The sequence below is a fragment of the Solanum stenotomum genome, chromosome 3 (genome assembly GCF_019186545.1).
Source record: "Solanum stenotomum isolate F172 chromosome 3, ASM1918654v1, whole genome shotgun sequence".
NCBI lineage: Eukaryota > Viridiplantae > Streptophyta > Magnoliopsida > Solanales > Solanaceae > Solanum > Solanum stenotomum.
Window position 1 is genome coordinate 2,837,401 of NC_064284.1, and position 141,695 is coordinate 2,979,095.

A 141,695-nucleotide genomic window follows, 5' to 3' on the forward strand; every position below is an offset into this window, starting at 1 on the left:
ATATGAACTTGTACAAACATCCCCTCATGGGCTAGCTTTAGAGGTTAAGTTAGGCGCACGTATCATATTTTTACATAGTATCTGAGCTTCTATGATCTTGGTAGAAAAGAAAAAAAAAAAAAAACTTCCGCTGCCAGCGGGCACCTATGGCCCATATATGTCGCCTGTCTGGCCATTGGTTATGTTCACAAAAGTAGGGCCAATGATATATGCATGAACCCCATATTCAAGGGAACAAAACTAAATTAGAGAGGGCATCATGCATCAATTTCCAACGACTTTCTAGGGTTGTTTTGTGTCAACCCCATATCTATCTGTGTTTGTGTAGCATCGTGTCATCTTTCCGATGACCACTTTCTCATTTTGAATTGTGTAGCACCGTGCCATCATTTCGATGACTACTATCCCATTTTTTGACTACATTGGGAATCAGTGACTAATTTTTCATATTCAATTTGTGTAGCACAGGTGTCTTTTCGATGAATACTTTTTCATATTTAATTTATGTAACACCATGCCATCTTTTTGGTAACTGCATATCTAATTTTTGTAGCACTGTGTCATCATTCCGGTTGCTACTTTCTTTTGTGTAGCATCTTGCCATCTTTCTAGTGACTACTTTTTTATATTTAATTAGTGTAGCATCGTGCCATCTTTCTAGTGACTATTTTTTCATATTTAATTACTGTAGCATCGTGCCATCTTGTTGGTGACTCCTTTTTCATATATAATTTTTATAGCACCGTGTCATCTTTCCGGTGATTACTTTCTGAGAAAAGGCCCAAAATAGTCCCTCATCTTTGGGTTAAGACTCAAAGTCATCCTTGAGTTTTCACGTGGAGCATTAGTAGTTCCTCATGTTTGCAATATTGGTGCACTTTTGGTCCTCCTTCAAAATTTTGCCTATTTTTTAATATTAATTTTATTCATAATTTATATATGGAATGTTTAATCGTCATTTTATATATTTAGTAGAAATAATAACTCCATGTGGGAGATTGTGAGAAGAAAAACACCTTATTTTGTTTAGTAGAAATCGTATTGCAGGTAAAGTTGAAAAGTTCATCACGATGATTTCACGTACAATAGTACAATTTTTTCTTTTCTTGCAATGTCATATGTTAAAATGTTCTTAGTTTAGCTGCTATAATATTTATATTGAACAGAACAAGGTGTTCTTCTTCTCACCTTCTCTCACATAGAATTATTATTTCTACTAAATATATAAAAAGACGATGGGTCATTGCTTACATAAAATTATGAACAAAATTAATGTTAAAAAATAGGCAAAAATTGAGGGGAGGACCAAAAGTGCACCAATATTGCAAACATGAGGGACTATTAGTGCTCCATGTAAAAACTCAAGGATGACTTTGAGTCTTAACCCAAAGATGAGGGACTATTTTGGGTCTTCTCTCTCTACTTTCTCATATCTAATTTGCATAACATCGTGCATCTTTCCATTGACTACTTTCTCTTAACCGATTTCTGTAGCATCGTGCATCTTTTAGGTGACTCAGATCTTATTTACGTAGTTTCAACTTTTGTCAATGTTGTGCGAAATCCAAGAGATCTGAGTTTTCCAGCAATATTTTTTTTGCTTTAGATTCACTTTTGCCAAAAGGCTATACTCAAATATTTGGGTTGGATTACAGTGATACTTTCTGCACTGTGATCTCGATGAAGTAGTCTATATGGAGCAACCACTTGGATTTGCTGCTTAGGGGGAGTTTAGTAGCCTTATATGTCGATTGCTAGTGGAGTTGATAATTTTTTGCATCAAATTCAGTATTTCATGAGAGACCTCGTATTGAGATTGATTGTCATTTTGTCAAAGAAAAGATACTCTCGAGAGATATTGTTACAAAATTTATGAAGTCAATTGATCAACTTGCAGATATCTTTACCAAGTCCCTCACCGATCCCCATATTAATTACATCTGTAACAAGCAAGGTGCATATGATTTGTCTGCACCAGCTCGAGGGGAGTGTTAGAATAGGAATAAACAAATACAATCCTACTTAGAATAGGAATAGGATGTCAAAATAGGAATAGGTATATACAATCCTACTTAGAATAAGAAAAGGAATATAAATAGTACTCCCTCTGTCCCAATTTATGTGACTTACTTTCCTTTTTAGTCAATCCCAAAAAAGAATGACACATTTCTATATTAAGTAACAATTTAACTATAAAATGTCTATTTTACCCTTAATGAAATAATTTACAGCCACGCAAATTTATATAATTCATTTTGGACCACAAGTTCTAAAAGTCTTCCTTTCTTTCTTAAACTCCATGTCGAATCAAACTACCTAACATAAAATGGGACGGAGGGAGTATATAGTATCCTATTTAGTAAAGGATTGTATTGTAGTGTCTATAATTAAGGTCTCTGTGTAATATAGATACACAATTCAATAATATTCTCATATATTTCACATAAGAGAATCTACAAGTTAGCTCAGGATAACTATTTGGAACTTGATTGGAAAATTTAGTTAGATTCTAAGATGGTTCGACTGGGTTTGGAACACATTTTGCATAAACAACATTTTTAGAAACAAATAAAGAATCCAACCCCTCATTTTGTGCAATATGTGGTCCAAATCATAATTTAACTGTATGGTTGGATCCATTCATTATTTGTGACTCATAGAAAGTGGTTTCCTCCAATTATGAGTCCATTTGATATGTTACAGTTCAAAAAAAGTGAATAGATGAGGGCAGATTTTTTAGATGCAACAATTATAAAATACCAAATTCATCATGTTATAAAAGAAAATCTAGTGCAAACAACTATTTTTGGAGATTTTGAGAGCATAGCTTGTGGGGAAAAGGTGAAAAATATTGAGGATCAAGGAGAAACATTGAGGTAACATTTTCACACCTTCTTTGATCATTATAACATATTTGGATCATGCATCTAACACCATATCCCATGATTTTGGTGGTCTTTCTTCCTTGCGGCTATATTATGGGGAACTGCCTTACCCCCGACAAAGGTGGAGGATCGTCGAGGGTCAATCGGAAACAGTTTCCCTATCCCATAAAGGTAGGGGTACGACTGTGTACATTTTACCTTAACCTTCCCCAGATCCCACTAGTGGAATTACACTAGGTTTGTTGTTGTTGTAAAAAGATTGCTAACTACAAACTCATTCCAGTGTTGATAGCTTTAAGGATATTTCAAACATTTTAACAGAACCAAGTGTTTATCAACACCTTATTTTCAGTTTGTGCACTACTATCCAAACACGTATGTGCTTATTCATAAATTCAACTCCAACACTTAAAAAGTGCTTTTTTGCACTTGATGTACACTGTAACTACAACTCATTTTAGTGTTAATAGCTTCAAGGTTATCTCAAACATTTTAACAGAACAAAACATTTTATCAACACCTTATTTTGAGTTTCAGCACTTCTATCCAAACAGATGTACTTATCCATAAATTCAGCTCCAACACCAAAAAAAGTGTTTTTTTAGCACTTGAGGCGTAAAACCTACTTAAATTCTGCACTCCAGTCACAAATTGTATAAGAAATTCTAGCTTACGAAATTTAAAGAAAGGTTTCCTGGTAGTCACAGAGTTGATAAAATTGATTATTAAAGTAGTTTTTATAACTGAGAAGTCTACTCTCTGGTTTCAAAGCTCGGGGGCTGATTGGTCCAACCGTCTACCTTTGTCCATTTAAATACCAGATATCTGGTCCACAACTCAGCGTCCAACATTGTGTTACTATTGTTTTGGGGACAAAATTGATTATTAATGTTGTCGCAATAACAAATATCAAAACACAGAAAAATATTGCAATAGACCTTAAATGTTTGCTCAAATTATTCTGGCACAAACCTAGTATACACAACTCCTCATATGCAGCCCATAGCAATGGATCCAATAACAATGCCTGATTGAAATGCTGGATGGAACTATTTCTTCTATCTGTATACCTGAAATAACTATCAAGTTCATGAGTACCTTGGAGGAGTGCAATCCAGGCTTTTTACAATAGAAGATCATCACTATCGCAACTCTTCTTAAGCTCCATCAATTGTTGATTAACAAAAGGTTAAGGCAAAAAAGAAACAGAAAAATATACCAAACCTTAGGGAATATCTCCAGAGATATCAACAACATAACATCCACAAAAAAATTGAGGCCAAGCTTCTTAAAGTTTTTTAAAGGAAAAGGTGAAAAGGAATTATCATCTTAAAAAGAGGTGGTTACGACGTCTGCGACGCTCTTAGATGGTCTGAGATGCATATCTGCTACACTGATGTATCCAACAAAAAATGTGGTTATAACTTATAAGGCAGTAGAGATTATTCTCCTACAAAGATCAAGGGAATCAGAATGTCAATGTCCAGTTTGGTTTTTTTGGCGAAACATGAATGCATTGTGGTGAAAAAACATGCTCCTCAACTATAATGACCAAGTCCCAAACACTGAAATTTAAACAAAAAAGACTGGCCAAATACATAGATAGGGGAGCCCCTTTAACATGACACCTTTTGTAAGATAGCCTTATAAACTTACAGAATGATTAGACACTTGAACTTGTTCCAAATGTATCGTTTGAATACAAGTATATTTTTCCCTTCTTCCTTTTTCCAAAAATTATCTCGAAAAAACTCCTAACATTTCAACCCATCTCTTTCTCATTCCAGCAAGCATCTGAATGAAACAAATTACATAGCTCCATTTCTCGAAGAAGAAATCTAGAAGGCCGTGAACTTAATGTCGCTGCTGATTGCGTCGGCACCATCATTTCTGATGGCTTCCGCAAAGCTCCGAACTAGGAAAAACCTAAAGCAAAACCCACTTCATATTTTCATACAGAGAGAGAGCAATAAAAATATTAAAATTATTGTATTTCGAACTTAAAAACAGACTTCCAAATTTAAATGAAGGAAGAAAGGTTGTGTCCAATTACTGTGATGAAGATGTTCCGCCGGCGAACACACTATGTTACACAAAGGTCCAAGATAAAGTGTTGATTGATACTGATAGCTTGATTATAGGAGTAGAATGATTTGGTATTGATTGTAATTGCCTAGGAATTGATTATGTGATATTGTCTTTCCTAAATTAGTCTTAGGACTCATTGTATAAGTACTCATTCTCATTGATTGTATATTCACGAAGAAATACAAAGAAGCTTTTTCTTCTTCTTGAAATCTTCATGATGAGGTGAGTCATTTACCTCGCATCACTGGGGTTCCGTTTTTTATCAAAGAGGTCGAATTTTCTCACTTTGGTTGGTTGTCCGCAACACAATCTCCACCTGGTCAGTTCCTTTTGGAATTGTTTTTCGTTGAGGTCGCTAAAACATTTTGAGCCTACAGCTCTATTAGTTTTTAATTTTATTCGATCATCGGAATTAGGCTTCCGGTGCAACACTAGCTTTCAAGCTAGACCACTTAGTAATTGGTTCACTTTACATTTCATTGCCAAGTGAATCTCATGCACTTGGTCTTAAAAATACAAGTGTTCACAGGACACACTTCAGTCAAGTAAAAGTGTCCAGATGGTTACTAGAGAAGTTTAAAATGTCTATCTTCCAAAAAGTGCAAATTTTAAGGTGTTATCTAGGTATTTAGCCAAAAAGATATTCAAGAAAAAATAATGAAAGAATCTTATTAATTCATATAACCCATATCTTTTAAGTTAATAAAGTTTGGCATTGTTCAAATACTTGATGGTGCAGTTTCCATAAAATTATGTACTTAAAAGAAAAAGGAAATGATGTTGAGTCTATGCTACCATTCTTCTCCATCATACTACACTTCAATACGAGAATAATTTTCACATTAGAATAGAAGAATCAAGTTTTTAAGTTAATAAAGGTTGGCCATAGTTCAAACATCTGATGATGCAGCGTCTATACTATTCTTTACTTTACAGTAAAAGGAATAGATGACAGTACTATTCCATTACATTCTCCTCCATCATATAAAATAGCAAGTAGAGGATAGTGACCTTTATCAGCACGAAGTATCTTTCATGTGCACTAACAATTTGATGATGATATAGTGAACACAACCAAAATTCATTGTCATAGTGAAGTATTAGCTTCATTATTCAGATAGATCAAACCAATTTCAGAATGAAGAAGCAAGGCTAGAAGTTAATCCTTCTCTTAAATAAATAATATATAAAATATGAACCTGTAAATAAGACCAAGAAGGTAATGCCCAGCTGCACCATTTGGAACCTACACAACAACCAATTAGCTATAAATTAAAGAAGCATGTCAATGGCTAACAGGAATAAAATAACTGGAGATGACAATACTATAAAATCTGCAAAGTGGATAGATATTTGGAAGGATGGTTTTTACGACTCTACCTCTGCAGTTGGCTCATTAGGAGGGCAAAGTGCTGTCTCAGCTTCAGTGAGAAGATCCATCTGAAAGCATGATAGTGCAAACAAGTAGCGGGATTGAGCCATACTTGTCCCTTCATATAAAAATTTAAAAAGGGATGATTATGAGCATAATCTCAAGGACAAGTGTTATCAGAAATCGGAAGATAATAGGGAGGAAAAAAAAAGATATTGCAACACAAAAATGCAGTCATATTGACTGAGAATACAACACGCACCCTTGAGAAGATGATATGCAGCATAAGCCTGTTGGTTGTGCAGGTAGCAGCCAGCTAAAAGCTGCATATTTGTCTGCAATGGACATAGTAGATTATAGGAAACAAGAGAATTGACCAACTTAAGAGATTTCAACAAAAATGCATTAAACCCTCACATTCTTGAGTCAAATTCCACTAAGGGCAACAAGAAACAAAAAGTGAACTCCAAGAACCTAAAATCTCTATAAACGACAAATTGAGTAATACATATGTTTACAAAGAATGATGAAGTGAAAACAAAAAAGTGTGGAGTACCTCAGTGGGGAACTCGGCACAGAGTCGTTCACACATGAAAATGGCGTTGTGGTACATAAATTGGCCAAGGCTGTTTTGCACAGATTCAGCTAGTAGAGTTTCCATTGATGCTTGAACTCGAATTCAAAGAGAGACGAGGTTAGAGAGGGAGAGAGAGAGGCGGGAGAGAGAGAGATTCAATTTTTCAATTTCAATTTGAGAGAAGTTGCCATTATTAAGTTAGTGGATTTCTCTTGATTTCAACTCACAAAAAGTGATAAAAGAAACAGATTTTCAGAGGCCAGTGATTGCTCTTATGTGTTAGTACTAAAATTAAAATAGAGAGAGAGATTCAATTTCGTATGTTTATCTCTTTATATTTTTAGCGGTTGTTCTAGATTGTCATCGCTTACACATCACTAACTAAAAAAATAATCTACAAAATCAATTTTATGAACCCAAAAATAGAAAAAAACTATAAGTTTAAGGAACTAGGAACCAAAAATTCAATGAAATTGGACAAATATGATAGGCAAAATATAAATTGAGACAAAAAAATGGAAGTATACTAAGATTAAATGAGTGAATTTACCTGAGAGGATTCAAATTTCGTGGAGTTTTGCAAAATGAAGTTACGCTGTCGAACCAAGCACTATATAAAAACCCTAGAAAGATCTAATATTGATTAGGAAAACGAGATAGGGACGGGTGTCACTGTAATATTTATAATTAAATAAATAAGGGCTTTTTAGGATGAGAACAAAAAGAAAACATATATTGGGCCGAAAAGAAAAGAGGCCCAAAAGAGTGGACCGCTATGAGAGATCAGAAAAAAGTAGCAATATTAATACTAATAAGTAAGTCGGTTTTAACATTGTTAGTATTTAAGCTATATTTAATGTTGAACCAACGTGGGTTGTGGTGCACTAGTGAGAGTGCTTCACCCTTAACCAGAGGTCTCGGGTTCGAGCCCTGGGTATGAAGAAAATTCTGTTGGGAGCATCACCCCTCAAATGGGCACTGCAGAGAGCGATCCGAATTTAGTTGGAGCTCCAATATGGGCTCCAGACACTTTTAATGTTGAATTTTTGAAAAGGAAAAATTGTATGATTTATCATGTTCTATTCATTTATTATTCATTATCGGATAGACGGATACTCTAGTTTAGAGTAGCCAAAGAAAAAAATGATTTTCATAGTAACGATTAGCGAAATATGAGCAGTTTAAATCATGAAAATGAGATTGTGGAAAAGTAATATAACTATCCTATTGCTAAGTGAGGGAGTTTTAATGTTTTCCTTTTCTCCAATTTAAAATATGGATGACACCCAGAGTTGATGAACATTCTTTGATGCACGGAAAAGCTATTGGTTTCGGGCTTTTAGAAATTCATGGGCTATCCTAATAGAATATTAACTTTTTAAAAAAGAGAAAATTTTAGAGAAAACAAATATAATAGACATAATAAGGCTCTATATCTATAGTTTAGATAGTTGCACTCCATAGCTATAGTTTTGTTTGCTACGAAGGCTGCGGTTTGTATATTTCTGTCCGTTTGTATATTTTGCTTGCGAATATACAGATAAGGTGAGTATACATACAAATTCTGTATTTATACATTTAGAAATTTTTCAGAACTCCGTTTGTATATTTCACTTGTCAACATACAAACATGGTAATTTATTTTGAAATTTTCATAAATTGTATATAAATAGCTAGGATAAACATATACAAATTTCTAAATTTATACCATCAGAAACCGAATTATACAAATTATGGATTTATAAAAATCAGGCGAATTATACAAAAACATGTGAATAGCAAGAATTGGGGAAATTGTAGTTGTGAATTACAATTTTCTCAAACTGTAGATATAGTGCTAAATGTTTGTTATTCTGCATAATTTTCTTCTTTTAAAAAGAGAAAATTTCAAGAACTAAGGCTAGACCCACAATCAGACTCCTTAGCTATAGTTTGCTTAATTGTGATTTGTCGCTACTTGTTAGAAAGATGAGGAGACTCAAGTGAGATCCGGGAGAGAGAGAGTACAGAGATACACAATTGATTTCTATATATTGATTGATAATTGTATCGTAAATAGTGTTTTCAAAAATATTTTTGGGGCGAGTTTCGGGGCGGGGCTAACCAAAAACGTTTCGGGGCTCAAATAGAATACGTAGATCTATAAGGCGTCAGTCCTATAATTTGAGGCATAAGTCTTGAGCGTAAAAACGTAAGCCTTGTGCGTATATGCCCTGGCGTTATTTTTATTATTATTATTTGAATTTTTTTGCTTTAAATCATATTTATTATTGTTGATGTAATGGTATTTCTCAAAATAGTAATTATAATACTTTTTTTCTTCATTATTGGTTATTAATATTTCTCAAATAAAAATCATAACACTTTTCTATATATTATAGGTTATTTATTAAAATTTATTTGTAAAATCATTGAAAGTTTTACTTTTGTTTATTTTCTTAGTAATAAAATTATAAAATTGAATATAAATGAGATTACATCCCATAGACTCATGAGACTTACGCCTCATGTCTCCGGGCTTACTCCTCGCCTCGAGTGCATAAAACATCTTGCCTCACGCCCTCGCCTTTTAAAATACCAATAATGAATACAATTGATTTGTATCAATAACTATTGTATTCATTTTGTTGATATAAATCAATTGTATCAAGTATATTAACGAATACAATTCGTATTGATGAGTATAATTGTATCAACAAAATACAATTATCTCATTGTTGTAATTAGTAACAAATTGTATTTGTATCAATGTACATTTGTATGCATATGTTTCCTTGTGTAATATGTTTATGTGTTACCATTTTGTATTTGTATTGCAGAAACAGAGAGGAACAGGTGAGGGAGGACATAGAGGAGAGAGAGAGTATAGAGAGAGGAGAAGCGAGGACGAGAGAAGACATGAATTTGCAATAAAATTCTTAACTAACTATGAATTGTAATTCTTTTAAATTGTAGTCGGGTACCACAAACACATTCATATATTTGCCTTCTTAGGTAATAAATTAGAAAAAATAACTAGAATACACAACCTTAGTTAATGTATTCACAATAACTCCCTACTATCTTAAAAAATTTCAAAAATCCCTATTTTCCCAAAAACTAAACTACAGTAGATACATTATTATTAAAAATTTCAAACCATTAGTTACCACCCCTAAATTTACTCTCCTCTAATTTCTCCCACTTTACTGTTCACGAACACTTCCCTTCCAAAAAATTCTCCTCCATCTTCTCAACAGATTCATATTCCAAGTTTGAATTTCAAACTATTTCGCACTCCATTCAACCAATTTCAGAATTTGAAATAGGTAGTCTCTTCATCTTCAACTTTTTATTTTCGTTTTTTTTTATTTTCTAATAATTCATGGATCATCCGTCTTTTAGTTTGGGGAAATAGTCAAAAACTAAAAAGGAGGCACATGCAAAAACGCCCAAGAAAAGGGGTAGAATCCCCTGCCATATCCAGATATGCACTACCAACGGTATGTATTTTAATATTTTTTTCTTTTTTTTGTAATTTTCTGTATTAACATGTAATGAGTTTTGTGTAATAGTAGATACATTATTGTTAATTAAAAATTATTATGTATATTGATTAAATTCTTCATTTATTACATAAAACCCTAATTTTTGATATATTTGTTTATTTATTACGACTAATGTATCAAAGAGTTAAAATTCAAATAATGAGATAGAACTGTTGATAGTTATTATTAATTTATCAAATGGTTGTTTTGTGTGTCATTTATTCATTTTACCAGAAAAGGCATTATTGGTCATTTTTTTTGTTCTCAAAAGTGTATGAAAGTTTAAAGTTCAAATTAGAGGATTACATGTATGTTGCAGAACAACATAATGTTTCATAATTTGGCTTATTGTTTCTATTAAGTATCAAGTTGACTAATTCATAATCTGTAGTTAGTATTATGTATCAAGTACAATTTTACATATTTATGTATCATCTGAAAGCTTATTGTTTGACGAAATCAACATGTCATATGATAGCTTTCGAAGTGATTATCTTCGCAAAAAAATATGCAACGTTGTTATGGAAGTATGGTCTCAACAATGCCAATGCTGGATATGTTAGCGACAATGATGACCCTCCAAGGCTGAAGAGTGTCTTAAACCCAGTAGCAGAAAATGAACTTGTTAATGTAGGCTAGTTAGTTTTCTATGTTACTGTTCACAGACATATGCAATGTTTTTTGTTTTTTAAGATATATTAATTAGTGTTTTGGAGTATTTATTGCCCTTATAATAATATAGTTTTGATTTTGGAAGTGTTTTGAGGTTTAAAAATGTTTATTTTCGCTTTTAATTTTATGTTTAGTTCAGTTAGGACTTCAAAAATTATGTATCTGATACGTGTGATAATAATGATTTTTGTATTTGATAAGTATGATAATAATTACATTAATGAAATTTTGTGACTGAAAAATTATGCACCACGTTTCTGAAGCTTTTTTTGGACGAACAGAGATAAACAATTCAAAATTTGTATTTTCTAATTATTTTAGTGTTTCATATAGACTGAAACTGAATGTTTGAAACAAATAAATTTAGCCATATTTTGAAGGACTTAATAACGGTAGCATATTTGGGGAGATGTAATTAAATTTTCAGTTTCTAATCCCTTACCTCACGCAACAAACTGATAATCATACATCAAATATAATGTATCACACGGCGTAATGATGTATCTGATACTTATTAAAAGGATGGGATTTTTGTAATTTGTGAAAGAGTAGAGATAGGAGGTAATTTCTGTTTTACACTATGTGGTTTGCATAATTTTTACAATAAATTAGCATTAAAATATGAGCTTATATTTTTAAAAAAATATTTTTCTTTCTTTGTTTGTGAAATAAAGGTCAATTTCCATTTTACTCCCTATAAATTCCCTCCGTCTTCCCTCCAATTCCGCTTCCCCCAAATTCACTCATCATCGCCGGCCACTAGGTAAATTTGGTCTTCACTCTATCACTTATTCTGCAACTGAGTTTCCTCCTGATTCTGCAAGAACAGCGCCTGCTATATGATCGAATTTCTCCCTTAGTTGTATTGTTCCATTTTCTCAAGTACACTTTTGGCTATTTTGGCTACATTTGTGATTTATTCTGTGTTTTTTGACCTATGTCAGCCTGCAAATTCATCTAGTTGATCTGTTGATTTGGTGTTACTTTGCTAGAATCTTCTTGGTATCCGTTTAGGTTGAGATTCAGATTTTTCTTTATGAGGTGTATCTTAATCATCTTCCTGACATAGAAGAATTATGACCTAAATAGTTGTTTACCCAACTGATTGAACTAAAAATACGATGGATGTATAGATATATGTATAATTCATGTATAAGTTTGGGTGTGATAGTGTTATAATCTATGTATACGGGCTAGAAAAAAAAGTAAATAGTAAAATCTGTTCGGCTATTCATGTAAAGATCCCTTTGCCATATGAGATTCAGGTTTTTCTTTATGAGATGTCTCTTGATCATCTTTCTTACCATAGAAGAATTATAACCTAAATAGTTGTTTACCCAATTGATTAAACTAAAAATCACCGGCGGATGTGTATATATATATAATTCACGTATAAATTTGGGTGTGAATTGTGATAGTGTTATAATCTATGTATACTGGCTAGGAAAAGTAAACAGTTCAGCTGTTTGTGTAAAGATCCCTTTGCCATATGAGATGTCTCTTAATCTTTGTAGGTGAATTCTCAGGGCTACTTGGGGTTCAGAATCAATTGTCAGGGGTCACCTTTAGATGTACAATCACGGACCTCAATTCTCCTTTCTATTGATTTCTTGACCTGCGAAGATTTATTTTAGCAAATTCAACTAGATGGAGATGAATTTCCGGAGCACCACAAGAGGTCTGAAACTTGTGAAAACAAAGTATATGGGGCTGGTTGAGTTTGAGACTGAATATATTCCAGATTGGTTCTTGGAGGAAGTCCTATCAAGATTGCCTTTGAAATGTGTTTTTAGGTTGAAATGTGTATCAAAGCAGTGGCTTTCGTTTATTTCGGCTCCTTCTTTTGTCAACTTGTACATTTCTCGAGTTTCTTTGTCACATAAGCCACAACCGTGGACCGTGCTTAGTCACCGTCTGCATGTTAAGGGCACAAAGTTTTGTCCTGATCCCCCATTAATGCTGGATAACATGTTATCTGCAGACGAGAATGATCTGATTGAGTACCCTATTTTATCACGTTATCTTCATCTTCCTCTTCCTCAACGATCTTCTTGGCGCGAACGCTATGATATTGTAGCAGTTAGCGATGGATTAGTGTTGTACGGACGAATTGTGTTTATGGAGAATAGCATCAATCACATGACAGATTATCACTTGTATAACCCTATCACACATCAGTGTGTTGCCCTTCCTCCACCTTTTTTGTGCTTTCGGTTTGTCAGTACTGGTTTTCTAACCCAAATTGAAGGGGGAACATTGAAGAACTATAAAGTGGTGCGATTTGGTTGTCAATTATGGGAGTGGCATAACCTCGAGTTTGAGATATTCTGTTCTGAAACTGGGAGCTGGAGGAGTGTTGTTGTGCACAGTGACCAAGCAATTCAGATTGCCTGGCTGAGGATGCCTTTTACCTTCAGTGGAATGTTGCATTGGATTGACCGATGGCTTGGGATTGTGGCATGTGATCCTTGCAGGGATTCCAATCAGTGCCGCATCATTGGACTTCCTTCTGACATTGACAAGCAATGTAACAACTACAAAAACAATGGATTGTATAGCCTGTGTAATGTGCATCAGGGTCGATTGAGGTACTTTGAGGTGTCTCTAGCACCCTCGGATCCCTTCGGATTTTCAGGTTTCTCTCTATGGGTTCTTGATGATTATGACTCTGCTACTTGGTCTTTGCTGCACAGAGCTAAGGTTACTGATATCTTGTTTGATGATATCTTAACTAGCCAGGGGTTAACTGGATCATGTCCTGCTCCTCTTGCCTTCCATCCATTTGATGGCAACATTGTTTGCCTGAGCTTAGGGGCCTATATTGTCACATACAATGCCAAGACTTTAAAATTGGAGGCTCATGGTAATCCAGTCGCTACTGAATACTTTTACGAATCAACAGGATGGTTGTCCTGGTATGCACAAGTACCCGAGGTTAGCATTCTTGTACGTGCTTCCTCCATGGCCAGTTTCTATCCCAAAATATCTTTCCATGGGAAAGAAGGAGGATGGTGTTTAGTAGACCTACTTAAAAATATAGAGATGGCTGAGCCTGAGTATATAATGAATGATATGTGCTTCATTTTTTTTAATGAGGTGCGACCACACGCTTCAATGGAAACACACAAAAGGAGACGCATGGTATCATTAAGAACAAGAAGAAAACGCCGATATATTATGTTATCTTCATTGTTGCGCCGATATATTATGTTGTCTTCATTGTTGCAAGTTGCAACTATTGTCAATTTGGGCTATGCAACTTAATGCTCTCACGTGTGTGCGTTCATCTGTATTCTTTTTTCCTTTTTCTCCATTTGGTATTATGCTATATCCTTGTACACCTGTTGTGAATTTTTGGTCCAGATAAATTTTTAGCCTTTTTTTTTTGGAGTGATAGAATTGGCAACTTTTTCTCATTATCCACCAGAAAAAAAGAAATCTATATTGCAAAACTCAAAGGCATAGACACTAAGAAATGAAATCTTTCTTTCATTTTCAATTCCTACCATCTTCAGAATTTCAGTTTCTTGTCCATTTCAGTTGTCCCTCTTTCTTACAATACATTTCTACAGCTTCAAAAAAGAGCGCATACGTTAAGGGTGTGATTTTCTCTTAGTTATCAGCAACCATCTAGTATTGATATAAAGTCAATATATACATGATACAAGATATATGTTTTATACACGCATTAATCATTAAATTATGGTTATACATATTTTTACTTTAGTTTATAACTGATGATGCTAAATTGCTTGATTTATTGTAATAGAATACCAAATACGGGTAAATATTTATCATACTCAACCTCATGGAATGGAGCATGTAAAGAGACGAACTAGTTATATGAATCAGCAATCTACCAGCTTTCTGATGTAATTTTAATGTACCTTTGAACTTGTGCGTTTACATGCTATTTTAATGAGTTGTCATCACCAAAGGATCTCTTTGGCTAGGTCCTTTCTTTCTTTTGAAGATATAGAAAATATAACATCTAAAGTATACATATTAACATGGCTAAACATATTCTTGATTAATTGGTACCACTCACATAGATTTTAAACTGAAACAAGCGAGTTTATATCTGTCATATAAAAGGCATATTAATAGTCTTTCGTATCCTTGTAATGTTTCTTCTTTCTTTCCATCGTTCCACAGTAATGCAGCAAACAAAATATCCTGATTATCATTTTCATTTCTTCAGATTGCAGTTTTTGAGCACACATCTGCATTACCTCCACTTCCATATATGGCTTACAGTGTTTCTACAGTGGACAATGACAAATGAAGATATTGAAGGGTGAAAAACGTACGCGTCAAAAGAATATGATAAAGCAACTATGAGTGACTAAAGCTAACAACGAAGCTGGAAACATATGTCCAGTATGCCTACAAAACTCATGGCTACAAAATCACACCACTTGCAGAACAGACATGCCCAGTCTGTTGATCGCCCCCTTTAAAGGAAACACCTATTGAACCTGCAATATTTAACAAATATCAATATTTTGATGAGCCAGGACCAAAAAAAAAAACTTCTATCTTCTGTAGAGCTTTCCTAATGTGCCTTGAAGATAAGAAATCAATAATATACAGATTAACGATACTTTCTGCAAGTACAAGTTGCTACTTGCCCAACTACCAATGCCAATATACTCAAATATTTAACTAACATCATGCAGGTGTTAAGCTACAGAACGCAATAATCCTACATTTCCTGACAAGCCATGAGAACCTGGCCATATGACCAAATTTTTTGGGATGAACAAAGGAGTGTTCAGCTTCAATAATAAAGCCAGAATTTCTTCAGCTTTATCCCATTTGAGACAGAAAATAATGAGGTTTATGAGACTAGAGACACCTAACCAAGCCTACATATAGATGAGCCTTAAACAGACGTACACTTTCAACAGTTGATGGAGAAAAATTGTAACATAAGAAATGATTACATACAGATGGAACTGTCTTGAATGAGCCTAGTGGCGTGGTGTAAGCACTGCAAAAGCATCAATAGTAAGTATGAGAGTTAGAAGGAGAAAGGGACAAAATCAAAACAAACAATAATAGGGATAATTAGATAATAGTAGGTGAAAACAGTTGAAGAAGAAACAGGGTGAAAACTGCATTAATTTGTGCCAAAAAACAAATGAATGCCAAATCAAGGATCCCGATAAAGGACTGAAATATCTTCTAATCCTGACTTCTTCCTGTCAGTTAAAGCTTTGAAAAAATCAATGCTTAGAAACTTCTCCATAGGGAAGAAGGGAACAGACTACAAAATTTTTCTATCTTGAATTAGGGTGAAGTTCATTAAGTCACAGTTTATTCAACATTTTCTAAAGACAAACATAATGCAATATGATAAAAACAGGGATATACACAATAGAAACACCAGAAGAATATGATATGGGAGTCAAAAACGCAAATAAGAGAAATTCAATAATCACCAGCAACAAAACTAGGATTTTCACACCGGCCCAACCAATTGCTTTTAGGCTGACGGTTTTCCTTCAGTATTCGTACCCCACTCTTCTTCTGCCTCAGTTTCATTAATGAGTACCGCACTGTCAGTAGAATCAGCATCCACAACTACGGGCTCTTCTTGTCCCTCATTTTGTGCATCATCTTGCCCCAGTTCTTGCACCTCATCATCACTCTGTCCTGCAACCTGAACAGTTGACACAGACATTTGATTGTTAGCATCAACAAACACCAATTGATAGAGTCTAAGCTGTTTCAATACGGGTATAAAATAACATCGAGAAAGGACTTCTCCTATCATGTACAAAGATATGGTTATTTATTTTTTTCTTGCATGATAAGGTATACAGAATGTTAAATCAACCCAAACTAGAAGGCAAATAGAAAAACCATCATGTCATACCTCGTGGTCTATATCTCCATTTTCAAGTGATTCTTCATCCATTTTCATGTGGCTGAAAGCTTCTACAAGGTTGTTAGTTGATCTATCAGCATGATTAACATATTCTGTTGCTGGTGGGTAGCCACCCCTACATAGGAATTGGAACAGAAATTACAAAAGTTATCCAAACTGGTGCAAATTTGTCCTAGAAAGAAGAGAAAAGAAGAAATGGGGAACTCCCATGAATTTTCAGAAAGCCACCAGGGTAGGCTGAGAGAGTATAGAAGAAATGCATAGGAAGTAGATAGAGCCATTATCAACACCTTTCTTCTGCAACTTTAGATTCAACAGCACATGCAACTTGCCAGTGCTCAAACATATTAGGATATTCTTCAGGATCAGCCAAAGCTTCTGCTGCTTTCTGGTTAACCTGAATGACGCATTCATGAATAAACCACATTAAAATACAACAATTTTCTGCTACAGGACTACAGATAATATAGCAATGTTCCTGCATGAAGCCATTTAGTCCGTATTGAAAAATGATTACAACCTTCACTCTTCTTTTTTTGAGAAGGAATTATACCCTTCACTTCTGTGTTCAAACTATATTCAATATCAAATCTTTAGATTAAGGCATGACATAATTCATAACAGAATAGTCTGCTTCCTGAAAACTCATTAAATATATTTCGTGTGGTCATTCCATGGAGATAATACACAAATGCAAGTGGAATAGAAAAATTGTCCAATAATATTACTTTTGATGCCTATCACAGGAGTAAATAATAAGTCCGAGAGGTAAAGAGCTCCGAAGTTTCTTTGCACCAGTAACTTAGGTCAAGAAGCTTAATCCCACTATGTTAAATGAAAATCAAATCTAGATGGTTCTGCAGCTCCAACAGATCTCTCAGGTGACCATCCCGCCAAATATTTGGTCCTAAGTGCCAGAAATTCAGAAGGTGTACAGATAAGAAAGATCAAGATCAGAGAAACACCGACCTTACTGAGGTCCTTCTTCCAAATTGCAACTATTTCAGAAACCTTACTTGGCAGATAAGATCTAGCCATAAAAGCAGCCTCAGGTACCCGATTGCTGCAAATAAATTGTAACTCTATATATCAATCTGAACCATTGAAAACACACCTAAACAATAAGTTCTTTAGCAAAAAGAAATACCTATCAACCAATAGCTGAATGCATTCCTCCACTTTACCCAAAAGGAACATGCAAAGGAATGTGACATTGTTTTTCCCCTGCTCTTTGGCAAGAGTTGCTAGTTCAGTTATTCCTTCAGCATCTCCTAGTGAAGAATAGAGTAGCAACAGACCACTCAAGTCGTTGGCATACTTCAGACATTCCTCTGCCATCTCCAGCTACAAAATGTAGCAAATGAGCAAAAATTCTGAAGAACTCAGGAAAATACACACGTGCATTTCAGAAAAGTACTACTGACATCTGAAGAGACCAAATTACAAAGCACCTCAACCACTTGAATACAAAAACAAAGAGCTGGAAAATTTCACTTAGCTCTGAATGATATATTTAGCAGTAGTCCCAGTTCAGCTTAAAGAAAGAGTTTAAACAAGTACAAGCTATGGCATCATTCCTAAAATCTGAACCATCCATTTTCTCAGTAAAAAAACTAAATGTATGCTGCAAAAATAAGATTTCAATTAATGGTAGTAACAGTTACCATTCCGGCAGACATGGCTAGTTCACCCAACTGCTTCCATTTGGACTCACTTTGAGCTACCACTGCAATATCCTGCCAAGCCACAAGCCACACTTCTAAACATCATATGGTTCTTAAGAAACAAACAAGTTTAAAAGAAGATATGGAAGTTCAAACCACATGCATTAAAGTTAGGATCCCCCACCTTTGCAATATCTAATTTTCCCAGCTGTATGGCTAGATCAAATCTGTAGTCAGGCTCTGTTGCAACTTCTAATGCTTCCTCTACCATACCTCGCGACTCCAAGAAATGTGCAACACTAGCAGGGAAACATTTTATGACTAATTAGGAAAATTCACATAAAACAAAGCAACCCCCCCTCCCCCTCCCCCCCCTCCCTTCCGAAGGTTTAGATATTGCAGAAACTATGTGATACCTCATACCAACATGAAGCATCACATATAAAATTTTCAGAGGAAAGAGATATTTGATTAATCAAACAGATCTGAAGTATAAAAGACACATTAATATAATCCACAGAAATTACTATCTATACAAACAAATGATTACAGATGCCAATCCCTCCGAATCTAAGAGCAGCATGCTACTCCGAAATAACCCAGAACTAGAACTATTTTACAACAAAAAAAGACACATTAATATAATCCAGAAAACCCAGTTCATTGACATACTACAACCATGTTGATAATTTAAGTTGCAAGCATGCACAATATATTGGTCATGTTCCCTGAAGACATTTAAACATGTGATTTACCTATTATGGTGCTCCTTAGGAATCGATGGCAGCACCTCATTTGCTCTGTCCCAGTCACCACGCATCACAAGTGTCTTGTACTCAATCAGGCCGAGCAGTAGAGTATATCCAATGACACTGCACAAAAAAGGAAATGAACTCATTTATCCCAGAATCATTATCTCAAGCTGAAGTTTCCGACATCAGAATCTCCCAGAAAGTACTCACTTGAACTCTTTGTCAATCAGAAAAACCCTACTCTGGTTCGCTAGATATCCGAGCAGGTACATAGGCCGGTCTAAATGAAACATTGTGGTTACCTAAACATACAAAAAATAGTTTTGCTGATTCACACACAGATATAAGATGTCTCCAGATATATGTGCAAGAAGAGCAGCATGCACAACCAATCATACCTCACCACCAACACAGTAGTTAAGTCTCCAGGAAGAATTATTGTAAATGAAGCAATCACCAACCCAAATACCGGTCCTGACCCGTTCATTTATCTCATAAAGAAGTTCAAAAGCTTCTTCTACGCCTTGCTCATCTACTGATCTTCCACTGTCTAAATGGGCAGAAACCATTTGATGATGATATACTGAACACAACCAAAATTCATTGTCATAGTGAAGTATTAGCTTCATTATTCGGATAGATCAAACCAATTTCAAAATGAAGAAGCAACGCTAGAAGTTAATCCTTCTCTTAAATAAATAATATATAAAATATGAACCTGTAAATAAGACCAAGAAGGTAATGCCCAGCTGCACCATTTGGAACCTACATAACAACCAATTAGCTATAAATTAAAGAAGCATGTCAATGGCTAACAGGAATAAAATAACTGGAGATGACAATACTATAAAATCTGCAAAGTGGATAGATATTTGGAAGGATGGTTTTTACGACTCTACCTCTGCAGTTGGCTCATTAGGAGGGCAAAGTGCTGTCTCAGCTTCAGTGAGAAGATCCATCTGAAAGCATGATAGTGCAAACAAGTAGCGGGATTGAGCCATACTTGTCCCTTCATATAAAAATTTAAAAAGGGATGATTATGAGCATAATCTCAAGGACAAGTGTTATCAGAAATCGGAAGATAATAGGGAGGGAAAAAAAAGATATTGCAACACAAAATGCAGTCATATTGACTGAGAATACAACACGCACCCTTGAGAAGATGATATGCAGCATAAGCCTGTTGGTTGTGCAGGTAGCAGCCAGCTAAAAGCTGCATATTTGTCTGCAATTGGCATAGTACATTATAGGAAACAAGAGAATTGACCAACTTAAGAGATTTCAACAGAAATGCATTAAACCCTCACATTCTTGAGTCAAATTCCACTAAGGGAACCAAGAAACAAAAAGTGAACTCCAAGAACCTAAAATCTCTATAAACGACAAATTGAGTAATACATATGTTTACAAAGACTGATGAAGTGAAAACAAAAAAGTGTGGAGTACCTCAGTGGGGAACTCGGCACAGAGTCGTTCACACATGAAAATGGCGTTGTGGTACATAAATTGGCCAAGGCTGTTTTGCACAGATTCAGCTAGTAGGGTTTCCATTGATGCTTGAACTTGAATTCAAAGAGAGACGAGGTTAGAGAGGGAGAGCGAGAGGCGGGAGAGAGAGAGAGAGAGATTCAATTTTTCAATTTCAATTTGAGAGAAGTTGCCATTATTAAGTTAGTGGATTTCTCTTGATTTCAACTCACAAAAAGTGATAAAAGAAACAGATTTTCAGAGGCCAGTGATTGTTCTTATATGTTCGTACTAAAATTAAAAATTCTGAGGACCAGATTACCCTTGCTTCTAATTGTCCCAACTCCTTCTACTTCGGGGGATTTCAGTATTTTAAACTCTTTGTACTCCCTCTAAATTTAGATTTATAACTATGCATAATCAGATAAAAATTTACAATTTGGGGTAGGTAAAATTCGGGTAGAGATTATAAGATGGAATCGAATTTACTAATAATGTGAAAATTTAGGTCAAATATATTTCCATCATAAAGATGAGCTATGGGATTAATTGAGTGGGTAGATTTTGGGTACAAATGGATTTATATTATTTTTTAAAGAAAAAAAATTAGAGAAATGTGATGATTTTTATTGGTTTCAATCAAGTATTCGATATTCATATTGAGAGTAGAGCTGTCAAAAAGGGTCATCCCAGCCCCACCGGGCCCAAGCCTCGAGTGCCAAGGAATTTGAAGGGCTAGGGCGGGCTAGCCCTTCTGTTTCTCTTTTTAATTTTTTTTTCTTTTCAAACTTATAATTCTATAACATCAAAAAATGAAAAGATTTTCAAATCAAATATGACAAACAATGATGTTGTTTTCAATAATACTAACAAAAATCCAGTGTAATTAGCATGTATCTCGCATACTGGATATGCGAGTGAGATAAGAGAGTGACAAGCAAGATAGGAGGGAGTCGAGGGCGCGAGATTTGTATATGTATCCTAGATACATGCAAATCTACTTGGATAGAGTGTATCTAGAACAAATTTACCCAATTTTGAGTCCATATATTTCGAGATACTATCTAGGTACGAAGATTTATAATATTACAACATAGCGTGTATTCAAATAATTAAATTATATATTAGTGAGATTATTGTAAATTACTCTTAAATAAAACTTTTTGGCCCATGGGCCGACCCCGTCCCAGCCCCGATCAAGCCTCAAGGGCCAAGGGTTTATATGGGTCGAACTTATAAGCCCTAGTTTTAAATGGGCTTGAAAAATCTTATCTCAACCCTACCCCAATAACGGGTAGGGTTGGGCCGGCCCTATGGGCTAAACCCATTTTGACGACTCTAATTGACAGTAATTAATTAAATTTAGATTTTCTTCGGCTAGATAGTTTTGCATTTTTTTGGTTGGGTAAAATGTTCACTAGTAAACATGACTTTACGGCCCTATTAGGTTTCATGGCTAAAAGATACTTATTACTCCACTACAATTTTTATAGATTAGATGCTAGATGTATGATATCACTCGCATAATAATATAGTGATTTGAATTTCGAGAGTCAAATAATATATATTTTTTAATGGTAATATTTAGTGCATATTTTCTCCTAGACTATAATAGAGCTATATGCTAATTAGGTCTAAAATTTAGAAAGCATAATGTCATACATATTTTTACATTAAATCCACGTAATGAAGACCACGTGTCATTTGGATGAATATATGCCAAATGACAGTGGGAGCACCTTTATCCATAACCTTATCATTTTTTCCTCTTTCGAATCTAAGCCATTTTCGACATGAGCCTAAATAATCAAATGCATGATAATGTCGTTGTCGACATTTAATAAGTAGTTTTTATTATATAATTTGAAGTTAAAAATTGAAATATAAAAATTAAGTATGTTTTTAATATTTAAAGTTGCTATTTGATTATATATTGTGAAGTTAAAAATTGAAATATAAAAGTTATGTTTTTAATATTTAATGTGTTTGAAAGATACATTTTAGTTTTAAAAATATTTGATTTTTTGTGAGGAAAAATCAAATGTAATTTCTCCAATCAACTATCTGAACCAATTTTTGAAAATTTGAATTATTATTTTTAAAGATAAATTCTTAAAATTTGATTCAAAATTTTTAGTCCAATAAATTTTTAAAATCTAATTCAATATATATCTGCCTAATTCTCTCGTGAGATCACATGATTCACATATGTAGTAGATATACCTTTAATTGTTTAACTTGTAAAAATTGTGACAAACTAAAATCATCTTAAGTACTCTAATTTATATTCATCCTTTTTAATCAAATGGTCTCTTAGGTTTGGAGTAATTTTGTTGTACAAATTAAGCACTTCTAGATCAACTGACAATACTCGATCTAAAATGGCTCACTTAAAAGAAGTAACAAGAAATTAGAAATCATGGATGAATTCAATAAGTTTCTAAGCTTATATGTTACCTTGTTCTTCAGATTGTTCATTTGTTGGAGGAATGGTAGAATTCATTTTCACTTTCTGAACAAGCATCCTAACTTCAGCAAGCGATGGACTAGCAGAAGTTGATATGCCAGCCTTCGGCTACATATAATACTTCTTTAAAGAAAATCAAGCATCTAGTACTTAACACCAGTTAATCAGCAAAATTTCAAAATATGAGAAATAAAGAGAGATATTAGAACCTGGATTCTTGTTGGTCGACTCTAAAGTTGAAGATTCCTCAGAGAATGTAGAAACAGAAATACTGAAAAGTGAATAAGAGAGAAAAAAGACTTAACAAACGTATTAATCTCAAAAGAAGTATATATCCAGAAACACACTTATAAAATAAGCAAATTAATAGAAATAGCAGAAGAGACAATCGACATTCATAATTTATATGATGCAACTCAAAGTGAATTTATTACTCACTACAAAAAATATATATATATATATCTGAACTAGTTAAAAAGATCCTTTGTCAATCATCAGCCTTCATCCAATCCCAATTAGTATCATCAATGTCATCCTCCTCTTCTGAAGTTTCCATAGTTACATCTTCAGAATGTTGTGCAGGGGAAGACACTTCAATGATAACAACAGGGAGATCTTCTCTTGACAATCTAACAACAACATCGAGTAATCTTTCTGATGAACCAATGTCATCATGATTAGTCTCCCTCTAAAATGTTTCTTCAATATAAGGACAATTCTCTTCCTCCAAATCATACAAGTCAACATGAACTTTATTTCTTGCATAATAACCATTTTTCATAATTGGGTCCTCCACGTAAAAAAGAACTTGATGGAATTGAGATGCTAGTACAAAAGGATCATTTGTGCTACATTTTCTGTTGAAGTATACCCGAGTCAATCCATATTCATCAACTTCATTATGAAACCAATCACATCTAAATAGCACAACACTAAAACAACCCCTATTGAAAGAATTTTCTACAGGGAACTTAAGCTGTAGCTATTTAATGTAGTTAAATGATTCATGGATTCAAGTTTTTTAGTATTTTGTTGAAAAAATCAGAATGCTGATTGATTTTCTTAAAATTAGAGCAGTTCATCAGTCATTTCCTAACTAATTCATACTTGGTCACAAGCTAAAAATTTAATGCAACAGGGGAATCAATATTTTTTGGACTTATTAAAACAAATAAGGTTATTTCTACTGTCCAGACCTAACTTTATTTTGTTAATGATTGTTCATAATCTTTCCTGATGCTCAGCATCAACCTCAACAGCTCGTTCTAGTTTCCTCTTTCATAAACTGATCTCACATCAACTACAAAACTCAGTCTACTATCTTTATACAACAAAATTTTCCATGTTAATGGACATCCAAATGGCTTGAGTCAGCTGTAGATGGATAAGGTAAATCAAAATCTATAAGCTAAAAATTAATACATCATGACGACTTGCAAGTGCAAAGTTAGTATTTCCTAATCACTTTACAAAAAAACAGATCTGAAACTCAAAGGGTTAGCATCAAACTCTTAAAATATCCCTAAGTATAAAATGTTAAACAGACAATTTAGAGGATCTCAATAAGAACCATCATTTCAACTATGTTTTTTTCCATCTACCTTTAATTTGACAAAATAGGAAAACTTAACAATGAAATTAGTACATGAATTTGTTGTATTATTGAAGAATCATTTGTGCTTGATCTATAACAAGGTCATTTATGGGCCAAGAAAGTTAACTACTTAAATCATTTTTCAATGACAAAGAGTTCTTTCACAAAGTCAAGGCAAAATCTCTTTAAATTTCCATCACACATACACACACACACACATATATATATATACTAGTTTAGTTCTTACATAAATATAGAAAGAAGTAAAAGAAAGAATAGTAGTAATAAGAAGCTCTAAAAGGGCTACAGATTGTCAATAATAGATTCAATAATTTCTTGCTTAGAAGTTTTAGGTGCCTTATTTCTAAATTCTAGCAATTTAATGTCTCATCTGTATCAAGGGTGAACTCAGAAAAGTTAGCCACAAATTTCACCATAAAAAATACAACAAAACTGAGTTTTCACCTATTGATTTACTTAGATTGGACATCAGTTAAATGAAACCTTCTACTTACAATCAATAATGATATTTTGGCTGACAATATAAAGAACTTGGTTGCGTTTTCTATAGATATATTGCATAGTTAGCTAGTCACACTAGGAAAATTGTAAATATAGACAAGCAACACTTACCCAATTTCTGAATCAGAACAAGAAAGATAGAAAGAGAAGGGAAAATACAATTCAGTCATTTCATGATTACTAGAAAAATCTTCAGGCTTAGTATCGAACAAAGAAACAGTAACACCCAGTGGTTTTCAAAAGAGGGACTACAAAATTACATCTTCTAAGCTTACAGATACAACAACTAGAATAATGAAAATTCTCAAATCTAGTGTTGGGTTTTCAAATCTGAAATAGGGATACAATATCGACAAATCAAAAAAGAAAAATGATAGAAATCACTATGGAACTCACATACGTAGTTGTTGTAGCAAGACATCAGCAAAAATTGAAGTTCAAAATAACAACTTTAGACTTTCATCCAACAGGGGATTTCAATTCACATTCAAAGACCTAGAAAATCACTTTAATTTGTTTTTCGACAACTTTGAAAATAAGTTTATAGTACATTTCAGTTCACTCAAAATGCAAATAATAATACTACAAGCATTAGACCGAAATAAACTACCAATTGGGTATTGACTAATAAAATTGAAACCAACTTCTTAAAGAAATTTCGCAGAGTTCATAAATCTTCACCAAATTTAAAATACAAACTATAAACCAAAAATAGATTACATCACAGACCTAAAATAACATAAATTTCAGACAAACCCATTTGTTATTCTATAAGACTTTTGAGAAACCCTTCAATGGAGTTTCAGATTATGCAAAATTGTATATGCATAACAAATTAGAGACAGTGGGTACTTAGAAATAATGTAGTAGACAAAGGAAACTTAAAAGTAGTACACCTTTATATGCAAAAGCTTGCAGTCGACGAAGATTCTTATTGAGAATAAGACCACTGGAGATGAACTGAAGATGCCCAGATTGAAGAAGACGAAGAACCTCACTCTGAAGAAGAAGACCGAAGTTTGTCGAAGAATACTGTTGCCGTTAGCCGCAGCTCATCGTTACGCTGAAGAAGAAGACCGACGCTTTTCAGAAACCCTTTTTGGAAGAAGACCGGAAATTTCAGCCTTAATGAACTTAATGGCGCTTTAGCTAAAGTAGTGGAGGGAAATATACTTTTTGGGGAATAAAATTCGCGGGTTGGCTAAAACTAATTAATTTTTGTTCACTAAAATAGCCGTTGCCACAGAGTCCTTAAGTGCGACGATTGTAAAATATGTTGCCTTAGGCACTCTGTAGCGACGATTTTAAGAATGATGCTACGGTTATCTTTAATTATTGTTCTATTAGATCCCATGATATATTGCAACAGTCATAACTGTTGCAATAGATAATATTATTGCAACGGTTATACAAGTGTTGCCAAATATCTGTGGCAATAGGTCAAATTTCTAGTAATGAATGCTATAAATCCCTAATTTATCGTCATTCAAAGTTTATTAATTACTTTGCTAGCTCCTGCACAATACCGTTGACTATCAATGGCCTTTATATGTTGCATTTAGGGGTGTACATGGCCGGGTTGGTTCGGGTTTTTCAAATATCAAACCAAACCATTTGTGTCGGATTTTTAAATTTATGAACCAAACCAAACCAATAAAACTCGGGTTTTTCAACCTCGGATTTTTTCTGGTTTTTTCGGGTTTTTCGATTTTTCGGGTTGTTTCGGGTTTTTCCGTAAAGTATTCATACACAACATATAATTTACTTGTACTTCAAATATTTCTTTAGTCCTACCAAAATACAACTATCTAAGATGTTTCTTAAAAATATAATACAATATGATATGATTAATGACACTAAAATATCCAACAAAAATAATAATAATGAAATCGCATAAAACAAATATTGCAAATTAACAAGTCAGAATGAAAATGATCATAATTTAAAAGTACTAAATCATGCTAAAATTAAGTTTAATAAGTATTAGTTACATGACTAAATATTAAAGAAAATTAAAATTAGATTATGTATTTTAATTATCTAAACCAATGTAAAACTAAAGAACAAATATTCAATATTATTGTTATTCTTAGTGTTGAATTGATTTTCTTTTTGCATTAGTATTAATTTGATTTTGATTTAAGCTTTATTACAATTACCAACATATGTGGACTATAATATTTATTGGCTCATTCATAATTCTAATATATTAAAAGATACTAAAAACTATGGAAAAGTATAAGAATTATTTAAAAATTATATCAAAGTAAATATTTTTATGTATAAAATAAAATTTTAAAATTATATATATAAATTCAGGTTGGTTTGGTCTCGGGTTGACTCGGTTTGCGGTTTGGTTCGGTTCTCGGTTCGGTTTTGTACACCCCTAGTTGCATTCAATGAAAGGATTCAAGCAATTAAAAAAGTACTTAACAGACATAACAAATCAAGTTTTCATACAAACTGAACGGAATTGGAAATAAACGAGAAGAACATATATTGATCAACTGCAAAAATAAAACATGCATGCAGTGACCCTTTTAGGTAGACTAGATGTTCTTCTTCTTAACTAACATTACATAACTTGAATTAACATTAAAAAAAAAAAAAAGGACATGAATGTCCATAAGCTGATCAGTAGCTATCCCCAATATAATGTAAAACTCCACTTTCACTTCCGACCTCTCATCATTCTTCCTTGCACCGGCACCCGCTGTTCAAAGTAAGGCACCACATCATTAGATCTACATTCGGAGCTGCAAAACTCCGTATCTCTGCTCAACCACAAACATATAGTATTTATTATTATGATCCAATATATAAATTTATATGCATGTGTATATATATTACCTGTGGAAGAAGATTCCTTCATGCTCTAGGCTCTTTTTGCAGATTTTGCATCTCCGTATTTCGCGCTGCATATATTTTTCCTTATATCCCAGCAAATGCACATGATTTTGTTGTTCTGCTCTTTGACGAAGAGTATTACGAAGAGTTTCAACATCCTCCTGAAACTCCAACTCACAGTCCATGTACTTGTATTTATATAATATATTCAGAGTATCAGAAAGAGATCGAGATATATAGTATTAAAATAGACAGAGATCCAGTAAATTTCTACCGATGAATAACTCGGTATCTAGGAGAATGAATCACAAGGCGAGTGTAGTTCTCAGAATTTTGAACATCTTCAAGTGAAATGTAGGCGGCATGACCATGATTGACGCACTTAGCAAAGGGAGTCAAACTCATAGTTGGTAAGGGTTTGGAGGAAGCCAAAAGACAAGGCTGCAGAGAGTTAATAAAGCCATGAGTCAAGCTTGTAGTAGCAGCAACTTCTTTCTCAATTACAACACGTGATCGTGCCCTAAACCCATCTAGAATCTCTTTTCTCCCCACATTCACTGTAGTATCAATGAACCTTTTTATAGTTTATGCCTTGTGCTCAGCTGAATTTTCCATGAAGATGTATGAGAGTCCAACCTTACCATCTGTCACACAAAATTCATATATACAAGTTTTATTATCACCATGATTATACATACATATAAATAATCCATGAGAAGGGGTAAACACAACAAAAATGCAACCAAAAGAAGAAAAAAAACATGAGTTTATGATGTGTTTGGTACGAAAAAAAATATTTTCCACTGGTTTTCTTAATATGGATCTTGTGTTTGGTACACAAAACCCTATGAGTGTAGAGGGTGGAAGGTAAGGTGTGGGGTAAGGGAGATGGAAAGCTACGGGGGTGGGGCGCGGGGTGCTCAAGGGTGAAGGTAATGTGTAGGGTGGTGGGGATGAGAGCTATGGGGGTGGGATGGTGGAGACGGAATGGCAGGTAGGAAAAAGATGATATACGTCAGTTATGAAGATTTGTTTTATTAGTAGAGAAGTTATTTTTTTCATCTTAAAAAAAAATTGTTTTTCTAAAAAAGAAAATGTTTATCAAAAAATTTGAGTAACGAAAAATTGAAAAATATTTTCATTTGTATCTAACACACCCTTAAAATTCTATATACCAAAACAAAAAGATTCACTGAATTGTAACAAGTTTGCTTCAGTTACAAAATTGAAAAGAGAGAGATCAAATAACACTAATTAAAGCTCGAGAAGTACTTGGGTTGTTGTGCACATCAAAGCACAAAAGATTTGGTTTGTAAAACGTAAAATAAAGACATAAAAAACTTTGAAAACATATATTAAAAAAATGATTTAGCTACAAAATCAATCGCTTGTAGCATAACATGATCTTTTGATAAAACCTTAACAGATTTTTATTGTCTAGCTACTTAAAACAAACATCCATTTTCATGTGTGTGAATCAAGAAAATTTGGCTACTAATTAATTTATTTTTTTTTTGTAGAAAATTACCGGACAGACTTGGAATAAACTTGGACTTCACAAAAGTAGAACCATGGAAGTCTAAAAGTTCCCTGCAAGAATATTTTTTAGCACTAACATTCTTTTAGTAAGAAAATGTAAAAAAATAAATGCAGCTTTCAACGTAAGTTTGTATTAATTAAAAATAATACTACTAATAAACAACTTGAATAAATGAAAAACTGGAAGCCATACCAAAAGGCGAGTTTGATTGTTCAGCATTTTTTGAGAAAAAGATAGAGTTTTATATTAGTAAAATAAATAGCTCTCTTTTTTGCTACGTGCCTAATGAGCAATATTGCCTTGGGTTAGCACCTTAATAAATACTAAACACACTCACAAACCAACAGAAAACTACTCATTACAAATTCACAAAATACACTTGTCTTTTGGAAGCTAGCTATACATAAAAAATAATGAGGTAAAAAAAAAAGGAATATTTTATCAAAAAAGAAGATATTATTTATTTTTTTTTTTTAAAAAAAACATCTATTTCTCCATAAATTCATATATAAATTAACTTATATAACACGAGTAACAAGTAATTGTTACTGAACTATGTCACGCTTTTGAATGTATATAACATTTTAATGACGTTGAGTGCATATAACATTTTAATGACGATAAATTGTTATTTTTTGTTTTTTTTTTGAAAAATCAGTTTCAGTATTTAAATATAAAAAATCAAATGAATTTACATTGGATGAAAATTGAATTATCTATTAACAAAATGCATTATCTGTCGAGATTGGGTGAATACTTTTATTCTTTTTTTTTTTTTTTAAAAAAAAAGGTAATCATGATTTGTGCAATTAGTCACACATATGTTGCATCAAATGTGTTGCTACTTGAAGAAAACAAAATCAGTTGTTTGAGAAAGGTTCCAAAATTTGCTCAGAAACACGCATTTTTAACCTTATTAGTTGGTTCTCTTTTGTTGTTTTATTACCTTGGAACTATCGACCGTTTCAAGTTTAAAATATCACCTGACTTAAAAATTATGAAAGCAGAACATTTTTTATAAATAACAAATATCTAGCTATTTTCTTTGTTTATGATGATCAATATTATGGACAATTATAACTATATGAGTTTTTAGTTTGATAATTTATGTAGTTATTAGTTAGTATGGCGTAATTAATTAAAAAAGATAGCCAACAATCACTTACGACATTCTATCAATGATTTAAAATTTTAAAGCGGGAAGAAAACCTAGGTATTATTGTTTCCTTTAATTACTCACGACCTTTAATAGTTAGATTAATTCGTAAAGTGACTAATTTAGAACACGCCGTAATTATAGCAATGAATAATTTTATAGTTACAATGTCGACGATTAATTTACGTCGTAATTATTATATCAACGATTGTTCAAATTGTTATGTCAACGATCATTTTATGATGTTATTGTGCCAATGACCATTTTATGTCAACAATTATTTGCGTCGTTATGTCAATAATTTGAAAATCTGATCGAATTGGAAGAAAACCTAGTTATTATAGTTTTTTCTTTAACTATTAACGATCTTTTAACTGTTAAACCTAGATGTTATTATTTCATCTAATTACTAATGACCTTTAACTATTAGATTAGTTGGTAAAGTGACTAATTAAGAACTCATGGTAATTGTGTCAACAATCATCCTTTATCGTTGCAATGTCAACGATCAATTTACAGTGTTACCATGTTAGCGATTACTCGTGTCGTTTGTCAATGATTATTTGTGTCGTTATGTTAACAATCATTTCATGACGTTATATATAATGCAATGATCATTTAATGTCGTTATTGTGTCAACAATTATTTGTGTCGTTATATCAACAATTTGAGAATCTGATCGAATTGGAAAAAAACCTAGTTATTATAGTTTTCTTTAATTATTAACGATCTTTTAACTGTTAAACCTAGTTGTTATTATTATTATTATTATTTCATTTAATTACTAACGACCTTTAACTGTTAGATTAGTTGGTGAAGTGACTAATTAAGAACTCGTGGTAATTGTGTCAACGGTCAACTTTTATCGTTGCAATGTCAACGATCAATTTACAGTGTTACTATGTTAACGATCACTTGTGTCGTTTGTCAATGATTACTTGTGTCGTTATGTTAACAATCATTTCATGATGTTATAATGCAATAATCATTTTATGTCGTTATTATGTCAACAATTATTTGTGTCGTTATATCAACAATTTGAGAATCTGATCGAAGTAGACTAAAATATAGTTACTAGTGTTTTCTTTAATTACTAACGACATTTAACCGTTAGATTAGTTAGTTAAGCGACTATGACCTAGGGGTAATTATGTCAACAATTATTTTTTGTCGTTGCATATGTCCACGATTACTCGTGACATTATGTCAATGTCGTTATTATGTCCACGATTACTCGTGTCATTATGCCAATGATAATTTTATGTCGTTATTACGTCAACAATTATTTATGTCTTCTCACATCTGGGATTAGAGAAATCATTAATGATTGTATTGATGAATAAAATTATTGAGTACATACTCCCTATATGGGGAGATAATTGTAGAGTCATAAGTTAACTATACTTAGAGTCCTACTACAATATTTGTTACTACTATAATAATAAAACAATTATAAATAATCTAATCCTAGGTGGAACATAATCCTAATCGTAACCTAATCCTAGTCGACTTCAGCTAATACAATAAGTAGTTGCCTAGTCGATATATATAAGTAGTTTAATCCTAGCGTGACTCTAATTCTACAACAGTGTTGTAAACTCGTGTGTTGTAAACACGTCAGTCAGTTTCGTTGGACCTGTTCCTTTGTCATGTTTCAATCATCAGCTTCTTTCATCTTCAACACTTCCCTTCAAACTAGAGAGTAAAGGAACAGTTAACCTACCTTGCGTCGAATACCCAGCAAAAACTTGTTTTGCCAATGCTTCGGTATGAATATAATGTTAAGTCGTTGCTTGTGATAGTTCATCTGCAGATTGATACGAGTAGTCCCACGAGTAAAAACACTTAAGCGCAATATGATAATTCCTACCACATATTTGACATGACTTAATACTATTTCTCTCCTTATTTCCACTTGGGAAACATTTGATTATTTGGAGAACCTGATCCATATTGAGTGTTCTAAGAACCTGTTCCTTGTCCAACAGCCTTGAAACCTGTTTCTCTGGAGTTGATGTTGTTGTTTCATCTTCCCCCGCCTCTTTGAGCAAATAATACTATGTTATGGTTTTGTTGTGGCATGTCTTCTTAATTTTCCCTTATATCAAAACCCGTGAGAGCATTAACAAATTGATTAAGGGTTTGATATGGTGTCTTACCTAGTATGAAAGTCCTGAAGGTCTTGTATTTGAGACCTAAACCTCTTGCAAAATTAATTACTTTGTTATCTTCATCCACAAGTTTGTGAATGGCTGCAAGGCCATCACATATGCCTTTGAATTCCTTAATGTATTCATCAGTCTTTTTGGTTCATAGCCTAACAATTTGTAGTTGTTGTTTAAGTTGAAACTTTTTATCTTTTGTTGCTTGAAGATAAGCTTTTTCCAAGCATTCCCACATCTCCTTGGCAGTTGAGCGGCCCACAATTAGGTACATGTTTTCTTTGGTCAAGGTGATTGAGATCCAACTCCTTAGCAACACATTTTTCTTCTTCCAATCATCAATGGTACCACTATATTTTGCATCCTTCTCAACCGCTGCAACTCCCCTATAAGCCTATCTAGTGGAACAACTACTTTTAGTTGGTTCATTCTTTGTGATGAGATATGTTAGTTTCATCTCTTGAATCAATTGAGATATTTGTGTCATCCATATGAGGTAGTTTGTTGGCTTAAGTTTAATGGCGCAAACGACAATGAATTGGTGAAGTGAGGAGATCGACATAGTATTGTTAGAAGGGACCATTGCAATTTATCGTGTAATTTTTGGAAAAGCTTTCAAGCACTGATACCATGTAAAAATCTCACATTTAGGATTAGAGAAAACAATGATTGTATTGATTAATAAAATTGTTGAGTACATATTTCTTATATAAGGAGACAATTGTAGAGTCCTAAGTAAACTATTCTTAGAGTCATACTACAATATTTGTTACTACTATAATAATAAAACAATTATAAATAGTCTAATCCTAGTTGAAATATAATCCTAGTGGTAATCTAATCCTAGTCGACTTCAGCTAGTACAATAAGTAGCAGCTTAGTCGATATAAGTAATCTAATCCTAGTGTGACTTTAATTCTACAGTAGTGTTGTAAACTCGTTGGACTTGTTTCTTTGACATGTTTTAATCATCAGCTTCCTCCATCTTTAACATTAACAATTTAAATATTAGTGTTTCCTTTAACTATTAACGCCTTTAACAGTTAGAGTTGTTCGTTTAGTGACTATGAACTAAACGGTTACTTCACCTTAATCATGTCATTTATTTTCAATCATGTAAATCTATTTTTAAAATACTTTCATTTATTAGCATATGTGTCTTATCACCTTGAATCACGTAGATCGATTCGATCGCTAAATACTCAAATCGAACTTGTCTATCATTTTGGGCACATGGATATTATCAATCTATTAGTGATGGCAATAATTCTGCAACACCTAGTACTTTTGGACTATATTGAACCATTTTAGGTACACAAATGGATTTGAACCCAGTGAAATTGTTTGTACTTGGGTGTAAAAGTGGAGTCTTAGGTGTGGGAGGTGTATTGGGTATGAATCAAGATGAGAGAACTTAAATGTAAAGTTGAGCTAAAAGTTTTTCTACCGATTAATTTTTCATATAAGAGTCAACTTCAAACAAATATTTGTCCTATAATATAAAAAGTTATATGTGCATTATATAACAAATTAAAGGTCTACGAGTCTAATTTTTATTCCATCAAATCATCTGTCATTCAGACTTTTCTACAAAAAAATTTATGATCGTTTTACTAAAAAGTAGAAGAATTGGGAAATTGTGCATCCATCGTTCTCTTTATGTTATCTGCACTTTCGACCGTATAATTGCTCCCTAAATTCCAACATTCTATTTATTTATGCGATCAGAGTACTCATTACATTCCCGTTGTGTTGTCTGCACTTTTGGCATCGCACAATAACCGACAATTTTTTTAAGGCAAAAGGGTCTGGTCGACCCTTATATTTGTATGCGTTTGTATTGTGAACCCTTCTACTTAATCATTTGTCAACTGAACTCTTAAACTCAATCAAAATGAGCCTTTTAAACCCCCTTCAACCACGTGTGTAGCTGACTCTCTTTTACATAAATGACATATCATATCCACATCAGATATATTAATGCCATGTCATTATTATTTTTAAAATTATTAATCAAAATTATTTAATTAAAGGTAAAACAATAAAAATTTAATAATCTTTTAAGTAAAACCTATTACATTTTCTCCCATTCCCACTGTTTCAGTGCCCAAGTTGTTGACGTTGTCGCAATTTTTGTCGACGAAACCACTTATATTCCTTCCGCCTTCATGTCCGGCGCACATCATCACCATTTTCCTTTCCTCATCCAACCTCCAGAAAACCAATAACCTAAGCCACCACACTAGTTCTAGCTGAACAACATCACCATTTTTCGCCGCCATGATTATATCTTTGCACCCTCACCCACCTCCACTAAACCAACAACCTAAGCCACCACACCAGTTCTAGCTGAACACATCACCATTTTTCGCCGCTATTATTAGATCCTCGCACCCTCACCCACACCTCTCTCTCTCTCCCTCTACTGCGTATCAATGGTGTCCGGCGAGCACCACCAGCGCCGCTCTCTCCCTTCGTCGGTGAATTAGTGGACTCAAGTAGGTGCCCAAGATTATCTAAATAGATGAAAATAAATTGTGGAAAAGAAAGAAAAAGGGATTGGGTAGGGGATGGATATGACTGAAAATGAGGTGTAATGGGTGAAGAAGAAAAGTTTTTTACTTAATGGTTTAAAAAATATTTCTTTTATAATTTTTAATATTTTTTAAAGTAAAAATGCTCCTCACTCACCTTAATAGGCGTGTAGTTACACACTTTTGCCAACTCAAACATCTAATGCTACATAAGCTTGGTCAATGGTCAGATGAGTTTGTTAAATTGTGTTTTATTGAGTTTAAGGGTTAATTTGACAAATAGGTAAGTATAAGGATTCACAATACAAACTCATACAAGTATAATGTCCACCAAATCATTTTGCCTTTTTTAAAAAACTTCCTTCTTCGAATTTTTCATTCTCATCAACCCTAGGACGATTTTCTCTCCCCTTTTCCTCTCATATCCTCTCCTCACCCTTTGGCACTAAGGTATGTTACTTTAATGTATTGCAAAGTATTCTTAGTCATTAGTTATGAATTTCCAACCAGATTCTACACCACAATTTTAAGAATTTTTTTAAAAAATCATTTCAAGATTCAAGAAAGATTTTTGTGGACGTTTTTCTCCTTCCATGATCATATTTTTTGTTGGGTATTTGGAACAATTAAGGTATGTAAGGATATTTTCAAGTGTCAAAATATCATTGTTCCTTCCCACAATCCATTTTCCATGTCCACATAAATAATTGTCTCCATAATCTGTCCAGTTATGTACAAAAATACATATTTTCTACGAACTTCCATGTGTGAGCCAATTAAAGCTATTCTCGACTTACTTCACATTTAGAATTGCACAAAAAAGACTACTTATCTCAAAGAGGTTTGAAGAAAATTTTGGAAAAATATAAATATATTCTGTCATATGGATTTAATTTAAACTCGTAAACTCCTAAAAATTATTCGTATATGCTGATAATTACTCATGGACACTAGTGTTGAAATTTATTATACATATTGTAATTTTACTTTTAACAAAAAAAATCAGTATTCCGAGTAAAAACATTTTAATTTTCTTCTTCACTTCTTAGAATTGTTGTTAATTTCCCTCTTTATTTCTCACAATTATATTGTTAATATGCGTTGTAGTAACTCGTAATTAGATAAGTGAAAAAATCATGAACATAATATCATATTTGAACTAAGTATTTGACAATGAGGACCTATTTGAGCAGAAGTATTAAATAGAGGGAAAATCCGCTCAATTTCACATAATACGAGGGCACATTTGAATATTTTCCGTTTTCTTAATAATTCCACGTAAAACTTTGGCCATTATATAAACGGGTCGGGTGCACCGCCCATCGACAATATAAAGATCCTACAGTTTGATTCAAGAAAACACGACGACGCCGTATTAAAGACGCAGGAATAATATGGCGGGAAAACCTTTAAGGCTCTTCAATGTGATACAGTGTTAGGGTTCTTCAGTCGAAGCGAATTGTCGCATTCAACAAGATGCCGATTTACAAAATTAGGGGAATCGATGTCGATTTCCCTTACGAGGCTTACGATTGCCAGATCGCTTACATGGAAAAAGTTATTCAGTCCCTTCAAAATGTATTATATCTTTCTTCATCATTCATTGGGTTTTAAGGTTTTTGGATACAACTTCATTGCTACTGTACTTGTTTTTTGATGTCTTGTGAACGAAGAAGTCTTTTCTGCTGAATTTTTGAAGTACTTAGTGAATTTAATGTTTCAACTAGTAACCATTTGACATTAGATACTTTGATTGAATAGGGCTTCTGTTGTTGGGAATTAGGAAAATTACCCTAATTTCTGTAGTTTCTTGATAATCACACGTGATTGCACTGGTGGAACAAGGATTTTTAACAAGGGGATTCAAAAAATTCGTACTTGCTATCTGAAGAAATTTTTGAACTACCTTTGCCAATACAATGAGAACTTCCCTCATGTCAAGGGGATTCAAAAGTTTCTCTGTATATATGAAAACAATAATAATTATTTTTTGTCCTTTTTGCGCAATATGATGTTCCAACGAAAAGGAATTAATTGAACCACCTTCCTTAGCTATGACCTTGCCACTCGATGGTCCAATCAACATGGTGTTTTCAGTTTTCACAGTAAGCAGCTGCACTACTCCTAAAGAGTAGAATTAACATCTGACATGATATATACAATATATTTTCTAAAGTACAGATTAACTATGTTTACATGAAGTGTTTTACCATGTCTGTATTCCTTTTTTCTTTTTCTTTTTCTTTTTGTGTAGTCTTAAAAAGCTTCTTGTTTTACTTGATGAATGCTTGTGATGCGACAGAGATCTAACGCATTGCTTGAGAGTCCAACTGGGACTGGGAAGACCTTGTGTCTTCTTTGTGCCACATTGGCTTGGAGGAAGAGTTTGGGGGGTTTCTCAGTCCGGAAGAGTGGAAGAAGAGATCATATTTCCAGTAGCCAGCAGTCTGATGAGTCTTCTCAATCTGAATCTTCGACATTACCGAGTATTGTATATGCATCACGCACACATAGCCAAATTCGACAAGTGGTGAAAGAGTTAAAGAGGACCAACTATAGGTAGAGTCAAATTGTGATTGCATTATTGAACATGTGACTTTATTATTATCTTTTACTGTTAGCATATTATTGAAGTCTTTCAAATAGTCTCCTAGTTCAGTGGCAGCATTTTGTTAAGAAGATTTCTTATTTGCAATACTTCACATTTACGTATGCCATAAGGTGTCTGATTCTGTCAAATATAATGTGATGTATAGGCCCAAAATGGTAGTCTTAGGGTCTCGGGAACAACTATGCATTCATGAAGAAGTGAGTCAGCTGCGTGGAAAAACACAGACAAATGCCTGCCATGCACTTTGCAAAAAACGCAAAAAACGTTATTGTGCCCATTTTTCTCGCGTTGCAGGTATATTAAGCATATCTGCTTGTACTCAAACTCTTCATGGTTGAGCTGGATTCTGTTTTTGGTTATTGATTCACTTGTAAATGTTCCTAGTGTCATTTATGCTTCAGCCTTCCCACATCCCAGCTGTATTCTTCTCCTAAGGAGGTTATTGCACTCTTTATTTTATTAGAAAGTACATTTACCTGCATGGTCAGCTCAAAAATTTAGGCTCTCTTTTTCCTGCTCATATCCCTTCTCAATCCCTATGGAATTATGTAAATAGAAGATAAAAGACCACATCTTGCATCCAAGAGTGTGACCATGATCAATGAAAATGACAAGGCCATGGGCAACTAGGGTTTAAATCCCAACAAAGTAAAAAAATAATCCAGGTGTTTCTTTCCATTTGCCTAATCTTTGTGGACAAAGTTAGCTGGTACGTCGTACTTTTGCTGGTGGGAGGTAACATGTTTAAATTTTACGCTCATAGGACCACTTCATGCTTTTAATTTTATTGGAGAAACAAATAAGCAAAGATGCAAATTTACTCGGTGGAACATGTGGTATATAATACTGCTAGGAATTTATTTAGCTTTCTAGTTTATAAAGGTGCTGTATGTCAGTATGTCAAACACTTTTGATACTGAGAAAGTATGTATATCCAAATATATAATGATTGGACATATCAAGACCCCTCATAATACTAGTCACTATGCACTTGTTTTTTTTGCTTGATCATACTTTATTCGGTAAACTCAGAATCAGTTATTCATTTATCATTTGATCCTTATATTGTTGCATCATCTCTGTATGATCTCTGTGATAAGGAGACAAGCATCTGCACCTTGAATGTTAAGGCAGATAACTCTGAAGAACACTGAAAAAATTGTCCTATTTAGCTAAATTAAATAACTGGTTTAATTGCTTGTTTGGTTAATTATTACTTCTTCTGTCCTATAACATATGTCAGCTATATGCTCTTTGGTATTTTGACTTCTTGAACATCATAAATAGTCGACTCCTTGTATAGTTTATGTTTCCTTTCTCTATCTCATCATGATTGCCGTTTCTTTTTGTCCGTGTATATACTTTGTGATCTGGAGACAAAATGTGTACCTTGATCTTTTAAGAAGATATTCTTTAAGAACTTAGGCCAAATGTACTCGTTAGCTGGATGAAATGACCGGTTTATTGCTCATATGACTAAACTTCTTCCTCCTCTGTCCATTAATGCATGTCTGCTATATGACTTCTTTGATATTTCTTGGAAGATCATGAATAGTTGATTGCTTGTATAAATAACCTGTACTTTCTTTGTCTTATCATGATACAATTTTACTTTTTCTGTATTTTTTTTTTTGGATAAAGTAATTAATTTCATTAGAAAAGGGGCAAAAGCTTGCCCGTATACAAGAAGTATACCAAATGTGGAAAACCTTACAAGAGGACATGGTTTTTTACAAATACTTCATCTGTATATAACTTTGTGATCAAGAGACAAACATCTGAACCTTGATATTTAAGCAAATTTCTTTGAAGGATTTAGGCAAATTGTCTCTTAAGCTGTATTAAATGGCAGGTTGATTGCTTGTATGGTAAACTTCTTACTTGCTCTGTCCTGTAACACATGTCAGGTATATGTTCTTTTTTGCAGTTTGATTCTGGAATGTCGTGAATAGTTTTGCTTGTATAGTCAACTCGTATTTTCTCTCTCATCATTGTTGTCATTTTACATGTTTTTGTTGAGTGTTTACATCTGGAACAATGTGAATCGTTGTTATTGAGGCTGAAGGCTCTTGTGACCATTTAACCAGAGAGATTGGATATATTAATGATTGTTTTATAGCAACAACTCAAATAACATAACAGTTCTTTATTAAGTTTTTTGGTGATCTAAGAAAGATTAAATGTTTCTTTTGATGAGGTAACATTATATTGATGCTTTCGGAGAGTAAAACCTATACAAGTAGTAACAAAATAGAGAACGTACACAAAAATATGGTTCGACATTCAGTCGTCTATACCAATTGGGATATCTCCTCTTTCTTTCCATTCAAAGGACCAAATAAGTGCTAGGTCTTCTTCTAAATTCCCAAATATGTGTCACCCCTCATTGTCTCAAAAAGGTGATAAAGTATGAACAAGTTTCTTCAGAAAGAAGATGCCATTCTTCTGTGTCTTTGTTGGTTTTGTTTGCTTCGGTTATTATTTCGTCTTTATTGAGACCCTTATTTGACGGGTCGACAGCCAATCGTAAGGCTGGACCAGATCCATATCTTGTTTAGCATGAAGAGTCACGGGGAAGCACTAGTATGTTTGATTTTCTAGATCGATTATCAAGATCTCATCCCCCCTCGACCAACTTTTTCTCTCTGAAGTTAAGCACTATCTCATCTGGACTGAGATCCATATAATGAATCATTTCAGTTAAATGACTTGCTAGCCACAATATATCCCCGACACAATCTACATTATAAAGGATAGTTGTTTAGAAATTTCAAAAATGTTCGGACAAAACTTAATGGTAAATTATGAAAATTTCAAAAATGTTCGGACAAAACTTAATGGTAAATTATGAAGTGTCGCATATAAAGAAATAGAAAGCGAAATGACTTGCTAACTACAATATATCCCCAACACAATCTACATTATAAAGGATAGTCGTTTAGATATTTCCAAAAGATTCAGACAAAACTTAGTGGTAAATTATGTAGTGTCCTTTATAAAAAAAGGTAGATCATGTAGTGCCAACAGAAATTTGTAAAAAAAATAAAAGACTCCATAACGATCCAAAAATCTTATCTTACATTGTAGAAATGTTTGAGAAAGAGAAACTCTGCTATATACCCCTAAGCTAGCTTCGGGTGCCTTTCTAGCACTTGCCTCCTACCAAAAGTGATGGAAAAATAGATGAGGTAATGAAAGTAAAAGTATGTGTATAAGAAAGGGTAGTCTGGACTACGAAGCATCCTGCACTCACACATGGTTCAGAGAAGAAGTGCATCCCAAGGGGGTGTGATTTAGGCAGCCTACCTTGGAGAAAGCATCATGGTAGGCTAATGACTCTCTGTCGATCTAATACAATTATACAAAAACATAAAAGGTGATTGTGTAACTAAGCATATGACTTTCTTTTGTTTACTTTTTGTCTTAACTGTGCTTGGTGAATTATGACTGTTTATGCTGTCTTGTTATACACAGAGTTCATGAAGATTAATCCTAGTCTCGGAGAGGAGCCTATTGACATAGAGGATTTGGTTAACATTGGAAGAAGCAGTGGACCGTAGGTTTTTCTTGTGGGTCTTGTCATTTAATGCTGATAATACGACTGGACTCACTTCTGGTTCTTTTGTAGGTGTCCATATTATGTATCACGAGAACTTCACAAGACTGTGGACATATTATTTGCGCCTTACAATTATCTTATTGATCGCGGATACAGAAAGTCTTTGAATATTCAGTGGACAAACAGTATACTTATATTTGATGAAGCTCATAACTTGGTAAATTGCACCTTCAACCGTTGCATCAGTATTTTCTTAGAATGCTCACCTTTGCATCATTCTTCTGTTGTAATTTAAGATTCAATTTTTATATTTTTTGGCGTTTCTTTTTTAAAACCAGGAAAGCTTGTGTGCTGATGCAGCCTCTTTTGACCTTTCTTCTGGCCTTCTGACAGCTTGCATCTCTGAAGCTAAAAATTGTATAGACCTTTCGATAGAAAGGAGGGAGATGTCAAGTGACAAATCATGTAATCCCGATAACTTTGCCATTCTCAGAGGTAAATTCGTTAATTGCTGAATGAAGTTATGATAGATGCATTTGACGTGATTTTATTCATGGGTATTTAGCGTATAGTTCATTGCCTTTAATTGTTCAAGACGTGTCTGTAAGGTCCACTACAATCTAAGAGACATTTCTCATTAGAGTTCAATCAAGTTGCCTCTTACTTTCGTTTGTTATTTGTTCCTCTCTGTTATTTCATACTAAATTTACTTCTTCAACTCCTTTGTATCTGGGGTAGTATATGGGTGCCACACACTCTTTAACAGTATGAATCTCATGCAGCACTTCTGTTGAAGCTTGAGAAAAAAATTGGTGAAGTACCCATTGATTCAAAAGAGTTGGGTTTCACGAAGCCTGGACCATACATTTATGAGTTTCTTGCTGATCTAAATAGCACACAGAAAACGGCCAACATGCTCATTGATATAATTGAGGAAGCAACTGTACTTCTTGAAGAAGGTGAGTTCTTACTGCCTTGACCTTCCGAATGTAATCTACCTTGTATCAGATCTACTCTGGAATGAATGGTTGTTTGCAGCACTGTTTAACTTGGCAGGAAGATTAATAACTTAGCTTTCAATTCATTAATTATAGTTTTAGTGGTCCAAAATTGTTAAACTTGAGTTCAGATTTGGTTATAATGTGGTCTAAATTGTATTTGCTTGAGAAAGTGTGCTTAATGTTAATGATGTGAGTTGTGTTAGAAGCTAAATGTACTATTTTGTATACCAAGGTTAACTCCTTGTGCAATGAAATTCACTTATTACTTGTTAAAAAAAGGAAATGTGTTCCATGCAATGGAAGGGGGCAGAAAAAAGTTGAGTTGTTTTTAGCTTTTGTAGCCAGGGTGTTTTGTATTTATTTTAGCTTTGTATGGTGCTTCTCCATTTGAAATCACTGAATTCTTGTTCCTTGAATCAGATACAAACACTACTGAAGATGGAAAAACAAACAAGTCAAAAAGCACAGTCTGCAGATTGGAAAGCATGGGTGACATTCTACAGCAGATTTTCAGAGATGATGGGAACCCTCATGCTCAATACTATCGTGTAAGTTAGGAGATTATGTTGCCTTTTTTTGGTTGGCAGGTTGTGAATGATTTTGTTTGAGACTTGTACGATTGTACTAAATCCTGATTCTCAGTCAGTTGTCTGATTGAAGTTGTTTCATGTCTGATCAGGTTCATGTTCAGGAAGTTCAAGGAAATGGCATGGATTCCTTTAAAGGTAGCCAAATTCCTCTTCGGCATAGTGCAAACATGGCTTCAGTTATTCGGATACCTATGTCCTCCATAGTTTTTTGTTTTCTTAACCTTTAACCCTCCCCCTTCATATTTTTAATCTTCGATTATGTGCTGCAGGCAAGGGATCTAGGACACTGAGCTGGTGGTGTTTCAATCCAGGTATTGCAATGGAGCAGTTCTCCAGATTAGGTGTTGGATCTATCATTTTGACTTCTGGCACATTATCTCCAATGGATTCCTTTGCTGAGGAATTGAAGTTGTGAGTCCAATCTATCCCAAAATGTTTACTTATTTTTGTTCTGGCATGGGCTCTGGTTTCCCATCTCTTTTCCTTCTTGCTGCTTGTAGAGATTTTCCAGTACGTTTAGAGAACCCTCATGTTATATCAGACAATCAGATATGGGCTGGTGCTGTACCCGTGGGCCCTTCTGGTTATACATTCAACTCATCATACAGGACACGTGATTCTATTGAATACAAGCAAGAGCTTGGGAATGCCATTGGTATGTGGAATGTGATGCTGGAATGTGGTGTATATGCAGCTGTGAACTTTTGATGATTTTTCCAGATAATGTTTTTGATGAATGTTATTCTTTTTAATTTTATGCTTCAGTCAATTTCGCTCGCGTTGTACCAGATGGCCTTCTTGTATTTTTTCCTTCATATTACATTTTGGAGCAATGCATTGGCTGCTGGAAAACTTTGGTAAGGATCTAGACATAATGAAAATTGACATCTGCTTGGCATTGGTTTCTGTGAGCATAATTTTGGGCTATGAAAATATTCAGGGACATTCAATCTCAATGGGTTCAAGCACAATATGGGAAAGGATATGCAAACACAAGCTGCCTGTGGTTGAACCGAGACAATCTTCCCTTTTCCCAACGGCAATTGAAGTACGCCATACAATTTTTGTAACTTTTCTTTTATGCATTCTGTGTCTGTATTTGACTGAGATGTGTTGGGCCTCGACAGGACTATATGGCCAAGTTAAAGGACAAATCAGCATCTGGGGCTGTATTTTTTGCCGTCTGTCGTGGAAAAGTAGGTTTCTATTTTAAAAATGTTTCTTTAGCTCTTGATAATAAAATTTGTATAGTTTTGAATGTTTAATACAAGCTTATGTTATTAGTGGGTAGCAGATACTTCTAGAAGTCTTCGACATAGTTAAACTAGTAGTGATTTGACATGATGGGTTGTTATGCCTGGGGTTTGATTCAATGGTAAGGATGCAATGCATGCAATGTCACGATTTTGAATGCTGCCTTTGACTTAAGCCTGACATTTAAGTGGAAGTAGGGTAGAGGGATGGGCCCATACTCCTTCGAACTGTACCTCTAAGCACAGTTGGAATTTGGCAAGCTAACTTACATGGGGTTTGTTGCTTATAAAAGAAAAGGAAAAGAGACATGTCTCTTTTTGGTAAGTCGTGGTATTATTTCTGCTTACTAGGGAAAATCTACATTCCGTCTAAAATATAAAAGGGGAAAAACTTAAATGACCAACATATCTTATTCCTTTGTGCACACTGTTATATAAACTTATCATAGTTGTACATTGAGAAAGCGTGTAACTTAATAGCAGAAATTTCCTAGTAAAAATGGACATAATTCATTGAACTTGTAAATCTAAGTTATTCGCAACTACAGAAGGTGAAGCATACAGCTGGGTATCTCATAGAAGATGTGTCAAATGAATTAGAGACCTACCAATTGTATTAAATGTTTAAATATGAAAATGTAGTGCCTAACTGCATATATGCTCCTTTGTTCTTATATAATGGTATACATTCAGGTTATCCTAGATCATTGATAGTAGTGTTATAAATGACACCCTTTGATCATGTTTCCTTATTATTGGTTGATTGGTACATAGGTGAGTGAGGGGCTGGATTTTACTGACCACGCTGGTAGAGCTGTTGTGATCACTGGCATCCCCTTCGCCACAAGGACCGATCCTAAGGTTTGTGAACATAATCACTGCTATTGTGTCAATTTTCTCGTTGGAGTTGTTCAGTGATTCAAGTGTTTCCTAGTTTTGTTTTAACAAAAACTTACATCCAGTCACTTTGCATCCTGATATATCATCTTCAACAACTACAACAACATACCCAGTGAAATCCCACTAGGTGGGGTCTGGGGAGGGTAGAGTGTACGCAGACCTTACCACTTCCTCGTGGAGGTAGAGAGACTGTTTCCGAAAGACCCTCAGCTCAAGTACATCACATCCAAGTAAAAGGGGAGGGGAACAATGTATAAAACATAACATCCAATAACTTAGCATGTACCTTATACTTCTTCTCCCTGAGTTGCCTCTTCAGTCCTTTGCTTTTCTTCTTTGATGCTGAAGGATTCTGTTCTCTAACTGGGCTATCCTCCGCCTCAGGATGAATATCTCCCTCAATTCTTCCGTCTTCATTAAGCATAAGTTTAAGCCTCCCTTCTTTCAACAGCTTTATAGAGCGGGCATGCCTTTTGGATTCAACAACTAATGTTTCCTAATTTACTTCTTTCCTGATATCATTTGGTTTGTGGTAATTTTGTTGATTCAAATATATGAAAGCAACCCAGGGGATGGAGTACTTTGATCTTCAATTCATTTGAAAACTTTGATCTGAGGCTCTAATTTCCTTTGGAGAAAAATGTTTTGCACTTGTCAATAATTAAAAATATGTGTTGCACTTATCTGATTAAATCATAAATAAATGTGTTGAACTTAGTCTGTTGTCACCTCGGCGTTGTTGTCTGTTCATACAAATGTCAAATGAAACCTTGTGCACCGTATGTCTGAATCAGGTTCGATTGAAACGCGAATTCCTGGATCAACAGATGGCCTTGCAACCAACTGGATCTAAGGTACAGGTCAAACCAAAAAGGTGTTTAGGTACTTCTGGGCTTGTTTCTTGTTGATCCCACCTCTCCCGAGGGCTGGCATATTCATACTAAAAAGTGATGTAGCAGGTCCTAACAGGAGAAGATTGGTATACTCAACAAGCAACCAGGGCAGTTAATCAGGCTGTGGGCCGTGTCATTCGTCATAAACATGATTTTGGAGCAATTATATTTTGTGATGAAAGGTATATACCCTTTTTGACCATATTGCAGTCAATATATTGGAGCAATAATCAGGCTGTGGGTCGTGCCAACTTTTCACCAAATTGCTGTCATATATTGGCTGCTCTTTTTTCCTTGTACATATGACCAGAATGCTGCTAGAGTTTATTTGCCTAAGCTGGTAGTGAAATATCTTGCTTACAACTTAGTCAAACCTTTGATACTGGATGGATAGTTGAATGACTTGGTTTCGATTGCTTAAGCTCATTCTGATATTGAATGTCGATACTAAACACACAGTCTTTCATACTGTTGGAATTAAGGGAATTGCCATGAGTCAACTATATCTGTTAAAAGGAAGTTCACAATAGGGGCGTCCCCCACTGCATATTTGCAGAAGTAGAGTTACTGTGTGTCATTTGGTCATCATTCTGCCTGTTGCATAGAGTGACCCATCAATTTTGAAACATCTGTGTTTAACTTCTCCTTTATCTTGAGCAGATTCACATACTCCAATCGTCAGTCACAGATATCACGTTGGATACAACCCCATATCAAGGTTGATTTGTTTTAATTGGTATTTTTTGCTCTATTTTTGTTTTTTGTTTTCTTTTTCTAAATTATCATCTTTTTGACTGTCCAGTGTCATTCCAAATTTGGGGAAGTAGTCTTTTCATTGACACGCTTTTTTCGTGATGGAAGAATCCGTGGCCCTACAAAGCTAGAAATGATGCTACCAGATGACAAGGGTAAAGTAAAACTAGTAAAAGAAAATCACATTACTCTGTTTTGGCTTAATGTTGCACTCTCTTGCTTGTATTTATTGATGCCATTTTGCCTAGATCACTTGATGTGATACACGTGAGGTACTATATTCTGTGGGAGTAGTCCTAGGTTGACATTAGGATTTACACAGATAGATCTCTCTAGATCAAAGGTTGTGTTGACAACCGGTTTCAGTTTTCTGCTTAGTTATGGTTCAGATATTTTGGGGTGTATATTTATAGGAGTGGGTGAGAGCATTGGTTGAAAACAAAAAGAATCGGAACTCAAATTAGCAGTTCAGTCTGGTTTTCCAGTTTTGGTTTGGTTTCAGCGTAGAAGAAATACACCTACATTTGATTGGTTCCGCTGAAAAATCAAGCTAATCAGTGGGTGTGCGTGGACGTGCTTAATAATTTCTTCTCTAACATGCTTCCTGCTCTCCTCCAACTGTAGCTAGTCTATATATAAAATAATATAGTAAGTAGTTAGCTCATGAAAGGTTTGTCCATGTCATGCTTCCGACCGGCAAATGCACCGGTCCGTAAGTGCAAAACTATGGCAAGTGGAGGTGTTAAAAGGGGATGGGGTAAACCTAGAGTTATATGGAAGGAAGTTTTCTCAAAGACCTACAAATTTTTGGATTCAATTCAAACTTAGCTAAAGATAGGGAACAATGTAAGAAATAGATGAAAAAAGGTGATGTTTTTTATCAAGGGAAATTCAGTCACCAAGCAGATGCAGAGAGGCCAGACAGTACAAAAGAAGTGAAATAGCTAGCTCCTGTACAAATGATTCTATGCCAAGGTCAGGGAGCTAACAAAATAAAAAATAGTAGTCAGCACTATATACGGTGTTGAGATTGTTCCAACTAAAAAGGTTAGCCAAACATTTTGCTTTGAGTGAATAGGTTGGAGTTGAGATGCCATTAAAACACATGCGGTTCCTTTCTGACAGGATACACCAAAAGATAGAAAAAAAAATAGGTTTTGGTCTTGTTAGAGAACTTCTAATATTTGGTACGATGATGACATGAGTTGAGCTTAAATAGAGAAGTGACGATTCATATAGCTGACTTCAACTTGTTTGGGACTGGGGCGTAGTTGTTGTTAGCTTATGAATCCCATTTTCACTCATGTTTTTTTGGCACAAACCCTTTTACAGCCAAAATTTGGTTTAGTTTTGGTTGTGATCTAATGGCAGCTCTCTAGTAGAGTTTATAAAAAAATCTGATATTACAGTTGAATATATGTCACCTTCTTAATTGACAGTTGATTTCTCATTTCACGTACAGTTGAGTAGATTGGATGGTAACTTTTCTTGTTTTGGATACCCAATATCTTTGATGCGACAAGTCAATTGAGGGATTTAGACAAAGCTTAATAAATGAGTTTGTTCAGATTCAATGACTAACTCTGGTGTATTTTATATAAGGCTACAAATTGACAATGATTGCGTAACTCACCTATTTTTGGCAAGTCTATACTCACTCTGTATAAATTGGACGAGTGCATTTCAATTGGAACTTAGTTTAAACTAGTTCAATTTCATTGATGATAGTGTGTAGGTTTATAATTGTATAGAAATCAAAACACCGCTTTGCACGAGCTTCAAAAGAAAGAGAGACCGAGTCACTAAGCAGAGAATTAGATCCGAGAGCAAAAGAGATTATGAAAGTTCTTTCACTGGGCAACCCTGAAACAAGTTCTTCAACTCAATCTATTTGAGCCCGTGAAAGCAGCATAATTTCATGTGTGAAGCATAGTGAGGAAGCAACATTTTCTTTCTTTTCATGCTTTTTAGTGATTTTGTCAAATTATTTGTATCTCTGTCTCCTTTCATTAGTTGAGTCAAATAATACCTCCTCACTTCTACACCAATATACCCAGTGTAATCCCACAAGGGGGGTTTGGGGAAAGTTAGGCTCTTTCCTCACTGAGATAATTGAATTTGTTATTGTTATTACATATTACTGTCATTGTTGTTACCTATTGGTTCTGGTTCTCTTGCAGAAACAGTAAAGAGCGTAGGAAACTCTCAGTCTCAACTTCACTTTGAAAAGCTTCTCACCTCTCTGGTAAGCTAATTTAGTGTCGGTGCATCTTTTAAAGTCAATATGACAGTAATGCACATTTTTTCTGATTTCTTTCTTCACATGATTCTGTCATAGGTCTCATCAGTGGATTTTCCTGGCTCTACTAATCAATTGTCTTCCTCAGTTAAGCAAGGCAACAGCCCTGGTAGGCTGGAAGACATACTTCCTGCTAATAAATCATCTCTTAGATCTGATAAGCTAGCTAAGATTCTGGCCGTAAAACATGCAAGTAATTTATTGGTCCCTGGACGAAAAGACATGCCAATTAGCAATCAGAAAATAATTGACTTGACGAAACATGAATTGGCTGATGAACCACCAAAAGATGTTGTTGCACCTTGTTCTACGAAGAGGCCTCGGTTAGCATTAACAGGATCTGATTGTCAAAGTGATCATTTTCGAGAGCCTCATGATAGTCCTGACTGTTCCTCAGTTGCCCATCACCTGTTGTCAGAAAGTGGCTTTAGATATTTATTGAATAATAAGAAGTCACAGTACTCTGATAACCAAAGTACACGAAACATTAATTTAGATAGAGCAAACCTTCTTGAAGATGAGAGGACATCACGAAAGACTGCAGGGTTAGTTGACCTGCAAAATGAAGATGGCATTCTTAGCTCTGCACCTTGCAATAATGAGGAGAAAGGATCGGCTTTTCTTGTTCAGGTAAATACTGGAAATTAACTCTTCCTATATCAACCTCTTTTTGTGTACTAGCGTGTGGGACAGCATTTGTCTTTCTTGCTTTAACTGCAGTGGTGGCGTTTCTGTCTTTTTGTCTATCTCAATTTAGTGTCAGTGATGTTGAGCAACTAAAGATTGCCTCTGTATCTCACATAAGTCCCTATGGTTTTTTTGATGACAAACTCCCTATGTTATTTAATTTATGGTGATATTTCTGCTGTTCTGTTTGATTTTCTTTTGAAAACACTTTGCTGATTGATATAGGAACCCGTAGCATATCTTGGTATTTTACTATGTTGTATCTATTTCTTGTCACAAATTTTCTTTTTTCTAGTTTCTGGTTTCACAGGTACTTGAAACTCTGGTACATTAAATAATCATTGACTATTGAGTGAGTGCACAAATGTGACCATGCTGAAGAACCAAGTTGACATAATTATGAAGCAGAAGGAAATTTAATGCATTTCCTCTTTATATGGTAGTGATCTAGGATTTTCTTTGGGTGATTCAAGATTTAGACTAATATGAGAAGACTTAGTAATTCTGGTGTGAAACAGGATCTTCTTCTATCACTAATGGATAAACTGGGATACACCAGTCACTTGGACAAGACTATATAAGACTTACTAAATGCGTCTCTTCGATCTAGCGTATATTCCCTTGCCATTAATGGAGCTCCAGCGTGAAATAATAGGTGGTCTTCACGTATTCAAATTCTTTCACTAAAAAGGTTCAGATTTAACCCCCAATGCTCGACTATGGATTAAAATTACCTTCAATTTGAAGCTCTGTTAGGGGTCAAGGGCAAAAACGGCAAGTCTAAAGGAGGGCAAGCTTTATCAAAAAAATTAAAACTTAATTAAAAAAAGTCTATAGGAGAGCAAATCTGATTAGTTTCAGATAGAACAGGGGCAAATGTAACCCTTTTCCCTCTTTATATTATTGGACTTTCTTAACATCAACTTCTAAAATTAATCTTTACAAGCTCATTGTTCACAAGTTACTTATCATTGCTTTACCAGAAAGGACAGTATTCCATTGGGCTTGGGATTTTCCCATCTTGAATTTATCTCTTGTAACTGGCAAAGACTTCTACTGTATAAGTAACAAAATTTGGGGTTATTAGTTGAGCGCTTCTGCTGTGATCTCCTATGCAGGTCAGGGAAAAGCTTACTGATACAGAATACCATGAATTCGTCGGGTATATGAAGTCGCTCAAGTCTAAAGCAATGAAGATAGGCCAAGTTCTTCAATCTATCACAAGATTATTTTCTCTTCCTGATAGACTACCTCTCCTTCACAGGTATCATCTCTGCAGTTAGCTATTTTTTCCACTGTTGCATCTGAATTTCAATCTAATTGTTGGTTATGTTGCAGATTTAAGGATTATGTTCCCGCGAAGTACCATTCCTTGTATGATCAGTATTTAAAAAGAAATCATGAAGTAGCTCACTTGTGATGTGCAAAGTCATCTTTATAAAGTTAATGAGTCTTCCGTTCTAATGAGGAAAACTCTCATCCCCCCCCCCCGGCAGGCACACAGCCATGAAGTCTGCCAGTGAGTAGTGCGTCCATGTGATGGATAAGGCAAGGAACAAGAGTAGAAGAGGACAGAAGCAGAGTATACATATCTTGCTAAATTCAATATTCTTGTAATATCGCACTTAAAAGGGAAAACGCCAAGTGATTTCTTCTCATATATTTAACCATTGGTGGTGTGCTGATGAAGGTGGTAAGTGCCCAATGAAATAGTCGAGATGCGTGGAAGTTCGACTGAACACCATTATTGTAAAAAAAGGTGTATTGAAGTTTAATGTTGAATGCTTTGTTGGGAATTCCAATCACAAACTGGAATACCCTCTATAGGCACTTGATTTTTGGACTATTTAATCATCAAGAGCGGATCAAACTGTGTATAGCGTGACTGTTACTCCAGTAGTTTGGGTAAATACCTTTGTTTTGCATCCATTTGAAATACCATTGGATCAACTTAATATTTTATGTTTTTTACCATTTGAGGTTTATAAAGAGATTTAGAAAATATAAAGAACTGTTGTACTTTTTCTGAGAGGTAAATGGAGTAACACAGCCGCTGAGTATTCCAATAGTTGATCTCAACTAGTTCGAGATTGAAAATGAGGTGTAGTAGTTGTTATTTTGTGTTTACTATTTGTGGTTTATTGCAGTTCAAGCCAAAGAAATTTCGTGCAATGCTTATTTGTACACTAATACTACCTGTTGAAGGAGCTGGGGCGGAGCTAAGTAGGGTTGAAAGTGGGTTCTCGGATAATTACACTATTTATACATGATTAAAATTGATTTTTATGTATATATAGTAGACGTTGAACTCTTTTAACTTCTTCATCTTTACTTATTTATATTGTGAATCTCCTTAGTGAAAGTCCTGATTTCGCCACTGAAAGAAGCATAGCTGTTTCGACGGTGACATTCAGTTCTTGATTAAGGGTGCAGGTATGAAAAATGTTTAAAAAGTGATTTTTCACATATGTTTTGGAGTTTATTAAACAGAAAATAATATTCAAAAAAGTTTGCTGTGACAAACAAAGAGTGGAATCATCCGAGAGTTTTGGAATATGATTTTCCTCTCACCAAAGACCGAGTCCAAAACTTTGGTTCTTAATTAATGAATATATACGATGTGTTCCTGAGGAAAAGAACTTTTAACTTAAATCATAAATAAAGTGACGTGACCAAAATAATAAAAACTACTGATATTTGCATGTGAAGCAAGAGAAAACAACTCATTGTTTTTTACCCACTAAATTATAAATTAAACCAGTGACTGATTTCTTACGTTAAGTATTCCTTTGGTTTAATTCCCCACCCAATGGTCGAACATTCCGTGATATCGCCGGTACTCTGCCGGAGTTTTCACGCAAAACGACGATCTGATCCACAAACGCACTAAGTATGTACTTGTACGATTTCTTATCGTTCAAATTTAGGTAACAAAACAATAGCTCTTCCATGAATTCCCAATTGATTTTGCCTTGATCGTTCAACCTAGCCTCCATCATCTCCTGCATCGATTGCCTGAAATCGTCGTACGGACTCGGAGAATACGTTACTAGTGTAATAAAATCATCCGCATTCAGTGTTTCCTTTGAGTATTCAGTCCTAATTGCCGATAATTCATTTGAATTGGTGTTGGTCGCGGTGGTGATGGCTGAGGTGGATCCAGTGTCGTCAGAAACTGTCATGCTCGTCCGTGCTTCTTCAATTAGGGAGCTTGACGAACCAGGTGCAACGAAAAAACGACGAGATCCGGTGTGATTTAATGGTGGAATGACGTACCTGTTGTTGAAGATATAATTAAGTACTCATTTCAAATGAGACGAGCGCTTTTAGTCAAATAAAAGAGTTAAAAAACTCAAAATGTGTAATACCTTGGAGACTCAGACAATGAATTTGGACTTCCTGCAATTTCTTCTTTTTTGCCTTTCTTCAGGATGCTAGTATTAGCTTCAGCTTCATTATCGTCATCTTTGTAATAAAAGGATTTAAAGTTCTCAAAGACGAAACGATCAACATCTGCAAGTGTTGCAGCGTCGTTTTCGCCTTGTACATTCTTCTCTTTGCGATCAACGGTGGAAAATGAAGGCGTTTTGGGGTGCCTACACCCGCGGAGCAACCAGCTAGTGGACGATGAGAGAGTCTTATTGGCGGAATTAGTAGTTTGTTGTGGTGTGGGTTTATTTTTTTTCTTTGTGAGGTAATCTGAAAGAGATTTTTGGAGTTGCTTAGGCATTATGCTTTGATTTCTCTGTTTTTGGCACTTTTCTCTGCTTTGTGTTGTGATTAGTAAATATGAGAATTGGGGATAAAGAGTACAAATTAAATGAAAAAATATGAAACGGTTTAGACATAATTAATTAGTCTAATTAATGAAGTGCTTAATGGATGGTTATTGATTATGAAGAAACGTACTAAGATTTTGTTTTTTTGTTTATGTTCTTTTGGGAATGGTGGGGAAGAGGGCATTAATTCTCAATTTTCTATTTTGTAAATCCGATATTTTAAAGTGTCAGGTTAATTGTGAATACGAGCTAATATACACACAAAAAGAAAACTGGTCAATTATGAAAAAAAAGACTTGTTTTTATCATAATGCGATTAAATTGGTATTTTTACCTATGCTGTTTTGTTTCATGTAATAGGCTCGTCTGTACCATTTTCCGTTTGTGATGCAATTAGTGTAATCTTTTCCCTAAAAGAGTTATTAGATCTAGGGGTGTGTATCGATCGATTTGGTTTTATGTATTATCAATTCGGTTTATCAGTTTTCGATTTGTTAAATACGTCAAACCAATACGATAATTTTTTATCGGTTTTTGGTTTATCAATTTTAGTCCTTAACGGTTCGGATTTCGATTTACCCAATAAAAAAATACTTATAAAATAAATATATGACTTCGCTAATAAATTTGACGTAACAACACAATAATGTAACTTTACAAATGCACATAAAATAGAAACAATATAGAACTGTACAAGTGTAACGAAAAGAGAAATAGGGTTTTTACTTAGATTTTAACGTTTTGTATAATGTCAAGTTGTGAACTCAAAGTCATTGTGAAGTGTGAATTTAAAGGCTAAAGGACAAAAACAATAACTAATAAGGTATTGAGATTAATATATAATATTTATATACAAGTAAAAGTAGTAAATTACTAGTCTTAATGGATTATCGATTTACCCAATAATCCAATATTAAAAATCGATACCAAACTGATAACTCGATAATCTAAAACCATTAAAAAACCATTAAAAAACCATTAACCAAATAACCCAATAATAATAAACCAATAATACTTTTTTGGGTTCGTTTATCGATCGGTTCAATTTTTGAACACCCCTAGTTAGACCATCTCCATTCCACTTCTATTTTAAGGCATCTCCAACCTTATCCTCTATTTTACTCTCCAAATATAGAGTTATCTATTTTTTCCTCAATTCTCTATTTTGCTCTCTAAAAAGGAATATTTGTGTCTCTCCTCAATATTATATTATTATTTTCATTTCACTTTTTATTTTCTTATTTCATAATACTTCCTTTTTTTTTTTTCAAATAATCACATTATATAATTTTCATGTAATAAAATATTTTTTTATTTAATATAAAATCAAATTGTATTCTAAATAACATAAATTGCAAGCAAATACTATATAATATACAAATTAATGGACATAGATTGCAAGCAAAATTATGTGATAAAATTATTGTGTTATAAATTGTATTGTTATCTTGTACTCCCTCCGTTCACTTTCACATGTCACACTTTAACTTGACACACCCATTAACAAAATAATTATTGATATAGTTATTTTACCAAACTATTTCATATTAAAGATGTCTTGAAAAGTGATTTGAAAAATAAGTATTTAATGCTGAGGGTAAAACATGAAAAAATATTATTGTCTTTTCTTGATATGTCAAAAATGACAAGTAAAAATGAAAATCTATTTTAGAAATAAGTGACAAGTAAAAGCGAACGGAAGGAGTATTTGAACCATTATTTTATGTATTTTAGTTTTAAAATCAAAATTTTCATCTTATCATTTTAATTTTATGCATTCTTCATAGTGAAAATTAATAATAATATCAAATTATATTAAAGTAACGAAAATAAAAGAAATTGAAATATTATTAATTCCAGATTAAAAAAGTATATATTAAATAACATATTTTAAAAATGTTTTATTACATTTAAAAGGAATTACGTATATTAAAGATTTAATTAATGGTCTTATATGAAAAATAAATATGTTAATTACAAAATAATAGAAATAATAATAAAATAATTAAAAAGTAAAATAGAGAGTGTGAATAATATTTCTCCAAATTTGGAGAACTACTATTCACATCTTTATAAATGGAGAATAGAGAGTGAATTAAAGTGTGGTTGGAGAGCACACTCTCTATTTTACTCTCTTAATATAGAGAATGGAGAGTAAAATAGAGGCGGGTTGGAGATGGTCTTACTTTTCATTCTCTGTATTTGGAGAGTAAAATAGAGAATAGACACTCCAACCGCTCTTTATTTTGAACTCTATTCTTCATTTTTAGAGAAGTGAATACTTTGGAGAACTACTATACACACTACCTATTTCACTTTTTTAATATTTTATTATTATTTCTATTATTTTCTAATTAACATAATATTTTATATATAATGCCATTGATTAAATATCTAATATTCATAATTCTTTTTAAATGTAATATAATATTTAAAAATATATTATTTAATATATACTACTTTCATCCTGAATTAATGATATTTCAATTTTTTTCTAATTTTCGTCAGTGATATAATTTGATTTATTATTAATTTTCACTATAAAGAATACGTAAAATTAAAATGATAAAATAAAAATTTTAATTTAAAAATACAATACATAACATGATAATTTAAATACAAGATAACAATACAATACATAACATAATAATTTAAATACAAGATAACAATACAATGCATAACATAATAATTAATTTATCACAATAATAATTTGGCGATGGAACAAGAATCGTGCAACAAAAATGTTGAACAGGCATTCAGAGCTTTGCAATCACGTTTCACAATTATTGTAGGACCATCATATTTTTGGAGAAAAAAAGTGCTACATGATATAATGACTACATGTATTATACTGCACAATGTTGGTGTAATATACCACAAATACAATAAATTACAGTTGAAATAAAATGAACAAAAATGAATAAATAAATCTTTAGGTTGAGGCACGGATATCTCGCTCTCTTTAAGGAGATTCAAGTCTACTACGACATAATCTACACCGATCTAGCAGTAATATTCTTGATTTGCCCCATCCAGAATACAACAGCCCAACAACGTCGTACAACTCAAGCAAGAGTCCAAAGCTCCACATAAGAACACCTTCCTTCAACATATAAATACTCTCTTTTGTATAGTGAATATAATTGAAGACTTTTAGAATATTTTTCTTTGTCTCAACTCTATCTTTCACTACACTAACCTCAATATAAACTTCTTATCTTTTCTTCCATTCTTTCTCTTCTACCCAATACAAAGTAAGATCACACTATCTATAGGTGAGAAATTCTTCCTTACAATGAATAAGAAGATAAATGGGTAGTAAATTGGGTAAAATGAATAACGCAAGGGTTACAAGACATAATGAGGTAGAATAATGAGTGGAATTAGTGGTAGATCATGTCAATAATGGTTACAAGAGTTACACCAAAATAATGACTAGGGGCGGACTCACCTTGGCCAGTGGGGTGTCAAGCGATACCCTTTCGCTGGAAAATTACATTGTATATAGAGGTCAAATTTTGGTTTAATAAATATATATAATATATAATATATAATATATATATATATATATATATATNTATATATATATATATATATATATATATATATATATAATACAAGTGAAAGGTTTAATTTAGTGGTTAAGGGGTTGCAAGAATTTCTTAAGGTTGTGTGTTCAAGCCCCATTAGGCTCATATTATAATTTTTTTTCTTACTATAACCATTGATGAAAATTTTGGATCCGCCACTGATAATGACCACATTCTTGTCAACTTATACCCACTAACATATGCACTTAATTTTTTTATTTGTTAATATTAAAATGCATAAACACCAACACACAACATGATATTCGAGGATGAACGTGATCTTAATGCACCAATTCAAGATGCCGTAGAGGCTCCAACTCCAATGACAGAAATGGTGGTAGATGAAAATCTCTGATTTTACTAATTTTTAGCTACACATAAAACAATTAAGGACAAAAATGCTTATTTTGAACTCCTTAATGCATCAACAGAACATTTATGGGAGGAACATAATAATTTTGAAAGTTGAGTATTTATATAATTGCATTTCACTTTTATTTGAATTTGTCCAATAATTTATATATTCTATAATATTTTCTAGCAATTTATGTTATTTAGAAATTTAGAATATAATATATTTTATATTAAATAAATTGTTTAAGAAAAATAAAATTTTATGTTAATTATATAAAGTGATTATTTGGGAGAAAGAAATGAAGGATTTATATTATGAAATACAAAAATAAGAATGAAATAAAATAATAATATAATATTGAGGAGAGCCGAATCGAGAGTAAAATAGAAAATTGAGTTGGAGTTAGTTGTCTGAAAAAATAGAGACTCTATATTTGGAGAGTAAAATGAAGTATATGGTTGGAGATGCCCTTGTGGATTGCGGGCCAGTTGATGTGAATGGTGCTTATTTTGAACCTATTTATTTTTAAAAGCTATTTTAAAAAAGTAGCAATGACAAACAGTCTCTTTGTAAATACAATGTTTGTTTTGATTGTTACTTAAATTTTATTGTATCGTATCGTTTAAATTCTCTGTTAGGTAACGATGAAAAGACCCACTTTGTGTAACGACTGTTTTGGTGTGACCACATCATTACCTTAATATTTCATCTCATTTTATCTTTATTTATTATTTAATAATTCTATTTTTCCATTTACCCTACTTTTTTATTGTAGTTCTACCCCATATCCTACAATTTCTTGTAGGTTTATTATTCAAATTATGAATATGCGACTGTATGCGACTAAAGTTTCGCTCTTGAAATACAACAAACAGGAAAGGAAAATAGCAAGTAAAAAATAAAATTTGTTCGAATGTTACAATCTTTATGAAATCTTTAAGAAAAGAGATGTAATACTCTAATTTTTCTCTTCACAATTGTTCTTGAATTGATGAAGTACTTGCGGCTCAAGATATGTAATCCGTTGGTTCTTCTCTTTACGATTGTTCTTGATTTGATGAAGCACTTGCGGCTCAACACTTGGAGGGAAAACATTTCACGATTGTTCTTGATTCGATGAATTACTTGCAGCTCAACACTTGGAATAAATACTTCCTTGTATGCAGAAGACTTGCAAATCACCACTAACGAGTTCTTTTCTAATTTTATGAAGACCCTTTTATATAGTTGTGAGCTAGGTTTTGGGGTTATTTTGGTCTTCAAGTAATTTTAGAGGACCTTGGGCTTGACAAACATGAATTGTGATTGCCTTGTTAACTTAATGGACTAACTAAAATGTAAATTTTGACTTTATTTAAGTCATAATTTTGACTTAAATATTAATCTGACTTTATTAACGAGTAATTTGACTTGATCAATATATCATGAATTTATGGATTTATCAATAAAATTTCACTGTCGACTGTGACATTATGTGACGAACATTGTATTATTAAAAAATACAATACGATACAATATGAAACAATACATAACAACCATCCAAATATAAAAAAAAATATGTATTTGTTGTTACTGTTAATTAGAGTTTTTCTTTAATTCTTTGAGTTGTTTTATTAAGCATTTCAAACTCAAACTAATTGGATTATCAAATAATTAAATTTTAAAAAATATTATATTAACTTTGAATGTAAGGTAACAATCACTGTAATAATGTTTTTTTTGTAATTAAAAGTATTACGAAATATTATATAAGTAAAAAGATGATAATCTAATTGGCATATCCAATGAAATAAAGTCTAAATTTTATTTTAAAACATTTTTAGAATAATTTTGATAGTTTATGTAACACTTGATTCCGTTGAAAACTATTGCAAAAATTTTCAAAAATATAATCAATAAGAGAGATTTAAACATTTGTGTTGTTATATAACGTACAATAATTTATATATGTTTATTCTTGTTTTACAAAATATTATAAGAAATGTTATACTGTAAATTGAAAAAGAAAACTTAATTATTAAATTATAATCAATTACAATATTTTTTTAAGAATGTATAACAGTAAAATATATATAAAAATTTAAATAAACATAACTCTCTTTTCTAAATTTTGGCTTTAGGTCACCCATTCTATTGAGCTGCCCCTTGAACCAAGGTTGAACAAATTTAGACATCAACTACTACATGCAGTATTAATTATTGGTTATGGCACGTATAATGACGAGATGTATTACATCATCAAAAACTCCATGCCACTCAATGGGTATTGAATGGGATGTTAATGGGTATACTCGTGTTTCACTGCGTATGTTGTTTCATTTTATTTGTCCAAGAGATGATGTGGTATTTTACAATACCTATTATGTAATTGTTTTAGAGTTTTTCTGATAAGTTATTAATATGATGAAGGATTCATTTTCTATCTTAAGCATTTGACTGAAATACAGAGTATCTACTTGTGCTAAATGTAATTGTAGTCTTGTTAAAGGTGCTCATTTTTTATTTAGTTTATTATTATTAATCGCCGTTAATTTACGGAAAAGGGTCCAAAATATCCTTGAACCTTTCCATCTACTTTTGGATCCAATACTAACCGCTATATGACCACTTTTATAGCGGATTGTCATTTAAATTTTTTTTCTTAAACATGACGACCATTATTGGTTACAATTTAATTACTTAAATTAATTTACAAACTCACCCATTACTAATTCTACCCGGCCCAAATTGACTACATCCGACTCAAGTTAACTATACCCGGCCCAAATTAACTACACTCGCCCCAAATTACATTTACCTTACTGATTAAAGCAAATACAGTAAAACCTCATAAATAAATACTCAATTAATTAATAATATCTCTAAGATAATATTTTCTCCAATCCCGATTTAAGCCAGTGAAAAAAATCACCTATTTCGATCAACAACATAACACAAAGCCCTAACCTAAATCGACCTTTTGAACCTAAATTCATGTTCTTATTCACTTTTAAACTTAAATGTGAAGTAGAATTGCTTATCATTAAGTTAGATTCACAACATTCAAATTTGTGTAGATTCCAAAATGCAAGAAAAGGAAAATGTTGTCATACAAACCTTTCTGTCTTTTGTTGAAAGGCGGCAGCAAAGATTCCTTTATGCAAAGTTTTGTTTTGTGTTGAATGGCGGCGGCAGAGATGAACGTCGATAGGGAGGTGAACGACGGCAAAGAGGATTTTGAATATATCCGATGGAGATAATATATTTTCAGAAGACCCCTATATAAATATATGGTCCCATTAATATTATAAATTTATAATTCTTTAAAAATACAAATATATCTAAGATAATTGGTTGTACATACAAGGATTAAACAACATATGAAGACAAGGCCTCAAAAAATTCAGAAAAAGTTACATAATTTCAAACCATAATGATGAAATCTCAAATGGTCCAAATTATGTAACTATACTTCTTCAAGTGCATTCTCCTTTTCTCCCTTGTACGCCCATCTACGCAGCTTACGAAGATAAAGATCACAAGTTGCCAAACCAACATCTACCTGCATATTAGTTCAAAGAAACAAATCAAAATTTAAGTTAGTTATCAAGTAAGTGCATTATTCACAGAAAGAAAAATGTAACCCTTAGATGTTACCTCTCCCTTAGGCTGACAATAATATATTACTTTTTCATCACCATCACGATAGCTTTTACCAGCATGAATTTGAAAAGTCTCAATTGGAGTAACAAGAGTGAGATTTCTGACTTTCACAGTCACCTAATATTCAAAGTAATCTATCACCGTAAAATTTTCTTTCTCAATCTTTAAAACCTTGTACTTGAAAACCTGCAACGAGAGTTACTAATTATCACTTGTAGAGAAAACCAAGCCGCAAAAAAAAGAGTCTAGAGCATACATTGCACTCTCTCTCATTATATTCCTGAATAGCATGGTTAGCCAGATCCATTATTAATTCAACATCTTCATTTAAATCATATACTGATATTCCTGTAACAAGAGACGAACCAGAATGGACATCAATTTCAAAACACTATAAAACAAGCCAACACGGATGGAACTATATAAACTGAAAGAAAGAGGGTATCATAATGGAACATTAACTTCGAGCTCATGGAGGGGACAACACGGGAATCAAATGCTTAATTCCAAAGGGAACCAAAACAATTCCTAGGTAGACGTAGGATCAACACTTTAGCCTCCAATACATATATGAACATAATTAGTGAAATAGATTAGTTCAACTTTGATCAATTTGACGTGACAACATGAAATTATTATTGCACCTACAAGATTGATTAGCAAGGAAATTGATACATAAAAAATTAGTTAGCAATTACTAAAAGATATATGAAGCTACACAAGAAACATAAATAAATAAAAGAAGAATAGAAAGGAAGTGAACATGGGTTTGATGAAGCTGATTGAGGTAATGGAGTCAAATAGGGACATAATGATCGGCATACTCCTCCACAACATCCATGGGAATAGCAAGCGTGAGTTTATTGAATCCAGAACATGAGAGTGGAGAACAATTGCAATAGGGGTCTAACGATCCCCTTTGATGCACTTTCCTTGTTCAAATTGCTTCTTTTCCGATGGCACAATGAATAAATTTATTATTCTACAATAGTTTTGGAGAAGAAATTTATTAATCTACAAATAGTAGGTAGGAGACTTTATTCAATAATTCAATGACTCTTGTAATTTTTGTACATTGAAAGTATGTAACAAGGCACCCCTATTTATAATACTAATAATAACAACCAAAGTAAACTAGAATTAGGAACCTATAAAACTAACAAATCCTAATTAAACATAAATAAGGAAATACCATAAATAATAAATCCTAAACTAATAAGGAATCCTAAACTACTTAGGAGTCCCAATCTTGGTTTATTTTCTACAAAGCCTCCCTTAAACCAAGATCTTCAAATGCGATCATGCCTATCATCTTCTTCAACTTTATGAAATATGTAGCATCAACAAAATTGTGCGTGCCATCTTTGGTCAACTTCAATCTCTCTTCAGCAAAATTCAAGATCAATTTGACTTGCTTCATATTTAATATTTTGAAAGATCATCATCATGTTTTTTTCTTTTCTAGTATTCTTCAGTAGTTATTCTTGCCTTAAAATCGTCTGCTTCTCCTATAGATTTGTAGTTGGTCTTGCATGATCATTCGACTTCAGTTGATTATGTATGTGGTAAAGTAGTATCTTTAACAAATAATTTCTCATGCTCTTCAAAACTTATAATTTTGAATAGTGTTTCAGAGTTGATTGTATCTTTACTATTCATAGTAATGCACTTCAATTGCGGATCTAAAACTTTAATTGTTTTTACTTCAATTTTTGGTAAATCATCAAAAACTTGCTCTTGTTCAGTTTCAACTAATTTTTCTTGTGAGACATTAGTGAATATTTCTATTTCTTTTCCAATAGCTTCACTTTGTATAGACCAATCATGTCTATCACATGTCTCTAGGCTTAAACTACTAGCCTCTATCGAAGCAACATCACTTTTCACCAAATTTTTTTGCTTAGTTGTTTCAGAAGTTATTGACTTATTATATTGACCACTATTGAAGCCTTCTTTGCAATCAAAGACATTTATACCATAATGAAAATTATCTCTATCTTCTTTTTCTTTCTCCACAATTTTTAAACTCTGATCTTCTTCAGATTCAATGGTTCTTCCTTTTTCTTTTAATTGATCATCTTTTTTGGCCTTCCTCTTCTACTATCACATCTCTATTTCCTCGTCGCTTGTCTCTAAAATTTTGACAGCTTTAATTCTTCTTAACCCAATTTGATATATCTTCTGGATTAAGTTGACTTACCTTTGCTTGCAACACTTCATCAAATGTTTCTGTCATCTGTTGATTCAGGAACATCTCATATGTCATCAATTCACCTTCTAGATCATCAAGCTTCAAGGTATTCAAATTTCGAGTAGACTCAATATCATTTTTCTTAGTTTGAAACTCTAGACATACAGAATTCAATATTTTTTTTAATAACTCTAACTTCTTCTAATACTTCTCCATTGATCTTTAGGCCATCTACAATTTCTTTAATTTTCATAAAGCTGAAATCTTTAATTGATTATGTTGATTTCATCTGAGCAATTTCAAACTGTTTCCAAAGCTCTTGAAGTTTTTCTATCTTTACATTTGAAATACGTTGACATGCTTTTGTTAAAATTGTCCAAGCCTCATTTGATGGCTTATCATATAAAAATCTATTATATCCATGCAATTCGACCTTGCAATTAAGATAGAATTGTGTCTTGTAATCCAATTCTATTTTTCTCTGATTGTTTTGCAGCTTTACCATTCAATGTTGTGTCCTCTGGAACATCCACGAATCCAAAATCAATAATGGACCATAGTCTAACAGTTTTGAAGAGTTAGTTGATACCAACTCTCAAAATTATTTTTATCATCAAACACAAAAATGAGACATTTGGGTAAATATGAAATACTTATATTATTTTATGTGTTGGATCTCACACAAGATTTTTATAAAGATCTCACACAAGGCTGTTATCAGTATTTCACGCAAGGTTTTTATAAGAGACTTTAATAGGATCTCACACAAGGCTTTTAGAAGGATCTCACACAAGCTCTGATACCAATTTAAATGAAATATGTTTTTATAAGAATTTCACACAAACTTTGATACAAATTTAAAGGAAATAATATTACTCAAGGTAAAAATATATGCACAAGTGAAAGACCCAACAATGGTTTTGTACAAGAAACTTATTAATCTACAAATAGTAGGTATGGGACTTTATTCAATAACTCAATGACTCTTGTAATTTTTGTACATTGAAAATATGTAACAAGACACCACTGTTTATAATACTAATACTAACAACCAAAGTAAACTAGAACTAGGAACCTATAAAACTAACAAATCCTAATTAAACATAAATAAGGAAATAGCATAAATAATAAATCCTAAACTAGTAAGGAATCCTAATCTTGATTTATTTCCTACACACAATCACATGTTTTTCTTCTCCTTTTACTTGTGTTGGTTTTTCTTGAGCTCGTTTCGTCTCAAGGATGAATGTTTCCCACTTGTCTTGTTGCACATTCACACATCCTTGTTCACTTCTTTCTTGCTTCGCCTTGTCGAATTGTAAGGCAATTCATTCCAAACTAGGTTTTTCAGTTTTTTCTGGTTCTTCTTCGAGTCTCATCATCTCCCTCCTCTCCATCTTCAACATGATCGGTCCAAGATCAACTTCTTCCCCGTCATGCATTACAATAGTATCTGTCACAGGTTGTCCTTCACATTTTGCTTGTTTCATCTTTGACAGTGCCAGAAGCAACTGTCCCAGATTAGACGACTTAGATAGCTTATTATATGAAAATTTCACAATAGTCACATTGAGGTGAGGTTTTTGACACTCTGGGAACGGTATCGATGATCTTTCTCCAACAATATTTGGCAGACAAATTTGTTTTTTTGATCCTCGCTCAGGAAGGGAAAGGTCTTCTCGCGATTCCGCCATTTTTTACGATTGATTTTCTTTTCCAAACCCTTGATAAACCTCTCTTGAAAACAACACGGCTATGTAGTTAAGTGAAATATTTTGAAATTAAGCTTGATATTAGATTTATATAATGTGTAGTTGGCGGTATAAAACTAGTATCCTTTATCAAATATGGTAATATAAATCCGATATAAAAATTATTTGTGAAAAATATTTAATTTAGTTTCCAAATATAAAGAATCTCTAAATTTGGAGAAAACCAAATTTAAACTAATTTTCTATTTTACACTCAAAAATAAATCCTTGATATTTATATTATTATTTTTATTTTTTTCTTTCATAAAAATAAATCCTTTTTTTTTTCAAATACCACCCTATATAATTCTTATCCTTTTCAAAATCTTTATGTAAAATTTTAACAATTTCATCTTGTATCCAAGTGTTTTGTGTATTAATTTTAAATTTAGATTGTTTCACTAACGTTAAATTTTGTTCATTCTTCATAGTAAAAATAATTATAATTTTAAATTAAATATTTAAAGTGACGAATATTTAAAAAATAAAAATAAAATAAAAAAATTGTTAATCCGGAATGAAAATAGTATACTTTTCAATAATAGACTTAGATGTTTTTTTATTTAATTACTCGATTTTATAACATTTCATTTTTGTGATGGTTATTTTTAAAATAAAATTATAAATTATAATAAAAACTACATAACTTATATCTTAAATAATTTTTTTACTGAAATTATTTAAAAATAAAAAATAAATTAAATATAATACATTTTAAAATAATTACAAAAATTAGAGACTTAATCAATGGTCTTATATCTTTTATAATATGTTAATTACAATATTATATAATATAAATAATATAAATAATATTAAAATTTTTAAAAGTGAAATAAAGCGTATAAAAAGCATTTCTCCAATTTTGGAGTGATTTAAAGAGTTTTTTAGAGGGTAGTTGGAGTACCTAATCTATATATTTTTCCTCCATTTATAAATTTTATAGAGTAAAATAAAAAGGGTTGGAGATGGTCTTGTCCCATCTAATATGAGATTATTTTATCCTATCTTTCATATTAGATAAACTAATCCATGCATTATATTTCATGACTTTAAATTCTCATATAATTTAGTTCGCATATGAAATGACTCCTAAAAGTTTCCAAAATTTAATATTTTTGTAATGTTACCAAAATAACTAATGGTAGCCGTGAAATAGGAATTCTAAGCTTGCATTTGTACAACAACATGAAATTAAGATTCAAATTACCATTTGAAAATATGATATGGGATCCTTGATTTCAAATTCTCAAATAAATAAATAAATTTGGATTTCAAATTTAAACTTGTGATCTCTTGATCACAAATAGCAATTTTACAGTTAAAGTAAACAATCATTACTATCTAAAGTAAAATATTAATCAACTTAAGAAATTTAAATTGTGTGTCCAAACAAAACTTTAACTTTATACTAATCATTATTTTATATTGCATATCTGATGTCCAAACGAATCCTACGAAAGCCGTCGAAGAAAAACAAAAAGAATAAAGTATTTTTGCGGAATTGTCTATTTATGCAACACCATTTTGAGTCGTAGTTGGTTTATTAAATCTTCTTTGCTACAAGTTGTGTTTTTACGTCATTGCCCAAGTAATATCTCATTGAGAGAGAAAGAAAAAGAAATGTATGTCTAGTATCAATGAGTTCAATCAAATATATTTAGAGCTTAATAAAAAAATATTAAAGTATAATCTAATATATATGACCCGAATTTCATGAAAAAACAATTAAAATTCAGAAATATACAACTGAACTCAATGCAAAAATGACTAAATTTATTTAAAATTGCTTATGACAAGTCAAATTTTAGATGCTTATAATTTTAAAATTAAACTTGCTAAAATAAATTAGAAACTCCGGCTATGGTTTAAACGGGGGCCTTGAGATTGGGCTGATCACATTTTTATTGGGCCCCCAACTAAAAGAGAAATGGGCCCAATATGAAACAAGCCTGCAACTAGTCGTAAAGGAGGTATACCCGGAAAACACGACACGCAGCACAGAGAAACAAGGGTCTAATTTTTATGTTTCTAAATTTTCTAGATTGAAAGTCTGTCGAGATAAGTTTGATATAATGGAGATTCATCATTCACATTTATCATCAGGTAATGTAATAATCTTCCTTTTCATTTGTTATCATGAAAATGGATTATGGGAATTTAATTTGCTGAAATATGGAGTATTAAATATGGGATCATAATGAAGAAACTAAAATCATCCTATCTAATGGGGTTTTGCAGCTAGCTTGGAAGATGATATTAATGAAATTTCTCAACCAAATATTTCTGGTTTACAAACTGAAGAAATATCTGCAAAACAGAAGGAAGTAAAATCATCAGCTGATGTGGTTCCAAGAAAACGCTACAATTTCCTTAGTTTATTTTCTCTTAGGGATATCAATTCTTGCATTCTGATTTCGGAGAATAAACAAGTAATTTGTTCTGTCATGATTTCGTTATTAGTTGTCCTGTCTTACGCCCATATACCACTTAGTATAGCGAGGTCAAATAGCTTTGTTGCCTCAAGGCTAATTTGCATATTGTTGCTAACTGATTTTACAATAGTGATTGCACGAATAGTTCGCCACATGACATGTTCAGGGATACCTGCCATGTCTCCTCCCATCAGCAACAATAGGTATCTCATGTAACTCTGTCCACCAAGGCTAGGCTAGGACATATGGAAAAAAATCGCCAAGTGTTGTTTGTCTTTCTGCACTGGAATTTGAATCTAAGACTTCATGGTTCATTGACCACTAGGCCACACCCTTGGTGCTCACGTGCGACTCATCAATCATTGCCTATCTTGCTATTTTTTAAGGTAAAAGAACTAATGTGATGTGAAGATGAGCTACTGTCAGTTAGAAGTTAGTTAATGTTAGTTAGGCTGTTAAAAGTGAAAGGGTAGATCAGTCATTTTATAATAATCAGTTGTAACTACCTAGCATAGAGTTAGTTAGGAAGATTAGTTACAAGTCACAGTAAGAGAGTTATAAATACTGTGACTCACTCAATGTAATCTTCTTCTTCTTAATACAAAATATCTGAGATGCTCATGGAGCTCTCATTGTTGCTCTGATTGAGCTCTTTCGTTTTACCTTCATGGTATCAGAGCTTTACCTTCACAGTGCTTACTGTTGAAGACGAGTTGTGCAAAGGATCAAAGAATCAGTTTCTGATTCATCGATTCATCTGTATCATCAAAATTCAGTACAGATCTGAGCTTGGAGCTGAATTCTGTGGTGAATAATTGTTGATTTTTCTCTGGTTTTGCTTCCGCAACAACAATTTATCAAGGATCTAATATGGTGAATGATCAAACAGCTGTGGATCAGTCTCCAATCGTCAACAATGGCCAAGGAGCTACTGGTTCCTTACATGGCAACACTGGAACAGGACAAGGTATTGACTATAATCATACTCTGTTTCTCAGTCCTACTGATGTTAGTGGCATTAGCATCATCTCGTTTCAGCTAGTAGGTGTTGAAAACTATACTCTGTGGAATCGATCTATTAGGCTAGCTCTGTTAGAGAGGAATAAAATAGGGCTAATTGATGGATCTTCACGAAAAGAGGTTTATAATGAGGAATTATGGGGACAATGGGAAAGAGTGAATGCCATTGTATTATCATGGCTTATGAATTCAGTTTCGAAGAGTTTACTGAGTGGTATAGCATTTGCTACTACTGCTTTTGATGTTTGGACTGATTTAAAAGAGAGATTTGACAGAGTGGATGGATCTAGGTCTTACAGTTTACACAAAGATATTTCTTCCTTGCAGCAGGGTAATATGTCTGTTTCTGTATACTATACAAGGCTTAAAAATCTATGGGATGAATTTGAGGCTTTAGTGCCTTCTCCTTCTTGTAATTGTGATAGATCCAAAGGCTTTGTGATTCATCTTAACAGGCAGAAGTTGTATCAGTTTTTGATGGGATTAAATGACTCATATCATCAGGCTAGAAGTCAGATCCTTCTTATGGATCCATTACCAACTATTAATCAGGCGTATGGAATGATAGTGGGGGATGAGAGTCAAAAGGCTATGGTTACTCACACTAATAACACTAGCAGTATGGGCATGAGTTTCATTAGTGAGGATTCAGTAGCTCTGTACTCCAAGGTTGGTAGCAGTTCTGGGGTAAATCAGAAGTTTAAAAGGAATTCTATGCTAGTGTGTGAGTTCTGTAAATGTAAGGGACATAGTAAGGAGTTCTGCTACAAAGTGATAGGATATCCTCCTGACTTCAAATCCAAAAGAAAGACTCAAAGTGTTACTTCTGGTCAGGTACCAGCTGATGCTGGTCACACTAATACATCAACATCTCAGGCAAACTTCTCATATGGTATGAACACTAATGTTCATATACCAAGTAGAAATATAAAGGGTGAATCATCCACAGCTAACATGAATGCTAACTTAGCTGGCAATAACCACAATAGGACAGTGAGCCAAGCTGAGAAGGATGTTCAACAACTTCTTCAGGGCTGCACTTTCACAAAGGATCAGTATGATCACATACTCCACATGTTTCAGCAAAGATCAGAACCTGCTGTAGCAGCCTGCAATGCTACTCATTCAGCAGGTAATGTGTTTTTTGTCTCTGAAAATAGTGATGTTTGGATTGTGGACACTGGGGCAACTAATCACATGGTGTCTAATTTGGATATGTTGATTAAAGAGTCTGTATCAAAACTGGAAGTTCCTACGACAGTATACCTTCCAAATGGTGATGCTACTCAAGTTACTCATGTTGGATCATGTGCATTATCTACTAGAAGTGTTCTTACAGATGTATTTCATCTTCCAGAATTCAAATATAACTTGCTGTCTGTCAGTAAGATCACAAAGGAATTAGGCTGTTCAGTCACCTTTTTTCCTCATTTTTGTGTATTCCAGGAGCTTTACAGTGGGAAGGTGAAGGAGGTTGGTAGAGAGGTCGGAGGTCTGTATTTGCTGTTGCATCAGTTAGTTGATAAAAAGAAGGAGTCTGCATTGAAGAGTGCGTTTGTTGCTACCAATCCAAGCTCAGAGTGTCATGATTCAGATATGGAACTATGGCATAAGAGATTAGGGCATGTTTCATCAACAGTTCTTGCTAGAATGTTTGATATGAATAAGCAGAGTTTGTGTCATATTTCTAAGTGTTTAGTGTGTCCATATGCTAAACAAACAAGAGTAGTTTTTCCTACTAGTAGTATCAAAAGTAAATGTTGTTTTGACTTGATACATATTGACCTATGGGGTCCTTACAATACTCCTACTTGTGATGGCAATAAGTACTTTCTTACTATTGTTGATGACTTCTCCAGAATGACTTGGCTATTCTTACTTAAACTTAAGTCTGCTGTTTGTGTTTCATTGCAAGTATTCTTACAGTTTGTCAAGACACAGTTTGGTAAAATGGTGAAAATAATAAGAACTGATAATGGCACAGAGTTTGTCAATTCTGTTTGTGATCAAATGTTCAAAGATATGGGGATTATACATCAAAGAACTTGTCCATATACCCCACAGCAAAATGGGGTAGCTGAGAGGAAACATAGGCACATACTTGAAGTTACTAGGGCTATGAGGTTTCAAGCACAAATACCTTTAAGATATTGGGGACACTGTGTTCTAGCTGCAGCTTATGTTATTAACAGACTTCCCAGCAGGGTTATCAATTTTCAAACTCCCTATGAGAGATTGTATGGTACTCCACCGGTATTAAGTCATTTGAGGACACTTGGATGTTTATGTTTTGCCAAAGATCTATCTGTTCATGACAAATTGATGCCAAGATCAAGAATGGCTGTGCATATGGGATATTCAGAAGTACAGAAGGGGTATATACTGCTAGATTTGAGCAGCAACTCCTTTTTCACAAGTAGAGATGTGTTGTTTAGAGAAGAAATATTCCCATTTTCTCAAAGTAAAAAACAGGTACACCAACCTGTATTTACAGATCCTTTGCAGGATACAGGTGTTTTGTTTCCTCACTTAGATCTTGCTTCACTACCTCCTTGTGGTCCATCATCAGATGATGTTTTTCAGCAGTGTGATGATTCACAACCTGAGGTTTCACCTATGACTGCAGCTGATGGGGTTGACAGTGCAGCAGGTAGTGATTGTGTGCCTGTTGCTGGTAAGGACACAAGTGCACCTGAGGTGGTTCCGAGTGTTACTGAGACTGATGTTATCCCAATCAGCAGGAGATCTACTAGGATCAGACAAGCTCCACTGTGGTTAAAAGAGTTTGTATCCGTGCCAGGTCACAAGAAAGTGAAGTATCCTCTATGTAATTATTTGAGCTATTCTCATTTGTCACCTAGCTATCAGTGCTATATTGCTGCTACTACACCATGCAAGGAACCTACCTGTTATTCAGAAGCTATCAAGGATCCAAGATGGGTTGCTGCTATGAAAGATGAAATTCAGGCATTGGACAGTAACCATACTTGGGAGATCACTGACTTACCACCTGGGAAGAAGCCTATTGGGTGTAGGTGGATATACAAAGTCAAGTATAAATCTACTGGTGAGATTGAGAGGTTCAAAGCAAGACTAGTTGCAAAAGGTTACAGTCAACAAGAAGGGATAGACTATAATGAGACTTTCTCACCTGTGGTTAAAATGGTGACAGTGAGGACCATTGTGTCTTTGGCTGCTTCTAGACATTGGCCTATCCATCAAATGGATGTGTTTAATGCATTTTTGCAAGGAGACTTGGAGGATGAAATCTATATGCAGCTACCTCCAGGTTTTGTCAGTCAAGGGGAGAAAGTATGTAGACTGACAAAGTCTCTATATGGACTCAAACAGGCTCCAAGGCAGTGGAATCATAAACTGACTGAGACTCTTCTTAAATTGAGTTTCAAACAAAGTCAATATGATCATTCTTTGTTCATTAACAAGTCAGAAGAGGGAATCATTATAGTATTGGTTTATGTGGATGATATGTTAGTAACTGGAAGCAGTTTGAAGTTGATAGAAGATACTAAAAAGGCACTGCAGCTAGCATTCAATATGAAGGATTTAGGGGAGCTAAAATATTTCTTAGGCATTGAGTTTGTCAGATCAGCTGAAGGTATACTAATGCATCAAAGGAAGTACATTCTTGAGCTTATTTCTGAGGTTGGCATGACAGCAGCCAGACCTGCAGGAACCCCTATTGACATCAATGTTAAGCTAACTTCCAAACTGTATGATGATCACCTAAGCAAACAGCCAGAAGAGTTGGAAGATCCTCTGGTGGATCAGACTATGTATCAAAAGCTCATTGGCAAACTCTTGTACTTGAATATGACTAGACCAGACATATCATTCAGCACTCAAACTCTAAGACAATTTCTACAACAACCAAAGAAGTCTCACATGGATGCAGCACTGAGGGTGATTAAGTATCTAAAGAGACAACCAGGGCAAGGCTTATTGTTATCAAGTGACTCAGATGAGCTAGTCTCTGCATATTGTGATGCTGATTGGGCCTCATGCTCAATCACTAGGAAATCTGTTACAGGATACATGGTCAAGATTGGTAAATCACTAGTGTCTTGGAAGGCTAAGAAACAAACGACAGTTTCAAGAAGTTCTGCTGAAGCAGAATATAGAAGTTTAGCTTCCACAGTCTCTGAATTGGTATGGCTACTTGGCATGCTTAAAGAAGTAGGTGCTGAGGTTCAACTGCCAAGTCAGATATATAGCGATAGTAAGGCTGCAATACAAATTGCAGCAAATCCTGTATATCATGAAAGAACAAAGCACATTGAGATTGACTGTCACTTCATAAGAGAGAAATTACAAAAGAGATTGATCAAGGTGGATTACATTCCAACTAAGGAGCAGCCTGCTGATATCTTAACCAAAGGATTGACCAGATTACAGCATGATCATCTTCTATCCAAGCTTGGAGTGTTGAACATATTTGCCCCTCCAAGCTTGAAGGGGAGTAATGTGATGTGAAGATGAGCTACTGTCAGTTAGAAGTTAGTTAATGTTAGTTAGGTTGTTAAAAGTGAAAGGGTAGATCAATCATTATATAATAATCAGTTGTAACTACCTAGCATAGAGTTAGTTAGGAAGATTAGTTACAAGTCACAGTAAGAGAGTTATAAATACTGTGACTCACTCAATGTAATCTTCTTCTTCTTAATACAAAATATCTGAGATGCTCATGGAGCTCTCATTGTTGCTCTGATTGAGCTCTTTCGTTTTACCTTCAAGAACCTATTGTTATATGCTATCGTTCAAACTCTTTAAAGTAAGAATACTAGCTAGTTCTTAGCTCGTGACAACTATGAGTGTTTGTTCTCAATCTCAAGGATCCAAAATTCAGTTCTAAAGTTTTGGGATCCTTTATATCCAACAAAGAAAGACATTATGCCTACCACCCTAATCTATGTGAGCCAAGCTTAATACTATGGTCTATGCTGTTCTTACAAGCTTGCTTATCATTTTTGTTGCCTCTAAGAAGACGTGTACACTGCAAAACCCCTACTAAAACTGGAGTATATCAGTAGGGCAGCTGCAATCTATTTCAGTTCTCGCCCATTAATCCTCCATCCATTAGGGATATATCTGATATAATTTTTTATTGTTACACTTGCACACAATAATAACATCATACTATACCCAGTAATAATCCCACAAGTGGGTCTGGGGAGGTTAAACAATTAATGGTGATTTCTCTAGAAACAAATATTAAACTAGTAATTTACTAATGGAAATTGATCTCCTGTAAAGCTGAGCACAACCGTAACGTCAACCATAGTATATTATAGCTGAATTTAGAAGAAGAAAGTTGTAACGCACCCTGAGGAATTCATTCTCAAGGCCAACAACTCTGTCAACAATTCATTTTGCCCGAGTTCCATTCTACTTCACTTTTAAGCAACCGTTTGAAAAGGGAATGTTGAATTCGATAACTTAATTAGCCCTCTTAGGTTATTTTTAACGTAAGAAATACAGAATAAGGCATGTGATGTGGGATAACTTTTGAATCTCTACTATAAAAGAGAAATAAATTATGAAATATTGAATGCATCTAGGAATATTGTAGAAAATAACAGGCTTGCTAAACCAAACTGAGCACAACCTAATGATGTAGAACGTGGAAGAGGCTATACATAAAACTTACCCTTCAACAAGCAACTCATATGTTTCCCCATTGACATCATTTTTACGATCTTTTTGTTGTTCTTTGTTCACCACAGCCCTTTGAACTGTAGTAATACCCTGACATCCCAAGAAGATTTACAAATGTTAAGTCAACAGAGTAGTTCAGATAAAACTGATTAATCAATTCTCAACTTAAAACCCACAGATTAAATCAAATTCAAATCTTGATGATTGTCATACCTTCACAACAACAACAAGCAGCTTATTTTTCAGTCGGTGCAGTTCATCTTTTTTAGCCTGAGGGAAAACTTCCAGCTACCTGGGATTCAGAACTTTTACTTGCTGCAGAAAATAGGAATTTCACTCAACAAGATGCCATTGATTGATAAGAAGCAGAAACAGAAACACAACTTATCTTACATGTTCCTTCAATTTTATTTTTGAGGTACTTTCTACCAACTCAATCTTCTCCAACAACTTCTATCTCCGACAACTCCTTCCCATCTATGGAGCTCAGTGACATTAGGTTAGTACTATACATATCAGCTTATCCAATAATATGCTATCAATTTGTGGAATTATTCTTGGACATGATATTAATGCTACGTCTTAATCTTCCCAGCCAAAGATTAGCACAAGGAAAGGAAATAATCACAACTTTTATGATCATTGAAATGGTTTGAGGTGATGAATTTGGCTTCATCTTTACTTCATTAGCAACCATGCGGGGTATACTAGCCCCAATGGAGACCAGGACAGCAGAACCAGCTTTAGCTAAAAAGGCAAGGGACCTAAGAGAGGGGATAGTTGAAGGTCGTGCAGCTCCGCAAATGCTTCTCACCATCACCAGGTAATTACAGAAGATCTTCAATTTCTTCAAGCTCGGGCAAAGGCATAGAGCCAAAAATATTAGGTACTAGGAAATCCATTTTTCCTTTAATACATACTTGTTAAATGTTGGTCGTACATACAAGGGTTAAACAACATAGAAAGACAAGGCCTCAAAAAAATCAGAAAAGGGATACTTATATACGAATGCTGGCTAAAGAAAATGCCGCATAACCTTTTTCATTCCCAGCTTTAGAATATCAAATACTTCAATTAACTAACATGTCAGATCATTTCTCAAAGTAAACTACAGAGATTGAAATGTTCTCAACAAGCACTAACTAAATCTAAGAAAACCATAGTCCAACGGCTAATAATTCAGATACTTCAATTAACAAAGGGGTAAACTACAAATGATAAAATCTCAACCAAGAGCCAAGTTACATAATTTAAAACCATAATGATGAAATCTCAAATGGTCCAAATTATGTAACTATACTTCTTCAAGTGCCTTTTCCTTTTCTCCCTGGCGCGCCTCTCCTCGCAGCTTACGAAGACAAAGATCGCAATTTGCCAAACCAACAACTGCCTGTGAATTAGTTTAGAGAAAGAAATCAAAATTAAAGTTAGTTATCAAGTAAGTGCATTGTTCATACAAAGAAAAATATAATCCTTATTAGGTGTTCACCTCTCTCTTAGGCTGACAACAATAGATTGCTTTTCCACCATTATCGCGACACCTTTTACCAGCATGAATTTGGAAAGTCTCAATAGGAGTAACAAGAGTGAGATTTCTGACTTTCACAGTCATAAAATAATCAAAGTAATCTGTCACCGTAGAATTCACTTTTCAATCTTCAAAACCTTGTACTTGAAGACCTGCAAGGAGAGTTACTAATTATCACTTAAAGAGGAAACCAAGCCGAAAAAGAAGAAGTCAGGAGCATACATTACACTCTCTCTCGTTATATTCCTGAATGGCGCGGTTAGCCAGTTCCATCATTAACTCAGCATCTTCATTGAAGTTATATACTAATACTCCAGCACCCAAAGACGAACCGGGATGGACATCAATGTCAAAACACTGTAAAACAAGCCAACAGGGATGAAACTACACAAATTGAAAGAACAAGCCAACATGGATGAAACTATACAAACTGAAAGAACAAGCCAACAAACCAATTGGGATGAAACTATATAAACTGAAAGAACAAGTCAACAGAGACGAAACTATACAAACTGAAAGAAAGAGGGGATCATAATGGAATATCAAAGGTAGTAGGATCAACACTTTACCCTCCAATACATATATGAAAATAATTAGTGAAATAGATTGGTTCAACTTTGATAAATTTGACATGACAACATGAAATTATTATTGCACCTAAGAGATTGATTAGCAACGAAATTGATACGTACAAAATTAGTTAGCAATTACTAAAAGATATATGAAGCTACACAAGAAACATAAATCAAATCAATAAATAAAAGGAAGCAAACATGAGTTTGACGAAGTTGACTGATGTAATGGAGCCAAATAGAGACATAATGATCGGTATACTCCTCCACAGCACCCATGGGAGTATCAAGAGTGAGTTTATCGAATCCAGGGCATGGGTGTGAAGAACAATTGCAATAGGGGTCTAAAGACATCCCTTTGATGCACTTTCCTTGTTCAAATTGCCTCTTTTCCGGTGGCACAATCACATGTTCTTCTTCTCCTTTTACTTGTGCTAGTTCTTCTTGAGCTCGTTCGATCTCAAGAAGAATGTATGCTTCCCACTTGTCTTGTTGCACATCCTCACATCCTTGTTCACTTCTTTCTTGCTTAGCCTTGTCGAATTGTAAAGCAATCCATTCTAGACTAGGTTCTTTAGTTTTTTCTGGTTCTGGTTCAAGCCGAGGTTTTTGCCACTCTGGTAATGGCGTCGATGCTCCTTCTCCTCCCCCTGAAAGGTGAAGGTTTTGCCTCTTCGATTCCGCCATTTTTTCCAATTGTTTTTCCCAAGTGTCTTCAAGTTCAAATAGGTCCTATTTAAATTTTATATAATACTAATGCCAAGTTAAATTAGGAACCAAATTGCTATATAGTAAGTTTTTGTCTACTTTGTTCAATTATATTCCAAAGTTACAAGGCATAGGTATTAGTTGACGACAATTTAAGGAAATTTTTATGTATTACTCCTATAGCTAATTTATACGAAGATTAAACTTGCAAAAAAAAAAATTAAACTGGGGCCTTGAGATTGTCGTAATTTGAAAAGGCCGATCACATTTTTATTGGACCCCCAACTAAGAGAGAAATGGGCCCAATATGAAACAAGCCTCCAACTAGTTTGTAGAGGAGGTATACCCGGAGAACACGACACGCAGCACAGAGAAACAGGGTCTAATTTTTATGTTTCTAAATTTTCTAGATTGAAAGTCTGTCGAGATAAGTTTGATATAATGGAGATTCATCATTCACATTTATCATCAGGTAATGTAGTAATCTTCCTTTTCATTTGTTATCATGAAAATGGATTATGGGAATTTAATTTGCTGAAATATGGAGTATTAAATATGTGATCATAATGAAGAAACTAAAATCATCCTATCTAATGGGGTTTTGCAGCTAGGTTGGAAGATGATATTAATGAAATTTCTCAACCAAATATTTCTGGTTTACAAACTGAAGAAATATCTGCAAAACAGAAGGAAGTAAAATCATCAGCTGATGTGGTTCCAAGAAAACGCTACAATTTCCTTAGTTTATTTTCTCTTAGAGATATCAATTCTTGCATTCTGATTTCGGAGAATAAACGAGTAATTTGTTCTGTCATGATTTCGTTATTAGTTGTCCTGTCTTATGCCCATATACCACTTAGTATAGCGAGGTCAAATAGCTTTGTTGCCTCAAGGCCACTTTACATATTGTTGCTAACTGATTTTACAATAGTGATTGCACGAATAGTTCGCAAGGAAGTAGTTCCTGATGAAGAAAGGGCCAAAGACACAGAACGAGGGAAGGATAATTGGGATGGAGCTCTATCCATATTGGAGTATGGTTTGGTTCTCTATCAGTCAATTCGCGCAATCTTCATAGACTGCAGTTTCTATTTGGTCATTGTAATATGTGGTCTGTCTCTCATATAGCTAGTCTTTGTAATTTTTTTGAATATGGTGAACGAGTAGTCCAACAGAATTTGCTTTTCACCATTTATTCACTAATTTTTTGCTTCTATATCTATAATATGCCATGAGACCTTGTGTCTAATACACTCAAATAGTATTGTTAATACAGACTCTTCTAAATTCACATATGAATTGTTCATAAAGGTGATTCAACAAGGTCTTTTTGAATTTTTACTAAGGGGTTCAAAATATGAATAAATAAACATATGAAGAAGTTAAAGGATTCAATATCTAGTATATATGTGATTTTTTTCTAAAGGAGATCAGATGAACCCTCTTGACCCTACCTAGCTCCGCCACTTGCCATATCTTGCATTCACAATTATGAGTATATGACATATGTGAGGTAGTTACAGTGGTGGATCTAACCACAGGTTGTTGAATTTTGTAGAATTCACTATTTTGAGGTAGTATCTTATATAATATGTGAAAAACACAAGCATATATATAGTTGGATATACATTTTCTCAATTCTAAATTCACAACGTCTAAATTCTGCCTCTAACGCCACCGGTAGTGAGTCAACCGTTATTTTTTGCGCTTGAAGAGTTGTTGCTACGTAGTGTACTACTATATGATGAATTGATAGATCAGATTGGTGGGTGTCAGGGTTAGTTGCAAGTGTCAGAATTGTATAAGAGGACAATATTGTTGGTATTATTTCCAGGTTTCATTAAATGAAAAGGGGACCATTAGAAATTAAATCTGTAGGACGATTCAAGTTGAAGAATGTGTACATATGTAATATATTACTACTTTTTTTTTACATATATATTAAATTTTTATTACTTCTATTGAAATAGTTATCTTATGTGGAAATCTAAATAGATGACTGATGATATTGATAAAAGGTGGGAAAATGGTGACATTAATGCGTGTAAAGTTGTTGGTGAAAAGTAGAATAACTAATTCACACATATAAAAATGTCTCGACAACAAAATATAATAAGAAGATCACATATTTATTCTTGGTTAAGCAAAGTGCAAAAACATTTTCCTGGTGACATGTGATGTTTTATTATCTTAGGACATGAATGTGAAAAACACATTTCAAGGGGGGAAAAGGGGGCAATCAAAGCCTTATCTCTAGCCACATAAGGCTGAAATATATATGAATACTTTATCATATGATATAGATATCTTTTTAATGATCGAGGGTTCATTAGAAACTATATATCTAAACTTTCACAAGGTAGGGATTAGTAAGGTTGTGGACTTGTGGTTTAATGGTCGAGGGTTCATCAGAAACTATATATCTAAACTTTCACAAGGTAGGAATTAGTAAGGTTGTGGACTTGTGGCACATACATTCTCTTTCATCACTGACTCCACTTATGATATTATACTTGTATATTATTGTGGTATCTTTTACTCCCTCTGTCCCAATTTATATGACTTACTTTCCTTTTTAGTCAGTCCCAAAAAGAATGACACATTTCTATTTTAAGTAACAATTTGCCTATAAAATGTCTTTTTTACCCTTAATGAAATGATTTACAACCACACAAATTTCTATCATTCATTTTGGACCACAAGTTTTAAAAGTCTTTCCATTTTTCTTAAAGTTTGTACCAATCAAAGTACATCATATAAAATGGGACGGAGGGAGTATCACTTATCATAACTAATTAATATGTTTTTGCATCCAATTATTACTTTCATGGTCAATTCATGTAATTTAGTGTAAATCACCTGAATACGTATTACACCAATCCAATATATACATAATATACGACGTCTTTGATAACATGATTATCGCAAAGTTGTAACCGATGAAGACATAATTTTACCTTGATTTCTCAAGTTCAAATTAATTTTAAGATGCATGAATAAAGAGATTGAGGATGTCACATCTTATCAAGATTGTTACCCAGTAGGTTGACAAATGATTAAATATAAGAATTTTCTTAACAAGAAGTAACACTGGGGTCATGTCTAAATAGTTGAATAACCCTATTCTCCAAGGAAAAGGTCAAGTTAAACTGAACTTTTGTTTGTTGCCTGTTGGTCCCATTGTGAAACTGAATAACCCTTGTCATATATAATACACTTGTGTTTTTTGTCCCTTCAATACATACCAATTTCCTCAATTTGAACGATCTTTGTGACTGGTCATCTCAACCTCAGCCACCTATTTCGTCACTGCCCCCCTCCCCTCCCCCCAAAAAAAAAAAATTTTTTTTAAAAATATCGGTGTTTGATACTTGTACAAGAGCTGAAATTCCTGATTTGTGCAGGATAGAAATCTGCCCAGGTGGAAGCGTTCTCTACAAAAATATTTTCATACTCAGGGCCTGCATCGAAACCTTTGATTAAGGAAAGACCAACCCCATTCACTGCATCACATCTTTTGATGGTGTTCGATCAGACAATTAAGTTGCAATTCCAAATTATTTTCTAACCGTTTTACTTTATTAGATGTTTAATCTTTTAAAGCAAACTAGGAATTAATAAAAACTAAATATTCTCTAAATTTCATTGTTATCTTTATACTAACAACCAATTTTTCTGACTCTTGTTAGATACTCGAAGCTAATGTGTCAGTGTAACAAGAACAACAATAACTAAGTTTCAATCTCAAATAGCTAGTTAATCTCATTTTTTCCTATTATGTATTAACTACTATGATTTTATCTTCGTGAAATTAAAATGATCGAAACGTCATACTATTAATACTTTCATTTTCAAACTCTTAATTATAGTTAGTTAACTATATGCTATAGTGCCACTATTAGATTAAAGGGGATATACAATTTAGTTAAAGTTCCTCACATGGTTGTATATGACCTATTTTAACTTAAGAAATTAAAAAAACAAGAATAAATTAAAATTTTATGAACTCATATTAAAAAAATATATCAAAAATGTAGCAAACTATCTTTGTGATTTATAATACATCCCAAATTGTTGTATTTTTTTTTTTTTTTGGTCTTTTAATATGGCCTTCACATGCATACAAGCACTGTTTGGGATGAATTTACGGCTTGGAGGGCCTACCTTGTCCCTTCTCCATTAACTTTCTATGGGCTACTAGCCTACTACTAATACATATAATCAACACCAACTATAATTGAATTCTAAATAAATCATTTTTTCCAGAAGAATTCATTCCCCTCTTAATTAAATTAGGCTCTATCCTATATGACTATGAGATAATACTAAACAAATAGCTTAGATTAATACAAAATTAATCGCCACGACTCGTGAACGAAAGATTCCATCATCACCTAATCTTGTTGAATACTTAAAAAATAGGCAACAATTCTTCTTTCCGCCGGATTAGTATTCCTTCTGTTTAGATTTCAAAATAAGAAAATGAAAGTGAAAAGGCGGATGCCGATATCTAGATTATCGATTCTCGTGAATTCAGTATTTTTTTTCTCTAAATTATATGACAAACGAAGTTTTTCATCATAATTTTTTATAAATATCTTGAATAACAATTATTATGATTTATAATATTATTTACGAAATTCTCAAATATAAATCTTATATTTAAATATTTTTATCAAATTAATGATGACTCTCGAAATTAGGACTATATCGTATAAATTAAGACTAAGGAGTAGTTTTAAAAAATTACTAAAAAATTATATTATAGGAGTATATATTAACTTAAGTTCGTATTGAGATTATAAGCTTTGAAAATATCTCATTGACGTTATGAGTTGGTACCTTTACATAAATTCATATAAAGAAATGTACCCACCAAGAAATACGGTGAAATTTACATGATCACTTTACCGAAAGGAAAAACTAAGGAGTTGTTTTCATCCTTTAACTGATTCTACACTATACGAATACAAATTTGGATTACTCTATATGAAATTGAATTAATCAAACTAATTAAATTTAGATTATAGAAATTTGAATTAATCAAACTAATAGGAAGAATTAAAGATAAGAGGGCAAAGTCAAATGTCTGTGTAAAAGCATAGCGTGGTAGTGCATGAAGACAAAAAAAAGAGAAATCAAAAGCAAGATTTTATCTGCAAAGCATCTTTCTTTGCTTGTGAATTAAGTACCTCCACCACTAAAACATAAACAAGTAAAACAGAGTCAAAACACATTTTCTAAAATATTCTCATTTAACACTGAAATTAAGGACGAATTACATTTACGGTAAGTTTGTAACAACAGAATAGCAAAATAAAACCTCTAATTACTTCATTCATTTTTTGCTCCATTAAGCAACTAAGTCATTTTTGGGGAAGATTCTAGAAGGAACAGCAAACCGAGCAGAGAATGATCTAGAAAGTTCATCTTCATCAGCGAAAATAGAACTCTGATCATCGAAATTCTGGGAATAAGAATGAGGATCATAAGTAAACCGCATTGAATTTGAACAATCGAAAACTCGCCTTTTCTCTTTTCTGATCTTCCTCCATAAAAATCTCCAGATCGGTCCTTTGCTCGATCTGTTCACCGGCAACTTATAGGAGACGAACGGATCGTAGTCTCTGCCGGAGTAGCTCCGCCGCCAGCTGATGTTTCCGGCGTCGGAATCGCACCATGAGCCGATCTCCATGAGAGTAGACAAAACACAGTGAGATTTTGGGGATTTATGAGTTATGACTTGTGAGTAAGCGTTTTTTTATGGCTTATAAAAGAAGGTAAATGCAAGGTGGGGATACAAAGTGGACTATTTATAAAGAGGAAAACGATGTATCTCTACAGTCCAACTGTATAGTTGTTGTATAAAATCGTCCAACTCAAAAAATGGCACGTGACATGATCAGGGGTAATATAGTCATTTCGGTTGGTTGTACTAGGTTCGTTTGGTTTAAAATAAGATTATTTTGAAAATTTAATCAAACTTACCAATCTTCTATATAAGATAAAATAAATAATCTCATAATTGCAAATATAAATTTTATCATGTTTATTGATATCCTCAGCCAAACACAAAATTAAAATATCGACATGAGTAGATAATCAATCCGCTTAGTCCTCCTTACCAAACCATACTTTAGGAGTAATTATTTTTTAATTAAATCAGCTGTAATAAACTGATGATTAGTTTGCTGATTATTTTAAAGTTGTTGAGTTTTAATAGATCTATTATCGCTAATCATGTAGATATCATGCAATTGATTGAGATGTTTGACTTGATCATTTGATGAGATCACATGGTCTTTAATTTAGACAACTCAAATTGTGCCCTAATGTTTATGTTCCTAACAATATCAATACTATGTCTCGGTCTAATTTTTTATTTTATTTTTAATATAAAAATAGCTTTCATATTTTTCCCATTTCACTTGAGCTCGTAAATATATTAATAACCAAAGTTATCTAGTTGACTCTATGAATTTTCGCGATTTGTATCACTTCATTTAGCTCAAGCTGATTCTTATGCTCAAGTTGATTCTCATGATGCTAAAATATTCGAGAGAAAAAGTATCTGTATCCTGCTACTATTATCTTCTAATTTAAGCTCTTGAATTTTTATTTTTATTTTACTGTTAAATTAAGAATAAATCTTCTAAATTGTTCGGTCTCTAATACAAATAGTCGAATACATAAAAATTCAAAAATAACACAATAGTTGAAACGGAAAAGGGTCAAAATTGCCCCCGAACTATATGAAATAGACCATTTATACCCTTCGTTACATTTTGGGATAAAAATGCCCTTGTTGTTATCCTAAGAGACCACAAATACCCTCAAGAGTTAACACCCCAAATTTTTGTTGACGTGGCAAGTCACGTGGGACTAATCCTTCTACCTAAGCGTTACCAACTAGGATTCACGACAAAAGAACTAGACCTTTAGCGGCAACAACAGTCGCCACAAAAGCCCAGAAAATCGTCACTAAAAGTTTTTAACATTAAATTCTAATTTTGTGTTTTTTTCTTCATTGTTTTTAAAAAACCAAATATGATATCGATTAAGTAGGAGTTTGAAGACATTATATATTTTATTTTTATGTCATATGTAAATGTATAAAATGTACAATGATGCATTATATATATATAGTAAGAGATTTGAATCGAGAAGTAATTTTGATTATTTTTCGTAATAATATTGGATGTTTTTAATATGGATATTGCAAGTTATTTATTTTAGAAAATTAGGTCGCAATCGAAAATTAATTATCATATTTTTTTGTTGAAAAATAGGTTTTACTAGCGAATGGTTGTTGGAGCCTTAGTTGCCACTAAAAATCACTCATAACCTTTAGTGGCAATATTTTGGAGTTTTGTGGCGACTTTGTCGCCACTAAAAGTCAAGTTCTTTTGTAGTGAATTTTAGTTGGCAATGCTTAGGTAGAGGGATTAGTCCCATGTGGCTTGCCACGTCACTAAAAATTTGGGGTGTTAACTCTTGAGGGTATTTGTGGTCTCTTGGGATAATTACGGGGATATTTTTGATCCCAAAATGTAATGAAGGGTATAAGTGATCTATTTCGCATAGTTCAGGGGCAAATTTGACCCTTTTCCGTGGTTGAAAATTGAATAGGCCAGCGGACGTGGTCCCTTGCAGAGAGCAGAATGCATCAAATCAAAGTAGACACAACAGTAGGAAAATAATTGTTATGTGGGCTGGTGAGAGGTGGGCCCAAATGAATTTAATAGGCTTTCTCCTACTTACCTGTATTTAGGCCCATTATCAGCATATGAGCCACGGTAAGATTTGCATGTATAGCATGTTTCAGTAGTAATTATTCCTACTAATTAGATTTATGGTTAGTATTAGGTAGTAAAATTTTAACGAACGCAAAAAATTTAAATTGATAGATAAAACTTGTGTTAAACTAAAAATTATCAATTTTTTTGTTAAATCTATATGACTTGCCAGAATTTGACCACAAATTCTGATGATTTCAAATTGATGGGCAAAACTTATTTTAGCAGATCACTAGGATTTATGGTCAAATTTTGATAGATTGCCATAACTTTGACGAATCATCAGAATTAGTTGATTACAATATTTTAACGGATTACCAAAAATTGGACCACAATTTTGACGAACCATCTGAAGTAATTGACTATAAAATTTTAACAAATCACCAAAATTTTGACCACAACTTTGACGAATCATCAGAACTAATTGACTACAAAATATCAATAGATCACCAAAAAATTTGACTGTACCAATGGATTGACTCTAATTTTCTTTAACCAACTATAAAAAATAGAATAAATTTATCATCCATTTAAATAGATTTCAAATACATACTTCTCATTAAAAAGTCTATCCAAATTTAAACAACGGAAAAGGGTCAAAATTGCCCCTGAACTATGCGAAATAGACCACTTATACCCTCCGTTACATTTTGAGATCAAAAATACCCCCAATGTTATTCCTAGAGACCACAAATACCCCTCAAAAGTTAACAATCCAAATTGTTAATGACATGGCAAGCCATGTGGACTGATCTTGCCACCTAAGCTGCCAACTAGGATTTCCAACAATTAGAAATCCTTCTAAAATTATAAATAAATCTTTTATTTTTAATTACATAAAAAAGTATTTATATTTTTAATTAAAAACCTTTTATTTTTAATTACGTAAATATTTACCACTCTTTATTAATATTTATATTTATTGCCGTTAAAAGTTATTTTTTCATCGTAGTTTAACTATTAACCAAGTATATTTCCACTTGATAAATAACTAATATATAATATATCTAACTTGATAGGATTATTTTTTGTACAACATACCTGTATCTTCTGTATGTATGAGGGAAAATTTACGGCTCGATAATATTAACTTTGTTCTTGTTTTTTTTGTTGGATTAATACAATTTTAGGAGATTTAGATTTTTTTAAAAAAGTTAGTGGTAATCCTAGTTGGCAGCTTAGGTGGAAGGATCAGTCACACATGGCTTGCCATGTCATTAAAAATTGGGTTGTTAACTTTTGAGGGTATTTGTGGTCTCTAGAGATAAGAGTGAGGGTATTTTTGAGCTCAAAGTGTAACAGAGGGTATAAGTGGTCTATTTCACATAGTTCAGGGACAATTTTGACCCTTTTCCGTTTAAACAATCTACAATGAACTAATTTACGTCATTTTTTTGACACGTTAAAAAAAGACAAAATAAATTACTTCAAATATTTTCTTAGGAAATAATTTATCCATCAAAATCTTTTTATGTGTTACTTAATACGCAGACATATATCCAACACAAACTTGTATCAAATTCTAAACTAATCAATCCTATCGATTGTATGTATGTTACTCCCTCTGTTTGAATCGATTCAACATCTAATATTATAATTAGAATGTTTAAAATATACATAAACACTTGTTACTATTTTTTAAATTATATACCATGTAATGTTTTATCAAGGATCGGATAAGCACGTGACTACCCTCTAGATCGTACAAAGTTACTATTAACAGAGCACAAACGAATATAAAACAAGTGGTTGGAATCTTCGGCAGCCGCGTCACTAAAGATTTACAGTGCCAAACAATCGAAACCAAGCCAAGTGTACTTCAAATAGATAAGTCTTCTTAACAGAAAAAGAAGGCACTTGATGATTCCATTTCCATAGTCTTTTTCTGTAGCTAACAAAAAACAAAACCATATTTCCCACTTGCAAAAGCTAAAGAGAAAAAAGCAAACCGCCCAGTCTTTATCCGTGATAATAAATAGGAATCAATCTAAAGCTTCTTTTAACTAAATTTTTTTAGTAATATACGTTTCCACTTTTTTTCTACTTTTCTTCTCATCCTTCCCTTTCCTTTTTCGATACTCTATAGTTATATATTCGTTAAATGTCAGTCAGGAATTTCATCATCGAATAGAAGATGTGCTACTCAGGGATTCCTTATTGGATTGACAAAAGAGAACGATATGTTCATATTGCAAGGGAACAGGTTCCTCTACAGGCAACTGCAGAATCATCAACTGGAGTAGTTGCTGGTGCTGGAATGGCGAAGCAGTGTATTTGTTCACCAACAATCCATCCAGGATCGTTTAGGTGCAGACATCATCATGCTGATTATAAATGGGTTGTTCCACTAGGAAATAAGCAGAATCACTTTGGTGCTTCTGTCGCCAAGCCTCTATGACAATTCTGCTGTACAAATTCGAATTGTCATTTGTAATTTTTCGTTTTTTAATAAGATGTAGATGATCTTGTTCGTACGTCTCAAATATTTACTATGTCTCATGTCTCAATTAATGTGAAAATCTTACAAAAAGAGATTTGCAATTATTATTGTTGTGATATGTGAATTTAGTGTTTAGTGTTCAGTGTACAACGTACAACCTCTCAAATAAGAGAGGGGCCTCACAAAATTTTACAAAAGGATTTAAGAAGGTAGGGACAATAACGTTGTGCTCATCATTTTGCATTGGTGAACTACTGAAACAGCCCCCACCATCACTAATTTCTTTCTGCTCAACTTTCGTAAGCTAATTCAACTTTATGTTCCAAAATTGTTGAGCAGCTGGAAGAAAACATTGAAGTTATAAACATATTGAACATACAACAAGAGTAAGCAAAAAGAAAAAGGAGAAACTAAGTCAAGATAGTTATTCTAAACCTCAATTTCAATTTCTTCCAAATTTGGAGAGTTTCTAATCAAGCAAAGAATACATCAAACTTCAGAAAATAAATTCCTTAATCCGTGAAAAGTATGAATCAATCTAAAGCTTCTTTTTTTAGTTATACGTTTCCACTTTTCTACTTTTCTTCTTCTTCCTCGCAAATTACGATACTAACATGGTTATATATTGTTGGTGCTGGTGAATTATTCTCCACTATTTCATCATATACAAGATCGATGTGCTACTCAGAAGTTCCTTATTGGGATGGTAACCTTGACAAAAGAGAACATCGAGGACGATATCTTTCTCTTGTGCAGGCACAGGTATAAGTAGGTATAAGTAGAGACGGATTCAAGATTTAAATTTTTTGATTTCATATCTAATATTTATTACAAATTTATTGGATTTTTACACATAATGTGTATCCGGTCCTGCAGGTAAGCATAAGAGGTGCTGGAACGAAGAAGTTTGAATGTGTTTGTTCCCCCACAATCCACCCAGGTTCATTTAGATGCAGGCATCATCGTGACGATTATAAATGGGTTGCTCGACTCAGACACAAAGCCTAATTACTTAGGCTGCTTCTGTCACCAAGGTTCTATCTCAATTTCGCTGTACAAATTAAAGTTATCCTTGTAATTTTTCGTTTTGGATTTCATTGAATTGAACTTTTTAAAAAATTAATGAGACACTCTTTTTAACTTTTTGTAATTTATTTATGGAAAAAATACTTAAATACACAATACTTCTTTACCTATTCTCAATATTTCCCTATTCTTTTACTAAAATACAAAAATCCCCGCCCGTTAATTAAGTATCTGTGCTGCTAACAACTTAATAATTTAAGTATCGCCCTCTATTAATTAAAGTATCCGCGCTTCTATATTATGCATCCGCCCGTTAATTAAGTATCTGTGTTGCTAACGACTTAATAATTTAAGTATCTGCCCGTTATTAATTAAAGTATCTGCGCTGCTATATTAAGTATCCACACTGCTATATTATGTATCCGAAAAACACAAAAAAAAGGGATTTTTGATAATTAATAAAAGAGTAGGGAAAGGAAGTAATTTCTTTCTTATACTATATCATTTGCCTAATTTTTACATTATTTATTGAATTGAAGATATATCAGAAAAATAAGCTCTTAAAAGCCTGTTATAGATGTTGCAAGATTTTCATTTAGGACATGTGAGTTAATGTTTGCGTACCACTTGCCTAACATAGAATCATCTCAATAGGAGAGGGGCCTCATGGAATATTGTAAAGGGATTTAAGAGGGTAGGGGCAATGTCGTGCTCATCGTATTGCATCGTACCCTCAAAGCAGAGTGTACTATCTCAAATTATCTATCGTGATTTTAAAAAAAATGTACCTTAATAAACCTTAATTAGGAGGAAGTTTAACTATTTTATCCTAATTGAACAATCATAACATCACTGCATAATTGAGGTATCTGTAGTCTTCAAGTACAATTACTATAAAGGTGAAACCATGAGAAACATAATAAATTATCTTGAACTACTAAAATGATAATTTCAGACGATTATTTTTAGAAAGTACGACAAATAATTTGAGACACAGGGAGTATTATGTCGTTATATTGGCATGGTTTTCCTAGAATAAATGGTACATGCTACTAGTATTACAGAAAGAACACGTCAGACGTGTGAATGTTGTTCCCCACAAACACGAAAAGCCTTGATAATTACAATAATGGGGAGCCCAATATGCAGTTCACTAAAGCTTGGGATAATCGAAACCCTTGAAACGTAATCAAACGCACACCAATTCCATAAAGATCATAGAGCATTTACAAGGCCTCGAGCAGAGTTTGGATACTTGTCCTCTTATCCATTTCCATTAATTCACAATTCCATCACAAACCGAGTCACTGTTAGCAAAAGACAAACAATGTTTATTTCCGGGCAATTACATTATAAATATGATGGTACATGAGCAACAGCTATCGTACATTTTGGCTTTCACATAACAATGTGGGGTTTTATAAGATAGCAAAGAGTACTTGAGCAGAAACTTCTGGGAAGTAGCTAAAAGCTTAACAGTAATACTCCTATTTTGATTGATCTACGACAAAACAAATACCAGCTAGACATTAGGACACAGAACAAAATATCATACCTCAGGGTAGCAGTTCTGATGAGAAATTGTTTCATTGCGTGTGTCCACAACAATTTCACACACCACTTTTCCCTGAAAGAACACGATGAAAATATATTAAAATCTTATTTTGATATACAGACTAGAATATCTCAATGAACAGTATTGACATGCACTTTCAGGCGTGACTGTGTCCAACTGACCATCACCTGAATACTGCATTTAGAAGAAAGGGAGCTTTGGAAACTTGGGTTCCAACCAAAAAGCGATCCCTCTCACCAGAAAAAAAGTTTTAAGAGCTTAGAATATTGCATAGTCAACAAGTTTAGGAGCTTCTGATTTGCCAGAATCTAGAATACTTCTTTTTCCCTTTTCCTGATAACTTGCATGTCTGTTAGTACTTAGTAGCATTGGAAGAATGTGGAAGTCCATTACTCTTCAGTTCTATTAGATTCTTATGCTGGGACTAGATTACTACTGTAGAGAAATGAGATGAAGGAAATCCCCCCTTACTAGCACTACAGAGCAGAAAGCCTGTCAGAGACGGAGTTTTCAAGATCATCAATTAACTGGTGATCCAAATATAGTTTATCATTAAGGATGAAAATTCTCGCTTACTGGCACTAAAGAGCAGAAAGCTCATCAAAGACGGAGTTTTTTCAAGGTCATCAATTAACTGGTGATCTCGATAGCATTCATTGTTCAAGATGAGATATTTGAAAGAGAAATCGAGCCAACAGCAGCGAAGAAGATGCAGAATACAGAATACCGACATGAAACAACCATTAATCCTGTTAGAATCAGATCCATAGAAGACATAAATCTTACGACCATTCTCTTGTACCTAGTACTTCTACAGTCAGTAGCATAGTTTATCCTCCTGATAAAGCTATTTTCTTAATTGACATCAAGTAGACAATGATAACATGTGGGTTCACTACAGTATCTCAAAACAATAACACCATTTTTTTTGATAAAGAAAACAATAACACCATTAACCATGGGAAACGAGAAATTTTAGAAATTAATATGTCATGCAAGGAAATGATCAACCATGCTACCGTGTAATGTCAAGTATCAAATCACTTCTTCTGGTGCAACAAGGTTGTTCACTTCTATTATGCATGACTATTAGGAGAAGGGTTAAAAATATGAGAATTTTGGTATTAGTTGAGAAACACATAAGGGCGAATCATGGTTTTTATTGTAAAATTTCATAAAAGATGAACTTGTATGGAGAAAAAGTTAAATGAGGCTCTTGAAACTTTTTTTAATGGTACTTACATATGCAAAAACTTTTCTTTTAACAAAATTAGACAACAGCATGGGATAAAGAACATTTTGGGACAAAGAGAGAATACAGGAACAAGGGATCTTTTAGAAGACAAAATAAGCATTTATCAGACTGAAGAGTGCCATTCTCAAGAAATACCTCAGATATCCTAACACACGAAAACAAAATCATGTAGTGACATAGTTCCCCGATGTAAATTACTCACTAAAGTTTATTCGCTGTCTTTTTCTTTACCCATGTATATCTACACATAATGAACTTCCAATCCCGTTAACCCAAAAGACATTTTCTCCACGCTAACACTGTCTAATTTTTTCTTTTGATATACGTGGTATCCAGGCCAGTTAGCACGCACCCCGACTGATTCCAGGGATACGTGCCACCTCCCACCACAAGGCTAGGACAGATGGAAAAATCCACCTAGTGCTTTTGTCACTGTTGGAATTTAAACTTGAGACCTCATGATTCTTTAACCCACATCATTGACTACTAAGCCACATCCTTGGGTGCTTCGGGTATATCATTTATCAAGCAAGTTTACACAGTAGCTAAACTAATATCCAATCCGAAAAAATGATGGAAACAGATATCAATTAAGTTATGCAATGGCAATAGTTGAGTTGAAAGACTATACCTTTATGGGAATATCAAAGAGGACCAAGCCAAGCTCACCACCAATCTGAGTAACAGTATCAAAAGTAATAGAGCCCCTAGCCAAATCCTCAATCAATGGAATTAAATCAGAGAAAATGCTAATATCGGTTAGCTCAAGCGTAGCGTTGACATAGGAAGATGCCCTAGCCTTAATACGACCATAATCAGATATAACGTGCCCGAGCTGCTTACCCCTATACCCGATAGAAATCACTACATAACGGAAATTGACGGAATAAAAGTCCTTATTACGAATCTTAGCAGTGACATCCAGGGTAACGTCGATTGCAATTTTGGGGAATGAATGGACTTTAAGGTGCCGGAGCTTGAGCCGGGCAATGGAGAGTTCCGGATCAGAGGGCCATAGAAAAAAAAGTGCGGCGGAGAGGAGGATGAACACGGCGGCGCAATAAACGTAGCGACGGGTAGGTCGCCGGAGGAATTGTCGAGGGGTACGGTAGTATTGAGGTAGAACGATAATGTATTGGGGTTGTTGGTGTGGTTGGGGTGGATAGGAGGGGAGGGGGTCGTAAGGGATAGGAGGTTGATCGGAGAATTTAGATGAAGCCATTGATGAGGGGGTTTTAGGAGTTCAAGGAGAGAATTAGGACCGGAGATATAAGGAGGACGAGGAGTCTTGTATAATACAACAAGTTAGTATTTTACCCAACTCATGTTGGCTGTTGCGTGGTGGTTTAATGATGTATGCCAATAGAAATTAACTTGCACTGATCACGGAATTTAAGAAATATGAAAAGATTTACTTGTTTTAAAATTACCTTTTAAAAAATAAGAAACATAAATATGCGTTAGTCGGATACAGCTATCAGCTATTATAGAAGGATAGGAGAAATGATAAAATAAGATTGTAAAATAAAGTAAAGTAAAAAATGAGAAATAAATAAGATAACGATATGATGATATACCGAATAGATCGTTTTACATTACAAATGATGGATTTAACGATATAAACAATTAAAACAAACTTTGCGCAATACAATCTGATGTCTAAGTTGCTTTCACATTTTCTTTTTTCCTTTTTGCAACTCAACATCAAGCACATCCATCATTTGTGGCATAAAACTGGCAAAATCCAGCCTTCAAAACCAATAAACCATGATTAAATCAAATCAGCCTGCATCTACCTCAAGCGAGAGGCAAGAAGATAAAGTTTCCTTAATTAGAAATCTCTGTAATTTTACATTAGCTAATCAAAATTCTCAAGCATTTATTTGGACCTCTAATTTCTATAACTTTCACATCCTTTGAGATGATCTATAACAAGAATATTTTAGGCCAACGTCATTCATAAACGAGAATGGTGAAGATCCTGTTGCTCTTTCAAGTTCTTGGTAGACTTGAATTGGCACAGCTGTGTCTACCGAGAGCACATAATTTTGAACTTGCTGGGTTCTTGACAAATTCTGCCGTAAACTCAAATCTTCTTTGATCCATATACGAGAACAGTACAAGCAATGAAATAAACTATCAATCAAAGGGCAATGCAAACGAGTACACGGTTTATACTACAACTTGTATACAGTGTCATCAAAATCATGTGTTGCCATTTCTATTACGATGCTTTGCGATAGACCTTAAGTCTCTGTACATATCTGCACAGGCAAGAGAAAATTCTGACATTGCCCCGAAAAGCTCAGGCAAGCGGCTTCTCAGGCTTGTCAAAGACTTATCTCTCACCTGAAGACATTGCCTCTGGTATGAGTCCTCCTCGTCCTCAAGCCTCTTCCTCAGCGCCTCTAATTGTAGCTGCCGATCAACCACAAGAGTATCTTCCTGCGCCGATTCTGGATCTATTTCATCTGGGGTTCTACGCTGCATATGCTTGTGATACCAATCCTCATATTGCCTAGTCTTCTTGTTGAGCTCTCTCCGAGTATCCTCACACCTGTCCCTCAGCTTCATCTCCTCCTTTTGGTATTCAAAGATAGTATTTATGACAGCTGAAAAGTTATAAATAGCAGTTCTAGCCAACTCATCAGGAAGCTTCTCAAGATAATCATGCCAGGCATGTATAAGTGCCAAAATTGGCGGATTTTGGGGTCTTTGTGGCGATGAAACCTTTTCTTTCAGATTTGTGTCTATAGGGATAAGATTTAGCTTTAACCAACTGTTAAGAGCTTTGATATACTGTTTTTGGTAGATAACCAATTTGTCAAACTGTGAATGCCACTCTTGGACAACAACATACAACTGCAAAGTTCGTTCATGATGGTGCTCAGTTGTTTCTTTAGGGGATTGAGATATATCCAAAGACTTCAGCGCTTGCACAATCTTAGACTGACTTACATGATATCCTTTCATGGTCTCCCACATTATAGCCATCCTGCAATTGATAACAAAAATTTTCAGGACAACCTACGGATTAATATCTCTGAGTTGACAATTTTGAGTGGCCAAAGTGGAGAACTGAACCAACATTTAAAAATAACAGCTGCAACAACCGTCGCATTTTTATCGACACAAATTACAATTGTTTGGGGACATACTGACATGGTAACGGATAATAGACCTTGACTCAGAACTAGCCAGTCAGCCTAATCATCTCAGATGAAAGAGCTTTTTTAAAAAAAATTAGAGAAAGTTCAATGGAAGAAAATTTTGCTTTAGGAAACAGATTGTCAAATAGGCAACGTTCCATCAAGAACAACAGATTTCAATATGGCTTTGCCTATGCACACATCTAAAAGACTTACCCATTAACCAGATCAACCAATTTTGGATAAAGTTGCTCATCACGTAACCGATTTATCTCTGAAACAGTAGAATCCATCGACTGCATGTCGACAATGTATCTTGTGTGTAGATGACTTACTGTAGCTTTCACTCTCTCCAAGCTTTCTGTATTTGTACCACGTTTCTTGAGCTTATTCAATGAAGCGACCTTTCTTTGATATTCAAGTTTCATTTGTTCTCCTGCCTGTGGAAGGATCACCAGAAATCCATGAGAAACATGCACATCAGCTAGTAGAGTTCAAACCCAATAGCATTATATAATTTCCTTTGAAACCTTCATAATATAATTTTAAATGCCATAAGTAAACTTGAATTCACTAACTTCCGCAAAACCAAAAGAAGAGTTCCAACACAGAAACAGGATCATGACAAATAAGGGAATATGTCCTTGATGACTGCGATGCTAATTTAAGTAAACACACAGCACCAGAGGACATTATCCTAATCCGAAGGGGCTTCTACTAGGGTACTTGACAGAAACCAAAGATGATTCTGAAGTGACAGTTGATAAAGATAATTTGTTGAGAAGAAACTAGTTCAGAGAACGACAATTTGTTGAGAAGACAGAGTTGAAGGAGAATTATGCTTTACAACATCGTCTTTGACATTCATTCAGGGCCTATCATACTCATTCAACATCTATGAGTAAAGGTCAAGTTCGCAAAACCCCCAAAAAGATTAGTGACTAGGTCAAAACTTGTTCTCAGAAAAATTGCACCTCACAAAGAAACTTTCAACAGTGAAACCATGACAACTGTTGGAAGTTTCTTCCTTCATTTCCTACATCTCCACATTACCAACCCAGAAACTCAAGAGATATTTAAAAGAAAGTGCAATTAGAAATTTCTGCTGGAGAGAGAGAGGCAGTGTTTTGGACGGCGAAAGGCGACAAGTGTCTGCCTCAGCGCACGCCTTTTTGAAGTGCAGCGCCAATTAATACCAAAAAATTATAATATTTAATTGAAAATATAAATAATCAAAATCTCAATAGCAATAACATATTAGCAAATATTTCAATTCGAAAACTGAAAATAGATTGTACATACCAAAAGTCTAGAACTTGAATGAGAAAAGAACATAACAAAAGCCAAAACAATGAGAGAAAAGACAGAGGTAGAAGTAACTCTGAAGTCTGAAGAAGAAGAAGGAAAAAGAAACAGAGGAAGAAGAAGAAGAAATACGTATAGGTTGGACTTTGGAGTCGCCGGAAAAGTCTAGCTGGTCGCCGGAGAAGTCTAGTCGAGACGACTAGTTGGAGTCACAGTCGCAATCTAAGAGTACAGCCGTGCAAATTTGGAAAGAAAACCCTATAATTACCTTTAACTTTTAAAACCCTAAATTGGTTGCCTTTTTTTTAAAAAATAAAAATACAAAAGGTGATGCCTTTGTCACAATGGTCGCCTCTCACCTTTGTCGGCATGGCATCACCTTTTGAAGATCGCCTCACCACAAAGCTAAAAGGCGATGAAGGGTCGCCTCGCCTCGCCTCTCGCCATTGGTGACGAGGCGATCGCCTTTCACAACAGAGCATTATTATTCTATGCCTTATTGCTGTAGTAGATGGATTGATCAATAGATAATTGTTTCACTTGTTCACTGCATATGCTAACTAATTCCAGATTTGAACTTCTCTGGAAGAAGAAGGGTAACAAATAGAAGCCTTTGTTTAACTCTAGTGGTTGCTATTCTAGCCATAATTCTGAACTTATCCGGAATGGGAAGGGTACCATAAAGAAGACTTTGTCAACTCTAGAGGATGCTATTCTAACCCATAATTTTGTAACCCCCCCAATCCATCCAAAATAGGGCGGGTTGGGCGAGAAACTATGAGTAGATGGATCAAAATAAGTGCACTCAAAATGACCATCAAACTATTGGTTTTAATGACTTAACCAATGTAAACCAAGGATTAAAAACCAACTAAAACCCTATGGGTTAACCAACCACCCAGACCCAATTTTGTCTCCATCAGTTCATCCCATCATTCTGCAGACCAGAGCCAATGCTTTCTCTTCCAGTCTCTATCTCTCTTCTCAAACTCCTCTGATGACTCCTATGCTTGCCTCACTTCATCATCTTGATGAAAATCCTGGTACATTTTCTTTAAAAAGTATGGTAGCAGAACTCAACTCTTCTTCTTCAACAATTGAATTGCACAGCCAATTAGGTTTTTGACTGGTTAAAGGAGCAGACACTTATGACTAGTGTCTATATTTAGTTAAAGTAGGATACACTGCAGTTGGAATTCAATCTGTGTTGTATTAGAAGCACAGTTTTCTTTTTAAAGATTCTAGTTTGTTTATATTAATAACTTTGGTCTGAACTGTAAGGTTAAGCTTTGATCATCTTAAGATCAATACTTAGAAATTTAACGAGAGTCGAGAAAACTTTATGGTCCTTGCATTTTAATATGATTAGGTAAGTCTTAGAGCAATTGAATCAGTAAAGGACAACTCTGGAAACTGTTGAGAACATTCTCAATTCAGGACAACTTTTGAAAGCACAATATTGCTGGTATGACCACATTTATTTGGATATATTACATCATTCTTTGAAAGTACAACTATATATAAGATTTCTGCATGTATTTCGCTTTAAGGCACTCACCTAAACCCAATCAAGCCAATAATATCTAACAATTTGTTACACTACTTGAAATTTTTTCCTCATACAGTTACAACTTACAAGACTTTCAATATGCTTCATAGTTCATACACAAGTTGATTGAATTGTTCACATTGGCTATCTAGAGAGATAATATGCCGTTATGGAGGAGAACTCTTGAATAGGAAAGAGGGGGGAAATGGACGACGAGATCATTGAAGAAAAAAAAATAATTGAAAAGATGTTTTAGGTTAGCTGGATTGGGCTATAACCATTGTTTAGCCCATGTTACCCCAAGCAAACTTTGGGATGGTTGGGTCATTGACCCGTTTATTAACTTAGCCATTCTGTCCACCCTCCCATTTTATACCCCCAATCCCACCCCCACCTCCACAACATAAACTCTGTGTTCTTGGATACCCAGATATAAAGCACTCTATACAGTATCAACCAAAAACAGGATAGCAGCTTTTGGAAATAACTCTATGTGCTTTATATTGAGTATCATTACCAGAGGCCAAAGCATCAAGCTGACCGGGCATGTTCAACCTCAATATAACAGCTAAGAATATATTTGAGTGGAGCTGCTTCTTCAGATCTTCTATTAGGATACCTTAGTTTAGCAGGAACTCCATGCTACACAGATGCTTCATTTAGCACTTACCAACACCATGGTGTAACTCATATACCCCAATATTGATGTGACACATAATAAGAAGTTTCAAATTCTTTGAAATGTTGACCAATGTTCTCGAGTCAGAGGTCTTTTTAGTTAAATTATCATCTTGAGGTGCTTTACAAGTGTGTATAGACTCCAACATGAAACATTCAGAAAAATACTCCTAAAATCTCATAGATGAAGCCACCTGGAGCTGGGAGGGAAAAAACGAGGATCCAATGTATTCAGACATTGCAAACCAGGAAGTGATAAATAAACACACCTTCACTTCATCATACAGTTTTTTCTCCCAGGCAAGCATCTTGTCTAACACAGTAGCATGAGTTTCATGTTCTTCTGAATCAAAGTCATCCAACTCATCATCGGCATTTGGCAAACCTCTAAAGGACCTATTCCATGTTATGACGCGCATGACCCTTGCAGAATGATCAATGTGTCCTAAGAAGCAAATATTACAGAGATTTAAGCAACAACAACATACCCAATTGTGTATTGACAATCATTGAGAAAGTAAAACATCAAATTTTGTGTTTAAAATCACACTAAAAAATAGCCCATAAATTAACCACAACTTGATCAAGGCTTGCAACTTTGGGAACATTTGAGTAACAATGAAGCCAATCCTGCATAAAAAGAAACTACTAATTAAACTGAATATTTCTTAGAGAGATCTTGAATGTACCTCTATTATCCGCAAAATTTGAGTGATAATGCAATCTATTTGCCTCAAGCATCTTAGATACTTCGTGAGCACTCTGGGACGCCTTAAGGAAACAATCATCCAGCTCAGAGAATATCTGAAGAAGGTTAAATTGGCCTCCTTTCTTTTTACTCTCTACTGGAACAACATTTTTCACCCTTTTCACAACCTTCGTAGCAGCCTGAGGCGGAGGAGGTGGCTGTGACGGAGGCTCCTCTACTGTTTCCATCACCTCTGCCTCCTCTGGCATCTCATTTTTCCTTGCTCTTTCACTTTCATCAGCGCGGCGATTGTTTTCAGTCCTCTTGGCCCTTTCCTCCATCATCCTCCGCTCAAGTTCCTCTCTTTCCATCCTACCCTCGTCTACCTCTTGTAGAGTTGGCCCTGGTACATTTTCCATTGAAGGAAAGAAGAAATCCCATGACATGGAGGCCATCTCTTTGTTATCTGGAGGTGGTGGGGGAGGCGGCGTTCGATTATTCTGCGGCAGTGTCCGAGGTGGAGAAGGAGGCGTCGGCAATTCTTCATCCTCGATTCCCTGTCGATGAGATGCTGAACCTCTGCCCCCAATTCCGCCGCCGCCGCCGCTACTTTTACTACTACGATGCCTTAAACTATGCGTGCTTTCAGTCTCCATATCATCTTCGTTCTCCTCCTCGATAATCATATCGGATCGTTTCGGGTCGGGCGTGGGGATAGAGATTTCGGGCATGGTGACCGCACGCTGTAGAGGAGAAGTTGGGAAAGAGGTGTTGGAAAAAGGCGGTAAGGGAGGTGGAGGAGGCATGTCTATAGGGGCGGAAGAGAGGGGAGGAGTACCACCGGGGAGGGGAGAAGAAGAGGAGGAGGCGGCGGCAACGGCAGCAGTAGAGGGAAATTGAACCTCACCGTGAGCGTAATCGCTGAGGGCAGCACCAGTGTTCTTAAGGGACATAGTATAAGCAGAGTGAGCTGCAGCAAAGGCGTTGCGGGCAGATACAGCCTCTTTCATGAACTGCTTTCGCTCTTTGCATCGATTAACAGTTTCTTCATTCTCGATCTTCGATTGCGTACACCCCATTGTAAAGAAGAAGCAAACAACACTAACACTCCATATATATGCAAGAATTTACAGAAGAAGAGATTTCACGAAGAAGATGATACCTGAAGTGGAGAGAATTTAGATCGGATCAGCTCTGAAGAATTGTGCAGAAATTGAAAAAAAGAGTAATAGACATGGAAATTCTGTACACAGAGAGAGAATACTCTTTTGCTTTTTGTTTCTAAAGAAAATGCGAATCCATTAAGCAAAACTACATAAGAAAAAAAATGAAAATTTCACGTTTAACGGCGCCGTCTACTATTACCTCAACAGCGACTTCCCCGTTTACGTATCGGTGATTTGTTTGGTAACCCAAAATAAGCTCGCTTCTATATAGTATTTTATATGACTTCTTATAGATACGTATCAATTTTTTCGACATATCTTTTACATAAAATGAGTTATTTTTTGGGTCTGATATGTTTAATTGTTACGTAGGGAAAATGGGACCTAGAACTCAGTCACTCACTACAAAAGGCAAGAAGGCAGTTAAGATTAATGAGTCTTGGGCTCCAGTTGTTCAACAAATATAGGAGCAACACTTTATCATAAACATGTATTAGAACAATACATATTTTCTACTTTTACTTCTCTTTTCCTTTTAATTACTTTTTCTAGTGTTGGAGGGGTTGAGCAGAAGCTTTCAATACAAGTTTAGGTAGGAATATAATAGTGCAATTATTTAAAGAAGCAATTCCAGTATTTGCATGCAGTTGTTTTGTTTATTAGTATATAGTTGAAAATTTGGACTTAACTTTCCTTTTAGTGACTCAAGGGACACCTTAATCAATTGGCGATTATTTTAATTCGGCACTTGTGCCGGTGGCAAGTACATAACTAATACCTTATACAATAGTCGAGATATATACAAATTGGCTCGGAAATCTGCTTTCAAATAAAAAGGACAAAACCTCCCTTAGTGAGTAAAGACAACAACAGAAAGGAAAGGTGAGGATTGGATAACTTTTTGCTAGCTTTTGCACATCAAAAGTATAAAGTTGGTTCTCAATTAAAAACAGCACCATTCAAAGATTCTAATATTGCATGTGACGCGTCTTCGAACATCTAAATTCTATAATCAAATACTATGGAAAAGTCGAGAAGTCATATTTCTGAAACCACTACTATTCTTATTATACCTGCAAATTGCTTGCTTGGTGCTTTTTTCCCTTTCTCCACATGAACAAACCAACTTGCCGGTATACCAATCTGTTTTACAAAATTGACAGGTGATGCTAATAGAGCATGAATATGAATTTCAAGTTCATTGCAACTGAAGATGAATGTAATCAATAAGAGGTGTTTACGCAATTCAGGAGAGTGCTTTATGATTTAACTTAATTTTCCAAAGTTCAACGTCATTCCCTCTATTGTAATTCCGCACATAACATGGAATGTATCTCAAATCGATCTGTTCACCAACAAAGAAGGGCTCGGATGCACTATCAACCTGCTTACATCCTGCATCATCTGCTGCATAGTAACATATCATACACATATATTAGTGATGAATTACCAACAATAAGTGAAAAGAACTTTTTATCCGTTTGCAGCTTCGTGCTGACCTTGTTCAGTGATCAGGTAACTACGGAAGTGTGAATATCCATTTGCAACAACATCAAGATCATCAATGGAAAAGTTGTAACGCTTTTCCATAGCCAAGTATAGCACCTGAAGTAAAGGCCAACAACACAATCAGTCAACCAATATGCGTTTATGATCTTCCACTCTTGAAGGTGCCAACAACATAATGTTTAAAAGGTTTTGGATGACTAGAGGTATGTGCAAGTTGGTCCCGACACCACCATCACCCAAAAAAGTGCAGAGTACTCCTGATTCATTCATGGTACCTTCTCCGGGTTGTCTAACATTAATTTCTTCAAGATGCTGAAGAATGCATCAGTCAGATCATCGCTGTAAATGACATCAGCAGCCAGAAGCAAAGAAGCTTTCTTGAGTTCTTCGATTTCTGATTGGGTCCAGCTGTACCTGGACAAATTTGGCTGATCTGCTTTAGTGCTTATATTCTAGTAATACTTATCATTGCTAGAACCACCCAAAAATGTTAGCAAAAGGTAGTTATCAACTCTAGCTGTCTCTTATAGTACAGACAAATCAATTACCTTCCTTTAGATGGTGAAGTATTCTCCTCTTGAGGAGGCCATGAATCTTTCCAATCAAGTTCACGTACATGAACAGAAGCCTTCCCATGGAATATTTCAGCATTAAGATCCACATTTTTCTCACAGTTCTCAAGTACTTCGTCTCCATGGTCTGACACATACAACTTGGGAATTAAACAGAAAATGTGACCAAAAGCATGCCATCCTTAGTGCTCTAACTTAAGGATAGACGGTTCATAGTGCTCTAACTTAAGGATAGACAATTCATAGCAATTGCAACAGAAAAAAGAAGACAACGATAAAATTGATGGTGACTGGTGTAAATTCCAAAATATGCTAAATGAAGTTCTGATAGCAGATGGCCTTAAATTAAAGGACCTACACTAACCAAATAACATTTCTATGCCTGGAGCTCTCGCCACGTACATGTATTGCATGGGAAGTGCCAATTACTAAGTCTCACTTATTTACTTGCACAAAAAGATAAAATAATAAGTAAAAGCAGCATTAAGATTCACCCTCCACTGTCGCTAAGTTCTTCATCACCAAGGTCGGCAACATACAACTAGACGTAACCGCAGCCTCAGAGTGACAAGGATGAGAAATCATAACAATGATGGTGACCACTGCAAACTTTTGAATATGTGAAATTAAGATTTAAAAAAAAGTTACCGATGATAAAAAAGTAAAATGCATAGTCACACAAAAAATGTAGGATAAAAAAAAAAAGTTACCGATCTCCCAAGTGATTATATATGGGAATCCAAGTAATATGCTTGAAAAAGACATTAGTGCTTAGAAAAGCTTCTGAAGCCATTGAAAAGACGTATGAAAAAAAAAAGAATCTACAGAGTAACTTGAGAAAACATGCTGTGCATGACACTACAGACCATAGCACATTGATAAATTGTTATCAGATGAAAAAAAATAGAATAGAACATCAGCATTTCAATGCTGTATACCTGTTATGAAGACAGTTTTAGCAACACGGGCAAGCAAAATACCAACTAACCCTGATAAAAACATTGAAAGAATATCTTGTCATACAGCAGATACTAATTCTTTAAATTTGAATAAATCTAGATACTTGAGATCAGTCCGAAATTTTTTGATGTAGCTACAAGTCAATGAAAACCTTAAGAATACAATTTCAGTTATTCAGTGGTAGCGATGGCAGCAGGGCAGGTATCACCAAATAATAATGACTCTAAATCCAAAAGGATACCGAGCTGATCCCGATGTTTCTGGACCCAATAAGATACCATTTATTGATCCCAATATGGTTTGCAATAAGAGGTACCTGATAGGCTCTGGGATTTAACACCAGGGTCCTGCAACTGAAGCCACATATCCTTTTCTTATCAAGACCCACATGGTATATCATACTGTATTATAAGGAGAAATTTAAGCATGAATTTGTTGATAACTGTTTGATAAACGGGAGTACATACTAGGTGATTAGGTGTCCATTAATTAAAAACATAAACAAGGTAAGAAATGAAATGGGTCCACAGGAAGCGGAATGGAGAGTGAGATACATATAGCCCACCTCAACTAGCTGAGAATTGAGGCATTATAGTAGTTGTTGTATTTTTGGAAAAAAAGGTACCCCAAAATCCAAGGCTTTGGTTCAATGGCAGAGAGTACAACATGCCAGGCATAGTAATGTGCACACTGCACACCACATGTTCGAAACCAGGTTGTTGCATCAAGCTAGGTATTATAGTGGAGAAGGGTAGAAGGCTGGAACGATTGTCCTCAAGTATCAAGTTGAAACAGCACTCTTCGTCATCAAAATAATTCAAGAAAAAAGGTTTAGGAAAAAAAATATGACCAGAAAATTTGAGTTTCTTTTTTGTCCTAGAGTTTTTGAAAAGCAATATTAACAATTTATTTGTCTTTTCCATATTAATTGTTAAATTGCTTATTATGGTTTTAGGAAACTTTTGTCAGGCAAGTACGGATCTTGGCATCACTACTCTGTAAAGTGGGGACGTTTGCAATGAGTAGAGGTAGCAATGCTGATACTATAAACAGAACAAAACAAATTAAAGGTGATGAAACTTACCTGTACCAGCCCCAAGCTCCAATGCTACAACTTTATCAAAATCAGATGATGTAGACATAAGATGCAACACAAAATCAGTAAGCACTAGTTCTGCTCTCCAAACCTGAATAGGTAAAAAACAACTAAATGAATAGCACATAAAGCACTCAACTTGAGATAGCATAATGAGGATAATAGTGATTACTGACATTCGGGACATTTTACACTTACGGAAAAGAGAAGATGTGCTCACACAGTTTTCAGCTATTGTATTTCCTCGTACAAATTGAGGAGCAAAAGCATATGGAAAATGTCATAGACTCATAACATACTTCTTTTAAATATGGGGGGAGAAGCTGAATGGAGAAATGGTAGATGAAGACAAGACATAAGGACCAACGAACTCTGAATTTTTTTGATTACCTGCAAACCAACTCTACGAATCGATGAAGTGATATTATGCTGGATGGTTAAGACAAGATTATGGCTAGGTGGTTCTGCAAGTAGAAGGAAAACGATGTATTACGTATATGGCATTTGATATGAAATGTTGGTGGAAGGAGTGATGAGAAGCTTGGATAAATAATCAGTGACTCCATGTTACTATTCAAGCCATGTAGATGTGATTTTTTCTTAAGAGCATTCATCTGAAGGTAATTTAGGAAATTCAATAAATATCCCCAATTTTATTATAAAACCACTAGGAGAAAAATGCACTTCTCGTCTAGGAAAATTTTGTGCCTTCTCTCAACTCTTTCTCCTGAATTCACTGAGCATGGTTGAATACTGAGGAAATCAAGAGAAGAAAACATGTGCTGCTGCCTATTGGTATTAGTTAGTTTGTGATATTAAAGTAATCATGGAATACATTGCCATTATTTTCAATATGGACTAAACTAAACAGTTAAAACAAAATGTGATGAAGGGAGTACTTTTTCATGATGGTCTTGTTCACTCTACTTATAAGGAGGGAAAAGAGAGAGCTTATGTCTGTTCACTTGAGATGAACTTCAGATGCTTCTATTATGATCAACATAGATCAAAGGTTCACAAACTCAATGATTTTCAAACCGATCGCAGAAATAAAGCCAGAAATCATTTACTTGTAGGCTAAATCAGCTTAAGTTCACATTAACTACAAATTTTCATGTTTCGCACAGTTCCATTGGAATACCTCCACCATTTTAATCATTAACCAGTAATACTGTTAGATTACAAAAGCAGATGAAATAACATGAAAGAGTATGCACCGAGATGAAAAGCTCATAAACAAACACTGATTGACATTAAAAAACAACTAGTAAATAGCTATTAAGATGAAATACGACAATGGCTTAAAAGTACAAAACCAAATGAAGGTGCTGAAAAGACGGGTGCATTGTGTAACTTTTAATATATGGTGGACAAAAGTTACACTTACAAAAGAGAGTTCTTGATAAAAGCCTTCCTTTTTAGGTGCAGATAACTTACTTTTGCGCCGTGTTAGAATAAGATCACCATCTTCATCCAGGTCAAACATGGTAGATGCAGAAATTGACATATCCTCAACTGCATCAGTATTTCCTCTCAAAATGGAATTTTCTACAAAGTCGAAAAAAATACAATTTCTTTTAAAAGTTCTTATACTATCAAGATCCTTAACACAGTATTCCTAGTATGTACATACACTCCAACAAGCTTCTGCAATCGCTTCAGATTTTTAGGCTACTCTAACAACAAAATTAATAGTGCTTCCAGCTCTCCATTTCCTATAAGAAGCCCGCACACGAGTTAATTTCATCCCCTGTTACTAATTGTTCAGATCAAACAATCCACTCAGTTCAATAGTCACTCTAATTTGCAAATTACATATGACATCCGTGATGCTTACTATTGTCATTTAAAATCACCAGTTTAATATTATATAATCAAAAGAAAATAAAGAAGAAAAGTGTAAAGAACAAGTAGAAACAAAGGAATTTCAAAATTCTCCAAGTAAGTTAGACATTACTGTTGACTATTCGTGGAGCTAAAAATTGGAAATAAGAGTTCCAATCAAAATGAAACTTAATAATCTAACACAATTACGGACATTACTGTTGACTGTTCACTGAGGATGTGTTTCATTCGAGCAATTGTCATGACAAAATTAATACAGTAGTAGACATTTTGCTGCTATGAATTGTTCGTCGGCGGCTCATGTTCAACTCGGAGCTAACTGAAGAAGAAAATAGGGAAATTCGGCTTACCGTGGCGAGGCGGTAGCGAGATGGTAAAATGGGAGAGATGGGGACCGGAGTGGTGAGGAGGGCAGCCGAGGTGAACTTCACTCATCACTTGCTCCGACGACAATGGCTGTTGAACGCCGTCTTCGCGCTCCATCGAATCAAAATTGTTGTAAACGACGCACCCACTTGGGGGTTTTCCAAACGTTATTTTGGCTATAGATGATTTCACTTCTATATATTTTAATTTAAGTACTTAATTACAAAATAAAAATATAACCCTTTTCGATTTTGACTACAAGAAAATGACTTTTTCTGACCTTATATGTGTAAAATGAATATCTCTCCGTGATAAAATTACAAGTGTCTCAAATTTGATTAGTGAATTAACGGGATGTAAATAATCAGAAAATTCTACAGAAGGAGAGTATATATTAAAAAAAAGAGTTTATTTAGCTGTTTATTTACAATAGCATGAGATGGGCTATTTATATACTGCTTACAAACAACAATCCTAACATGTAAACGAAGAATATGATGACAAATGAACTACGAAATGTAATATGCAGGAATATGAGTTCATCTAATTAAATATCTATTCTCTTGATTGTTCTCTGAGAGACGCTAGTCGAGCCACAAAGTCATCATAGTCTGGTAGCTTAGGATGGACATGTCTATTTGAACCCAACATATCAGGTTGAAATGAATTTGTTCGAGCGTGCCCTCTTCTTTGATCCCTTGGACTTGTTTGTTCCCTTTCTGCTGGAAGGGATAGCGTCCTGTTCCCCATACTTCTCCGCCTTGACACTTCACTAGGACTGTCAACTGCAGCTTCTTTTGGTGTGTTAACTGATTGTTGGTACTTTTTCCTGCTTAAGTACATCAATAGCCTGTCGATCAGTTTTTCCTCTTCATCCTGAGGTTCCTTATCGTCACCAGTTGTGACTTTTGTGCCACGTCTCGTCCTAGCTGATCTTGGCTTGTCCTTGGCTTTTTCAGCTGCATCATCCTTGCAATTTTCTTCTCCAGTGGAGCTAGTAGGAGAGACAGTATCTGAAGTGTTTTTTGTTAAACTCGGTTTGATATAAGGAGGGAGAATTGACCTATAATGCAATGGCTTCTTGTCATCAGACTCTTCTTCAGGAGCAATCTCAATCTCTGGTTTATTTTGTTGCCTTTGGATCACTTCAATATCTTTGACTGGAGGCAAATCGTCAGTTTTTCTACTAAGGCTATCTCTTCTCCTTCTGTTACTTCTCTCCCTCCTTCTCATTGACGAACTATGTTCATCATCAGGGACTACCTTTCTGCCATAAGATGAATTATGCTCCAATTTATCCTTGGACAGTTGCCTCGCGTTCTCATGATCAAACTTAGCAACTTCAGAATCTTTCTTCCGAGGTGATTCTTCCATCTTACCGTGCAGATTGTACTTCTGATCATTCTGACTCTTGGTCCAGTCCTGCAAAAGAATCAAAGAAGATCCAGATGAAGCCTGATTAAACGTGAAACTCCAATCAGAAAGGATAACAAAATGTAAAAAATTGAAACAACTTTCAATTCTTTATATATCAAACTTACTTTTAGCAATTCAAATTTCAAGTTGGCTTAGATGCAAAAATGAGGATACTATGAGGTTCTATTGAAGGCTTACTTGTTCAGACACTAGTGGATTGTATAGCTTCTGCTCCAAAGCCTTTGAATTCCATTCTATACCAGATTCTGATGCTATATCTTTCATCAACTGAAGCTTCATCTCCATTGTAGGTGGCACTGACTTTAAGTTCTGGAGAAACTGTATAGAAGAGAACGCGTTTATTTTCCAGATCACGATAGAAAAAGTAAAGTTGCATTTGTAAATTTTGTAGACAAATATTATCTGATGGAGAAAACATGAGTGACTACCTCTTTATTGACATGACATTCTAGGAAATTTCCATATCTCTCAGTAAATACACTTCTTAGTTCGCGTAATTCTGGCACATCCGCAAATCTTGCTGCTGCAAAGATCAAAGACGCCACAGCTTCTCTGCACTCCTCAGGACATTCCCTATAAGTAAAAATTACCCAGAAATTGAGGAATACTCGTTTGATCACACCATATTCAGCTCAAAATATCTGAAGGAAGCTATGTGTAATGTTTCCTCTCATCTCGCAATTATAACATACATGAATGAAATGCTAATAGAATGTTATATTGCTCAAACTCCCCAAAAATATCGCCAGACTCGTGTCAGATCATCCAAAATGCACAAGATTTGAGGATCTAACATGCACCAAACAACATTTTTGAAGAGCCGGGCAATGTTCAAACAACTGCACCTAATTGGCCTAATTAAACAATCTTGACAAGCCAACTAATGTAAACACATGTATCAAGTAAACAAACTGCCAGAAGATTAGCAGCAACTAACATGAATTTGAGTACACAAAAATCAAAATAGCACAGAAAAAAGCAAGATATAAATAATTATTTTAAAAAAACATACCTCTGTTTATACATTACAGATAGATTATTTAAGATGTGTTCACAATACTGCTCCAAGAAATCATAACATCGAGAGAGATTCATCTCAGCCAGGAGGCCTTCAGCCTGTAGCAAATAACAAAGATCACAAATTAGAAGAAATTGAGCTATTCACACTTTGGGGAAGAAGAAGAAATTCAATAATTAATAGACACTTAAATTTCTAGACTCGTGATTACATGAAATAAATTTAACTCTGCCAACTTCAAGGCAATCACCGGTTCATCCTACACAACAATTTTTCCCTCCAAAATCCATGTTAGCAGTCATATTAAACCCCTGAACAGGTACTCAATTTCATTTATAGATGCCAAGTGAAATGCAGTAAGACGCCGAGCGTGTATGGGAAACAGCCTATCTACCCAACATAGGTTTGATAAGATCAGCTTAGGCTACTTGTGGGATTACAATGTGTATGTTGTTGTTGTTGTTTAGTATTTTCTGGACGGAGATCTTCATTATATTTGATGAGAGAAAAATCCATTACATCAAAATAAGATAAGATGCTGATCACAACAACAACAACATCCCTGTGAAAGTCCACAAAACAGAGTTTCGGAAGGCTAGACTGTACGAAGACCTTACGAGAGGCTAGAGGCAGATTTCTTATACCAAGATACTTCAAATTTCAAGGTTCAAATCTCAGAACTTAAAGAAAGGGAAAGAAAAACTTACCCTGCTATAGGCGTTAACATCCAATCCAGTTTTAAGGAGGTCGGCTATATCATTCTTCAAATACTTCAACATTGCATTCCTCTTCCTTTTCACCATCTCGATTCGAGTCTTTGTGAGCTTTATTGTTGATTTGCTGTACCACATAAAACAAAAAAAAAAAATTACCAACAAATTCAAAATCCAACCCAGAAAAAAAAACAGAGCCTCCTTGCAGAATCATGGCTATTACCTTTTAGCATAGAATTTACTTTTCAGCCATGCATCTAACATCTTGAATTTCTTTAAGTTCCCCAAACGAAAGGGATCACCAATTTATACAAGATGAAAAAAAATGCAACTGAATTCACGATAAGAATCAACTTCGAAAAAAGGTAAAAGAAAAGAAGCTGCTGCTTTGTTTTGATAAAAGGGAAAAGAAACCTTTATGGAGGTGTCTAAGTCTAATGCAAGTTCCTGCTTATCCGAAAATTTTGAAAAAAAAGGAATAAAATTTATCTTGCTAAGATTGAGGCCTTAAATATAAACATACACAAGAACTATATTTATGGAGAAAAAAAGTAAGAAAGAGTTTATATATGAGTAAATGTAGCAGCTGGGTGCTGATTGCGAATCTTTAGGTGCCCCGTCGGATTTTACTGTCAGTAATAATCGGGTCTGACAACGGTAAATAATGAGGAGTGGGGCAACGTTGTGGCGTAACATGCGCGTATAGAATACGAAATTGGCGGGTTCTTAAATATATACGGGAGGAAATGAATGATCCACCTTTTTTATTTTCACCTTAATTATTACTCTAAATTAGCGGGTTGTATTAGATATTTATATCAAGTCAATAAAAAGTAATATAATATATGTTTGTGCATAAACTTTTTAACATTGTCATCACATTACATTACTTAATTAAAGTGAATTTACACGATTTAGTGTAATCATCTAATGCGAGTAAATATTTATTATTTCAATAGCGGTTCAATTAATGTTGGTGAAGTTGTTGGTCAAAGTAATTAATAAACGGCGTTAAGTTTTTTATTTAGAATATCGAGGAATAAATGAATTGAGGGTAGCTACAATCATTCAAGGCTGATCTGTTGAAAACAATTTTGTCAAAAAAAAATAAATTATATAAATGAATTAAATATGGATTTAATTTAAATATTTTAAATAAAATTTCTGATTTCACTTTTGTAAACAATTGACGGATTGTATTAGATTTTATATCAAGTCAATAAAAAGTATGGTATGTGTTTGTACATAAAACTTTTTATGTCTAAGCATGTTAGTTTTCAAGCATTATATTATTTAATTATAATAAAATCGCCTAATGAGTATAAATATTAACAATTTTTTTATTGTTGTAGTAACAGTTCAATTAATGTTGATGAAGTTGTCCGTCAAAATAATTAATAAAACGGTGTTAAATTTATCATTTAGAATATCAAGGAATAAATGAATTGAGGGTAGCTACAAATTATACAATCATTCTAGGTTAGTTTTCATGTATTGTCACCACATTACATTACTTAATTATAGGTAAATTTACACGTCATGTGTAATCACCTAATGCGGGCAAATATTTACAGTTCTTTTTTGTTGTTGGTGTAATAACAGTTCAATTAATGTTGGTGAAGTTAATGGTCAAAATAATTAATAAACGGTGTTAAATTTATATTTGAAATATCAAGAAATAAATTGATCGAGATAATTAGAATAATTCAAGATTGATCAATTGAATATAATTTTATCGAAAAAATAAAGTATACATATAATACAAATACGTATTAAATTTAAATATTGTAAATAAAATTTCTGATTTCACTGCTTAAATAAATATATGTAATTTTAGGGTAGATTTAAAAACTACATATACCCCAAAACTACAGTAGTAGATGTCTATTGAGGAATATTTTTTTTTTTTTAAAAAAAAAAGATGTCTATTGAGGAAGGAATTAGAGAAAGAAAGGGTCATATAGACTCATAGGAGTAGATGTAGAGATTCTAATTTAGTGGTAAAAAAAGATTTATCGATTGTTTATAGGAGAAAATAGAGGTGTTCCTTGTTTTAAGGTACAAAATACAAATTTGTGGAAGAAAATGGTCTTTATTGTCCCCACCGTTTACTAGCTTAAGTCCTAAGCTTTACAACTATACTAGTCCTAAAATGGCAATTTTTTTCTCCAAAAAAATACCTTTATGTTGAGTTGTTTTGAGCGTTTGCTCACGGTTTGTAATGGCAGAATTTTTAATTTCTAAAATATGAGTACACCGTTATAAAAGCGAAAAATGTATAAAGTTAAAATTTATTCCTATTCCTTTATATAAATAATTCAATTAAGTGCACCATTGTTATAAAAAAAAAATTAGAATAGCTAGTTGTTTAGTTATGGAAGGAGTGTAATATTTGATTTACTAGAATATTCAGTTCTAAGTTATAGTTTGAGTCAAATACTTCAATTATAGGAGTATAATACTTTGTTTTTGCAATTTACATCCATACTTTAAATCTTGATGCTTGCATCTTTTTGGACAAGTTATTTGATAAGTGATTGAATCCGCAATATTTGTCTTTAAACCATAGAAAGATTAATATATGTGTGAGAAGTTAGATATTGATATGTCATTGAATACTAATTATGAAATTTTTAAAGTATAATAAACTTATATTTTTTGACATATATATAATTCAACATATTTAACCTGAATTAAAATATATATTTTGGTCTTTCAGGTAAGAAAATATATATGTTATATTTAGACTGAAATATGAAATAACAGTACAAATATAGCATACCAATAATTACTTAAAGGTTTAGTATGTTTAGGTAGATATCACATGAACTACAAATAAAATTTACCAATAATTAAGAGACCAAAAATATTATTGATCGAATTTATATTTTGATTTCATTTTTTGGATTTGTGAGGGCACGTAGAAAATATAACAAACAAAAGGAATCAAGATCGGCAAGAAATTAAACACAGAATATGAGGTAATTCAGTTATTCCCAACTGCGATGTCCAAGTGGCCCACTGCCTTGTTTCGTAACTCGTAAGCAACCAAGCGCCGCTGCCAAAAGACATTCCTTTTTATTTTTTTTTAAATCCATCTGATATCGAATAGAATCGAACTAAATTTAAATTTATATATTTTGAAATAATTATTTTTAATAAGATTTGTTTCATTTTCAAAGAAAATTTAAATTTCTTGATTAAGAGTGAAAGAATTTCAATCATCTCATCACCACGTGTGATAACCTTCCTTAACTTAGTGACTAATTATTTATGATTGAGCCAAATAGAAAGGTGCAGAATATTGGTCACAGCTGTATCCTGTATGTGATTAATTAACTGAGCTGTACCTAAATACAGTTGTTTCCCGTGTTAGATTTCCTTCAACTTTACAAAAAGTGTGACCCTTTTCTTCATATTTTTTTTAAAAAGGGACAAATAGAAATTGTTGTCCATACTCCTTTTTTTTTTTTTACGATTACTTGATTTTCAGAGTGATGATATTCTTGTGATCTTATTTAATATATCCAAAGAACTTGGAAAATAAAATTTAAATGTTTCATAGCATAAATTGAAGGGATAAGGGTCTGAAAAATATCTCAACTTTGGTCGAATTTGTTGTTGCGATACGAAACTTTCATGAGGACCTATTACCTCCCTAGACTATTTAATACCGTATTTTAAACATATATATTTGTCCACATGGAAATAAAAAATAATGCAAAATTATAAATAGTAATGTGTCTACGTGAGCACATAGATACCTTTAAAATACACTATTAAATAGTTCAGGGGTAAAAAATATGGTATTAAATAATCTAGGGAGATAATAGGTCTTCATGAAAGTTTAGTATCACAACAGCAAATTCGACCAAAATTGAGATGTTTTTCAGACTCTTATACCTAAATTAAATGATAAAAAGAGAAAGTCACTTGAAATGTTTGTTTGGTTATGTTTTGTGTCATCATATGCGAAATTATAAATCTTAGACACGCATTATTAAATATTCACTATTTTCTTACTGAAATTTTCCACCGAGAATCATAGTAGTATTATAAATATTAGAGAAGTGATACAATTTCAAACAAGCCCCATATTCGTTTGTTTGATTATAAGAAGCATAAAGCAAAATATTCATTGTTGATGGACAGAGGTTTTATGGTCAATTATATTAGTCAAATGATAAAAAAAATTAAAAATTTATATCCAGCCTTCCCTATATTATACACGCATGATCACTTGTTTTAAAGTGTTCTGTGGTTAGTAGATATCCATGTGCATTGTTTGTTCATTTATAAATGCTAATGAAGATATATTAACGGCAACGAATTGAGAATTAAAATATTTTAAATGATACATAATAATAATAATAATTAAATTCATAATTATATATTATACAAAATTTGGATAAAAACTAGTGAGTTCAGATGTATTCACTGATAAAAGGCTAGATCCTTGCCTCAATTTATAGCTTGTTTAGTTAAACTTTTCAGATTTGAAAAAATGTTTTATGTAAATTGTTTTTTTGAAAAAATATTTTGAGAGTAGTAGATTGTGTTTGGTAATTAATTTGAAAAACATTTTCTCCAGCATTAGAACAACAATTTGTGTTTATAAGGTTCGAAAAATACTTTTGAAGATAAACTATTTTATTCAGTCTCCGTAACTACTAAAAATTACTTATTTTTCCTAATAATTTGACCAAATACATCAATATTTTTTTATTAATAAAAAGTAAAAAAAGTTAGTTTTCTATTTTTCTAGATGCTTCGCCAAACGAACTATTCATAAATATTATAAGCATGGATTAGAGAATCTCCTTAATTAGTCCAATCTATTAGTATTACTTAAACGCCAACCGTTCCTTGTATTGCTAAAGTGATGATTCTATTCTATCTTAGCATGATGGAATTATTATAATTATTAATATTGACAACCATTAATCATAAGGAGAAAAGTAAATTTAAATACAAAAGTATGGTCATGTTCTCCCTAAATGAATATATACTTAATATTCTTTTTTCCCAATCTTAAATATATGGTAATAAAGTAGTAGAATTTTTCTAGTTGATGCTAATCATACATTAAGATCTACCTAAATTCTCCACCATACTCATTTAAGAAATTCACTTTCTACCCCAAAATTCCATAAAATAGATAGAAAAAGGAAAGGTAACTAATTATTTATTCCTTCAACGCTAACTCTTTCTAGTGCGTGTTAAAAGTGATGATTCTAGCTTCCCAGTATAGAATTATGACTGGTAGCCATTAGCTTTAAGCACAAAAAGAAAATTAAAATATATAATATTTGTTTTAATCAAATAATTAAACTAATCCACCCAAGGAAATAATGATTACTTTTTAGCTTAGGATAAGGAACTGGTTTGATCAAACAGAGGTTTTGTTAAAGAGTTATGGTCGTATTATCATAATTCATAACGCGTTTTAAATCTCCAAATATATATGGCTTCAGTCTTCCCCCACTGAATCTCGATTAGTTGAAATCCTAATAATTATTACAAAATGTACAAAATAATCTATAAAATATCCATCTTGTTGGAAAAGAGTGTGTTACTGCTTACTGGATCTGTCTAACGTTGATCTGAATTAGTCCAGTGAATTTCAAAAACCCAATTACTAGTAATACTTAATTAAACAAATAATATTAGTTAAATTTGTTGTTTCTCCTATTACTCAATATGACAGTGGGCCAATGGACACTAATGGAGAGGTTAAACCAATTTAATTCATCTGGATTTATTTGGAGACAAATAAAAGTACACCGACTTTTATTTTAATTACTATTATAACCAAGTCAAAGGCAATAATGCATAAGGATTATTGGTGGATTTGGCGACATAATTTGTTTACCTGATGGAGTTCTCTGTAAGAAACAAATTAATTAACACAAAGAAGATGGTACATTCACAACAAAATGACTAGTAACGTAACATTATTGTCCCATCAATTATTAGCTAAAGCTGTGAAATTAAGCATTTCCAAGTGATTTTGGTCACTCTTTTGTCGATTGTGGATGTCCACGTACAACAACTTGATGAGCTGCCTAAAACTCATTAAGAATTTAAGATAATTACCTTTTGCAAGAATATATTTTTTTGACAAGTTTACTTGTTTATCTCATGTATGGGTTACTATGAAAAAAATAAAGCAAAATATGTTGACAAAAAGAGCTAGTTTCTGGCGCTCAAATTAGTTGTGGCTGTATTTTAAACGTTTTGCAATGCTGAGTATTTCTAAATGTCAGAGAAATTAAATAACGTTTACTAGTCATTTTTGAAAATATATTATATATGATGTGTCATATTTTGTTATGTCTTTTTAATTTATGGCATAATGTGTACGTGGGATACTATGATACAAACATATAAATTTAAGCTGCAAAAAATATTATTTATTTTGGTGTTTGGCATAGGACATAACTTGTTATGCTGCAATAAAATATTATTTGTTTGTCATTTGTATGGCATAACTTGCAAAAAAAAATTATAATACGAAATATCAATTTATGTTGTGCAAAAAATTGTTTGTTATTTTGAAGGGATATTTTCGATCACTTATTCATTACTTAAAAGTGCTGTAAAGCAAAAATTAAAGACCATAATTTTAAGGAGCAAAAGCTAAACACCATCCCAAAAATAGGGCATTTGCGAGAATGAACCAAAGTTTAACAAGTTATACGAGGCTTGTTAAATTTTGAACAAGTGTATTTGTGGACCCAAATATCCCTCAAGATGTGTATATTTGTGGACCCAATTTCTCTCTTCCTCCTTTATTTTTTTTTTTGGAAAAAAGAAATTGTGAAACTTAATGTAATTTTCTTGAATTATTAGATCAAGTTTTTCCGAATTTACATAAAGTCCGATTACTAAATTTGATTTTGTATGTTCACATTTGGATTAATTTTAACTCGTTGAGTATAACCAACTTCAACTTGAAGAGTTGAGCGGAGTGTTGTTCTTGTCATTTTAATTAATACTCTTGAATATTGACAATAGAGTCCGTAGACACTATTCTTTGGATGCATGTGAGGTAAATTTGCTCCAGTGTAGTAGCAGCCCGCAATTGCACTAGGCAAGTCTCATACAACCAAGAAAGTGTGTAGGAGGTTCATTTGCATGCGTCTAACTATTTTTACGCAGTATAATTTGGACAAGCAACAAAGGAACGTGGGAAACATCCATTTGATTTTCTAGTGTACAGATACTAATCATCTTTGCAAAACTAGTAACAATTACTACATTTATGAGTTCTGATTTCAGTAACAATTGATACTCTGAAAACTCATTTGCATTCAAAACAAATGTGTAAAAATTGTTTAGACACAGTATAATCTTCAAAAGGCTCTAACAAGCTTACTTTATTTTGTCAACAACTCATACTTAATATCGATGCTAGATAAAGTAAAATCTGGATGAAGGAGACAAGCAGTGGTTTTTATTTTGTATCATTAGGGAGATTGCATATTACCATTTTTGACAATTTTGAGGGGTGCAATGATGAAAGTCATCTCGCTACCATATCTGAAATTGATAGCCCATTTGTGGAACAATGTCCAACTTCTTCGCGAGTTTCAGTCTCAGTCATAGCTGTCTCAATGAAAAATGCTGGTTGCTTGGGGACGGGTAGTTGTAGGCTATCATTTGTGAGCATCATAACCACATTTGACATGGATGGCCTGTCCATAGGATTGACTTGAACACAGAGTAATCCTACATGAATGCATCTCATCACTTCATTCGTTGGTGTTGATTCGTTTGTCAATACAGGATCTGTTAGTTCTTCAAGGACGCTGCCTGCTTTCCACAATTCCCATGCCTGAGACAAATTGAGCATATCAAGTTTGAAATTTCCTTGTTCAACTAAGTGATCATGCCAGGGCGGATCCAAAACAATGTAAAGTTGACAGGTTGAACCTTTAGAACTAGACTCATTATACTTCAGAATTTTATAATTCAAGTGATTTTCACATGTATATCAATGTTTCGTGTCTTGAGTCGAGGGTCTATTGAAAACAGCCTATCTGCCTTTACTAGGTAGGTAAGTCTGTGTGCACACCGCCCTCCCAGACCCAACTTGTGGCCTGTGGGATTCCAATGGGTATGTTGATGTTGTATATTTATGTTTCGTTTCTAAAGTATTGGGTTTAGTTGAACTCATTGAATAAACACTCCATCCGCCTCTTGATCATGCTATATTGATATATTACGAGAGGAACTTACATATCCGATGAGGTTTAGTGGGCGTTCTAAATGATAGCAGCTGTTGTTTCTTTTGCCACTCAAAATCTCGAGTACTAGAACTCCAAAACTGAATACATCTGTCTTCATGGACACAATGCCATTCATGGCATATTCTGGAGACATATAACCACTGAAAAGGTAGCAACTTAGCACATAATAAAAAGGACACAGTGAATCACCATTGTTAGATAATTATATCTATTAAGGACTTACTAGGTACCAACAATTCGCTCCGTGTTTGCTTCAAATTCTTGCATTCCAAATATCCTGGCCAACCCAAAATCTGAGATTTTGGGGTTCATATTGTCATCAAGCAAGACATTGCTGGCTTTTAGATCTCTGTGAATCACCCTCAGCCTTGAATACTTATGGAGATAAAGTAGTCCCTGAGCAACTCCTTCAATAATGTTCATACGCGTATTCCATTTTAGTGAATCTTTTCTGCTAGGATCTGTTCAATCAAAATGGGAAGGGGTATTAGTTATCAAATATGATTAATTAAGCAATTTAGGCATGAAATTGGAAATCCATACCAAATAGGAAGAAGTCTAAGCTTTTGTTCATCATGTATTCATAAACTAATATCTTCTCTTCCCCTTCAATGCAACATCCTAAAAGTCTGACAAGATTAGTGTGCTGGAGTTTAGCAATCAGCACAATTTCGTTTTGAAACTCAACCAATCCTTGCCCTGAACTTCTTGAAAGTCTCTTGATGGCTATCTCTTGCCCGTCGAGCAACATCCCCTGAAATTTTTGCTTCTTAGCAAATCTAAAAATCAGCTTAAGACAAAAAACTTCTAAACTTTTACCTTATAAACAGGTCCATAACCGCCCTGTCCCAACTTATTAGAAGACGAGAAATTATTTGTGGCCATATTCATAGTCTCTAGGCTGAATATGTGTATATCATGCCTGAACTTCTTCCTTAGTCTAGCAGTCTTGTTAGTATTGTACTGGCCAGAAATGGTCTTAGGATCTTCAAGCTCGTATAACATTTTCTCCATTTGTCTGACTTTGCCTAGGTGACAAATGCAAAATTGAAGATTTCAAAGACAAATAAGTGTCACCTTAGACTAATGCTAGAGCGGATGTATTGCTCACCTCTTGCTCTGAGTTTTCTTCGTATCAGACAGAATAAGGAGCAAATAAACGCAAATACCATTAGGGACACTGTTATTGTCAACCATATCCACCATTTCCGCTTCCTATCTGTCAAAATTGCAAGTCAGTGTTTATGACCAAAATTCCACATATTTACCTTGGGAATACACTATGATGCTATCATAATTGTCGGTACTCTAGAATTACCAAAAAATAATAATTTAATAGCCTCCAAAACAAGATTCTACTCCCTCCGTCCCTTTTTAGTTGTTCACTTTAGAAATGGCACACATATTAAGGCAACAATGATTAGCACAGTGAAGTTACAATTTTACCCTTATGACAACTTTTCAATTCAAAATTACAACCACTTATTTGAATTAAAGTGAAATAAATTGGAGGGAAACAACATACACTTTTACAATTTTCAAGAAGTGTAAATAAGGGTATAATAGGAAAAAATTTGTTGTCCTTTCTTGATTTGTCAAAATGGACAACTAAATAGGGACAACCAAAAAAGGAAATATGGACAAGTAAATAGGGACGGAGGGAGTATATGGTATGGTTGTTCATTTGCTCGAGTGTATTTTTGAAATGAAGATGACACTCTTATTAACTCAAATCCTGCAGCATCGCGATCGGAGAAAATTGCTTGTTCTAGTACTAGTAATTTTTTGAATGACGTGCAAATGAGAGTAATGCAGATTGGTGATATTAGTGTGATGCCCTCACAAAACAATTTATCTTGAGCTGGATAAAGTAATCATAATATGAGATGCAACATTATTAACATGTCCTCTCACTCTATTGAATAACTTTGTACTCAAGAATTACCTTTTCTTGTAAGAAAGAAAACATCTCTGGCTAGACTGTTTTGTGCTGTCACAAAACTCGTGTCATTCCCCCAAATTTGACAGCCAATTCCAGTGTCACTATCGACTGAGGCATAGGCAACACACGAGCAGTCATTCTCACACTTAGCCTTGCAATCAGAGAGGCTCAAAGTATAGTTCTCATCAAATTTAACGCTGTCTCCAAACATGTAAACTTGTCTAAGCTCAAACCAGTACTTTTTAGCTGCCCTGCACTGGGGCAATACCTGCTTTACGCAGCCAGCATGGGGAGTCTCATTACTACAATTACCAAACGCTGCATTTCCTTTAAAATCACCCTGAATTATTCCAAATGGACTCACAAAGTATCTTTGATATTCCAATTCAACAGTATACATAAAGTATTTCTCATCCTCATTTGAGACATATTTAAGAGCAAGATGGCCAGTAGGCCACGGGCCACTCTTCCAATAGACCTTGCCCATCCACAAGATCATCAGCTGATTTGTACCATTAGGGTCAAGACCAAAGGTAAAAGACCCTGAAGCAGGTGCTTGATCATTTACCCATGAAGTCAATGACCATTTATGCCCCGTTCGCAAGTTAATCCCAAGCTTCATTCCAGGCAGAAGTGTATCAGTTGGATAATCAAAGCTTTGCCACAGCGTTCGATTTACCAAGCTATTGGTATTCAGTTCCCTCAGCACAAAATTCCCATTTTTGAGTAGTATAGCAGTTAAGTTAGTGGCTGTTGTTGGTGTAGAACTGAACAAAGTAACATTACCTTCTTTATGAGAAATTATTAATCTGCCATCAGGAGCTATCATAAGACTTCCAGATGTATCCGTTATCGGATCGTCTCTGTTAGCTATCCATAAAGCTTTTTCATCTCCTCCTCCATTAACATCAGAGTACATATCAAGACTTGGCCGAGTGTAAAATATACCCAAGTAGCGGTTCCTTGACTTGCCTGGACTGAAAAATTGCATTTTGAAGAAGCCATTTGCTGAGACCAGCTGTTGGTAATCAGCTAAACTTTCTCCCTTCAATATTGAGTTGAAATTAGCAAAATCTGCACGCAAAAAGTGACAGGATAACACGAGGATGAAAGCAATCAGAATTCTGTAGGTAGCCATATGAGGGAAGCTCTCTAATCCACACATGAATGTTTACAGTCAAAATAGAATGACCAAAACAGAGACAAGCATGCTGTTGGCTTTGATTTCTTTTGTTGACCAGGTTTTTTTCTATTTGCTTTAAATTTCAAACCTGACACCCTCTTTTAAGTGGAAACTTCTTGAATAATTGATTTCTAAGAATTTTTAACAGTTGACTGGGTCATTCTGCTGTTTTGGATTTCTCCAAATATACCACTTTTTATGATTTAGTTTTACATACAAGAGAAGGATCTATCGGAAACATCTTCTCCATCTCTATGACGTAGGGTAAAATCTGCATATACTCTACCCTCTCCAGATCGCACTACCGTCTACAATGAGTATATGTTGTTGTTGGATTTAGTCTAAGGAAGTTATCCATTTGTTTTTTTGAAAGAGCAGTCTTGGGGATGTTTTTTCAGGTCAAAACTATCAGTTTGGGCTCTTACCCTCTTGTTAAAGAAAAGAAAGTCTCTCTCAAGTTATTTTTCAGCCCAACTTTACAGTCCTCATATAACTTACTTCGTAGCTGGTTATCAATTGCAAAATTTTCTGATTGATTTTCAACTTTCGATCATTAAGAAATGACATGCAAAATTAAGAATGATAAAATATTTTTAAATTGGAAGTTCAAAATTTGCCAGCTCTGCTAACCTTGATTGTATTTGTTACACGTGGTATAATAGTGGATTTCCTAAGAAAGAGGTGGCTGGCCGCTTCATTTAGTAGGCCTCTACCAACAAAATACCATTGGTGGCACTAAAAGAAAATCAGGTTGCAATGTCGCACATTTTCAAGATTCAAGGCCTCATCTCTGTAACTACCAAACAGAAAGGTGCAATGCATTTTTTTATATCACACATATTTAAGCAGAGGTCAATTTTTGTATTACAGAGATATTCAAGGAGAGGTCGTTTCTTATACTAGCAAAATTGGGAAAACACATATTGATTGCTGTCCAGAAGAGAAAAAAAATACTAAATAGATTTGAAGGAGGAAATAAGGTATTTGTGGGTGGGGTCTTGGGGATGAAGGGGGCATGGATTTTTGGCCAGAGTTTCTTGCAAGTAGTTGGGGAAAAGAGTTTGTGGCTGGTGGATTTGGAGGAATAGCTGGTCTCATTTCTGGTTATCCACTCGACAGCATCAGAATTCGCCAGCAAAATTCGAAGAGTGGTTCTGCTTTCAACGTTTTCCGCCATGTAGTCGCCAAAGAAGGCCCCTTGTCTCTCTACAGGGGCATGGCGGCTCCTCTAGCATCCGTCACTTTTCAGGTCATTGTTGTATTCCTCCATTTACACAACTTCTGTTATAGAATATGGATATGATTTTCTGTTATCGCGATGATTTATGAGATTAAATATATAAATGTACACTTGATTTTAAGGAATCATCGGAATCATAAGGCAAAAATAAAGTAGATTCCTACTTTTGGCAAATATTGTATCAAATCAAAGTTCATTCCTACAATATCAAAACACTAGTTTGCTCCCTATTGCAGAATGCCATGGTATTTCAGATCTACGCAATGCTATTGCGAACATTTGACAGACAGATCCTAGCAAGCGATCCACCCTCATACAAAGGAGTGGCTTTGGGTGGCATTGCAGCAGGAGCAATTCAGAGCCTAATTATCAGCCCTGTAGAACTGGTGAAAATCCAACTACAATTGCAAAGCAAGACCAATCAATGCAACAATCAAGTAACTAGACTCAAGGGTCCAAGAGATGTCACAAGAAGAATTGTCAAACAGGCAGGTTTGAGAGGAATCTACCGAGGATTAACTGTTACTGTCCTCAGAGATGCACACTCTCACGGTCTATATTTCTGGGTATATGAGTATACTAAGGAGCAACTTCATCCTGGCTGTCGCAAGAATGGCCACGAGAGCTTCCAAACAATGCTCGTAGCAGGTGGTCTTGCAGGGTCTGTTAGCTGGATAAGCTGCTACCCCTTAGATGTTGTGAAGACCAGACTCCAAGCTCAATCACAGTCTAAAACTGCAAAATACCATGGTATTGTTGATTGCTTCAGGCAAAGTGTAAGAACAGAGGGATATGGTGTGCTTTGGCGAGGCGTGGGAACTACAGTTGGCAGAGCATTCATAGTGAATGGGGCTATATTCACTGCCTATGAAACTGCACTGAGGTTCCTTTGCATGCCACAATGACAATGATCATACAAATGTCCAATCTGAAAATGCAATTATAAAACAGGACTACAGAACTTCTTTAATATGCATCATGTTGTTGAAAGAGAAAACATCCTGAGTAGGGCTCTGAAATACTGATCATTCGTTCATTATGCTAGCAAATATTTAGCCAATACATCCAAATGCAAGAATTGACTGGATTCGATTTGATCATCCGTCGTCTCTATATTCATTACAACACACAACTATAAACATGTAAACAATATCTAAAACAAATTGATCAACATGCCTTCACAATATTGTAATATCCAGAATCATTTCAAGTCAATGTTGCCATTTTCTTCTGATGCCACAAGCATGTAAACAAGCGTAAAACACGGTAAGTTAAACTCATCATCAAGTTATTGCAAAAGCAAAACCAAGAAAAGGTATTGTTCACAAAAGCTGAACTGCAAAATACATGATACTATGATCAACAACAGACACAAAAACAGACTCAACTCGATCTCATCAGTAGGTCTCATCACTAACAAATCGCTCGACCCTGTTTTCATTTAGATTTAGACCGCCCATTGCTTCCTCCAAACCACTGCTAGCCGCGGCCAAAATATGGGGATCGTTATAGTTCCTGACAGCCTGCACAATTGCCCTAACTTTCTTGTAAGGATCAGAGCAATTGAATATATCCGAACCAATAAACACACCATCACAACCCAGCTGCATCATGAACGCTGCATCTGCAGGCGTGACGATTCCACCAGCAGCAAAATGAACCACAGGGAGCCTACCCATCTGCTTCGTCTGTGCAACAATATCATAAGGTGCACCGATCTTCTTTGAGAAAGTGAAGACCTCATCATCATCCATGTTTGATAGAATTCTAATATCTCCCATCACTTTCCTCACATTGTGGACTGTGTCAACAATACTGCCCGTACCCGCTAGATCCCCTTGGGTCCTAACCATGGCAGCGCCTTCTCTGACTCTCCTTAACGCTTCTCCAAGATCTCGACATCCACAGACAAAGGGTGCCCGAAAATTATGTTTGTTGACGAAATGATCTTCGTCTGCTAGTGCTAAAGTCTCGCTCTCATCTATATAATCAACTCCGATAGCTTCAAGGATCTGGGCTTCAACAAAATGACCGACACGGGCTTTCGCCATTACAGGAAGCGCAACTGCCTGCTTGATCTCCTTGATTAGAGACGGGTCGGGCATACGCGAGATTCCGGGTCCTTTAGGCTCCGAAACAACAAGACAACAAACTCCGGCCGACTCGGCAATCTTCGCTTGGTTGACGGTGGTAACCTCCGCAATCGCTCCTCCTCTAAGCATTTGAGCAATTCCAACTTTGATCGAGAACGTATTCTTCTTGGTATCAGTAATGGCGCTGCCACTGTACACTGTAACGGCACCGTCTTCTTCCATTTGCAAAAACTGTTTGTGAAAATGCCTGAACCAAAAGTAGATAACAATTTCTCAAAACAGTAAAACTACGCCGGCGAGATTGGAATATGTTGGTGGAGAAATGATGGTGAAGAATGATATAAAAAGAGGTCCGGTGGGAGAATAGGAATGGGGCGGTGAGATTTAGTTTGTTCTAGAAACTGCTAGTAGGTGTCTGCGTGTTTTGATCGAAAATGTAAGAAAGTTCGGATGGTTTCGATTCCACCGTATCAAATCTAGGCTTCTTTTACTTATTATTATTATTATTATTATTATTATTATTATTATTATTATTATTTCCGTAGTCTGGGGTTGGCTCACCATAATTCATACTCAGTTAGTCTATTTTTAAGTGTTCAATATTGATTTGATATATTTTTAAGAAGGATAAATTGAATGAGTATCATTTTGTTTCATTACTTTTGGAATATAATAAATTAAAATGTTTTATAATATTCTTTCCGTCTCAGAAAGAATAATCAAGTTTGATTGGCATGAAATTTTAAAAAAATAAATATAGAAGACTTTTCAATCTTGTAGTTTAAAATTAAAGTTATGTTAAATATAATAAAATGTCTTATAATTTTGTAGTCTTGAACATGTTACGTAAAATTGAAATTAAAGTGTTATAAAAAAGAAAAGGTTCATTTTTTTTAAATAAACTAAAAAAAAGTAGATCTTTTTTTTAAACAGAGGGAATCACAAAGATAAATTAGAAACTATTCCTAAATAATAAATTATCTTTTGAATTACTAAATTGGAGGAACAAAAGTAGACATCTATTTATAATATGTGATAGACGGACATAATATAAACTAAGTAAACAAGATTGGTGTATTTTACTATATAAGAAAAGGGAATAACCAATCACCACAAGTCAACATGTGTTCCAATAAGAATTACTATAACCAATATATTTATAAAAAGAAATGACATATAAAATGAAATTGAGAGAGTATTAGTTTTTGAAAATGGAAAAGGACAAATACATATGAAATTAAAAGACATAAAAAAAAGTTGGTTTAACTCTCAAACATAAAAAGTAACATATGTTATTAAAAACTTTAATAAAAAGTACTATAATTTACAATAAATAATAACTTAAATTACTATATAAGAAGAGGGAATAACCAAGCACCACAACCAATATATATATAAAAAGAAATGACATATAAAATGAAATGGAGAGAGTATTAGTTTTTGAAAATGGAAAAGGACAAAACACATATGAAATTAAAAGACATATAAAAATAAGTTGGTTTAACTCTCAAACATAAAAAGTAACATATGTAATTAAAAACTTTAATAAAAAGTACTATAATTTACAATAAATAATAACTTAAAATATCTACAAGACAACAAAAAAAAGACTAATTTTTGTACTGCTTCTGTCACATAAATTAGGATTGGGATGATTCTAAAATTTTAATTTTGGTTATACATTATAAAATAGCCGAAAATTGAATGATATAATTTTTTTTAAAATAATCGAATGAATCGTCCTATCGATAACCCTAATGTCACTTCTACTTTGTTTATCTTTACTTAAATTTAGAAAGATATGCTTCATTTCTACCCTCAATCTTATCGCTACATTTATTTGCTATTTAAAATTGAAATTAAAAAGACAAATGACAAATAAGTTTCTATATTAGTTCACTTATGAGCAAAATATATTATAACAATCTTTACTAATTTTATAACAATACATAAACTACACTCCCTCCGTCCCATATTAGATGGGCACTTCCAACTTTGCACGGTGATTAAAAAATCATTAATACATTGGAAGACTTCACCATTTTGCCCTTTGTTTATATCAATGCACATTGAAATGAGTTACAAAAAATACACATACAATATAGGAATGGTCATATTAATTGTTGGGGTAAAATGGAAAAGAATTAATTAATTCTATCCTAATTTAATAAGTGCTCAAATAATATGAAAAAAATATTTTTAGTAAGATTCTCATCTAATATGGGACGGACAATATAACTTTATTAATGTTGGACCTGGACAGCGCCCGGGCTTTCTTTACTAGTCTTATGATAAGGTAGAATTAAATGAGTGATAAGATATTTAGTTAAAACAACAATTAAATTTGAGCAGCAACTTTATAATAATAATATATAAGTGCAACTTTTACAAATAAGATTTTAGAAAGATATTGTATACGCAATAGTTATTCTTACCTTACGAAGGTAAAAGAAATTCAATACTCTCGTTCAGGGCGGCTCAACGCAATCAGAGGTCTAAAATGAAATTTCAACTAGAGATCGAAAATCTAAATAAACTTCATATGCATTAATTAATTTTTTTTAAAAAAAACTTATATTTTTAAATGCAAAGTATACTTAATATTTTTTTATAAATGATTTATTCGATTCCCTTTTCAATTATTAGCTTTAGATAAAATTTTATCAATTCAATATTGAAAAACATTTTCTTACTCGGACAATTATTATATGAATTGTTAACATAGAATTTGATTCAACTTATAATTTTGTATACCCCACATTTTACTATGCTTGTTGTAATGCTTGAAAATGTAAGAAGAATAGAAAAAGAATTTACAATTCACTTTATTCAACACTTTTCGACTATTGATTCATATTTTTGATAGAATATTACTCTAACTTATCAAAAAATTAAAGAAGAGAGTGTAAAAGGAGTTAAAAAGAATAAAATAATGTGAATATTAGCATAGAGAATGTAAGAAAATAAAACAATTGTTTTGATTTCTTCTATTTAAATGAGATTAAAGAGAATAAAATAATAATTATTTTAAAAATATATATTTTATCATAAATAATTAATCTTTTCTATAAAAAAAATCAACACATAATTTATTATTGTTAAAAAATTAAATCCCCCTAAAATTGGGGCCTAAGGCCAATGCCTTATTCAAAGAAGCATAAAGCCGGCCCTGCTCTCGACTCAAAATATTAGTAACTTATGTTTTCAAAAGATATTCATCGAAATAATGAAATTTGATATGAGTAACATTTATATGAGCATCAAAGGGTGTTGATATGGGCTTAGAGCCATCAATGAGATCTCAAATTTGAATTCAAGTATATTAATTGGTCTGAAAATCATGATTATCAAAAAATTAAAGTAACATTTCTATAATTATATTTTCTTTTATTCTATTGTTTTTATTGAGGACACTAATTGTTGTTTTCTTTTGATTTTAGATTTGTTCACTACGTATTTTTTGCACTAAAAATTTCATCTTAGTGGTCCCAAGGTCAACTGATAATTGCTTTGAATTTTGTACCGTCAAAAATTTTGAAGTATATAGAGATCAGAGTATAAACTCAAATTTATATCGTCTCTTCAAACTCCATTTATAAATTACATATATACTCTGCTTTTTTCGGACTCCATTCGTAGATTACAATAATGTTGTAGTATATTATATTACTACAGTTTGTCGCAGTTACAGTTACTACAGTTTTACCCGATGATTCAGCCATTTGAATCAAATAAAAATAAACTGTGATCACTTATGGACCTCAAATTACCGTCAAATTTTGACTTGACACACCTATTAAGAAAACAATAATTAATATAATAAATTACTATTTTACCCCTCTTAATTAATAGAATCCCAAACATATTTAAGCACTTCATTTTTCGAAGACATTAACTCAATGTTAATAAATTGAGGGTCTAATAGAGCAATTTTTTTTATTATTTCTTGATTTATCAAAAATGACAAGTAAAAATAAATCAAATTAGGAAATATTAGATAAGTAAATCCGAACGGAGGGGGTAGTTCTTTCCAAAAGGGAATGACTCATAAATGTTATTTGCCTTAAAGAAACGAGATTGCTTTAGTTAGTTCATAAACGAGAATGAATAAATAAGATTTTGAATTAACTTGGGCATTTCAAGAAGTGCCCTAATCTAGTATACAATGACTCATTCCACATCCTAAACTTGAAAACCAAAAACAAAAAATGGCATACAAATACAAAGCCCAAAATTTTCATTTCTAACTAAAACCAAAAAAATTAGACTGCTTAGGCAAGCTGGTAGTAACTCAGACCATCTTCTAAGACAGAATTAATGTGCTTACCATGTAGGTCCAATGAACGGTTCACGGTTGAGTAAGCATCATTGTCTGAAGCTTGATTTTGCAATAGTGGATGAATTGTGAGCCTCAATTATTCTCCCACCCAGATACGTGCATCTGTCTCCGGTATAAGACAATACTGTGGAACTGGTTGTCTTCACGTCACTTAACTCTGGGAAGCATAATCAAATTGTTACAACCAGATTTCCAACGTAGTCCTGCAATACGTCACTAGAACATGTTCACAGTGGTTTCAATGACACCAACAGAAAGATTCAGGAAGCATCGAGATTGGCCAAACAACTGGACAGGAGGCAAATAAAATCATATGTAAGCTATTGAAATATCCTGAAACTAGTGAGCATTCTCAAGATTGTGGTTTCTAAAGCTATAGTACTTCATAAAAGCAAATGTCATAAACATCCTACACTAGTTGACGAACAAAAGCAAAAATCCTAGAATTTAGAAAGAGCTTACCAAAGAGCAACAACGCAAAGAGAACTGTCACTTTGCATCACTTGCAGAACACAAATATCGGAGCATATATTCATTAGAGTTGCATGTATCAGCCAAATCTTGATGCAACCTGGTAATTGCCTTCTGTAAGGATTTTAGAGCAGGAAGCAAGCTTCTGGATTTCTGCTGAATAGAATTGCCGTGGATTTTGCAAAGTTCCTACCAGACATGCAAAAGGATTAAAAGCTGACAAATGTGTACAACACTTGTCAAGGTAAGAAAGAGCAAAGAGGAGTTTGTATTTGATAGGAAACCTGACACCATCTGAGGATAAACTCCATGTGTGGGCAGTTCTCCAGCAGAGATGCTAATGCCTCAACTAATCTCTGAATATATCTAACAGGGACTGAGGATGCTACAGCTGGTATATCTGCAGGACTGACACCAATAATGCACTTCTTAATCAAACTATCTTCATTTAAACGTAGACTAAGAATCACTGCTCGACTAGTCTGATTTTCCTTTAGTGCTGCATCAACGGCCTGTAAAACAAAGTACATACATAAGTGTATGGAAATGTGTCTATGCACAGATGCCATGATGTTTTTAAATTTGGAAAAGTCAAGAAACAAGAAATCTGAAAGTTACTTCCTTCAATCTAATTCCATAACCAATTCCTGGGTTTCAGGACTTTATTCTAATTAAACAAGGACTTACTTCTGGTGTAAGATCTATGTCTAGATCAGTGGGGTCAAAGATAAAAGACTCATCCATAGAATAAATCAAGACCCCTTCTGTAGTTGCAGCTGCCCAACTCCTGCCAGTCGGGGCAATTCTCAAGCATTTTGTTCGAATAATAGCTCTTCCATGGTTGGGCATTGACCCGGGCAAGTCATATGCCAATTTATTTCTCACTTGCTTATCAACACCTTCTTCAGTGTCACTATTATCATCATCAATCAGATTGAGTGGACCACTCTCTGTCATGTTTTTAGAGTTCAAAACATCCAGCACCCCATCCAAGGAAAGATTGTGGGTTATCTGGAAGCGACGCAGCAACACCTGCAAGGCAATATGTTTTCTTCTTTTGGTCAAGCAATGATGCACTCGAAAGCAAGATAATAAATTTTACAGCTTCATGGCACAAAAATACCAAATCGGCAAGAAAACAGTGGGACCAAATAAGGAAATGTATAAGGAAAGATTCCATCCATCTCTAATCACTAGTGTAGGGAGAAAACTTTTCGTAGTTGTACACAAACCATCAACTATTAGAACATTATAATGATTCTCAAGCTTTCTGATTTTTAGAGCACTGATGTGAAGAAGAAGTGTTGCATTACTGTGAACATCATGATGATTACAAAGACTATCTCCAAGAACAAACAGACCAACTTTTACGAGGTCATCACTGTTAATTATACAATAATGTAAATCTAACAAGAGCTAACATGTGTTTTAAGTTTGATCAGAGGAGTCCCTGTAAAACTCATTCGCCAGTACCACCCAATAACTACAAACCCCAGAATTTTCCTAGGACGAAGATCAGCACCATTCCCCCTGTTTAACTATTCACCAGTAGCTCAAGTACATGGAAAATAATTAAGCATCTCAAGTGCAGGATCTTATAAAAGAAGCCAACACTGTTCATGTTTTTCACTTATTCACAGTTTCTAGGATTTAGAATGTAGGAGATACAATACACAAAGTGAATTAAAGGAATCCAACTTAAACTACCGAAAGAATATGTTACAAAAGAACCAATTTGCATTTTTTTCAATTGGCTATATTGTCTGCCATTTTTTCCCATGACCAGAAAAAATATAAAGAACTATCCCATGTGCTCTTATTCATTATTTGAGAGCATTACCAAAATGATTCCAAGGGGAATTTTCTACTTGTTTGCTTATCTAGTTGCAGCAGGGGATACTGATAAAGATACCCAAGATTACAGGAGGTATTGACTTTTGTGTATCACATAATTCATTTTCTACCAATTAATTAGGTATTTGTTCAACCATGCGTGATGCATTTATCATTAATCAACAAAGTCATACTTTGGTACAAAAAAATTCTACTCATCTACTGTAACCTGATGAGTGCCATCTCATAGCAAATCACAACACAATGATGTATTGGGTCAGTGAAATGGCCAAAATAATGGATTGTGGATATACCAATTCAATGGCACCTCAGCTAAAGAAAGAGTACTGTGATATGAAGCTCCACTAGAGAGATCCATCTCTTTTTGTTTTCTCTTTCACGAATACCCATTTCTTTCATTCTACAAAAACATATTTTCTGCTTTCGACCTTCTTTAACTAATGTAAACTATAGTTCATTTTACTGTAAACACCAAGTACACTCAAAGAGCAACATATAATCAAAGAATTTACAAACTTTTGAGTTCAAGTTCAAAACAAACCCATTTACGAGATGAAGATGAAACTAACTCACCACCAAATCAAAAGAGAGAATGAAGGCAATCAATAAAAAGTGTTATTTTTTACGTCACATAAAAGCATATTACTAATTAGGAGAGAATCGTAATTCACCAAGAGCACACATTATATGTAATACCAGCATTCCTAAGCAATAATACGTAGCATTGAAAGAAGCTACAGACCTGATCAGCAACATCATACATACAAATATATTTACTATTTCCACCAGCTAATATATAGCTCCCATCAGCGGAATAACACAAAGTTGTGAAGCACTTCCCAGATGTCGAGTTAGCTGCTGATCGACGATCAGTCATAAGACGTCCACCTGCAATATCCCTACGGCCTTCAATTGTGTACATCAGCAGACCCTCAATTGGATCCCAGAAATGAATATGTCCATCCAGGGTGCTACATGCCAGCTGCTTGCCATCAGGACGATAAACAACCGTGAGGACATCATGAGTGTGAGGAAATGTTTCAACTGCTCCTTTTCCGTCAAAAACATCCCACAAGCGGACAGTTTTGTCCCATGATGAGGAAGCCAAAGTAGCCTATAGAAAACCAGAAAAAGTTAACCAAGCTCTACAAAATTGTTTGACAATATTGATTTATGAAGCTTTAGTAAAATGTTGTCAATGCCAGTGTAGAGGATTGAAAAAGGGAAGAAACCTGACCTAAATTATTTCGGGAATCTTAAAAATTAGATAAAGACTCACATTAGTCGGAGAAAATACTAGCCCATGAACAGGACCCTCGTGACCACTAAGAATGTCTAGCAATCTGCCCGTCTTCATTGACCAGACAAAAATCTATGAAGAAAAACAAAGATAGTATATTTGTATCAACAGCGAAGCAGAAATTAGTATTATAATCAATTAACAACAAATGATGGTACAAGATATGATTAAAATACAATCAGAACTGCACTACCTCAAATGAGTCAAGGGTTCCGGCACATATCACTTCACCACTCTGATCAGCTGCTAAAGAAACAAATTGCTTAGATGTAGGGGTAGTAAAAGTTTTAAAGTTTCTATATCTCAAGAGATCCCATGCACGAACTGTCCCATCCAAAGAGGCGCTTAAGAGACAGTGGTTGCCAGGCATGAAATGGAGTGCTGTAACAGCATTTGTGTGCTCGGAGAATGTTACAAAGCAGAAACCGGATGAAACAGTCCAGACCTGCAAAACATAGACAATGAGTTTTTCTGCTTTAGCGAATACCAATGTTAACTGAAAATGAAGACGTGGAAAAATGGGAACTTTCTTTTTCCGGAGAAGTGGTAATTATTAGGTAAAAAGGGAGGCATCCAGCAATCTACAATACATACAAAGTCATCCAGTATAAATAATTTCAAATTATAACCGGTAAGAAACAGTTGCTTCAGTAACTTGATGTATTGAACTCTACATGAGCTTATAACTATGGTGTCCCTAGCAGAACTGAAATAGATGCAAATTTTCAAGTTTTGCCTAACTGGTCATAATTACTACTTCTGAAAACCTTTAGTCAACTTGCATAAACTAATTCACATAAAAGCAAATCTAAATCCTCTTACCTTAATTTTGTTGTCATCTGCTCCTGTGGCAACGAGCTGAGAATCTGGTGAATATGCAAGGCAGTTTACATCAAAATAGTGTCCCTGTTGCTTCAGTATGTAACTCTCTGACTTCCACTCCCACACAAGCAACTGCCCAAGCCTTGCACATCCGAATGTCAACCAATTCCCAAGATCATTAAAAACAGCCGTAGTTATCTTCTCTCTCGAGATGGACAACAAGTGAATGCACACAAAATCAGGCATTTGATAAAGCCCAAAAATGCCATTAGAAAAACCAACTACAGCCATATCAAGACCCCTATGATAATCACAAGCTGTTAACTTTGCTGGTGCTTGCATGAAGAAGTCTTTCTTTATCAACTCCCATTTCAGTTTGTGCAACTGAAACCTATCATCTAGGTCCAATGTATCATCTTTCCCATCAAAGTTCTTTCTTTTTTTGACCCTGCTATCACTATCACCTTCTGCATTGTTCCCTTGCCCTTGCTCTGGTGTACCTGGTGATTCTGGCTCTGAAGCAAGTGATGGTTCATCAAAATTTCCATCCATTTCACTATATCCCCAGCTAAAAATGGCACCATCTCGGGATATGGTATAAACTCTACAAACCTTATTAGTTTTCTTATCAGTTCCAAAGAAAGCACCTACAATCACATCCCTATGGCCTAAAAATAGAAACGGCTTGATATATTTAGTTGATTTTTTCAAACAAAAAAGCCTAGCAGTTAGGTCTTTAGACCCCGCCAACACATAACCAGAATCTGGGCTCCAATCTAGTGACGTAATTCTATCATTACAATCAGTAAACGTCCTGATCAACTCAAACGGAAAGAACTCTTTTCTAAAACCAGGTGAGCGCCAAATTTGCAGGAGCTTACCGGCGGCAACCGCAATAAGTTGTCCATCGGGGCTAAACTTGGCAGCCGCCACAGGATGCTTGAAGGTGATGCGATGGAGGACGGCGCGGCGGAGGAGGTTGATAAAGAGGCAACGGTTGTTTTCGTCGATAGCGAGGAGGAATACGCCATCAGGAGAGGCGGCGATGCGGCGGAGATTGGTGGAGGACTGTGAAGGCAATGTAATAGTTTCGGATTTGATGAGGTCAGTGACGGCAACACGGTTACCGATAGGGGAGATAAGAAGACTATTGTTCACTACTAAAGCGTTGCCGCCTCTGTAAGGAGCTCCAAGGAGATTCTGGAACCTGTAATTCATGGCTATGCAGTACTTGCAGAGAGTGTAAGAACGAAGACAATGGCGAGAGTAGCTCAAAACGAGGCCTTTCTTAAACCCTGCAAGAAGATGGGCGTTTCTTAAACCCTAAAAATTGCCGGTCCTGTTTTTGTTATTTTTGGTCTTTTGGGTCAAATCCGGTTTTTCCTCAGTTGTTATTTTTGAAGTTGAATATTTTAAATAAATATTTAGCCTGCATTGGACATGCAATTCCATATAATAATAGTTTGAATCATATTTCAAATCAGTGAAAAAAAATAGAGCATGAATTGAGATTTTAAATTATAATTTGATTTATAAATTTATATTTGAAAAAAAAAATCTACCATTTTAAATCTTACAAAAAAAAAATTAATGTTTGGCATTGACTAGTGATTAAGCATGTGTATTTAAAAGATTCGTAATTACAATCATTTAATTATATGAAGAATATGGAAATATGTGATTTCACAATTCATTGTCTTACAATATTTTGAAATCTTATTTATGAAGTATGATGGCTCATTTGTTAAGATTAAAAAAAAATTCTGAATAAGACTTTTAACTTCATAATCATATTAACTTAAACTTAAATTATGATTCCATATCACATGTCAAACGGACTCTTAGGACCCAAATTTTACCATGAAACTTTTTCCCTTCTTTCCGATTCTTAAGTTGATGCTGTAAGATATATGCCACGGTTCCTTCAGTATACAGAACACTTGTTGTGCCAATCAAATCAACTAATAAACTATGGCTTGTATAACCAAATTTTACATCAGTCACTACTAAAATTCATGATATAGTAATATTTCTTTTAAGAAAAAAAGATGATTGGCTAGATTAAAATTAGAGATAAAACTGGACAGAAGAAGCACAATTTTCTTGAAAAAACGTTAACATATAAAGATGTCCGCAAGTAAATTATAAGAGAACCAGAACCAGAACTTTATCTTGTAGAATGTTTCCAAGTCCTAGCATTCACCAAAGGCATCTATTAACCACATGAAAAACTGTGCGTGTACTTCTCCTGTATAATCGTATTCCCGTGTTCTTGTCAGGGGTCAACTTGAACATGAAAACGTTGTGGAGTTCATCATCCGGAACCCTCAAGTCTGAGCCTTGGACTTAACCAATTACAGACCACGTGCATCTCAAATGGCACTGTGTAATGATCTAGCCTGGAGAAGAGGCTAGTAATATACATAACACTTCCAAAGCCACGAAAAAACGACTTTGAGAAGAGAAACACAAAAGATACCCGTCATAGTTTCTTAGTGCAAGATTCTGAAACTAGCTGCACACAGGACATAGATAGACATCTCTCCATATCTATAAGGAACAACTTCATCACCTATAAATGATCAATTAACTGGTAAACATAAGTTCAGATGATGTACAATTTGTTCGTATTACAAGCTGAAAGCAACAAGAGTCCTTTTTTCGGATCAACATCAACATAGCTTTGTTTGTATGAGTTCAATGACTACTTGAGATGTCTGGTATAAATAAGTAGGATGCACCAAGAATGGAAAGGACAAATAGTTTCAACCTGATAGGCCAAGTTTTTAGTCTGGTTTCTATAAAGACGAATAATTCCAAATTTAAGAGTTTTATATCCTTCACAGAGTAAGAACACTATAAAATGCAGCTTTCTTCATCAATGGTATCTCTTACGTGGTATGAAAGAGTGAAAAGGAGATTAAGGTAGACTCGGGGAATTATGTATTTGAGAGCAGAGGTTAAGACCCTTGAGAATTCAAGGCATACCATGAATGAGGTAAGCATAATGAACAAGGTTGCAATACTATAAATAATTAAATGGTTGATATCAATAATTGCAAATACTGACATATTCCATGACAGAAGAACTGGCAAAGATACAGCCTGTATTGCGGCCTCGTGTGATCCATCAATTTTAATCTTCTAGTTCCTACAGAATACTAGTTATGAACTACGTACCAAGTATGTTAATCTTCTCAGAGCAAGAAATTAAAAAAGACCAACCAAATTGACTCTCTCTGTGTGTGTTTTTATCCATTTTTATAGCTATTGAAGAGCAGGTCATCCAAAATCTCTCCAAAACTTATTAGTTAGACAAATATCTGCATGATCCGTAGAGTAAATTTGCATTATCTCGTGCAGATAGTACACACATCACTACTTGGATAAAAGAGAATAAAGATATATGGGAAGAATTATTGTTTTAGAAATAATTAGAAAGCACACCTTCAACTTGGAAGCCAACCTCTTAGACATACAATAGCCCTTAAGTTGATGGGGTACTGGTTTCCATTTCCATATTTTCCCTAGGCAAAGCAAGTTGCTACGTAGCACGTTCAGTTGACAACAAGCTCGCGACATGAGAAACCAAAGCATTTAAGCCATCGAAATCTGTCATCAGAAAGTTGTCCTACGTCAAACCCTGGAATAAGATGCAGACCATGTCAGAGTTTTCCAGGTTCAATCTCAAATGCAGTGAAGGGAATCCAACGTGCAATGCAAAGGTAACAGCAACTAAACATACCTCCGGGAGACAAAGACAGCTGCTGCTACTAGGCCAATGCTTCTGGACCTAAATCTGTAAGCCAACTAGGTGCAGAAACCAGAGTAGCTTTCTCTTCTGGAATAAATATATTTAGAGTCGCCCTTAACATCATAATAATTCTTGGGGAAACATCTCATCTGGGCATTGTCACTAACCACTTTTGGTGAAGGTCAAAGACTTTATTAAATTCTCCCATTCTGCAGTATCTTTTCATGAGTATCAGAAAGGGAACATGGTCAACTGCTAAACCAGATGCCATTAACTTGCCAAAGAGCTTGTCTGCCTCTCTCATCATACCTTGTACACAAAACACCTTAAGTAGTTCCGTGTAAGTAATTACATCTGGCTGACAACCTTTTCTCAACATTTTATCATGTAGTTGAAGTGCTGAGTGAATCAGGCCAAGATTACAAGCAGCACCAATCAACAAATTGTAAGTGACTGAATCAGGGGTAAGACCATATAAAAGCAACTCCTTCTCCAAGGACTGAGCTGCAGAAAGATCTCCTGACTTTATCTGAGCATAAATTAATGCATTATATGTATATATGTTTGGTAGAACACCACATGAAACCATTTTTTCTCTAATATATGAAGCTTTTTGTATATCTCCACATCTTCCATAACCATTAATTATAACATTCCAAACAAGTGGTTCAGGTATAATGGAATTCTCTAACATGTAATCAAGAAAACAATTGGCTCTATCTATCTCCCTGTTAATACATAGCCCCTGTATTATCATTCTGTACGTGATTTGATCTGGTACGACACCCATTCCAGTCATAACATCGTAGATATAACAAGCATCACTGATCTTTCCTTGTCTACAGAGTGCTCCAATGAGAGTGTTGTAAGAATAAACATCTGGAACAAAACCAAGTTTTAACATTTCACAACAATACTTATATGCAGTGCCCAGGTCATGGCTCAAACAGAATCCATGGACAACAACATTGTAAGAAACTTTATCAACTTGGATACGCTCTAATAACATCCTCTCCCAAAAAGCAAGAGCTTGATCAGTATCTCCATTTTTAAAGCAGCCATCCATCATAATTGTTGATGTAATCAAATTTGAGCTCCCCCCATTATGACTTTTGCTTAATAATTTATGGAAAAGATTTTTTGCCTCCTCCAACAGCCCCTTCTTACAAAGCGCATGAACAAGGATGTTACAAGTTACTCTGTTTGGTACAATTCCATGGTTGGCCATGGTAGAAAAGGTGTTTAGAGCATTATCGACATCATTCACCATGCAATAACCTCTTATTAAAGAGTTGAATGCAGCACAAGTGGGAGAAGGACCCCTATATAGCATACCTCTAACAATCCATTCTGCCTTCTCTAACTCACCGTTTTTGCAGAGTGCATTGATGAGGTAATTGTGTGTGATAACATCAGGAACAATACTATTCTGTATCATGTTCCACCAAAGCGATAAAGCTGCTCCCAGTTGACCATCCAGACACATGGCTCTAACAACATATGCATCTTTATTGAAATTTATTTCCCAGGTGCAGTAATCAACGCCTGCTTCAGCCGACGATATTCTTTCCCTGCAAAGTTCAGGGTAATTACCTTTAAAGATATTAGGGACTTTAAAAAGAAGCCAACAGGCTCAAATTCAACAAGAAACAGTCTACAGGCACTGGATAGATGTTAAAGTTTCATTGACATTACAAAACAAAAGAAAGTAAATCTTCTCTCACATTAACGACTTGTCCTCTGAAAGAAATGAGAAAAGGTGAAATCTGGACTTAAGCGTCAATACAGAACTAAAAAAAAGTTATATGGAAAAAACACAAGAAGTCAGTTGTTTAGACATCATAAGCATATTTAATACAAAGTCTAGTCGATGCAAGCAGCAAAGGGGAGGGGGGACAGCTCTTCCATGAGCCCTCCTCTCCCTAGCCAAAGCTCGTGGAAAGTAGTCAGGATGACATTGTTGCTGACATTGTTGCTGATGTTTTCACTAGCATCCTACCTAATGGATTACTTCCCTTGAGAAAGTCAATCACATTGACACCACTACAGATTTATTTCCTAGGGGATCATCCTTGAATACTTTCTTCAAGAATTTGATATACAGCTGCTGGTAATGTTAGTTCTCTGAATTATCCTTTCTTTTACATTTTGGATTTATCGACATGACTTTAAGTGGATAGAGCCCATTGTTAGAGTTTAACTCCTTTAGCCACTTAACTACTGCAAAGGAAGCTAATAACATCCAAAGGTAGCTTTTGGCAGGGAAAAAACACAAGTGACGAATTAAATTCATGCTGAATATTTTACCTTATTTGCTCTAATGCTACAGTGCAGTAGACAAGTACTTGACCAACAAAATTACTTGTTTGCATCTAGTATATAGTTTATGAATGTTATTGTCCTAATAAACTATGACAATATTAGAAAGTAAATCTGGAAATTGTAAATCTGGAAAAGTCATATCTTCTTAATTATCAGTTTGTTACTCTTTTCAAAGGTCTCACTTTATGATCAGGCGAGATACAGTCATGTGACAGGAACAAGAAACAAAAAAGCATAGATTTTAAACAAATGATTCTTGTTACATTTGCATTATCAAGGATATGAAACCCAATATTCACTTGCAAACTCCGTGAACTAGGAAATTATTATTTTGCTAAGCATCTTTGTAAATTCGTTTAAGAAATTTGCCATCCTTCAAAATGTATTATTTAATGATCAGCTTAAGCAGGGCACTAAAGAAATGACAGGAGAAAACAAATGATCCCACATGTAAGTTAGCACATCAACTCAATCAATCACCAGGAGAACTCACATTGACAACTATACAGTTGCCTAATATCCATGTTCAAACTTCAGAAATATTCTCATATTCAAATCGTTGTGATATGTGCAATCATATGCACTTGAAACCATCAATCATACAACAACTAGAAAGAAATAATTTGCCCTTTAAGGCACAAAAACTAGTCTATTCTGACTCTAAATACAAATCAAACCTCATACTCTTCAGACGATCCAAACTGCGCTTTAACATTGTATCCAGCACACTGAAACCCGCTGTCGAATCACCTTCTGGATTCGAATTATTCCCCTTTGATGACCAATCTTTGGATCCCAGCTCGTCCCGGTTCACACTATGCATTACATTATCTTGTCTACACATAAAATTACAAAAATAAAATATCAACATTTGTTAAAGCAAAATGAATTGGAAAAAAAAAAAGACGATAGGCATAAGTATATAATGGAAAAAACACCTCATGTCAATAACATCCAAATTCGCTTTCGAGCAGAATAAATTGGCAAAATCGTGAAAAATGCGGTCCTTAATGATGTCTAGGGTTTGAAAACTCCCGTTCAGTATCCGAAGAAGAAACTGAGATTCCTCCGAGACGAGTAATAGCTGAAAAATAAAAATAAATAATGAGGGCAAATGTATTTTAAGGGGAAAAACTGAGTATTGAATGAAATTAGAGATTCTAGAGGACTCACGGGCTGCATTTCCCGATGATTTGGAATCGATGGGCTGAAGACGGCGGACTCAGTACTAAAGCGCCGATAGACAAAAGTGAGCGACGACCGGAAAGCCGCCTGAGACGGAGAAAGTGCAAATGAAAATAAAGGACAAATTGGACCAGAAAAGGAATACAAAGGATAAATAGGTCAAATACTGTTTTTTTTAATATTAACAACAAATATATTTAAAATTGTTATAGGAAATTAAAATAAAAAGATAAAATCATAAATCACAACTAAGGTTTACGTGTAGCAGTTAATTTTGGAAAAAAACATATGTATAAGTAATTGATAAAAAGTAATTATGAAATAAATAATAGTACACGCAGGAAGAATATAGGAGTGTCGTTGGTACAAGCTAGTGGAAAATTAGAGCCTTATTTTTCTTTGTTTTTATTTTATACTTTATTGGTATATTCAAAGTCTTCAAATCACGATTTAAATTACTATTATATAGCGATATGATAATTATATTTATTAATTATTAAGATTATGATCAATTCAAAAAAGTTATAATTTAGTATGCACAAAATTTGTACTTACCTCAAGCGGTAGTTCGCTTTTTTACATAACTTTTATGGTTGATGAATATATGTGCGAATACATTAGATATATTAATGGTAGTGCGACATTATCAAACGTTTTAATGTTGTAGTATGACTATGAATCTTTTGGTAGAAATGTAATGTCTTTACCACTTCAAACAAAATTGGCAATTAAGTATATAACTTTTACATATTTAATTTTTTAAATTATTAGCAATTAAATTATAAACCTTATTCACATTTAGCACTTAATTTTTTTATTTAATTTTTTCAAAAGAGCTTAAAGTATCTCATAGATTCTTTTTAAAAATTTAAAAAATTAAAAATTGCAAGTTTAGACACGGGCCCATCCGAAAAAATGGCATAGCATAACAACCTATAGACTTTATTGGCAATAAATAGCTCGTTTTAAATTATTTAGCAAAAAATAATTTTTTAATATTTATTTGCCATTAAATAGCCACATTCTTTTAAAAAAAAATGAATTTTTTTCTGATTTTCTCTCTATTTCTCAATAATTTTTTTTTTACGTGTTTTTCAATTCTTTCTTTCTTTCCTTTTTTTTTCTCCTTCTTTCAAGTTTAGGATTTCTATCTTCTTCTTTGAAATATTTTCATTAAAGATCAATCACAATAGCAACTTTTCACAACAAGTAACTCAAATCATACTAATTTTTTTTTATATTGATTGTCTGGGTTATTTTTTAAAAAAAGTTGAGATTTCTACATTTT

At 34.1% G+C, this 141,695-nt stretch overlaps 16 protein-coding genes, 1 long non-coding RNA gene and 1 pseudogene across 26 annotated transcripts in view; 4 read left to right on the forward strand and 14 right to left on the reverse strand.

The window, feature by feature from the left end:
- LOC125857727 (cell division cycle protein 27 homolog B-like) overlaps positions 1-7,075 on the reverse strand; it is a 20,490-nt gene extending 13,415 nt beyond the window's left edge. The window contains exons 1-5 of the mRNA XM_049537344.1: positions 6,902-7,075; positions 6,608-6,680; positions 6,354-6,463; positions 6,173-6,219; positions 3,858-3,955 (exon numbers count right to left, since the gene is read on the reverse strand). Coding sequence (XP_049393301.1) covers positions 3,858-3,955; positions 6,173-6,219; positions 6,354-6,463; positions 6,608-6,680; positions 6,902-7,006 — 433 coding nt within the window. The 5' untranslated portion in view covers positions 7,007-7,075. The remainder of the gene's footprint in view (positions 1-3,857; positions 3,956-6,172; positions 6,220-6,353; positions 6,464-6,607; positions 6,681-6,901) is intronic.
- Positions 7,076-11,772: 4,697 nt separating this feature from the next.
- On the forward strand, positions 11,773-14,385 carry LOC125857731 (putative F-box/kelch-repeat protein At1g15680). Its single transcript, XM_049537359.1, has 2 exons — positions 11,773-11,884; positions 12,636-14,385. Exon 2 carries the CDS (start codon positions 12,769-12,771, stop codon positions 14,383-14,385), a length of 1,617 nt encoding a protein of 538 aa, XP_049393316.1. The 5' UTR covers positions 11,773-11,884; positions 12,636-12,768.
- An 841-nt stretch (positions 14,386-15,226) lies between these two features.
- On the reverse strand, positions 15,227-20,005 carry LOC125859888 (coatomer subunit beta'-2-like). The gene is made up of 12 exons (XM_049539737.1): positions 19,829-20,005; positions 19,641-19,732; positions 19,434-19,550; positions 18,863-18,977; positions 18,679-18,750; positions 18,162-18,358; positions 17,984-18,077; positions 17,305-17,411; positions 17,003-17,129; positions 16,566-16,786; positions 16,072-16,114; positions 15,227-15,599 (listed from the first exon to the last, which is right to left on the reverse strand). The coding sequence occupies exons 1-10, from the start codon at positions 19,997-19,999 to the stop codon at positions 16,610-16,612; spliced, it is 1,269 nt and encodes a 422-aa protein (XP_049395694.1). The 5' UTR covers positions 20,000-20,005; the 3' UTR covers positions 15,227-15,599; positions 16,072-16,114; positions 16,566-16,609.
- Positions 20,006-22,773: 2,768 nt separating this feature from the next.
- LOC125859894 (uncharacterized) lies at positions 22,774-26,593 on the reverse strand. The gene is made up of 3 exons (XR_007445796.1): positions 26,377-26,593; positions 23,574-23,635; positions 22,774-23,472 (listed from the first exon to the last, which is right to left on the reverse strand). It is a non-coding gene; the product is annotated as an uncharacterized LOC125859894 (long non-coding RNA).
- Positions 26,594-28,151: 1,558 nt separating this feature from the next.
- On the reverse strand, positions 28,152-28,942 carry LOC125857732 (uncharacterized; annotated as a pseudogene).
- An 8,155-nt stretch (positions 28,943-37,097) lies between these two features.
- On the forward strand, positions 37,098-52,262 carry LOC125859885 (regulator of telomere elongation helicase 1 homolog). 3 transcript variants are annotated; one of them, XM_049539732.1, is made up of 23 exons: positions 37,098-37,297; positions 38,022-38,278; positions 38,476-38,624; positions 41,805-41,886; positions 41,959-42,106; positions 42,228-42,384; positions 42,672-42,848; positions 43,311-43,438; positions 43,570-43,615; positions 43,750-43,891; positions 43,981-44,135; positions 44,246-44,337; positions 44,421-44,528; positions 44,608-44,676; positions 45,508-45,594; positions 46,428-46,487; positions 46,593-46,708; positions 47,187-47,244; positions 47,329-47,434; positions 49,460-49,524; positions 49,618-50,208; positions 51,384-51,529; positions 51,604-52,262. In XM_049539732.1, the coding sequence occupies exons 1-23, from the start codon at positions 37,196-37,198 to the stop codon at positions 51,683-51,685; spliced, it is 3,123 nt and encodes a 1,040-aa protein (XP_049395689.1). In that variant the 5' UTR covers positions 37,098-37,195; the 3' UTR covers positions 51,686-52,262. The 3 variants fall into 3 exon arrangements, with proteins under 3 accessions (XP_049395689.1, XP_049395690.1, XP_049395691.1); XM_049539733.1 differs by lacking the exons at positions 37,098-37,297; positions 38,022-38,278; positions 38,476-38,624 and adding an exon at positions 40,216-40,237 and having other exon boundaries at positions 51,604-52,261; XM_049539734.1 differs by lacking the exons at positions 37,098-37,297; positions 38,022-38,278; positions 38,476-38,624 and adding an exon at positions 41,380-41,706 and having other exon boundaries at positions 51,604-52,261.
- Positions 52,263-53,010: 748 nt separating this feature from the next.
- Positions 53,011-54,060, reverse strand: LOC125857733 (transcription repressor OFP14). The gene is made up of 2 exons (XM_049537360.1): positions 53,625-54,060; positions 53,011-53,541 (listed from the first exon to the last, which is right to left on the reverse strand). Exons 1-2 carry the CDS (start codon positions 53,993-53,995, stop codon positions 53,043-53,045), a joined length of 870 nt encoding a protein of 289 aa, XP_049393317.1. The 5' UTR covers positions 53,996-54,060; the 3' UTR covers positions 53,011-53,042.
- A 13,495-nt stretch (positions 54,061-67,555) lies between these two features.
- LOC125859565 (uncharacterized) lies at positions 67,556-78,745 on the forward strand. Its single transcript, XM_049539334.1, has 3 exons — positions 67,556-67,676; positions 67,812-68,073; positions 78,376-78,745. Exons 1-3 carry the CDS (start codon positions 67,646-67,648, stop codon positions 78,632-78,634), a joined length of 552 nt encoding a protein of 183 aa, XP_049395291.1. The 5' UTR covers positions 67,556-67,645; the 3' UTR covers positions 78,635-78,745.
- Positions 75,675-77,533, reverse strand: LOC125859564 (uncharacterized). The gene is made up of 4 exons (XM_049539333.1): positions 77,000-77,533; positions 76,449-76,583; positions 76,188-76,378; positions 75,675-76,088 (listed from the first exon to the last, which is right to left on the reverse strand). Exons 1-3 carry the CDS (start codon positions 77,483-77,485, stop codon positions 76,343-76,345), a joined length of 657 nt encoding a protein of 218 aa, XP_049395290.1. The 5' UTR covers positions 77,486-77,533; the 3' UTR covers positions 75,675-76,088; positions 76,188-76,342.
- Positions 78,746-89,769: 11,024 nt separating the features above from the next.
- LOC125860618 (uncharacterized) lies at positions 89,770-92,873 on the reverse strand. The gene is made up of 3 exons (XM_049540615.1): positions 92,231-92,873; positions 90,324-90,395; positions 89,770-90,075 (listed from the first exon to the last, which is right to left on the reverse strand). The coding sequence occupies exons 1-3, from the start codon at positions 92,819-92,821 to the stop codon at positions 90,073-90,075; spliced, it is 666 nt and encodes a 221-aa protein (XP_049396572.1). The 5' UTR covers positions 92,822-92,873; the 3' UTR covers positions 89,770-90,072.
- Positions 92,874-93,672: 799 nt separating this feature from the next.
- Positions 93,673-100,268, reverse strand: LOC125858585 (protein ROLLING AND ERECT LEAF 2). Its single transcript, XM_049538409.1, has 4 exons — positions 98,970-100,268; positions 98,550-98,725; positions 94,965-95,188; positions 93,673-94,594 (listed from the first exon to the last, which is right to left on the reverse strand). The coding sequence occupies exons 1-4, from the start codon at positions 100,045-100,047 to the stop codon at positions 93,805-93,807; spliced, it is 2,268 nt and encodes a 755-aa protein (XP_049394366.1). The 5' UTR covers positions 100,048-100,268; the 3' UTR covers positions 93,673-93,804.
- Positions 100,269-101,157: 889 nt separating this feature from the next.
- On the reverse strand, positions 101,158-106,663 carry LOC125859645 (uncharacterized). 4 transcript variants are annotated; one of them, XM_049539434.1, is made up of 9 exons: positions 106,467-106,663; positions 105,709-105,786; positions 104,662-104,735; positions 104,260-104,362; positions 103,154-103,204; positions 102,192-102,342; positions 101,919-102,057; positions 101,634-101,739; positions 101,158-101,541 (listed from the first exon to the last, which is right to left on the reverse strand). In XM_049539434.1, the coding sequence occupies exons 1-9, from the start codon at positions 106,597-106,599 to the stop codon at positions 101,381-101,383; spliced, it is 996 nt and encodes a 331-aa protein (XP_049395391.1). In that variant the 5' UTR covers positions 106,600-106,663; the 3' UTR covers positions 101,158-101,380. The 4 variants fall into 4 exon arrangements, with proteins under 4 accessions (XP_049395391.1, XP_049395389.1, XP_049395388.1 ...); XM_049539432.1 differs by having other exon boundaries at positions 101,158-101,538; positions 105,709-105,819; XM_049539431.1 differs by having other exon boundaries at positions 105,709-105,819.
- A 219-nt stretch (positions 106,664-106,882) lies between these two features.
- On the reverse strand, positions 106,883-110,160 carry LOC125859644 (uncharacterized). The gene is made up of 6 exons (XM_049539430.1): positions 109,874-110,160; positions 109,645-109,777; positions 108,932-109,035; positions 108,348-108,492; positions 108,097-108,237; positions 106,883-107,904 (listed from the first exon to the last, which is right to left on the reverse strand). Exons 1-6 carry the CDS (start codon positions 109,912-109,914, stop codon positions 107,038-107,040), a joined length of 1,431 nt encoding a protein of 476 aa, XP_049395387.1. The 5' UTR covers positions 109,915-110,160; the 3' UTR covers positions 106,883-107,037.
- A 6,789-nt stretch (positions 110,161-116,949) lies between these two features.
- On the reverse strand, positions 116,950-121,103 carry LOC125860677 (G-type lectin S-receptor-like serine/threonine-protein kinase CES101). The gene is made up of 7 exons (XM_049540683.1): positions 119,848-121,103; positions 119,014-119,121; positions 118,722-118,930; positions 118,446-118,656; positions 118,126-118,363; positions 117,892-118,042; positions 116,950-117,487 (listed from the first exon to the last, which is right to left on the reverse strand). Exons 1-7 carry the CDS (start codon positions 121,007-121,009, stop codon positions 117,176-117,178), a joined length of 2,391 nt encoding a protein of 796 aa, XP_049396640.1. The 5' UTR covers positions 121,010-121,103; the 3' UTR covers positions 116,950-117,175.
- A 927-nt stretch (positions 121,104-122,030) lies between these two features.
- On the forward strand, positions 122,031-123,318 carry LOC125858843 (mitochondrial arginine transporter BAC2-like). Its single transcript, XM_049538629.1, has 2 exons — positions 122,031-122,276; positions 122,504-123,318. Exons 1-2 carry the CDS (start codon positions 122,043-122,045, stop codon positions 123,170-123,172), a joined length of 903 nt encoding a protein of 300 aa, XP_049394586.1. The 5' UTR covers positions 122,031-122,042; the 3' UTR covers positions 123,173-123,318.
- A 219-nt stretch (positions 123,319-123,537) lies between these two features.
- On the reverse strand, positions 123,538-124,843 carry LOC125858842 (pyridoxal 5'-phosphate synthase-like subunit PDX1.2). Its single transcript, XM_049538628.1, has one exon. The coding sequence runs from the start codon at positions 124,580-124,582 to the stop codon at positions 123,665-123,667; it is 918 nt and encodes a 305-aa protein (XP_049394585.1). The 5' UTR covers positions 124,583-124,843; the 3' UTR covers positions 123,538-123,664.
- Positions 124,844-128,464: 3,621 nt separating this feature from the next.
- LOC125859426 (periodic tryptophan protein 2) lies at positions 128,465-134,467 on the reverse strand. 4 transcript variants are annotated; one of them, XM_049539178.1, is made up of 8 exons: positions 133,147-134,467; positions 132,518-132,769; positions 132,304-132,396; positions 131,767-132,138; positions 129,858-130,202; positions 129,455-129,682; positions 129,162-129,359; positions 128,465-128,856 (listed from the first exon to the last, which is right to left on the reverse strand). In XM_049539178.1, the coding sequence occupies exons 1-7, from the start codon at positions 134,362-134,364 to the stop codon at positions 129,189-129,191; spliced, it is 2,679 nt and encodes an 892-aa protein (XP_049395135.1). In that variant the 5' UTR covers positions 134,365-134,467; the 3' UTR covers positions 128,465-128,856; positions 129,162-129,188. The 4 variants fall into 4 exon arrangements, with proteins under 4 accessions (XP_049395135.1, XP_049395132.1, XP_049395134.1 ...); XM_049539175.1 differs by having other exon boundaries at positions 128,465-128,902; XM_049539177.1 differs by having other exon boundaries at positions 128,465-128,915.
- A 936-nt stretch (positions 134,468-135,403) lies between these two features.
- LOC125860277 (pentatricopeptide repeat-containing protein At5g24830) lies at positions 135,404-140,514 on the reverse strand. Of its 2 annotated transcripts, XM_049540205.1 has the most exons (7): positions 140,396-140,514; positions 140,161-140,306; positions 139,900-140,058; positions 136,892-138,471; positions 136,594-136,789; positions 135,626-135,718; positions 135,404-135,545 (listed from the first exon to the last, which is right to left on the reverse strand). In XM_049540205.1, exons 1-4 carry the CDS (start codon positions 140,402-140,404, stop codon positions 137,046-137,048), a joined length of 1,740 nt encoding a protein of 579 aa, XP_049396162.1. In that variant the 5' UTR covers positions 140,405-140,514; the 3' UTR covers positions 135,404-135,545; positions 135,626-135,718; positions 136,594-136,789; positions 136,892-137,045. The 2 variants fall into 2 exon arrangements, with proteins under 2 accessions (XP_049396162.1, XP_049396161.1); XM_049540204.1 differs by having other exon boundaries at positions 135,404-135,718.
- Positions 140,515-141,695: the final 1,181 nt, after the last annotated feature.

Excerpts from the sequence above, each read along its gene's own strand:
- LOC125859888 (XM_049539737.1), bottom strand. The coding sequence starts at position 19,999 with ATGGTTTCTGCCCATTTAGACAGTGGAAGATCAGTAGATGAGCAAGGC. Across the intron at positions 18,359-18,678 it reads TAGCCATGTCTGCCGGAATG|CTGGAGATGGCAGAGGAATG; the intron begins GTAACTGTTACT and ends TACATTTTGTAG. Across the intron at positions 16,787-17,002 it reads ATGGAGATATAGACCACGAG|GTTGCAGGACAGAGTGATGA; the intron begins GTATGACATGAT and ends TCAACTGTTCAG.
- LOC125857733 (XM_049537360.1), bottom strand. The coding sequence starts at position 53,995 with ATGCCTAAGCAACTCCAAAAATCTCTTTCAGATTACCTCACAAAGAAA. Across the intron at positions 53,542-53,624 it reads GAGTCTCCAAGGTATTACAC|GTACGTCATTCCACCATTAA; the intron begins ATTTTGAGTTTT and ends CTTCAACAACAG.
- LOC125858843 (XM_049538629.1), top strand. The coding sequence starts at position 122,043 with ATGGATTTTTGGCCAGAGTTTCTTGCAAGTAGTTGGGGAAAAGAGTTT. Across the intron at positions 122,277-122,503 it reads TAGCATCCGTCACTTTTCAG|AATGCCATGGTATTTCAGAT; the intron begins GTCATTGTTGTA and ends TCCCTATTGCAG.
- LOC125857731 (XM_049537359.1), top strand. The coding sequence starts at position 12,769 with ATGGAGATGAATTTCCGGAGCACCACAAGAGGTCTGAAACTTGTGAAA.
- LOC125860618 (XM_049540615.1), bottom strand. The coding sequence starts at position 92,821 with ATGGCTTCATCTAAATTCTCCGATCAACCTCCTATCCCTTACGACCCC. Across the intron at positions 90,396-92,230 it reads TCTTTGATATTCCCATAAAG|GGAAAAGTGGTGTGTGAAAT; the intron begins GTATAGTCTTTC and ends GTGTTCTTTCAG.
- LOC125859426 (XM_049539178.1), bottom strand. The coding sequence starts at position 134,364 with ATGAATTACAGGTTCCAGAATCTCCTTGGAGCTCCTTACAGAGGCGGC. Across the intron at positions 132,770-133,146 it reads CAGATGACAACAAAATTAAG|GTCTGGACTGTTTCATCCGG; the intron begins GTAAGAGGATTT and ends TATGTTTTGCAG. Across the intron at positions 132,397-132,517 it reads GAACCCTTGACTCATTTGAG|ATTTTTGTCTGGTCAATGAA; the intron begins GTAGTGCAGTTC and ends TTTTCTTCATAG.
- LOC125860677 (XM_049540683.1), bottom strand. The coding sequence starts at position 121,009 with ATGTGTGGATTAGAGAGCTTCCCTCATATGGCTACCTACAGAATTCTG. Across the intron at positions 119,122-119,847 it reads TTTCTTTCTTACAAGAAAAG|ATAGGAAGCGGAAATGGTGG; the intron begins GTAATTCTTGAG and ends CAATTTTGACAG. Across the intron at positions 118,931-119,013 it reads AAGAAAACTCAGAGCAAGAG|GCAAAGTCAGACAAATGGAG; the intron begins GTGAGCAATACA and ends TTTGTCACCTAG.
- LOC125859564 (XM_049539333.1), bottom strand. The coding sequence starts at position 77,485 with ATGGCGGAATCGAAGAGGCAAAACCTTCACCTTTCAGGGGGAGGAGAA. Across the intron at positions 76,584-76,999 it reads GTCAACTTCGTCAAACTCAT|TGTTTTGACATTGATGTCCA; the intron begins GTTTGCTTCCTT and ends CTTGTTTTACAG. Across the intron at positions 76,379-76,448 it reads ATAACGAGAGAGAGTGTAAT|GTCTTCAAGTACAAGGTTTT; the intron begins GTATGCTCCTGA and ends CTCTCCTTGCAG.
- LOC125858842 (XM_049538628.1), bottom strand. The coding sequence starts at position 124,582 with ATGGAAGAAGACGGTGCCGTTACAGTGTACAGTGGCAGCGCCATTACT.
- LOC125859885 (XM_049539732.1), top strand. The coding sequence starts at position 37,196 with ATGCCGATTTACAAAATTAGGGGAATCGATGTCGATTTCCCTTACGAG. Across the intron at positions 43,439-43,569 it reads CTCATGCTCAATACTATCGT|GTTCATGTTCAGGAAGTTCA; the intron begins GTAAGTTAGGAG and ends ATGTCTGATCAG. Across the intron at positions 45,595-46,427 it reads CCACAAGGACCGATCCTAAG|GTTCGATTGAAACGCGAATT; the intron begins GTTTGTGAACAT and ends TGTCTGAATCAG.
- LOC125859644 (XM_049539430.1), bottom strand. The coding sequence starts at position 109,914 with ATGTTAGATGCATGGCTGAAAAGTAAATTCTATGCTAAAAG. Across the intron at positions 109,036-109,644 it reads ATGTTAACGCCTATAGCAGG|GCTGAAGGCCTCCTGGCTGA; the intron begins GTAAGTTTTTCT and ends TATTTGCTACAG. Across the intron at positions 108,493-108,931 it reads TCTGTAATGTATAAACAGAG|GGAATGTCCTGAGGAGTGCA; the intron begins GTATGTTTTTTT and ends TTTTACTTATAG.
- LOC125859565 (XM_049539334.1), top strand. The coding sequence starts at position 67,646 with ATGGAGATTCATCATTCACATTTATCATCAG. Across the intron at positions 67,677-67,811 it reads TCATTCACATTTATCATCAG|CTAGCTTGGAAGATGATATT; the intron begins GTAATGTAATAA and ends GGGGTTTTGCAG. Across the intron at positions 68,074-78,375 it reads ATACCACTTAGTATAGCGAG|GTCAAATAGCTTTGTTGCCT; the intron begins GTCAAATAGCTT and ends TAGTATAGCGAG.
- LOC125860277 (XM_049540205.1), bottom strand. Across the intron at positions 140,059-140,160 it reads TTGGATGTTATTGACATGAG|ACAAGATAATGTAATGCATA; the intron begins GTGTTTTTTCCA and ends TTTTATGTGTAG. Across the intron at positions 138,472-139,899 it reads GATCGTCTGAAGAGTATGAG|GGAAAGAATATCGTCGGCTG; the intron begins GTTTGATTTGTA and ends TGAACTTTGCAG.
- LOC125859645 (XM_049539431.1), bottom strand. The coding sequence starts at position 106,599 with ATGGAGCGCGAAGACGGCGTTCAACAGCCATTGTCGTCGGAGCAAGTG. Across the intron at positions 105,820-106,466 it reads CTCGCTACCGCCTCGCCACG|AAAATTCCATTTTGAGAGGA; the intron begins GTAAGCCGAATT and ends TCGACTTTGTAG. Across the intron at positions 101,740-101,918 it reads TGTTAGACAACCCGGAGAAG|GTGCTATACTTGGCTATGGA; the intron begins GTACCATGAATG and ends CCTTTACTTCAG.
- LOC125858585 (XM_049538409.1), bottom strand. The coding sequence starts at position 100,047 with ATGGGGTGTACGCAATCGAAGATCGAGAATGAAGAAACTGTTAATCGA. Across the intron at positions 95,189-98,549 it reads AACTGTATGATGAAGTGAAG|GCAGGAGAACAAATGAAACT; the intron begins GTGTGTTTATTT and ends ATCCTTCCACAG. Across the intron at positions 94,595-94,964 it reads TTGGTTGATCTGGTTAATGG|GATGGCTATAATGTGGGAGA; the intron begins GTAAGTCTTTTA and ends TATCAATTGCAG.